This window comes from Amphiura filiformis, chromosome 20, assembly GCF_039555335.1.
Source record: "Amphiura filiformis chromosome 20, Afil_fr2py, whole genome shotgun sequence".
Lineage (NCBI taxonomy): Eukaryota > Metazoa > Echinodermata > Ophiuroidea > Amphilepidida > Amphiuridae > Amphiura > Amphiura filiformis.
In genome coordinates, this window is record NC_092647.1 from 11,376,421 (window position 1) to 11,495,834 (window position 119,414).

At 35.1% G+C, this 119,414-nt stretch overlaps 1 long non-coding RNA gene across 1 annotated transcript; it reads right to left on the reverse strand.

The window, feature by feature from the left end:
• Window positions 1-36,834: 36,834 nt before the first annotated feature.
• Window positions 36,835-103,310, reverse strand: LOC140142975 (uncharacterized). The gene is made up of 2 exons (XR_011857607.1): window positions 102,799-103,310; window positions 36,835-39,535 (listed from the first exon to the last, which is right to left on the reverse strand). It is a non-coding gene; the product is annotated as an uncharacterized lncRNA (long non-coding RNA).
• Between the last annotated feature and the right edge of the window lie 16,104 nt (window positions 103,311-119,414).

Here is a 119,414-nt window from a genome sequence, read left to right on the forward strand (position 1 = left end):
AAATTCAACGCATGTTAAAGTATATAGGAAAACTGACTTTTTCGTCAAATTTCGTCAAATTTCGCGTGCACGAATTTCACTTACTTGGGCGCCATTTCTAAACCCTAAATCGGATTTCAATGGAACAAAAAGCATTTGAAAACTAAATATGTAAATTTTTAAAATATATGGACACCTTAAAATGTCACTTTTACCACTATTTCCTGATTTCACCTGGCAAGCCTTACCTTAAATGATCTGAATAAAGGAAGTAAAAATTTTGGATTGGACATACACAAGGCAAAACTAAATATATGACAAACCACTAGTCAGAGGACGTCATTGTAGTTTAATGCGATGCTATCGAAAAGGGTGAGTCAAAAAAACTGCAATAGATAAAAGAATCAATATTTATGTAAGAACCAAGTCGAACTTTCCCAATATTGAAAAAATTTATAAATGCTACACTCAATGGCCACCTTCGGTGAAAATATGAAGTGAATCGTGACTACCGTTTAATTTTTATGAATCCTTTTGCTGCGATACCCAATTTCGTTATTTGTCCACGAGGTACCATGTATTTTGAATGAGAGCATGCAGTGCACGCTAAAGACACCAGATCTTAAACTGACTTTAACTTAAATAAGGTTGTTTTGGCATTATCTTAATTTCTTTTTTTTCTGTTTAAACAAACTTTCTAACATTTCTTTAAGTGCTTCATACCTCACTTGACTCCAACACCAGTTTTTTAATCCCAATATATATGTCCAACTTTTTGAATATTTTGAAATTCACTCCACTTCAATTTGCGCGCTTTTCATTTTGACATTTGAATAACCCGCCTACAAATTTGTATCTTTTTGAAAGAGAATAAACATCTTTAAAGTAAAGGTAAAATGAAAATAACAACAAATAATGTTTCTTCTCCTTAAAGACCAAGGGCAATAACAGTTTGGGTGCTCCATTTAATTTTAATGCCAATGAGGTTAAGAAAATGGCAGTTGTTCCAAATCTACCTAACACAGAGAGTGGGCTGATGTTAAAATTTTAGATGTCTCTTGGACAAACATTAAAATTGGGTAGCGCTGTAAAATGTGTCATAAAAACAAAACGGTAAATGCTAATTCCTTTCTTTTTTCACACAAGGTCACTGATGGATATACCATATATAAAATGTTTTAAAACCTAAAAAGTTCAACTCGGTTCTTAAATAAAAATGGATTCTTTTCTCTATTGCACTTTTTTTGACTCACCCTGTACCTTGGTCAAACAATGAAGATGGAGGACAACACCAGGGGAGAAGCTTTGATCAGAATAAAGGCAGGATGGAGTTGTTTGGGAAGATTCAAGGACATTGTATGTGCTAAATAGTTACCAATGCATCTGAGAAGTAGAATGTTTAACCAGTGTGCATTGCCAACAGTGACATATGGGGCTGAAACATGTACAACAACCAAGTACCTGGAACAGGAACTACAAATAGCCTAATGGAAAGACCAATGGAAAGGTAGATGCTACGCATTACATTAAGGGATAAAATTAAGAACATTGAAACAAGACGTAAACTCAAGTCAAAGACATTATGGTGAAACTCATAGAAGTAAAATGGAGATGGTCAGGTCATCAGGCACGAAGGAAAGATAACAGATGGACTAAGCGACATACAGAATGGCAACCAAGAACAGGGACGATATCAAGAAGAACGAGGTGACGTGATGACATTACTGCCTACATGGGACCTACATAGACAAAAAATGCAAGAGACAGAGAACAGTGGAAGAATCATGAAGAGACGTCATACGTAAACTATAGTCTTTAATTATAATAGGATTTACTTCGTTGATTCGTGCCATCTGAGTCCCGTTGCATATAGAGTTACTCTACTTCAAGGTTAACAACTGTGCATCGGTTATTTGGAGTGCATCGGTTATTTGGAGGGACGGGACGAATATCGCGACGGGCGTAGCGTATATTCATGAGGTCAGATATTCCGCATAAAGTATGTAAAAAAAAGTTTTTGTCACAAAATAATGCTAATGATTAAGTTGCATAGGTTTTTTTTACATTATAATGATGGAGCCAGAGTAAAGATAATTGGCGCTACATAGCTCAGCAAGTTGATACATTGACATGCTGTCTGAAGTGAATTAAAAGTATTGTTTGCAGAGGTGGCATACCATTTTGTATTAATTACTAAATATTTTATTAAATATCAATTTAATTACTTTTCAATCCAAGTGAATTCACATACAGGTTCAGTTGAGCCCCCCAAAAAAAAAAAAAAGAAGAAGAAGTGATATCCGGTATGATATTACGCGCATTTGCCAGTATATTCAAAATACAGCAAAAGACGCAAGACAAAATAAATTACCTTCAACGGGTGACTTAAAACAAATATATACAACTAATAAGTGGGGAGCATAATAGTCTACAGTCTGACAGCAGACATAAAGTACCCTAGGCATGTCGTTATGTCGTTATGGTTTTCGGTACCAGGGAATTCAAACCGTGACAGAGCGGGAACGAGATTTCGTCACAATCTTAGTGAATGCACATACAGCTACAGTGAACAAAAACAATAAGCTCCGGTGTTTTTTGTGTTGATGAAAACTTATTCATGAATAGAGACTAGGAGTTTCAGTTAGCAACAAAATAAAACCTTTTCCAGTTTTAACCCCGTTTTACCGGACCATATTTGTCCTCACCCTGTAGAGATCAACATCAACAATCCCCAGATAAAGAATTATGATAACATAACATAACATAACAGAAAACTTTTGGTGCGCTGTTCCTTATGACAAGCTCGTAGCGCTTACAAAGATGATGGGATATTTTATAAATTAGTTATTTTATGAACCAACGGAGTCGGATTATTTGCTCAGGGAAAATATAAGTATTTTTTATTTGTTTAAGCAATTATCGTGACACACCTTTTTCCAAACATAAATGAATTAACAACATCACTTTTAAAATATCATTCATGTGGCTTACCTTACACAAGACACAAGAGTGATTCGTAAAAAACATATAAACCATTCTGTTGTTTGTCGAGCCAATCATACTTGTGTCATAAACATATACGATATGAATATAAAGTGCCAAATGCAATCAAACTCAACTTGATATGTTAATATAATATAAAGACGCCTATTGCTATAGAACTATTTATAATTTATTCACAATATTCAAAGAAATATAAGAGGTAAACACCGAGAACACTGCACTAGCGATGTGCCTTGAATGTCCAAGTTAGGGTCAATCTTGTGTGTTTTTGCATCGAGTTTTCAAAGCTGTTTTTTTTTAAATGTTGTTGAAAAATTGTACGTAATACCCTTTATATAAACCGACATTTAAACGTTTTCTGTTAAACGTTTTGTGATTGCTGGGTAAACAGTTGATCTTTATTTACGTAAAGCAGAACATGCCATTAAATATGGAATTCTGTAGAGCATTCCATGCTTTGAAATAGGACAGCCTATAATTTGGTATTCTCTCAGGAATGCACGGGAATATGTTTTCTAGAGTACAGAATAATCACAAGAATATTACCACGCCACTACTACTTAGCTGGATGTCTCTGGCAATGTTTAAAGCAAACTAAGCAAATTAATGCAACATTTCGACACAAAATGTGTACTATATGTAGTGATTTTTCTTTTTTCTAACACATTTTCTTTAAAGCTTCCAGCTGAATAAAATGCAAAATGTACACCCATGTAGCGAGGCGCTTTTATAGTATAGGTGTCTAAAAAGCATTCCACCGGTTCTGTTCAATTAAAACCATGCTTAGCATATTGCTTGTTTTTCCTTCACACTATTGAATTACAATATGAGAGTATAACACATTTTAAAAGGGCTGGTACATGAAACAACGGTAACTTTGGCATGAAGTGGTAAGCTTCTTGTGCGTCACCTTTTGAAAGATAAAATATAAACAACTTTCAGACTTTTGCCGCCGCAATGTTTGTATCATAGCGTAAATTATCTAGAAACATTGCTTACGATAAAAGGCGCTTTTTAAAACATTTGGATAAGAAAAAATATCTCAAAGTTTCCTTTCCTTCCTTTCATACTTTCATATTCAGTAAGCTTATATCATAGTAGATATGGATTTAAACTGATCGAGAGAAAACTATGGTGTATTACTATAGACCGGGCTGCAGGCAAAGCATGAAGAGCTCCATCAAACAAGTAAAGCGACGCATTATCCTATTGGTTGAATTGGTTGCCTTTTATAGCACATGGGCGCGGCGTAGCAGAGAGGGTAATACATTCACGTTATTCCAGTTAACAGTATATTCATGCATAAAATATAGCTTAAAATAATTATACCTTCTATCATTGATATGACAGAGTTTCACATTTTCATGGTCTTATTGCTCGCAAAAATATGCATGGAGGGTAATACCAAGGTTGCAATCAATCACAAAATTCCCCAGACAATACAAACTACATAAAAATGGCAGACATGGAAAAACAAACAATGAAGTATCAGTGTGGCTGAATAATGTATTCGAGTTGCCAACAAAGTAATCATGGTAATGGGCAACGCGTAGCAGAGCTCAATAATCCACGTCTTCCCGGCGAAAGGGGTATTTCATGCATATAGTATAGTTCAAAGTTTTGAATATCTCAAACTGTTGCACAAACTCAGACCATGCCTTCTGTGAGTCATTAACACATGTACTCGATAGACGCATTGTTCACAAATATATGAGGCCGATACTATAGCGCGAATTATCCCAGACTGTTACATAATAGAATTGGTTTTTTTTTCAACAAATCGTAATTATTTTCATGATTGTCCGCATTAGCTAAAATCAAACTCTAGGTGGTATTACAATCTTAATGATTATTTACAAATGCATCACACGACGGCTTGTATCTGTTGTGCATTGTGAGATACACTTGATTCATATCTGGCATACATTCTGACGTTTTATGCTCCTCTTATTTTTCTTATTGGCTATACCATACAATTTTGATTCATATATTGAAATAGATATCATCTGGTATTTGTGAAGTAATAAAATATATAAAATATATGATTAATTTAACATTTTACATTTTGCCAACCCCAGAATGTTTGATTTGTTTTAAAACTTTTTTAAAACTTTGTTCTTGTTATCCCTTGTTGCCAAATATGTCCTATGATATTAATTGTATAAATACTCCCTAGTTCAATATTCGAGTCCCAACTGACTAACTCATGCAACAACTAAATGAAATATTTTAACAATACTATTTGGCTTTTAGAATTGATTATATCGGGCATGACACAGTTTAAAATGGTTGTTGAAACAAAATAATTTATAGTATTGGTTTGGACATTCTCGAAAGTAAGTTTTCAAGGTTTTTAATGAGCTTGTTGGCGTCATTGTATTTAAACAAAATTAATGTAGTTTTGGTTCAAAAAGTGAGATGTAAAAGTTTTAAAGATTAACAATTTTCGGTACAGTAAAATATCATCCAGACTTGGAGCCTCCGAGATTTGTACCACAATAAATGTCATTGGTTGCTATACATTGAAATGTCATAGCTAAACGATTGCTAACAGCTTCACACGAAAGTGCGTCATAATTTTATACAACATAATATTCACCAACTCATGTGTTAGAAACTCGATAATGGGGAGCAAAAAACTTCGGTACCAGAGAATTCAAACCGTGACAAAAACGGGTAGCAACAGAGCGGGAACGAGGCTCATCTAATTCCTACTGAATGTACACACAGATATGTGTGACGCGATTAAGCAAAATCAGTCGGAACTCGGAAATATTAAATTTTCAGTTTCTTGTAGGATAGTAAAAAACATTTATAAATCTGGATTTTGCAGAAAACACCATTGGAATTGAACAGCCGGTTCCAAAGATATGAGCAATTAAATAGTTTCCAAAACATGAAGAAACAAAAGGAAATATTTCCTTTGTATGGCTATATCTCAAAATCAATATTTGCGAGTTCCGACTGATTTTGCTTGATCGCATCACAAATATAGTGAACGAAAATCCCTGTGTCTATTTGTGTAGATGAAAACTCATTTATAAACGGAATCTAAGAATTTCATTTAACAACAAAGTAAGAAAAGAAAAGTGTTTGCCGTGATGAATATATCCTAATCTTTCAATTGCATTCGTATTTTGTTGTATATCGTGATATTACTATCAATTTACCGTCGCGCGTTTCATCGAGGATTGTGCATCGGAATGATTACTTTTGATATGTCTAATTTTGCACGTCCTTGAGAGCAGCACAGAGACGGAAACTGTAAATTTACCTTAAATGAGCTTACTAATCTGTCCATTTCATGATTTCACGAGTATACAAAAGTGTAAAGCGTGACATTTATTCATTTATACACAGAAGAGGCATTAAAGTAAAATTGTACTGGAAACAAGGGCCCTGTTAAAGTTCTCTAAGAAAGATTTTGCATTTGAACTTGGATTATTGAACATGAACTTTAAAATGCTGTAGTAAAATTCACTATTGCTGCTGCTTCAGGGGTACACTGCTGCCCAGCTACCTCATTGATACTCTAGGGTACCCACGTGGGTACTCTAGAATAAATACATCGGAATCACATAGTTCACACACTGGTACTTGGATGGTATGTACTTGTACGCACTAGAGTAGCCGCAAAGTAGTTAGGTAGCGGTGTACATCAGGGGTCTGCAGCAATAGGAATGTGGCATTGTATATCAAGTTTCTAATGCAAGTTTCTAATGAAACATGATAGTGACTGGTGCGGTCTTGGGCAGGGGTTCGATATGGCTGCATATAGTTTGTGATGATATACTATAGACACAACGGAGCACTTTCGTTTGAAACTTGAATCAGGTTTACATGTTTAGCGCAGCAAAGCCACTGGAATATATCTTCACCTCGATTCACCTCACAGGTCGTGTCACCCACAGCCGGATGTAGCCCTCCACAAGTAGCTTCCACTTACTTCTAGTCTGTGCTTCCCTTGCCCAGGTTGTGCCCATATAGGGTGTGAGATCATCACAGTTGTGTCAAGTTCCCCTTTTTCACTTTTCTGTTCTTGGCTGCCAATTAAATTAACCTCCTTAACCATCTGCTGTCCTCTTTACGGGCTACGTGACCTGCCCAACTCCACTTTGCCTCTTTCATCTGTGCAATGATATCTTTAACATTTGTTTTGCCCCTTATTTGAACATCCTTTACTTTGTCGCGTAGAGTAATTTAATGATATGTACCATTTTTCTTTCCATAGCATGCTGTGCTATCTTGAGGTTTTATTCCAAAAAACTTGTTGTTGTTTAGGTTTCACAACCATATGCCATTTGTATAGATCACACACTGGTTAAAGACTATAGGCTACAATTAAAGATACAATTCCTTTATTTTTTTTTACTCTATCTATGTATTATTATCGCAACTTTACATTTAAGCTTGCCAAAACATTCTTACAGCCAACAGCCTTCTATTGAGACTACTTGTGGAATCGAATGCATGTTAATGAGAGTCAATTATTCAATCTAATGAAATGAAGACTTGTTTTGTTTCTCGCATATTAATATATCGGGCGATGAATTAGTAACATTAATTTTTTGAATTCTATAGAGCGATTACATAATTAATTTATTTGGGCCATTATACAGTCCCTGAAGCGTTTCCTAAAAACAAAGTACCCCGGTGTTGTATAATTCCTACATTCCCTCAAGAGCTCTTTATTAAATTTGCTTGAATTTCGATATAAAGACTTTAAACAAAACATACCGGTATGTTTGTAATAGACCCATTTTGGAGGATATAAAGACTACGATTATATATCGAGTTTCTAACATATAAGCTATTTGGTGAATACTATGTTGTATGAAATCATGACGCACTTTCGTATGGAGCTGGTAGCAAAAGTTATGAAATGTTCAAGCAGAGCAAGCAAATTACCAATAGCGTTTTGATATTTTATTTCAAAGTATTGCATTACAAATCACGAAGGCTCCAAGTACAGCACAGAAGGTCGTTCATCTTTAAAAATATTTATTACATCCCACTTTTTGGAACTAAACTACATTAACTTTGATGAATACAATGACATCAACAAGCACATTTAAAACATTAAAAGTTACTTTCGAGAACGCCAAACCATGCAAGACTATAAATTCATCGCTTATCTTTGTTGCAACAACCATTTTAAAACGGATCATGCTCCGATTTAAGAAATTATGAAAGTCAAATAGTATTTTAATAATTCATTTAGTTTGTCGTTGCATAAGTTAGTCACTAGACAATTTTAGAATATTAATATTATATTGATTATTCATAAAATGAATATAATGGGGGAAATTGGCAATTGGAAGAAGATACGACAACAAAGTATTCAGGTTACTGATAAGAATTCATTAAAAAGTTTTTGAATTAGAAATTCTGGTCGGTGCAAAATGTAATATGTAAAATATCAAATTAATCATATTATTATAAATTGTATCACTTCACAAAATAATATGATATCTATTTCAATTTATGAATCAGAATTGTATGTTACAGCCAATACGAAGAATAAGAAGAACGTAACAATTAAGAATGTATGCCAGGCGTGAATCCAATTGACCTTAAAAAGGATACAAAATGCATAGCGTCGTGTAATACATTTGTTTCATTTTAGCTAATGCGGACAATCAGACAAATGATTACCGTTTCCTTAGAGATATAAAGATAACCTCATCCAGTTTGGGATATTTCGAGTTTTACATGATTAACTTACAAATGTATAGTATATCGCTTTCATATTTTTGCGAATAATTCATGAAATTGTGCGCCACGAGTACATGTATTTATGACAGAAGGCAATTTCTGAGTGTTTGCAAAATTTTGAACTCGAGGGCCTCAACTCACAATCACCCGCTCCCACAAAATGAGAATATAAAAGAGTATAGAAGACACGGTCCATTAAACATGACAAAATTCATTAGAAAACAAAAGACCCAGTGGATTAAATATTGATTTTTGAAGACCAAATCAAGAAGCCAACTTTATGCTGATTTTGTGAGAGCTGGTCATAGTGAGTTACGGCTTTGTGGTTCTGAACCCTCGAACTATACTTTATGCATGAATAATATACTTTTCGCCGGGAAGATGTGACCGTTGAGCTCTGCTACGGCTCGCCCATAACCATGATTACTCTGTTGGCAACTTAGATACACAATTTAACCATACCTATACTTCATTGTTCGCTTGTTTATGTCTTCTACATGATAGGCCTGTACTATAAATATCCATTTATTTGGTAAAGAAACAGCTGGAATTCTATTTAATACCAGTGTGGGTATTTTCCGATTTAATGCAACTTTGATATCGTTATGCATTTTTGCTTGCAATGTGTCCATGAAATTATCAAAAATTGAATTCCCTCGTGAGGTTGGTATCTGTAAATGAGTTGACCACATCACCAGGCTGTCATTATAGCTAGAGGCAGTATATGGCACACATGGTTCAATGAGTTACATAAAAGTGACCCCGTGTGGTATTTAATTACCAGGATGTGAGTTTTGCCTGAGGCAATCTGTGGTTATATGTTGATCCCTCAGTACAAGAGTTATTACCGTCGATTTGGTTCAAAAAGGAAGTGAGACATGATCAAAGCTCTCCAGGTAACAAAACGTAATGGATAATCGTGGCCTAAAATCGGATCAAAGAAAGCTGCGCATTGCAGCATGCGGTAATTTTATCCCAGTATTTGGAGCCAGGAGGGCAACTTGCCCAGCACCCATGCCCCTGGTTGTTACTCCTCTGGACTCTGACCTGATAAAGCTCTCAAAGCATAAAGCCAACTAGTTTTGTACAAATACACTCCATTTGTGTAAAGAAATAGTGAACGCATCAAACACTGATTGAATCTGACTGGTTGTGGGTTTTCAGAGCGCTTAAATTCTTTGACAGCTGTGTCAATTACCTTTGTTAAATGAATAGTTTGCTTTGAGACCCCAAAAAACTTTAAAGATTCGAGAACACAGCTCTTCGTGAATTACAATGGTCGCCAGAGAAATTTACAAACCTGTTCTGATCTCTTAGCTTTTCCTTTTAATGAATTTATTAACTAGCCTTAATCTATAAACACACACCTCTCTAAGAATATTATCTTATAGTAAATCTAATGCTCATTTTCTAAATCTCCCCCGGCATTTTTGTTTAATCAACATTAACTAGGTCACAATCGTCGTCGCTAACTAGTGTTTGTCTTCATCTTTACATTAGAATAATCTTCCGGACCACACAAGTTAAAACATTTAAACCTCTCCTTCGATTCAAATCTTTTTGAACACAAATGTTTGCTACTGAATCATTCATGTTATTTTATCATTTTGTAAATGCATTTTATGACTGCTATTCCTTATTATTTATGCTATGTAATCCTATTGCGATTGTATTTTAGTTACTGAAATGCAATGAAAATGTTATTTGTATTTCTTGTGATTTGTAGTTAATACTTCTGCGCTCTTTTAAATCGTTAAAACTCTGTAAGAAGAGGATGTTTCTTTATTGATAAGTAAAAAGCAGGTAAAGCTCTGCTCAGCGTAAAGCTCGAACAAGCTGCTCATGCTTAAGTAACGAAAGATAAATTGATACATCTATTAAATGGAGATCTTACTACGGACAGGTTAACAATTCACTTCTGCTTCGTATTCGTTCAGGCCGTGTAATTATTTTGCCTCTGGGAGTTCAGCGAGCTGACCAAAAATCCTGCCTTTTACCAAATATTGTTAAAAGTCTTTATTAACGGGTTAACTCAATCATGTATATGTTCTTGTCTTAAATTACATGTTTAAACAACAGTTACACTAGTAGCTACCTTACAGCATCAATTTAGAATCAAAATCGTTCCTTGTCCTACCACTCACACTTTATTATGCCTGGTTAAGTGATGCCCTGCGTCAATGAATAACCTTAATGAAGGAAATGTGCAGGGTGTCCCTGCGAGAACTGCTTTATCAGAAATTTAACTTTTGAGGTATTTTAACTTAGCCTAATACTTTATGCATTTACGGTATTTTGGACGGCTGTTGTAAACTTTTGATATTTTGAAATTTGACCCCTATTTCTTGAAATATAAGATTTTTACGGAAGTACCACATTTTCAATCCGTTCCACTGATTCAAATGTCATGAATCTAGCATCTAGCGTCATAATGTTCTACACAGCTTATATACATGTATATATGTAACTACGTTGTGTGGATGGTGGATTGGGCATTAATAATGCCTAAAATTAAAGTTTACGACGATAGAGTTATTTCAGGTACACCCTTTAATACGCGGTTCGACCTTGAAAAGTATCATTGCTTAAAGTTACGCGTTCCGATTATAAGCCGCATGAGCAATTATACCGTTTGGTAACAACTTTATTTGCATGTACGTGTCCTTTATAAAAAAAACGTAAATGCAAATAAAATTGTTAAAAAAAAAAAAAAAAAAAATCGTTTTTTAAATGCAAGAGTATGAACAAAAGAACAAACCGGTTTTTTTTTTAATGCAATAGTTTTAACAAAACATTTCATGGAGAGATTTATTTCATAAAGTAATCGAAGACTAGTTTCATTGGTCTAATACCGTAACGGCTTGTTATCAGGGTAAACGAAATTGTAGTTCATAGCATCAATAAAGATACTTGGTTTACAAACGAAGATCAGAACTTTAAAGCGGGCAATAGACATGCATCTGACCACAGGTGTCTAATAAAGCTCTTGCTCTTGCTAGTCCACTTTTACCTGGTTGTCGTACCCAAGTAAAGGGCGTACCGATGCCACCGAGCCCTGTCAACGTCCTTTTAACTTGGTGCATGTACTAAAATGTCTTAAGCGCGCGAAAATGTGTAATTTCAACGCTATAAATATATTCATTGTAGATATGCGATATTATCTTTCAGAGTCAATGGTCGATGGCTTTGTAAACTTTAGATAACAATTTTGTCTATACATGTATATTAAACATGATCGGTCTAGCTTAATGGGTAGCTGTCAATAACCGTTGGCTTCTTTCCATAGTGGTGTTAGGGGAAGGGGCACTCACATGCAAACGTAGTACGGGTATTTTACAGCGGTCAAAGGTCTACTTTTCAGGCTCTCTATCAGTTCCTAAAGACTCACATCATGCTTCAGTTCTTTGAGCCTCAAACTCTGAAAATTGTAGCTCGCTTTTTAGCTCGAATTGGGAAATAATTTTAGCTCCACAGCCTATACTTTGCCCAAATTTTAGTTCAACAGACCCCCAATTTATTAAAATTTCAGTTCATCAATTATGTTAGTGGGTTTATATGTGCGACTCTGTGCAACGGTACCTTCATATTTATTGCCGGATGGTGTATACTAGAGTTATGAACGTTTTAAATGGTATCGAAACTTTTGGGATACCCTGTAGTAATTTTATACCGATTAGGTTAAGTTTGTTACATTGTTACAAAATCTGACCTGACAAACAATCCAGTTTGTTCCTCACCACTTTATAGTGGAAACGATTATTGTACTACCACCTCGAGGCCTTAGATACATTAACTTCCTCTCTGCTGTTAATCAACGCTAACTCTGTTTTATTAAAGTTACATTATTTTACACGCTAAAAGGGCCGACATATTTATTTTATATATATATATTTATATTATAACAAGTATACTTTACAAGTGACTAACTTTGGAATTTAGTGTGCTCAAACCCATTACAGGTGAGCTATAGAAACAAATTCAAAGTATAAACCTCTGGCAAGGCAACCGTTACTTAAAGTTTCACGGAATACCCTCACTTACGATCATTGGGTATACTGATCATCATATATATAATATTTATATTAAATAAATAAATATACAGATGGATCAGTTCATTAAATTTTATTCATATCCTACAATCTTGTTTCAAGAAGACTGCTGTCTCCTCTCATCAGGGATAGTCATGGAACTGATCCATCTGTATATTTATTTATTTATTTATCGCTCCTTTACACTTGAAGTTGAGCACTCTCTGAAGAAACTTTAGTTCATTACTTTGTAATATTTATATTATATATATCATTTTATTTTTGTTAAGATAAATTTATATTTGTTTCTAACAGTGTTTTCCTTTACTACTTTCTCTTGAGAAATAAGTTGTGATTTATTCCAATCTAAGCAGGGAGCATGCCAGGCTAATAATGTATTACAATTTTCAACATAGGCTAGTCACGACTGCGTGTAAAGGAAACTGAATTTATAAATATTCATTTCTTATCTCGTAAAAATAAGTGCATTTTGATGATTGTAGCTAATACTAAAAATACTTCAATGAATAAACTGTGAGGAAAAAGCCTGTTTCCTGAAGAAACTGATGGAATGGGATGGATTTTGAACGCAAAGGAAATATAATTATTACGCAAGTCAAACAAAGTTGGAACTGGATATTATTTCAAAGAGTCGTCTGAAACATTGAGTGAAACAAAATTCTATCATCAACGCAAAGAATACTTAAAGGTGGTACTACACCCCCTGATAAATGTTGTGAATTATTGTGCATTTTTCTCAAAAAATAACTAAACACTGATAACAAAAAATATGTATATTATAGGGGCAAGGAATCCAATTACTTCACTGAAATTTCAGTGATTCAAGACAACTGGTTCATTATGTGTTACGAAATGAGGTACATTCTAGCGGTACCTCTTTTCTTATCATAAATAACGTACTGCTTGTCTCGAGTCACTGAAATTCCAGTGCAGAAACTGGATTATTTGTCCCTATAATATGCATAACTTTGATTACCAGTGTGGTATTATTTTTGAGAAGAATGAAAAAAAAAATAGTCACACATTTATCAAGGGGTGTAGTATCACATTAAGAAGATTGCTGTTTAAGTAAAACTTATATACCATTGTATATCATTTTAATGATTTTTTATTGATTGAAATTAATTGTATACATACGAATATTGTCTAATCATACTGTACTTTTAAATAAAGATTTAAATTCTTCTGTCAAATTCAACTACCTCTGAGTGTTACTCCGTGCGTTTGTATCAAAGATGCAAGTCCTAATCTGTTTTTATTATACGGCCGATTTCACACACACGCCCGCATGTTAATGTGTCATTTGCTCCACAGCAACGCCCTCATCTTGCGAATGGTAGTGAGCTTTAGTAAAAAAGTTGCATTGATCATTTCATATCGAGTATGTAGAAGAATTCAAATATTACAGATATAGTTTTGTAGGTTCTACGGTTCTTGAGTTATGCTGTAAAGATGGCTGAAACAACAAAACTCCTGTAAAAAGTACATAACTCATTAACACCAATAAATCAAGCAAGGTTTCAAAGTGTGTGATTTGTAGAATGGACCTTTACAAAACATCAAAGTGTTATTTTTCAATAATATTGGTATAGATAATGAAACCTATTTTTTGGCTGCTTCGACCAACAATACCTTGACTGCTTAGAGTAACCACAAAATCAAAAAGGCAAAGACCTTTTTGTTTCAAGAAATGCATAGTAAGACAAACCATGCAAGTTTTATGCAAGCGTCAACTTCAAGTGTCCTACCTCAAGCCTCGATATATTATCGATGTCGATTCAATGCCGATGATTGATGAGGTCATACTTTTGTTGACCTCAATCATCAGCATCGAATCGACGTCGATAATATGCCGAAGCGCAAGATGGGTAGGTTCAAGCTTCAAAGGAACACTTGCATTAAAGAAAGAACGTGTCGCAATGGTTAGGGTACTCACCTATTATATGGAACTTTGGTGTTTTTTTTTTTTTATGTCAAGACATATCAATGCATTACCAGCTGTTTTCATTATGATAAAGCGAACGGGTTGGCGCCTATAGATAGCTATTTTTGAAGCTGGTTCGTTTCACAATACTACGAATGTGAGGCGGGAGTGTATTCCATGTGAGGGCTGTGGATGGAATGAAGGACCGCTCATGACTAACAAGTTTAGATCTTGGAATTTGAACTGCAAGGGCGTGAGATCTAACTGAGCGGCGAAGACGAGGATCAGTCTGGAGTTGGTCAGGAAGTAGTTGACATAGTAACTCAGTGGCATTCCCATAGAAAATTTGCTGGAATATAGTAGTAGCACCAACTACTCTACGGTGGGTCAAAGGTTGAATTTGAAGAAAGGAAGGTTCCTCCCGGGAGATCTATGATGCGAACGGTTCTAGTCGGTTAAGAGCAGTCATTTCAGAAAAATTTCAGATGATTTTTGGTATTGACCCATTAATGTGTTCACCTGTCTTAAATTCTCTTGTTGAATACCTGCAATCTATAAATGTATAGGTGCATAACCTGGCCAGAGAGTAGTGGTCGTGGAGAGTTCTGGTAATTGATTAGGTTTAATTTCACCAAGCAACGTACTTTGTTAATGTTGCAAATGCACTAGCTTTTAAAGCATATTCTATAAAGCCCAAACGTATTGGTGCTGCGTTGAACGCAACATTTTGGTGTCAACTATATAATATATATCATAACATAAATGCTGCATATGCGGAGACATTAAAGCATCATCGTCCCATGAGAATATATATCAAAAGGGTGTTATAGCACACCTGCAGCTCTGAAATTCATCATACACTTGACAGTTCCTGTTTGAATTCTGACACTTTCTCGTCTGGTCATATTTATGATCATGTAACCAAGATGAGTGTAGAATTGTAATGTCGCGTGTTATTTAATCAATTAAAATTGAAGACTTTTAAGAGTATTGACATGGTAAATGGTATACTGAAATGATGTAAAAATGGTCAGTGGTGAACACGGCTTTAATTTGATCAAATCGTAATCGGCGGGCCTTATAACAATGCGAATTAACATCATTATATTTTATTTTGAAAATTATCGTGTAATATATCGCAAGAAGTATCATAAATTCCTAAACGTTTTTATCTACTTTCTTTAACACATAAAGTATACGCCTAATGAGATGATCAAGCTATAGTGTAATATTGGGACCTGATTGACGTCACAGTATAACCTGTATTAAACCATGATTGTTGATTCTTAATTACCCAGATCCCTACCGGAGGGGGGCTCACTAAACATGCGGCCACATTGATGGTAAGCGCAGAGAGAATAAGAAAGAGATGGGAAAGAGCATTGGTAGTGAACAGAGAAGGGTAAGAGGTATGGGTTGTGCTTGCCGGGGATAATAAACTAATTCATAATCAAACCATCTCCATGTATCGTTTATGTTTCATATAAACAAACAAGCAAAGCCCCACACACCCCTAAATATACGCGCATGTATATGATTTCTAGGCCTAGAGCTCGGGGTGTAATTATACGGTGACATGAAAGTATGCCACCTTAGACAGAGAGGATCAACTGTCGCCCGCGGGGATATATTTCAATAAGCATGATGATAATTATGTTAGCACAATAGGCTGTTGTATACCATATACTGTGTAATTAGTGTTGTGATTATATCCCTTGTTTTTTGGTTTCTGAATAAAAGAGAAACCAAAACTTATAATTTGAAATGAGGGAGTGTCTCAAAGGGAGATATGTGGTGAGCATATCAATTTTATCACAGCAGTATCCACACCTCTGTAATTAGGCAGATTTAATCCTCTCTTTAGATAGACTGAAAAGAGTATCGCGCTGCGACTTCTCTGGCATGGGCGATATCAGGCGATTGGCGCTTCAATGGGCACCGTCCTTTGTCTAGTCCTATTGTAGCTACTGTGCATTTTAGGCTTGTGGTTAGTTATAAATCTGGGCGATATAATATTCAGTGTTACATCTACGCAAGTCACGTCCTAATTAAACAATCACATGGTTCCATAGCCAATTGAAAACATTTTTATATGGAAATTCATAAGCAAATCAGCGATTGACGAAGGAACACAAACCTGTTGGGACTGAGACTAACGTGATGATTCACATATTTGAAGGAAAATGAGTTTCAGAGAAAAACACATCTTCTGTCCTTTGTATATATTATTGAATTTGTAATAAAATGATTTAATTGAATCCAAATATTCTTCAGATGCTTTGTGGATTGACGACTGTCGAACCTGTTCTTGGTGAATTTGGGGTGGTGGGGTGGTGGGGCTGATTCAGAATGTTTTATGTGTACGGCATCAACACCTCCCTCACCTAATAGACCAAGATTGGACTGTGGCTCTTTGTGTAGACACCATTTAAATTTGCCGCCATTGGACCCTGAACTACAGTGTTGGCGAAAGAGCCTATACCTATCAGAAAATCATTTTTTATTTAATAGTAGTTTTGTTGTTCAATTCAGCAATTCAAAATTTGACGTTTCAATCGTTTGTGTTTCATTTTGTTTGATTTAAAGTTGCGTTATTGCGTCATCAGTCTCTATCCAAATATGCACTTGATACCGCAGTAAGGGAAAAGCAGAAACACATGTTTATTGTCAAAATAGGAAAGTAGGAAAAGTTCTTGTGAAAATAACAAAAAGCAACAGAAAAAAATATGTACGCTTTGATATAATATATACCAACAGCTAGTTCTCAGGAATATACTGTTTGCTTAACACCTGAATCCGTACATGTACGATGCTCTAAACTTGGCAATCTCTTGGGTAACCCATACCTTGTATCGCCCTCTTTTATCACCGTATTTTTATCCTAAATATCTGAAGTACGACTGATATTTTCTTTTCATACGAAGTTCGCACGTATATGAGATATATATTTTCATCTCATATACTTTTTAATTCGGATAAATGCAAAACAAAGTATCATAACATATATAATACACTCGGATACCAACATCTAGTTCTCAGTAATATAATGTTTTCTTGACGCGTTTAAACTAAACACCTGCATCCGTACGATACGCCAAACTCGGTAATCGTCAGACAACCCATGATACCTTGTATACCATATATCATGTATAGGCTACACTTCTGGGCTAACAACACTAAGCCTATTATATGTAGTTTAAGATTGCACTGTTCGTTTTTAAGTTCCTTGCAGGTGCAATAATATGTAACTAGAACCGACATCGATCGTAAGGGTGGTATTATATTATATAATATGATGGAATTAATACTACTGACATTTTTTCACGAAATTCATGTATTTGGATATAGAAATATCGTGCATTTATTTAAAGTAAGTGATTTATTTAAAAGATTTGAAATGAAACAAGCAAGTTTGATCTATTGACGATTTGTCTTTCAATTAAATTAATTTTTTTTAAATAATAATGCAGTTGAATCGTAGGTGTAACTCATGTGTGGTGCATATTAATAGAGAGTTTGCGGAATGAAGTTACTGGAACTTTAACGGCAACTTCAAAAATATTGATTGGATTTCTTGCTCAAATTCACTTCAACGCGAACGTCAGATTGGTTTCTGTACCAACAGCGTCTTGTTGCTTAAACTCGGGACATGTGTATCAATGTGCGTTCAAAAGAAGGGCATGTGTAAGAGCTTGTTACCAACTACATCCAAATTTCTCTCTTTTGTTTAGTCAAATGGTTATTAGTCCCACTTCAAGACAAAAGACTCTACCTTAAGAGCTTCGTTTGAGTAAACATGAATGAACTCGCGATACCACTCAACATGGATTATGTCGGGACCCAGCGTTAATCTCCTTATCATATTATTTGGAAACTAGCTAGGCCCTATACGTTTCAATTAATATTCTTACGATAGTTATAGGCCTATATATATATATATATATATAATTATTTAATAAAGGCTCGTCAGATTTGTCAATTCCATATTCCAATTTACTTCGCAAAGCCTAATGAAATTCCCTCCTTTTGAATCTCTCTCCCCCTTCCCCTCCTGTTTCCCCTTCCCTAAATTCTCCTTATTTTCCCCTCCTTCTCCCCTCTATCTGTACTCGCTCTCTCAAACTTGACCCTCATATAATTACCCACTCGCACTCCTGTTTCCCCCTCCCCAGTGATTTTGTCAGGGTTTTTCTGTTAGGAGGGCGTGGGCCGATTCTCAAAGGAAACGTTTTTACAAAATGGGCTTAAAATGGCAGAAAAAGGCCTAAAAGCGTAAAATATCACGGCGGCCAGCATCCAAAAGGGAAGGGTCAAGAAGGAAGAGAATATGTCCCACGGGGAGCCCCCCCCCCCTTGGCTACCAGCAAAGCACCTCCCTGTCCACTTCCAATGCCCACCCTCTCCTCCTCCCTACCCCCCTCTCTCTCTCTCTTACCAGGCACAACCTATGACATGTTATATATAAAAATGTTATGCACCTGCTTTACTCTTCCAGAAGTATCGTACACTGCTGGCTCAAGTAAAACCAGACCATTTTACGGGAACTTAATCCCCTTGGCGTTGAAGTCAAGCCAAAAACTTGGTTCCGCAAGCTGATTTGGTGTACGTCATGAGCACACACAAAATTATTTATCAAGTGTGACGTTTGGAACAAAATTTATTTTGATTTAATTCAATCAGTAATTTTCAGCAACATGTAGCATGTTTTTTACCCAAACCAAATTAGATTTCCAATAATTGGTCTATTAACTAGATAATACGTAAGTGGTAATTATGTAGTCTATGAGGAAATAGGCAAACTATTGTTCTAAAGTATGACGTATTTCATCATAATTTACGGCACACTATAGATTCTCGCGTTAACTTTAACTTCAAGCGGCTTTAATGGCAGAGTGGTTTTGAATACATAATCCTCTATAATCCTCTAGACGTTAAAGTTAAAGTTAAAGTAACTTCATTCCGCAAGGTCTCTAATGATGGATTTGTGACATGAGTGAATTATCAATAATAATCCCCACATTTTGGTTCCTCAAATAGTTTTCATTCAGTCTGTCGTTTCAAGTTATGAGTATTAGGATTGGTTTTGGGTTTGGTCACGTGGGTTACCATTATGCTGTCTAAGTTATTGACTGACGTCATTATCGATACCTTTGTCAGTACTCTTTGTTAGAAACTTAGAACTGGTAGAAAGCTGTTTGGGTTTTCATTTCAGTTTGTTACATAATCGTGTGACCGCAGAATTAATTGGTTTGCAGTTACATTGATCAAAGTACACAAGAAGTGTTTAAATTTCGCAGTACAATATTCACGAACAGAGATGAAGGACAAAATGAGGAGAGTAGGCCAGGGAGTAGGGGAAGAGGAGGTAATATGGGTGAGGGGATAGGGGAGCCTATATGAGATGTATGTTTTTTTTGCTTTGCGGGGAAGAGAAACTTTATGCAGCAGTCACCAAACACGCGTGTGATTAATATCCGATCCATACATTATATTTGTCTACTTCAGCATAACATAACACAAAGGCTTAGACAATAATGACAATGGGCTTTTATATAAACACAGCCAAATTAAAAAGTCGTCACTAGTTCCATCCCCATTTAATCAGAGTCTGATGAGTTTATGGCAAAAATAATTTATGTAATAATTTTCTGTACATATTCCTTCGAAGATTGATAACAAATTTGTTGTCAAACGTTTGAAGTTTACTTGCCGTAGTGTAGACCACTGGTGGAGGCAATTTAAATCAGATGACGTACCAGGCTCATTGACATCTACAGAGGTCAGTCACCAGGCCATTGCCAATAGCCTCAGTCGAATGTCTAGCGGCCCATTATGGGTCTCAAAACTATTAAACAGGTCCGAACATAATTGCCATGCGTGGCTGTTGAGAACAAGTGGATTCGATGTACCACAGGGGCTATTTTAACGTGTCTCACTGTCACGTTTGTGCCGAGATAAATTATTCGTGCAGTGACAATTAACAATCCGTGTAGATATGCTTTAATAGTAGACAATGGTCGAGCCTTTCTTACGGTCACATTCAGGTAAAACGCACTCTACTTTATCAACACTTTTATCTCATTGCACGAACGTGACAGTGAGACACGTTAAAATAGCCCCTGATGTACCATCATGGCGATATCGGCCATGAATATATCGGGGCGATGACACTGTGCATAGCTCAGTGATGACGTATAAAATCAGCTTTCGGTGTTATGATTGCAGACAAGAGATGCTCCTATTTTTAATCCCTTGATTTTTGGTTTCTAAACAAAAGAGATTCTAAAATTGAGAACTTGAAAAGTTAAAAAGGTTGATTTTATCCTTGCCTTTTCGATCCTGTACAATGAAGGCGGTGTGAACGGTAGAATAGCCGACAGGGATGTCATGATTATCAACTACGGAAATGTCAACTACAAATTCGAGAAGTTCATCTACACCAATAGATCCTTTTAAGCAAGGCCTTATCATTATCAAGCAGTAATTTAAATACACTATGGAGTATTTTAGCAATGAAAAAATGGCCTGCAAGTGAATAGACTACTGTTCTTTTGTGGCGTGAACCCTATTATCACAGGGTTAATTGTAATCTAGCACATAATCTCTGGTGAGGATCTCCACGCCATATGCAGCTTTACTCTTACAATGAAATGAGAGCCCCGAAGAGGTTAATGCGGTTTCCTGCTTCTTTCTTAACAAATTAGTTTAGACTTTGTTTTCAACTAATCTTTGCTGTGTAGCATGAAACCAGTAGCACATTGACGCGTGTTATTAACACTCACGCGTTGATACACTATACTATTCTTTATATAGCAGGTGATTTTCCACAAATATTAATACTTTTTTTTTCGAATTTAGGTAACTTGCTAGAAAAATATCCACAAACTTGTAGTGTTTTAATAATGCGCAGGAAAACCCAAAGCACCTCTTTAACATATCTGACATATTTTACATGATCTGTTAGCTTTAAACCACTCTTCTTTTTGTGATAATCAGTATACCAGTGATGATGATGATAATGATGATGATGATAATAATATTAATAATAATAATAATAATAATAATAATAATAATACTAGTAAAACAGAGTTCGTAGTATCTGATCCAAGAAAATGCACTTACTGTGTACGTTTCAACAACCACTGTTGTCTTTGTCAACACTTGATGAGGAGTGACTGCAATGTACTGACAACCAACGCTAGAGGATTTCCACTTCCAGCGTGATTTTTGGGTTGCCAGTTGGTTTTCCTTTGGGGATTTTTAGATCCCTGTTGCAGGAACTCATCAAAAATGTGAGTAAGCTGGTACTGCCCTCGTCTCTGTTCATAGTAGTACGCCCCTCTTTCTAATTTCCACAGCTTCTTTGATCCAGCGCTTAAATCTATCTTGCTCTGTGCCAATGACCTCAGCTTCCCCCCACCCAATTCCCCAAAAGGAAAACCAACTGGCAACCCAAAAAATCACGCTGGAAGTGGAAATCCCTCTAGCGTTGGTTGTCAGTAGATTGCAGTCACTCCTCATCAAGTGTTGACAAAGACAACAGTGGTTGTTGAAACATACACAGTAAGTGCATTTTCTTGGATCAGATACTACGAACTCTGTTTTACTAGTTTACTCTACCGATCCTGATGAATTTGTTCAATCAATAATAATAATAATAATAATAATAATAATAATAATAATAATAATAATAATAATAATAATAATAATAATAATAATAATAATAATAATAATAATAATAGGAACGTCTATGCAATCAAGTAATATAATTTTAACAAAAAAAACATCACACAGTCATATAAGATCATTAGAAAGTATTAACAACACTCAACCTGAAACCCATTCCCTGTAAAGTGTGCTGAGGCTTGTGGACCAACGTCTAGGCGTTATGCCTGTGCGTAGCGCATTTTAAATCACTGCGCTTTTCTGCTTTTAAAGCACTATAGCTAAACTCGGTAAATGGCTTTTAAGATAAAAAAAAAATCAGACAGGCACTTTCTACCGATGTTGGCTACAACCAAGACAAACTCACTCTGGCATAATCAGACTAATGCACTTGCAGGATACGTTTCTTTTCGCAGCCATAATGGGCCGCAATGTCATTAACCCTTAGGGTTATGTTAAGGGTTTTAATAAGGTTTAGAGTTAGGGTTAGGGTTTAGGATTAGGGTTAGGGATAGGTTCAGGTTAGGATTTATGCCAGAAATTAGCCATTTTCCCGTTGAAAACCGTATACTTAGTGGTATTTAACAACGAAGTTGAAAATGCACAAAATGTGTCTATTTAACAATAATTATAACAATAATAAACAACATCAAAAACATCACCAACGAAACAAGAACAAAAATTCAATCCACAAATACTGCGGTTGCTCCAATATCTACTTTATCTCAAGTTATGATCTTGCGTTCAACTTTAAAAAATTATTTTAAGGATAGTTTATATATTCTCCAAATCTGTGCCATTTGAGTCACAGGCAAATGGAAGTTGACTTGTGATTGTCTCGAAGCGAAAGGGTGCTACAAAATACCATGTGTTGCTGGCATGTGTAGATAAGTACAATATACTGTGTTTAAATTGTCAAATGTTCACAGGACAGCTATTGCGCTTACACACTTCTGGCACTGAGCAGTCGATTTTGTCTCTCGAAATGAATGACTTACTAATGTCGCGAATCAGCGCTCCATGAATCAATCAAATTAACAGCACTTGTAACAACATCTTAATATAAAGTTCTGAAGGTGTTTTCATAACGATGTCTATATTATGTACATCTTAAATGGAGTCAGAATATTCACATTATGGTATCGCATTTCTGCTAATGTTATTTTGATAAACATCTTGAAAGCTTTCACAAACTGAATTATCCAGTTATCTTTACCCAATGGATCATTGACCAATTTGTCTTCCATATTCTTGTTCATATACCACTTTTAATTAAGGATTGTTTTGTATAATATACTTATATCTAATGTTGTAGGTACTCCAAAAAAACCACAGTAAGTATACTTTCGTTATGATCGATCAATCAAAAATAGGTTTAGATATAATGACCATTCTACATTTACGTTTCAAGAGATAGCGGCCAAAATAACTCAATATGTACTTAGAATTTCAACATTATTTACATTGTCAACAGTACTTGCTGGTTAGTCCGTTTATTTTATTTGTTTAATTCCGTTTATAGCTAAAGTTATTGTCTTAAGCAAAAACATCAGATCATTTGAGGATCGCCAATATAAATATGCCATTAGCTAAATGTTATACGAGTACTTGTGTCAATCGGATACAAGATGCATAAACAACTTCACTTTCGTTGTCTTAATGTGAAAACAATTTGTTTTTATTTAGCCAATCACATGCGAGACACAGGATGTAACAAAAAGAGTTAAAAGTACAGCGGAAATAACACAGTATTTTATTAGGTTTATCGTATTCATAACAATACGCTCAATTTCACCGTGCTTTCTAATTCCCCATATTAACTTCCGATATTTGGTTGGCTACATCGTGGAACATTCAACTACGCTTGTTACTCCGCGACTAATCATACTAATACACGAGCGTATAACGCTACTCTACGCGTCCATATGCGAGGTTGTCTGCGTGCATCAGATTACTACGCACAGCCACGCAAAGAGTATGTTCCTAAACAAATTAAATAGTCATTATAGTCGTTATTATCCCATGAAAATGAGAAACCCTCTTTTGTTTTTTGAGACAGATTTTTTTTGTTTAGATGTGATACAACTGGATTAGGAAACTAACACCATGCACCAACATGTATTGTGTTCGTCCCCAGATTCGTCCATTAGCTTCGATCGTTTTCCCTTGAGTTAGTAGTACAGTAGAACTTCAATCTAGCCACCGATACTATGACGCCTAAAGTGTGTTAGAGACTAGAGCACATATTGTTTTGTCCAAAAAAAAAAAAAAGGATTGTCAAGACACAAATGGCATCTCCTTTAAGACTTACAAGTTTACAGAAAGTTGTGCCAGTTTGACGTATACCGCACAGTGACATCGCCCCGATATCTTCATGGTAGAAATCGCCATGGTAGGTTGAATCCACAGCCACCCATGGCCATTTTATTCGGACCTTATGAGATGCATAATTAGCGAAGTGACCTGACTAAGGCTACTGACAATAACCGGGGTAATTGATTTCTCGCTGTGTGAGTAAGCTTGTATACGACATTGCGGTCAATGGTTACGGTATACTGCCTCCACTGAGTAGTGAGTGCAGCAGACTATAGCCTGCTACGCGCTGTAGTCCATACAGGACCAACGCAATATAACATTAGAGTTTTGGTTAGATTTTGAGTTCAAAGCGCACGGCCAATTTTCAAAGCGCACGCTAACGACTATCATATCTGTTCAACACGTATTTTCAAGTGTATGAGACCACATCTGGTTTCTTGAGAAAAAATCATTTGCGGGAGATATTCATCATTTTCTAACCCAGTATCCGAAGATTTTCGTCTGATATCAAAATCGTGCATAGCAATTCACATGTATCGATCCCGTGTATTCATTTTAGTGTCTCTGCTGCACCAAATAATTATTAGCCAGGCGATGTCGGTGTGTACCGGGGATGAGGGTATTGCGAGCCGTAGCTCTATATGGCCGAGTTACAGCAGAGACCGCTGTGTTTTCTTTTCGAACTAGCGTGTCTTTTAAAACTGGTCTAGACAATTCACATAATACAGACTAAAGGTACCAAGAATTAAGGTACCAATAGTTATTAATTTCACTCATGTTTATCCTAAACAAAGACAGGTATGTCATAATTAGAACCAGCAGCCATGCAGCTATTCGCTGCTGGTTCTTTTAACTTGGATTTAAGACCCAATTTAAATCTGCCAAGAAATAAAGACACGGTGATCCAAAAGCCCAAGGAAGATGCAAAATCAAAGGTTTTAGGTTGCATTTGCGTTTAAGAAATCCGGCTAGAGTTAAGCCTAGTACTTCGAGAGCGGGCTAGGCTTAGTAGCCTCAAGGCCAACTTAAGACTAAGGCTTACTAAGGCTCCTGACGAGAAAGCGTTCTCGAACAAGGAAGCTAGCGCCGTCCTTTCCCTGCTTTCCATTGATTAGAACATCAAAATACAACTTTTGATTTCGTACCTTCCTTGAGGTTTTTTTTATCATCGTTTCATTACTTCTCATCCAATTTCAAATCCGAGCTACAATTTTATGTCTTTATTAAGGATGTACAGGGGTGAATATACATGTAACTAGTATCTCATTTTTTTTCCTATTTGCAGTACCTGTTTACCAACCACACTTGAAAAATAAATGGAAAATAGACCAGCAAATGACTACTTATGCCAAGTGGTACACGATAAGGCTGTTGACATTCAAATCGAAAAACAAAGGCTCCTTGATGCTCAATTGCTGCATAGGTCAATTTTCTGCTTGCGGTGTCGTGTTACATTAAGTCCGTAATGCAAGTCAATCAGCAATACTCTCAGCCAGCCCCTAAGGGTCCAGTTCTGACTTCACATTACAAAACATGCACGGGTCATGTTCCCACCGGTGCTAACAATTAGGTGAGATTGTTTTTCCCTTGAGTGACATACAAGAATATTAATCTGACCACGTGTTGCTTGTATTATATTGCAATACAAATTGCTTATGACTCGGATTTTTTGTTGTCCTTTTTGAACAATTCCACGAAAAAATGAAGATGTGACGTTTCACCAAATACTCTAGTATTTTGAAACAAATTCATCAGGTTTGGTAATCAACAAATAAAGAGAGTTTTCTTTTGTCAAAACCAATTTGAAGAAAACTTACCACGATCACGTAGCCAGGGCTAATCATATTATCAACTGGGGGAGTCCAAAATCTTAGGGAGAGTGATAGGAAAGCCAGATGGATTAAAGAATCAATACAGATCAGAAAGAGGGGGCGAGGAGTAATGAACAGAGACGAGGGGTCTACAATCTTAGTCACGTGTACAATCCGCTACTTCTGAAGACCGCTAGCAAGACTAACATCGCTACCGGAAGTGACATAACTTCCCGCCAGTCATCAGCTGTTGGATCATCACAACAACACCAAGCTTTGATAAAGTCAGTGGCTCACTGACGAAACTGTCAGCAAGAAAAACTAGTAAGTTTTCTTCAAATTGGTTTTGACAAAAAAAAAACTCTCTTTCAATACTCTAGTAGTTTCATCAGAGTGCAACCGGTCACCCATCATACATGACTGCTTCTTTTGATATGCAACATGAATTACCATAGAGGGCGTGATTACTTAGTCAAAGATGTTGTTGAATGAATATTTGTCCTTGTTTAGCGTGTATTTTTCTTTTCGGCGGATCATGATTGGTAGAGGCAACATGATTGAAGATATCAGCATCATGAATATCTTTGTTGGAAGATTTCGCTCATGCAACAATAACTCCCAATGTGTTGCCTTAAGTATTTAATACATAATTCAATTTAGATGTATTTGTATAAACAAACAAATACGTCTTCACGCTTTTGACAAAACTGTCAGGTAATCAGTTTTATATTGTTCTTTGTTAACTTGCACAATATGCTGAGCTAGCTAATAATGATTTTGAATTTAGTTAAAATGATATTGAAGTTAAGGTTAAGTCGAGATTGATGCTGAAGACCACATCTGTTGCGAGTCTTACGCGGAGATCACGGTGCAGCATTGTTTTGTCCACTTTGTGAGCAAGTGATTTCAGTGTTCCTTAAAAAAACCTCCACGCAGCCATGCTGTGATTAATATAACCATCGTGTAAAAATGCGGTCAATTTTTTGAATTGCAACATTATTAACATTGTATATTGTGATTGTCAAATTTGGTATTTGCTTTACACTTGCAGTTGATTTACGTTATATATGATCACGAATTTATAGGACTTTTTGTTTTGGCTATAGCCCTCTTTTCAGATTATTCGTACTTGCTCAAGCAGCGAATTTTGTTGCACAATTTAATGAGGTTCATTTTTATGAGTCTTTTAGTGAGAATGAGGCTATGGCACAATTTTCAGCTTTCTCTAATCTTCATCTTCATAGTCTTTAAATGTTAATGTAATGTTAACTTTAAAAGGTCCATTGTAGTCATAGAAGTAGGTAAAGTTTGATAGCCAAAATACCGATTCCAAACCCAAGAGAAGTGTTAAGCCTTCAAAAAAACAACAGGGATCAATGGAATACAAAAGTGTACTAGAACAAGTGATGAAATTCACTGTGCACATAAGCAGACTCGACAAACCAAACAACTAATCAGTTAGGACGCTGGACAACCGATTGTTATTGTTCTGCAAGGCTCACTCAGTCATTTAATAAGGCAATACAAACGATTGAATTTGGTATTCAAATGAACAAAAAAATTTTCTCGGCCAAATGAAAAGCAATAATTTTCATTTTTTCAGTAAATGTCAGGAAAAACTGTAATGCTTGATACTGTTTTTTTTTCAAATCTTAGTGTTAAACTTAGTTGTGAAATTCAGTCATTTAGTGTAAGATTTTCGATTTTGATAGGCTTCAACTCTGCCCGCGAGCCTTTTTTTGGATCAACCTTTTAGCTTTTCAAAGTAATATAGTTTGCTAAAGAAGGATTTTTCCCAACTTTCTAACGCACATCACCGTGAGAGATATATCATAGTTTTGTTAGAATTTCCGTTTTGATTCCATAATTTTTGACTACCAGCTGGAAATTTTTCAAATGCACGCGTGAAATCTTAGGCTAATACTAGCATTGTGGATCGATATCTCTGGATGCCCGGCCTGGATACAGTGTTGCCAGAACTTCAATATAGCAATGAAATTACCTAGTGTTTCAATTGTCATGAAGGTGACTGGGTATAGTGCCTTTTGTTTGTGTTTGTTTGAAATTGCTTAAACCCAACGAAACTTGCAGCCAAAACAATACAAGGTTAAACATGGAAGTTTATAACAACCTATTATAATGACCTAAAGGAAAAATCATTTATGGCAACAATGAGCCTTGCATTGTAAGTCATGGTTAAAATGTGTTGAGTACCCACCCCACCCCCATAGGCCTACATAATATTACATACCGGTACCTTATAATATTTATATAGCACGGCTATAGCTATACATTTAGAAAGTAGGTCCTATAGCGCTAAATTATGACAAATAGGCCTACACAAACCCGAACGCAAGTATGAAGGGTGTAATGAAAATGCCAACCCGCGATGGGGGGGGGGGGGTCATTAAAAATTCACCTGGAAAAAGGAGGGACAGAAAATTAAAATCCCCTCTAATAACACGCGATTTTTTCTAGGTTTGGACAGTGGATTTTCCCATGGACCTCATCCTAGGTAAATAAACAAACAAACAATCAAACAAACAAACAGACAAAATGGTTTTCATAATCATGGAATCCATAGCCCCTATAAATTGAAATTGCAGGCTATCACGGGAGCAAATTTCCAAAATTCACCTCATTTACCAGAATTGGGGATTTGGGCTACCAAATTGCTGGTCAGGCAATTCTGGTTTTCAATGGAAAAGGGACCTGGTTGACAACAATTGAAATATCGATTATTTCTGCTGGTTGCTCTCGAGATAAAGTACTGAGTTTGACATTTTCGGAGCATGAAGGGGAAAAAGGGTAAAATAAAAACGGAAATTCTGACAAAACTATAATATATAGACCCACACGATGTGCTTTACAGAGGTGGGAAATATCTTTCTTTAGCAAACTCTATTAGTTTGAGACGCTAAAAAATGAATTCCGTAAAAAGCTCGCGGTCGAACTAAAGGCCTATAAAAATCAAAAATATCACACTAAAAGACAAAATATGATGCTTGAATTTTAACACCAGGATTTAAAAAAAATGTATATCCAAGCACTATGTCTTTAACTGACATTACTGAAGAAAAAAAAAATTGCTTTATATTTGACCGAGAAAATAAATTTCATAGCAAAAAGGTGTATCTCTGAATTGTGCTGATTTTAACATGTATCGATCGACTTTTAGCGCGACTATGCATTTCTAAGAATTGAATTGGTTGTCCAGCGTAATGTAGACACGAAAACAGGCAAAGTTCGATGGCTAAAGATTGCCAATTCCAGAGTCCATATAAGTGTCAGGATAACAGTACAAAGGTACTCTAGAAGTGATGAAAATGACTGTGCACAATTGCAGACATACAAAACCAAAGAGGCAAAAAACAAAACAAAACAAAACAAAAAACAACAACAAAACCAGGTAAACCGTTCTTCTTCCGGGATAGACAAGAAAATATAAAATCAAACAGTAAAAACTGTAGTAAAAAGTCGAAAACTGAATTAGGGGTTCATTCATAGGATTGAGGGCATAAATCAACGATCATGCCCGAAATCCTATGAATGAACCCCGTTCATACATACCCAACATTCTGAACATTGTTAGCAATTCAATACAAATGAAAATAATAAGTGTTTACACCATTAAATAACATTTCCATACCGTTTTCCTTCACAAATTGGTAGAAAATGAGTAGGCCTACTTGAAGGAAGCAGCTCGGCGCATAAGGTCAACGGCCGGGAGTCAACGCGTTCATCTTTTGCGCTCCGCGTGAGATGGGCACGGTGACATGCGCGTGTACGCAACACTAGCAAATCGTTGTTCACGTTAATTGGGTTCCAACGCTGCGTGACGCAGCTTGTTTATGCCCTGCGTACTGGTCATAAACGGAATTTACGGAATACCCAAATCCAATCAGAAACGTCGTTATATCGTGAGTATGTATGAAGGCAAGTTAAAATAAAACTCAGTAGCAAACAAGACAACAGCACCAGAATAAAACAACTCAATGACATCAGGCTCACTACTAAGTATTAAGTCTGCTATGCGAGACAATTATTATGATTAAGTTTTTTGAGGGTTTTCTTCTCACCATTGAGTGATATACGGTAGTGAAACAGCAATCTGATCAACTGCATTAGTTTCTTTAATGGTCAATGTATTCATATTGCAAGAAAATGATCAGACTAATGTGTAGGCCCTATGGCTTCAAGTAGTTCCGTAATTAGTTTAAGGAATATAACTATGATGACGTTTATAGTAAATAGAGGTACCATTCACTTGATTCAAACTGTCGGAATCGCTGGTAAAACAAAACAAAAAGGTCGCGACCTCTTCCAAAAGGGGTCGCGGGTATTGCGGCGGGTATTTTTAAAATACATCTCCGTGCATTTAAGTGCAGGGTGCCTGTATTGGCAATATTTTGACCCATTTTAGCATTAAAATTGCTTCGCGCATATTTTGTCCCGGTATTGAATTAATTCTGGGAGCCGGTCAGACTTGTTAATGTGCCCCCATTTTAACCTTTGTCTGGTATAAAAGGTACGTCTCTGATCAGTCTCGCTTTAAGTAACAGGTTAAAGACCACTAATAGGCCTGGGCGATACATTGAAATACGACGAGGAACTATTTGTTTTCATGGCATTCGAAAAGACTGCATTAAAATCGCTGAAATTGGTCAAGTTATATAGCCAAAAAAGTACTTTTTAGAGTTTGATGCTTCAAAATGGTACATTTTCTCTCATTATATGACATTTTTGATATAATAGTACCAAAATTCATACGCACGGCTTCGGTTTTTAGTAAATAGTCGCCCTATCATATTGTAACTTTCATCTTCGAGGGCGCACTGTCATTTTAAGGTGTTTACGGTTCAGTGCGTTAAAACAAGAAAAGTCTCAGGTCAATCTATGTTGAATTTTTGATCATTTGGCATCTAAATCATATAGTTTCACCTGATATTGGTGACATTGAACTGTGGGAGTTCTGAATATGAGAAAATTCCACCCGAAATTAGGCATTTTCCCATTGAAACACGTGTAATACATAATTAATGGTATTTAACCAACAGCATTTAAATTATTCTATGGGTAGCGTCATATTTTACTTTCGAAATTTGGATCACAGGAAACAAGTTATACCATGACTCCATGTAGCAGACTTGATAGAGCGCTATAGCTGAAATATAAATTTCCGCTCAATGAGAGATGCAAAAAGTACATCAGAATATGCTGTTTTTTCTACTAATAAAAGCACATATTGATTTTGTTTTTGAGTGTTGTTTGCCTCATAAAAGCAAAGCACGGAAACAGTAATTAAGATTGGTCGTCAGATGATACTAAGCTCTATTTTAATGGAGAAAGTGGGGATGACGTGGAGATTCGATAGCAAAGCATCAACATCTACCATTCAACTAAACAATCCCAAACGAAATTGAATATAGGCAACAAAAAAAGTGATAGTGTTTTACTGTGTTGTTCATTTTTACACGTTGTAGACAATCTTTCTGTCGTCATAGATTTAAGTCAGACGTACCTATCAATTATCGTCATGATTGTATTAATCTGGATTTCTTTATTCCTAAGTATGTCACTCGACATAAAAATATAAATTGAAACAAGAACAGTATTTATAGAACAGATTTGATGAATTAAGGACGACTTAAAAGGGAATTTTGAATTAATACCTTTAAATACGTAGCTCAGTTCGAAAGTAGAATGAGTTCCTTTAGAATAACCATAAAATAAAGGAAACTTGCTACTTTTGTCGTACTTTGCCATTGAAAGTTAGTGTATTGCTTTTATGGTGTTATATTTTCTTTTAATTTAATATAATCATTAAACAATTAAACGGTTATCATCTATTGTTCCAAACGCCTCAAGCAAATCGTGGGGTGTTTATTGTAGTGAATATCCAATTTAATTTAAAACACATATGTGACGTGTCATGTCAAAAGGAGACACTTTTGGGCAGGATCGTAAATGGAGAAATAGCAAAAAATCTTCCCGGGGGTGATTTTTTCACAATTTGGGTTTGTTGCGAATTTGTGATGTTATTAAGGGATCTAAAATGAGCGTTTATTGCGTTTCGACAGTATTTTTTGTGGGACATGAGAGCACCTCAGACCTATCGAATTGCATTCTGAATACGAAGCATGTCTTTCTGATATCAAATAATTTTCATTTTTGAAAATCACAATATAATACACATTTTATGACAAATTATAAAAAATTGATATTTTTCAAATTTTTGATATATAACAGTCCTCGAAGTAAATTATATAAATCTAATGATATATTCGTAAAGTGTATGTAGCAGGGAGGAAAAGCCGACGGTCAATTGAAAATTTTGACCTTTCATATTGAAGATATAGATTTTTTTCCCCAAAAGACCTAATTTTTTTTGGTGTTTTGGGAAAAAAATCCATATCTTCAATACGAAAGGTCAAAATTTTCAATTGATCGTCGGCATTTCATCCCACCTACATACACGTTAAGTATAAATCATCAGATTTATAAAGTTTACTTCGAGTACTGTTAAATATCAAAAATATCAATTTTAATGATTTGCCATAAAATGTGTATTAAATGCGAATTTCAAAAACCAAAATTATTTGATATCAGAATGACATTCTTCGTATTCAGAATGCAATTCGATATGTCTGGTGTGCTCATATGTCCCAAAATAAATACTGTCCAAACGTTCATACCCCAGCCCTTAATGTTTAAAATATTGTCTGATAGTTTCAGACCGGAATATAAGTAGCGTCATGTACTTTTTGAGACATTTTTCAAGGTAATTCCTACTCTCAACATTGACAATAATATTTTTAAAGGCCGATATCTCGATTTCCAATTTTATAATACCAAAACTTACAAACTCAATATCTTCGCTTAGGAATGTTCGATTTCATTGGGGAAAACGGCGTTGTGGAGCAACATATCTCTTTATTTACGATATGTAAAAACCTCAAAATTGATAACCTGTCCAAAAGTGTCTCCTTTTGACATGACACGTCACATATAACAAAGATTAACTGGATACAGATTTAAACAAACACTTACTTTGCCTGTTGAAAACCAACTGTGAAAACTGCAACGTGATCTCTTTTCAAATCTTCATGACCGCCAAAGTAATTTGCGAAGTAAGCCGGTGTAAGATTCCATTATGTGCGCTTAACAAGCTCCGGGAAAACGTAGTTGTCGTTAGTTGCGTAGTTTTGTGCTAAAGTTTACACTATTCAAAGTGTGCAGCTTGAAGTTGGAACGAAACACGAACTCTTCAAAAACGCCAGGCAAAAACCTCGTGTGTTAGACACTTGATACTATAAAAATCATTTGCCAAAAGTCTCAATGTTGATGATTGTTGTACTTTGTAAATTATTTATTCTATGTTATTATCAATATCAATACAATTATATGCAAATCAGTTAAAAAGATACATTTCCTTTAAAAAATAAACAGACCATGTGCGACAAAGGTAATACAGTCTTATCGAGTCCTGGATGAAAGGTAGTCAAAAACTTGACTGAAGCTATGTTGAACACATACGCACAACCCGTGTGAGCAGACTTCAAATGACTGGAGCGTTGAGCATGCTTGGTCAATTTCAACCTGGGGGCGCTGTTCGGCTTTCACAATAAGGTCATCCGCATATTCAAAACGTATCACTCAGAATTAATATGAAGCTGCATTGTGATAAATAACGTTGAGTTTGTCTGTGAAAAGTCGTGCAGCTTAGTTATCGTCCAGCAAATAAATGACTATAAATTTTACAGAATAAGTGTAATGTACAAAATATTAAGGTTACCAAATATTTTAGACTGTTGCCATTTAGTAGTTCACAGCATCTTGTGAATGGTAGTGGGCTTTGGCAAAATTTGCATTGATCATTTCATAGCAAGTGTATAGAAGAGTTCAAATATCACATTATAATTTTGTAGATAATGTGGTTCTTGAGTTATGTCGTAAAGAGGGCTTAAACAACAACACTGTAAAACGTACATAACTCAATAACAACAATAAATCAAGCAAGTTTTCAAAGTATATAATTTATAGAATGAACTTTTGCAAAACATCAAAGTGTTATTTTTCAATAATATATTAATTTAGGCAATGAAGATCCGTTTTTGTGGCTGCTTCAACCAACAATACCTCGTCTACCCTTAACTTAATGCTGTACGATTTATAGTTAAGGGGGTACTACACCCCTGAATAAATTTGTGTCTATTTTTGCATTTTTCTCACAAACTAATGACACACTGGTAATTAAAGTTATGTATATTATAGGGGAAAGGAATCCAATTACTACACTGGAATTTCAGTGACCCAAGACAAGCGGTTTGTTATTTATGATAACAAATCAGGTACCGCAAGGATGTACCTCATTTTCTATCATATATACTGAACCGCTTGTCTTGAGTCACTGAAATTTCAGTGTAGTAATTGGATTCCTTGCCCCAATAATATACATAACTCGTCGGCTGTATTCCATAGTGGCGTATAATGATTTTTGGTCATTTTTTTAAAAATGTTTTTAATGATGTTCTCTTTCATTTTTTCTAAGTCTCATCAGTCATAATTAGCTAATTAATTAGTAATTAATTAATTAAATGTGGCGTATAGTTACAAAGTGACATTTTTGTATTCCATAGTGGCGTATCGACCATACGCCACTTTGTATACACATTTTATAATTAATAAATATCGGCAAAAATGAAAAACATCGTATGTCATAGCGGCGTACACGTATCGGACCTATACGCCACTATGGAATACGAACGACGAAAAGTAACGCCATAGGGATTACATGGCGACCGAGGTGGCGTACGGTTAACGTTAGATTAGGGTATTGCGTTTTGTTTGTTTTCCATATTGACGTATAGTTTTATTTTCAGTTTGCCAGCAATAGTATGTATTTATTTCTTTTGAAAAATATATAACAATAAAATCTATTTAGTTTACTACAGAAATTTCACATCATTTACAAAATATAATGAATGTCTGATTTACACAACTCGATTTTAAATTGGCATTTCTTCAAACCCGATTTTCTCGAAAAGTTGTTTATTCGCGGCACCCCACTATACGCCACTATGGAATACGGACGACGAACTTTTGTTACCAGTGTGTTATTATTTTTTGAGAAAAATGCAAAAATTGTCACAAATTTACCACAGGGGTGTAGTACCCCCTTAACTCACGTAGTTTCCTAATATCGTTACTGTTAACACACACATTCACAATGAGATGTGAACTTTACAGGAGTTTTTTTATTTTTTGAAATATACAGGGTAGTCCAATAACCTGTTTACTCACTTTTATCGGCCAGTTTTTGGTAAAACAAAAAAATCAAAACCCAAATAGTGCCAATTTTAAGTCGGCTGGTCAACAACTATAGTCTGTCCATAAGCAAATGAAGAGCTTGTTTCCAAACCATGTTAAGTCTGCAAACAATTTCTGACTTACCTGCGCGATTGCAATGGGTTGTGGTGCTAATCAGTGATTAGTTGTTTGGTTATCAAAAACTTCCTTCACCCAATGGAATTTGGGGAGCTGCACAGCAAATTGGTGGATGTTATAATTTAAGTGCGCAACTGGCCCAGTTGATGCGATCTGATTGTTATGATTCACCATAGCAGCGAAATTACAGCGCTTTGAATCTTTCAAGATCTGGAAAAAGGCGCTACATAAATCCGAAATTTATTATTTATTTTATTTGTTTAGTATAGTCTGCATATTATTAAGCAGCATTGTTGTGGTACAACTCTTTGTTGCTAATGTCAAACTTAATGTCAAAGTAATTGTGATTGTATCACACAAGTAAATGAGAAACATGTGGTTGTGGACTTATGGTTTGGAAACAAGCTCGTCAAAATACTGCATGCATTCGTTAAGTCCTGTTTTGTCGAGTCAGTCACTTAAAGTTTGCCACTGATTAAGTTAGAAAATTGTCGTCAACAAAATAAAAAACTCTTCGCTAGTTCTTTATATTAAGAAATCTTACGACATTTTTGGACGCACCCTTAAATTTGGAAAACAGGTTTTACCAAAGTTCACTTTAAGTTATGCAATGTCTCATATGGTACTAAACCATAAAACAAACAAAAAGTCAAACAACAACAAAAAAGGTAAATTATTATAGCCAGCTACCTTCGATTATATTTATAAATACGTATTTATAAATACGCACGTGACACATGGGCACGACATACCAAGACCAGCAAGCGTGACCAAATCCTCATGCCATTGAAAAGGATAGGAACTCTTTAGATAAATATCATCAAATTTAAGTATTGATTGAATAGCAACATTATTACACATGGGTGGAGTGGTGGTGGTGGTGGGGGAGCTGTTCTGAATTTGTAATATGTTATCAAAAACAACATTTTGAAAGTATTTGCCGACGAACAAAGTATTTATCGACAGAAAAGTTTACAATATAATCACAAAGTTGAATAAACTATACAATTTTGCTGCACGTTCTTTACCACCTTCGCATTCAAATGTACAGGAAGATCACCCGCTTACTTTCTACAAGCTGTTATGGCAGTGTGGAGGTGTGTATTTACAAGTACGTATTGATAAATGTTGTCGAAATTCAAGTAAGAAAAATTTTCAATTCAAATTTGTCAATTTTCAATGTTATGCGGAAAGAATTTGATAAAAGCAATTGATTAATTTGATTAACGATGTTAATGTATTACTTGCTTTCAATATTAACACATTGATTTGAAACCTCACAGTATGTCCAGCACCTCCTGGGAGACACTGAAGGGATGCTGCAGCCAAACAAAATTGTTTCACTTGCCCAAGATCGCAACAGTTGGAGAAAGCTTGTAGTCGCCTGCTCCGCAGCCGACTGATGATGATGATGACGACGATGATGCTGATGATGATGATGATGCTGTTGCTGATGATGATGATTTAAAACCTATACCATTTTCATAATTGAACTTAAAAACTTTCTTAATTATAAAAATCACCACATATTTTTGAAAACCTCCTCCTTTTAAATATAGACAATAGACATTCTAAACTATGAGAAAATAACTTTTTGAAATAATTGATTAAACCGGTTTTCCAAACACACTGTACTTGTATGAACTATAGGTATAAAGTTAAGTATTCTGCGAGTTTGTACTTGAGGATTTTTGTTTCAATTTAAAACTTGAAAACATTGAATTTAAAATTAGTCCGGTAGTTAGATAGTCGACAAACGAGACACACCTGTATGCACAATTAAAACATCTTACAAATGTATATCCATATGTTGGATGCCACGCGTTATTGAATACGATCGACGTGTTTCGAAACGCTCTTAAAGCAATTCATTACCACTTAAAGTCAAATTATAAGTCAATCCAGAAGAGAAACTTCCTTCATTCATATATAAAAATGTCATAATAAATATATGTTAGTACACCTTTGACAATTCATGATGTAGTGCACATACATCAAAAGCTCGGAGGAGGTATTTGTATACAACGCCATTGCAGTTATCACTAAAACAAATCCAATACTACAGCAATGATCATATACAGGTTCCCGTCAAAAATTCTCATTTTGTACTCAGTAGTAGAATCGGTAATATATCCTGGCTTTGTATGTTACAGAGATCCGGTACGTTAATTGTAAGTTAATGGTAAGAAAATAAGTATTTCCGGTTTTTGTTTAATTATCCATTAAGGCCACCTTTGTCGCTAATGATACATATTTACAAGCTAAAACTCTCTTTGAAAACCATCAAGTAACGGAATGTGTTCCCAGTAGAGCACATGCGTCCGAAAGCGAAACATAAACAATTAACCATATTGGCCTATTTCATTGGATATACTAATTTCAAGTCTGGTATTACGTTATAGCTTATTTACCTCCTATATTTACACTGGTGATGTTACAGACATTGCATTTGAATTATTGTGGACTTTAGTAGCTGTCACAGTCATCGAGCTTCCTCCATTGTTGGCCTCAGTTGGAACGCTTGATGGAATAGTAGATGCGTGACAAGTTACTGTGTTACCTGTAGGCGCGTTGTACCTCGAGGATGAGTTTTTACAACACCCGAATATGCTACAAAGACCGTTTCTGTACGGTTTACTAACCAGGTAAATAAACCAGGGATACAGACATGTAAAAAGTACCGTCGACATCAAGCTAGGTTTGCTAAGTTTACTAGCAATATTTCTCGATCGCTCATCGGTGCTGAGAAATGAGAGACGAAATGTATAATAAGGCAGCCAGGACAGAGCAAAAAATGTGGTGACAGCGATAAATATGCGTACGACGCGTTTTCTTTCTTCTATCATGGACTTCATCTGAGGTTGATCATTACGAAGCATACGAAAGCTTAAAATAAGCTTATAGGACACGAACCCATATGCTCCTGATATAAAACACAATGGTATGATGTACAGAAGCAAAGCCCAAACGATGTGACAGACATAGTAAGGTGTCTTATCTTTTATACTTCCCGTAGACGCGTCGAAGTCAATAGGAACTGTCGTACAATGATATTCGTCGTAATACATCCGTGCAAGAAATAGAGAAGGCACTGAGAGTACTAAACACCATATCCAGATTAAGGCAATCGTTTTTGAAGGGTCGGCTGTCTGAAAACTTTTCCTCGTAATATCAAAGCATAAATGAATGCTTGATGCAACTAACGTCCAAACGGTCAATGATCTGGACAGCGTTATCAGAAATGAGAAAGCTTTACAACCGATTAACCCATAGCGAAAACACCCACCGTTAGCATCCAAGTCGATTGCAGTTGGTACTTTGACAATGATGTAAACTAATCCTGCAAAAGCGAGTTGCACAAGAAGTTTATTGGGTTTGGAATGTCGAAGTCCACGATGAAACAAACCAACAACAATGAATGTGGTATTTCCAATTAATCCAATAAGTGATGACACACAGAGGGTGATAACAATGTCATAACGTATTACAGGAGATAAAAGACATGAACCTCCAATTGGCTGAACAAAAGTATCATTTGTGTCCTCAATCCCTGTTGTATTATTCATAATGAAGTAATTGTTCCAAGCTGCAGAAATCTTGCAATACAGTTAGATGGTGTTGTAAATCTGCAAAGACACACAAATTGAAAAAATATATTAGATGAATATATCGATGGCAATAATTGTTTTATACGCTAGTGGCGGTAATTAAGTGTTTGTACTAAATGACACAGCAATGCGGGTAGTTCTGTATATTTCTATGACGTTATTTGCGAGGACCTCTGCAGATTTATTGAGGAATTACATGTTGAATCACAAGAATAAATGTGGCGCTTTTTTGCCAGGGAAAGGTTTATGGTCAGTTGCGTAGCTGAGAGTTCCGGCGCAAAGGGCAAGGATACAAAATGGCGGCACCCCAAAATGTTCAATTGACCCAATTTTTTGTTGCCTAGAGTGCTCAAGATTCTAAATAGTGGGATGGGATGGGGTGGTGGCATTGGAGTGTTGGGGGGTAGGGAAGTGATCCAAATTATTCAACATTTTTTAAAACATTTTAAAACACAATTTATAGATAAATAGCGAATATGTCGCGTAACGTGCAATTTTTATGCTACAATAAGCGGCTTTTTTTTTGCATGTTGAGTTCTATTTTTTATTGACCATTTCGGCGCCCCCACCAAAATATGGCGTATAATGCACGTACCCATTTACCCCCTCGCTACGCCACTGTTTATGGTCAGTTGTCTGTGTGGGGCTTATGGGGGATGGGCGGTGTAAAGTAGGGGTGGTTATAAAACATAACCAGTAGCAAAACTTGATCAATGATACAATAAGAATGGCAACAAGCACACACGTTCAAGTTAAGGTATGTGATTCATAGAGTCTCCACACAGAGCGTATCATCAATTGTTTTGTCCCAACTTTTGTCCAATAGAGCAATCAATTTTCCCCGCCAATTCAAGAAGTACGGTAAAATAGTATGCTTCATGACCTCTTCAGATTCAAGCACATCAAATTACTCACGATAACATGATCTAAGTATAAAAAGGTAAACACAGTTTTGAAGCGATTATTATCAGTGATTTGATATATGTAGCATTAAAACACACCTCATACAAATTCAGATTTTGTTATTATAGATATGCTGATGAATCGAAAACGCGACAAATCTGAAAGTAATAGGGTTACCGGTAACGACAAAATTTGACATTTACTGAAGCTAGCGTAGTGTACTTTTATTATCACACGAGTAAGCTGTTGAATTCGGAAACTATAGCTATGATACTTGTATTTTCAGAGAAATTTATTTGCATTGCTTTATGGCAAGAGATAGTATGATTAAATTGACGTGTTTATGATAAATGATCATTTTGGCGGAGCTGTCAAAATTATCTGATAATCCCTTTAAATAATTATATTGATTTAGAAATATGCTCAAAATAAAGTATTCCAATTTTGATTGTCTGAAATTCATGACTTAATAAAACAAAGAACATAGATTTATGAACAAATACCATCTCAAAAATAAAATGATTTGCTTCACAGCGACGCCGTAAATTTTTCATGAATTTCTACATTTTTATTTTTCAAAATATCATGTAAAAGACTGGGCCTGACGTGCTTTAATTACATCTCTAAAAAGATATTTTTTTAAATGTCATTTCTCATCACTTCAGCAAATAATAACTTTGACATTTACGTCTTTTGTAAAGCGAAATGTTTTCGTATCTTCATTTCCTTTAAATATCTCAAACTATAATATTGAATTGTTTTTGACGTGCTCTAATTACATCATTAATTTCTAAAAAGATGTTTGTTTTTTTAAATGTCGGTTCTCATCAATACAACAAATAATAACTTTAACATTTACGTCTATTGTAAAGCGAAATGTTTCCATATCTTTATTTCCATTCAATTTTTCAAACTATAATATTTCAAACAATTGAATACATGAATACAAAAGCCACCTAAGTCCAAAGTTATTTTGAGAGAAAAACCCGTGTATCATTTTAATTCCTTCAGTTAGATTTACCTGGTCAATATGGTAAGTTGTACATGCAAATGAGTGGATTAACCTGTATTAGGTATGACGATTAGCATTTCAGGGACTTCGTGGGGTTCATTTTAAATTTTGGACAAAGACAACAATGTTAGAATGAGATTACCACTAGTAAGATAATACAAAATAAAGCACACAGGTATGTATAATGTTGATAAGTATTCTGCCATGTAATATAAACCACACACTTTCCTTTATTAAACCCATTTTTGGTTCAAATGTCATTCTCTAGCAATGAATGTGTTACAAGTGGACTTTTATACATACTGGATTTCAATCAATGTGTTACAAGACTCAAATCATGGAATTGGGTGATTCTTTCATACATGCTATTTTTCACATGCCCAATAGACACAGAGAATGAATTTGAGTTGTTCTTTCATGCATATGACAGGCCTATGTGTAGCAACAATTTCCCATGCTTAACTCAATTTGGCCAAAGTATGGACTTAGGTGGCTTTTGTATTCATATATTCAATTATATATATCTCCCATGCACAGATGTAATAATCGTAATCATTAAATACGTCAAACTAAAATATTCAATTGTTTTATCAAAACAACGATCTCTTCCATGAACAAATGTAATAATCGTAATCTTTTTTTCACTTGTAACCACGTTCAAATCTAGAAAGTTGATTATTTGTTTTATTCAGAAACAAATTTCAATGCCATGCTTCTCAAAACAAGAGCATTCAGCAATAACGTTTTCATAAATAGATATCGACACTTTTACAAGGTTTGTCAAAGTAAAGCCCTTGCCTCACTGAGGTATTTTTTAGTATTAGTAACACGTTTTACTAGGGAGCGGTAGTTTCTATACTATACTTTTGTTCCCCTCAAGTTCGGTAGTGACGTCAATGCCTTTTCGCGGTTACGTTGCAAGCATGCCGACAAACCGTCCTTGTACGCGAGCGTGAACAATCTGAGCTAACTTGAGGCGAACCAATGTAATCATCTATACCAAAAAGTAATCACCCCCCTTAAGGGATCTAAAATGAGCGTTTTTTGTGTTTCGACAGTAGTTTTTTGTGGGACATGAGAGCACCTCAGACCTATCGAATTGCATTCTGAATACGAAGCATGTCTTTCTGATATCAAAAATGAAAATTATCGCAATATAATGCAAATTTTATGACAAATTATAAAAATTTGATATTTTTCAATTTTTTGATATATAACAATCCTTAAAGACCTAATTTTTTTGGCGTTTTGGGAAAAAAAATCCATATCTTCAATACGAAAGGTCAAAATTTTCAATTGATCGTCGGCTTTTTATCCCACCTACATCCACTTTAAGTATAATTCATCAGATTTATAAAGTTTACTTCAAGTACTGTTAAATATCAAAAATATAAATTTTTAATGATTTGCCATACAATGTGTATTAAATTGCGAATTTCAAAAAATCAAAATTATTTGATATCAGAATGACATTCTTCGTATTCAGAATGCAATTCGATATGACTGATGTGCTCTAATGTCCCACAATAAATACTGTCCTAACGTTCATACCCCAGCCCTTAAGCTCCACAACCAACGGCAAAGTGATTTTCTTTCATTTTTATAAAATATGCCTTAAAGGCCAAAAAGTCCAAGTACTACAAACAGATTGACATGTTCAATAGCCTGTTGAATAAAATATACCACCTGTTACATTTTGATTTGTTATGTTTAAAGGCAGACGATTCCATTAAATTTGTATTGTATTTGGCAACTCCAGGCGATGGCAGTCAATTCTGACCACGAATTTATTTTCTGTGCAGTTTGTATTCCTTTTATAGACGAATCCAACGAGCCAAGTCATGGTCAGGATTTGATCGGCCATATTTGGTTCCCCGCATGCACCAAACATGTGTTGTGAGTGCCCAATTGGGTGGATTAAACCCGCTTAAAATTCGATGTTAGATTCTTTTGTGTTGTAAACTGTCATCATTTTTTTGTCTACGTGTAACACGGGTGATAGAATGCAGTTTAAAATACCCTTCAAGGCCGCATCATTTCACAATTTAGGTGAGATAGCTGGGTCCCCGTCGCGGCTATGGCTGCCATTGAGAAGTAGGAATGCGTGAAATTGGATTCGTCTATACCTCTGAACAGTATGCAATAACGCTCCATCTGCGTCTATTATACGCGTATGTCCGAGGACTAATAGTCACCGCAACTCCATCTGTAAATCATTTTAAACCAATGTTGTAAAATACTGGCACTGATTTTATGACGACAGTCAGTTACACGGCCCAACAGTTTCGAATCAAGTATAATTATGCATTATTACCATTATTATTGAAACAAATTCAGCAGGTTTGGTAATGAACGAATTAAGAGAGTTTTTCTTTTGTCAAAACCAGTTTGAAGAAAACAGGAGGGAAGCGGAGAAAGCGAGTCAACAAAAATACACCAGATCAAAGAGAAAAGAATCAGAGAGCCATTTCATGAACTCAGCCATTAGTGATCACGTAGCCAGGGCTAATCATATTATCAATTGGGGGGAGTCTAAAATCTTAGAGAGAGAGAGAGAGAGTGATAGGAAAGCAAGGTGGATTAAGGAATCAATCCAGATCAGAAAGAGAGGGCGAGGAGTAATGAACAGAGACGAGGGGGTCTACAACCTAAGTCACGTGTATGATCCTCTTCTGAAGACTGCTAACAAGACTAACATCGCCACCGGAAGTGAAATAACTTCCCGCCAGTCATCAGCTGTTGGATCATCACAACAACACCAAGCTTTGATAAAGTCAGTGGCTCACTGACGAAACTGTCAGCAAGAAAAACTAGTAAGTTTTCTTCAAACTGGTTTTGACAAAAGAAAAACTATCTTAATTACCATTATTACCCTAATTTAAAATTGCTTATCACATGTAGTTGAGTTAAGATCAAATCAAACCACAATAAAGCAGATTATTGTGGTGTCATTTATCTAGATTAAAGTCATTTCTGGCAAGTTTTTTATCATTCAAAGCACTTGACCGAAAGCAATAATTGATATCTTGCAATATACATTGCGCAGTTTCCAAGTACTTTTGAGGATAATATGTCCATTCGCGATTTTAAGACACAATCGGCTTAAATGTTTGAAGTGATACTTTAGCTGCAGGCGACATCACAGCCTAGCATATCGGCTTCATCTTGGACGTCAATAATTTAAGTGAGTAAATAAATCATTATTATATCAAAAGACTAATAATTCTATTATGAGAATTATTCGACACATTTTCATTTTTCTAAGTATTAATATCGATGAATGGAAATCTTTACTCTTTTTGTCGGTGCATTTTTTAAACAAAATGCTGAAATACATCCATGAAATAAGTAAGTTGACCGATACCGATGATTATTGATCATATTTTAGCTAATACAATTATTGGCGTAGCGTCATAGGGGCACGGGGAGGGGCACGTGCAACCCCATCGATCTGAAATTTTAAAAAAATCACATAGGAAAATAGCATAAAACTGCTTGTGCCTCACCCCCCCCACTCAGACCCGGTGCCCCCAATCATGGTCGCTGCCCTCAATGTGATGACCCACGCTACGCCACTGAATATAATCTTTCCCCCAAGAATATTTAGAAACAACCGCTTGATCTTTTGCAGGCAGAAGTTCAGTCTACAAACCATATTTGAAAACATGCTTGATTTGTTGTTGTTAATGAATTATGTACATTTTACAAAAGTGATGTGTTCTCAACCTTCTTTACAACAGAACTCAAGAACCATCCAGAGGATCTACAAAAGTATATTATTAGAATCCTTCTACACGCTCCCTAAGAAATGATCAATGCAATTTTTGACAAAGCTCAGTACCATTCACAGAATGCTGCGAATAACCAAATCGCAACAGTTGAAAATAGTTATTAACCGTAATAAACAAATATGGATGACACTCAGTACCCTTTCTCTATGTAGAGTGTCATTGTCTTGTGTTTGAGATCAATAGATGATCTGATAAATACATGTAAGCCTTAGTGAAGAAAATCCAGAGAGGCGGTATAAACACTCGTGATTCAGAAAATGCAAACTAGTCTCATAATGATTTGAAATTACTTGGTACTCTAGGTCGGTAAACATGAGTAGGATTTACTCTTTCCCTAGAGAAGTCCTTTTCAGAGGGCTGAGCTTTCAGAACTCTAGCGAGTGCCATCTTCAGAGCAACGAAATAAACATGATGATGCACCTTATATCCTACTCATACTAGTCTCATATATGTTTCCTGTCTTTTAGTACGATCAAGTCGTGATCCTAAAGCTATCGGAATCCAAAATATGGTTGGGAATAGATGGAGCAGTCAGCATTAGATATATCCTTCAGGTTTATTTAGCATGTTTCGCGTGGACATACATAAGGCACTTTACAGTAAGTAAATGCTTTAACCATATTCATATCACAGTCACTTCAGATGTAACTTAATCCATACAAAATGTCACATTACTCCTGTGTCAAAATGACTTCATTTGCGTCTTGTCACGTTACGAATCATCTACACAATCGTGTTAAATGTGTCTAAATGGCTCTGACGAAATGTCACTACTCATATCGATGACTTTTAAAAGTAAACTTTCAAACGCGTGTGAATTTCTTAGGAGCCCACAAGTATAGGCTGTAAGCAAAGAAAGAAGAAAAAAAAACATTAATAGAGCAAGCAAATAACAAAAAACACTTTATGATCCGATTTCGTTTCGCAAATAAATAAATAAATAAATAAATAAATAAATATATAAACACAATAATAAATAAATAAATAAATAAATAAATAAATAAATAAATAAATAAATAAATAAATAAATAAATAAATAAATAAATAAATAAATAAATAAATAAATAAATAAATAAATAAATAAATAAATAAATAAAACGAAACCCAAACGAAAAGACAATGCATATGGCGTAACTGTTTTATACATTGAAACACGTTTTAGCCTAACATATGAATTGGGTTCTTTAATCAAAAATCGAACAACAATGGACTAACAAGTCATTGAACGTCTTTGACTATCTAAGTCGGACAATATGTGTGCAGAGGTTGCGCAGACCATTATGGTCGCATGTCTCAAATAGGTCACCCGAAAAAGGAGGACCCGTAACATGAAAACGCTTTCTTCACACTTCAAGTGTGGTTTATTCTAAAAGTATAGTAACTATTGTATAAATACAAAAACTCCCAAGACACGTACTAAGATGTCTAATTGAAGAGCTTCAATATACTTCAATATGTCATTTTGTCTCGATGAAAAGGATATCTAATAGAGGTGTTATGAAACAAAATTGAATGGCATCGAACGGCAAGTGATATGCTGGAGGCAAATAGTATATAGATTGACAAATCAATGGAACAAACCCCAAACATATTAGAAATGCTCAGACTTTTGGTATTTTCAAGAAGCTGGTGAGCCATTCCATGTCAACTCCTGGGATGTGCACCGCAGCACCTCTTCGATTTTTTCTTTTTCTGTGTGGTGGTAGATATTGATATGAGAGAGTAAAATCCTGAAAATTTGAGCTTCATACTCTATTTCGTTTTCCCGTGGCATCAATTTGAAATTTAGGGGGGGTCAGCGTAAAAAATGTGTCGCAACACGAAAGACGATGTTTGGAGGTCCATAAATGTATAAAGGGAACCCCCTACAACTTTGAAAAGTATATATCCTGGGGTACTTATTTGTGTAGAAGTCAAATCTGGCATCAGAAAACGTGTAACTTATTTACTTAAAAAGATATAGGGCCCTCAAAATGCAACTTCGTCCATCCAGGACCAACTTCGGGGGCTCAGAACTCCAAAAGTAAAAATAATTTTTTGTCCATTTTTTTGCCAGTCAGAGCCCTTTGGTAGGACATTACTCTTATCCTATATTGAGCCTATTAGAATACTTTTAGCTGAGATATTACCCATGCAAAACTCCAATTGTACATTTTTTGTACATTTTGACCCCCTGAAAACCAATGTCAGACATTTTGCCCCATCATCAACTTTTCTCCCATCATCAACTTCAAAATATGTTCTTGGACAACATTTCTGAGAGAAAAGTGGCTTGGGGTCTTGATGACTTTGCTTTAAAAACATCAGTTTATGTCTACTCCATACTTCATACATAATTATGAGTCATTCCATGACATATCAACAAGTCAATGGTCATCCGTCAGATTTTGCTGAAAATCATTTCTAGCATACCTCTATGAGCATAATGAGCACATGGAAAAAATGAATGCTAATATTAAAATATTAAAGAAACGACAAGCCGGGCAATATGCCATGTGTGCTACACTATTCCATGAGAGTTTCTTCTAGGTTTTTTATTTAGAGGTTAATGACTGCGCATCAGTTCTTTTGAGGGTATTGTGATATATCTAAATATTCGCCTTTGGAATCGAGGAATATCCCGAGGGGCGCAGCATCGAGGGATATAGCCCTTTACTGTACACCGTCACTTTTCACTGTTTAAATTCAATTTACGTCAAATTTTCTTCTTTTAAATTTGAAAACAAAATATAATGTTAACTGTATCTTTCGTTTTCCCTGTAAAAAATCGAATAGCCCATTAGGGAAATACCGCTAGCAACCAATCACACTAGCGCGCAATCAGGCGATGTCCGAATACGGCGGTCAGCGCCCGTGTAAATTGTTCGAATGCATAACACGTCACGTAAAGCGGTCATTGTTAAGCGTACTTTTATCTACGTCACGAGACGCGGTCATTATACTTTTTCAATAACCTGCATTTGCGTCCGCGTATTTTAAAGTTATTATCTGTGATTGGATTAAATACATCGCGTATATTAATGAGGTTATGAAATGTGTTCAACGAACTTAGACAATTAGTGTACTTTTGACTATACTGTATTATTCTTTTAAAAGTATTGTAAGAAAATTGTGTTTACATTCTTGGACTTTTTCTAATATAAAGTAGAAACATAGTTTGATGTCTTTATGGTACTATATTTAAGCTTAATATAAACGGATATTAGCGACCTTTCTTGAACCCCAACAAATGGCCACAGTGACTGACTATTACCCACAATTATTAATACATCATACTGCAGTTACTGTCCGTTTTCCTATAGCCTACACAATACACAGTGCTCTCACCATTGACGCGCGACCTTTACAAATAGTGTATGTTAGAAGTATATTGCATTTGCCTAGTTAACATCACTGTGTGAAAAAATAACCGGCCAATATTTAAACTATTCTCCAAACTTCTAGCAAATATATTTCTCTAACATGACCTAAAATTACAGCTAGGTTAGATGTTCAGAAATAGTCGCACTTTCGTAGAATATGAGTGAGGGCAAAGCATAGCTAGCTCATAGCTAGTTAATAGCACAGTTAATTGAATGGAGATTTGACCGAAAATATTGAGCTATATTGGTAACGGACCGCTCCGTTCTGAAGGATGCCACAAAAAAACGGTACAAGCTACATTTAAACTATTCTATGAAATTCTAGAAAATATAGTTTTGTAACATGTCCTAAATTTTTAGCTAATTTAGGTGTTTGGAAATAGTCGCACTTTTGTGTTTTAGGAAGGATATGTAAACGACAGATAACACCAAAAATATGAAGAAATTATTTCCAAACCGTGTTAAGTCAACAATCATTATGTTGCTCATTTTCAAGAATGCTGGTTAACAAAAAGCAGGCCATTGTCTCATTTCGTGAACAAAGGTCCACATACCATTGTTTCCTTGCGTTTCCTTTATAATCAGTTACCCAACTGAAGCTGTATTATAGCACCTCATAGCGATACCGCACATATAAAACAGACACATGTGCACAACCAGAGAAGATCCGATTTAATCAGTTGAGCTGTTTCAATGAGTGTTATCTTGGTTTAATAGCTTTTAATGGGGTTTAAGTCCTGCAAAGGTCGAGATGAATTCTACTGTAGACATGACTGCATCATGTACTGATGTATAGTCATATTTAGAAAGCAATTAAATCGTTGTGCTCTCCTGAACCCATAGTACACTATTCTCTGGACGCTACACGTTAATCAGCATTGTTTAAACTTTTAAACAGCGTTTTATCAGTGCATATTTCATATTAATACATATATTGTTTCATGTCTATCCCGCGAACACATTCTGAAACTAAAACAACCTTGAGCAATTATGCTCAATGATGTTTTCAACAACAATGGGCTCTGAAAAGGGAAGCCTTAAGTTAGCGACTATTTTCAACTGTTGCGATTTGGTAGTTCACATCATCTTGCGTATGATAGTGAGCTTTCGCAAAAATTGCATTGATCATTTCATATCACAAATATACGTTTGTAGGTGGTTCTTGAGTTATGTTGTAAAGAGGGCTGAAACAGCAAAACTTTTGTAAAACGTACATAACTCATTAACAACAATAAATCAAGCAAGTTTTCAAAGTATATGATTTGTAGAATGAAGTTTTGTTTTACATCAATGTGTAATTTTTAATAATATATTGATTTAGATAATGAAAATCCGTTTTTTGGCAGCAACAACCAACAATATTATACCTCGTCTCCCTTTTAAGTGTTCATCACTCCCGTCAACCACCAAGGGTTAATACTAGGGCACACACCACTAAATAATCGTCCCATTGAAATACACGGGAAAATACAAGAAAGTAAGTTTGTTTTTCTACCCCATGTAACAACATTTTTAATATTTTGATCAAACCAATGTCTTAAATAAAGATTAAACTTTTATTTAAATTTAATTTTTTGGGACAAGTTAAGACAAACTTGAGAGATAGGAACTCCTGAACAGCGCCATCCCGAATTTCAGCCGACACGCTCGCCTCCTTACCAGTTCCGGCCATGATATTGTTCCGAGGGCCTATTACCCATGCACATTCGATGCAGAAAATTTTCTGAACAGATATGTAATGTTGAGCTCCTATTCTATCTTTTTTATCAAAACAACCAAGAGTCACTCAAATTTGGTTCCCTTGGGACGCCGATATATTTCGCATAGGTGCTATTTTTTACCGGAACTATGAAGGGTTACACCAAATGCGGAAGGATTTAGTGTTGTGCACCCTTATAAGAAAAAATATTTTTGATATTCTTTATTTTTGGAATCAGTGGTCAACATCCTAAAAAAGTGTAATTGCTTTTTATCGCTAGTCACTCCAAAGTTATAAAACAAGCTCGGACTGAGTGAACATATGATACTTTTCGCAATTTTCAGCATTCAAGGGCCAGAGCAACATTTTGACCATGTTAAACTGTATTCATAACCCATTAACATCAGGAAAGTGACTTTGTTTACAAAAATATATGTACAATCACAAATTTAACATGACCGAAAAGCGACATGTGATCATTTCACCCCCCCCCCCCACTCTTAGATTAAGGACGTGTCAATAGGCATATGCCTTAAGTTGGGGGGGGGGGGTGTTATGGGTAGATAGAACGGTAATTTGACACTTTAAAATGTTAAATTTCCAAGTTGCGTGTATTATTTTTGCAAGATCTAAAATTAAGAAACCCCATCATTAGAATTAATTGATAAATTTCTCTCTTGGGAATTGAACATTTGGTCATGAGATAAAAATGCCGTTATTTTGTCATCATTAGGCCATAATATAGTATGCTTTAACTTTAAATGTCTATTGAGACCCAATTAAAGGTTCAGTGATTATTTTCAAAACGGTTATAATTGAGTTTTGATCTTATAATTACATTTTGCATCAAAATAATTCCAAAGATATTTCATTTTTTCAGCACCGAGATAACCAAAAGTGACCACTTCTATGATATTGGGGCCAAAATAGCTCAATTTCAAGCACGGTCTTAAATTGTCAATTCGACGGGAACTTGCGTTTTGAAGCTAATTTCTCGTGCGTTTAAGAATGAAATCGCGTATTTGTAGACGGAAATAGAAAAACAGACTTTTTTTCTTTGCAAAGATATCAGTTTCAGTCAAAATCTCAACTTTTGGCACTTAAAATCGGGTATTAATCATGTCCATAGCATTTAAAAATGAGTCTTCGAAGGGCACACACCACTAAATAATCGTCCCATTGAAATACACGGGAAAATACAAGAAAGTAAGTTGTTTTTCTACCCCATGTAACAACATTTTTAATATTTTGATCAAACCAATGTCTTAAATAAAGATTTAACTTTTATTTAAATTTAATTTTTTGGGACAAGTTAAGACAAACTTGAGAGATACGAACTCCTGAACAGCGCCATCCCGAATTTCAGCCGACACGCTCGCCTCCTTACCAGTTCCGGCCATGATATTGTTCCGAGGGCCTATTACCCATGCACATTCGATTCAGAAAATTTTCTGAACAGATATGTAATGTTGAGCTCCTATTCTATCTTTTTATCAAAACAACCAAGAGTCACTCAAATTTGGTTCCCTTGGGACGCCGATATATTTCGCATAGGTGCTATTTTTTACGGAACTATGAAGGGTTACACCAAATGCGGAAGGATTTAGTGTAGTGCACCCTTATAAGAAAAAAAAATTTTTGATATTCTTTATTTTTGGAATCAGTGGACAAAAAAAAAAAAAAGTGTAATTGCTTTTTATCGCTAGTCACTCCAAAGTTATAAAACAAGCTCGGACTGAGTGAACATATGATACTTTTCGCAATTTTCAGCATTCAAGGGCCAGAGCAACATTTTGACCATGTTAAACTGTATTCATAACCCATTAACATCAGGAAAGTGACTTTGTTTACAAAAATATATGTACAATCACAAATTTAACATGACCGAAAAGCGACATGTGATCATTTCACCCCCCACTCTTAGATTAAGGACGTGTCAATAGGCATATGCCTTAAGTTTGGGGGAGGGGGTGATATGGGTAGATAGAACGGTAATTTGACACTTTAAAATGTTAAATTTCCAAGTTGCGTGTATTATTTTTGCAAGATCTAAAATTAAGAAACCCCATCATTAGAATTAATTGATAAATTTCTCTCTTGGGAATTGAACATTTGGTCATGAGATAAAAATGCCGTTATTTTGTCATCATTAGGCCATAATATAGTATGCTTTAACTTTAAATGTCTATTGAGACCCAATTAAAGGTTCAGTGATTATTTTCAAAACGGTTATAATTGAGTTTTGATCTTATAATTACATTTTGCATCAAAATAATTCCAAAGATATTTCATTTTTTCAGCACCGAGATAACCAAAAGTGACCACTTCTATGATATTGGGGCCAAAATAGCTCAATTTCAAGCACGGTCTTAAATTGTCAATTCGACGGGAACTTGCGTTTTGAAGCTAATTTCTCGTGCGTTTAAGAATGAAATCGCGTATTTGTAGACGGAAATAGAAAAACAGACTTTTTTTTCTTTGCAAAGATATCAGTTTCAGTCAAAAATCTCAACTTTTTGGCACTTAAAATCGGGTATTAATCATGTCCATAGCATTTAAAAATGAGTCTTCGAAGGGCACACACCACTAAATAATCGTCCCATTGAAATACACGGGAAAATACAAGAAAGTAAGTTGTTTTTCTACCCCATGTAACAACATTTTTAATATTTTGATCAAACCAATGTCTTAAATAAAGATTTAACTTTTATTTAAATTTAATTTTTTGGGACAAGTTAAGACAAACTTGAGAGATACGAACTCCTGAACAGCGCCATCCCGAATTTCAGCCGACATGCTCGCCTCCTTACCAGTTCCGGCCATGATATTGTTCCGAGGGCCTATTACCCATGCACATTCGATTCAGAAAATTTTCTGAACAGATATGTAATGTTGAGCTCCTATTCTATCTTTTTTATCAAAACAACCAAGAGTCACTCAAATTTGGTTCCTTGGGACGCCGATATATTTCGCATAGGTGCTATTTTTTACCGGAACTATGAAGGGTTACACCAAATGCGGAAGGATTTAGTGTAGTGCACCCTTATAAGAAAAAATATTTTTGATATTCTTTATTTTTGGAATCAGTGGTCAACATCCTAAAAAGTGTAATTGCTTTTTATCGCTAGTCACTCCAAAGTTATAAAACAAGCTCGGACTGAGTGAACATATGATACTTTTCGCAATTTTCAGCATTCAAGGGCCAGAGCAACATTTTGACCATGTTAAACTGTATTCATAACCCATTAACATCAGGAAAGTGACTTTGTTTACAAAAATATATGTACAATCACAAATTTAACATGACCGAAAAGCGACATGTGATCATTTCACCCCCCCCCCCCACTCTTAGATTAAGGACGTGTCAATAGGCATATGCCTTAAGTTGGGGGGGGGGGGGGGTGTTATGGGTAGATAGAACGGTAATTTGACACTTTAAAATGTTAAATTTCCAAGTTGCGTGTATTATTTTTGCAAGATCTAAAATTAAGAAACCCCATCATTAGAATTAATTGATAAATTTCTCTCTTGGGAATTGAACATTTGGTCATGAGATAAAAATGCCGTTATTTTGTCATCATTAGGCCATAATATAGTATGCTTTAACTTTAAATGTCTATTGAGACCCAATTAAAGGTTCAGTGATTATTTTCAAAACGGTTATAATTGAGTTTTGATCTTATAATTACATTTTGCATCAAAATAATTCCAAAGATATTTCATTTTTTCAGCACCGAGATAACCAAAAGTGACCACTTCTATGATATTGGGGCCAAAATAGCTCAATTTCAAGCACGGTCTTAAATTGTCAATTCGACGGGAACTTGCGTTTTGAAGCTAATTTCTCGTGCGTTTAAGAATGAAATCGCGTATTTGTAGACGGAAATAGAAAAACAGACTTTTTTTCTTTGCAAAGATATCAGTTTCAGTCAAAATCTCAACTTTTGGCACTTAAAATCGGGTATTAATCATGTCCATAGCATTTAAAAATGAGTCTTCGAAGGGCACACACCACTAAATAATCGTCCCATTGAAATACACGGGAAAATACAAGAAAGTAAGTTGTTTTTCTACCCCATGTAACAACATTTTTAATATTTTGATCAAACCAATGTCTTAAATAAAGATTTAACTTTTATTTAAATTTAATTTTTTGGGACAAGTTAAGACAAACTTGAGAGATACGAACTCCTGAACAGCGCCATCCCTAATTTCAGCCGACATGCTCGCCTCCTTACCAGTTCCGGCCATGATATTGTTCCGAGGGCCTATTACCCATGCACATTCGATTCAGAAAATTTTCTGAACAGATATGTAATGTTGAGCTCCTATTCTATCTTTTTTATCAAAACAACCAAGAGTCACTCAAATTTGGTTCCCTTGGGACGCCGATATATTTCGCATAGGTGCTATTTTTTACCGGAACTATGAAGGGTTACACCAAATGCGGAAGGATTTAGTGTAGTGCACCCTTATAAGAAAAAATATTTTGATATTCTTTATTTTTGGAATCAGTGGTCAACATCCTAAAAAAGTGTAATTGCTTTTTATCGCTAGTCACTCCAAAGTTATAAAACAAGCTCGGACTGAGTGAACATATGATACTTTTCGCAATTTTCAGCATTCAAGGGCCAGAGCAACATTTTGACCATGTTAAACTGTATTCATAACCCATTAACATCAGGAAAGTGACTTTGTTTACAAAAATATATGTACAATCACAAATTTAACATGACCGAAAAGCGACATGTGATCATTTCACCCCCCCCCCCACTCTTAGATTAAGGACGTGTCAATAGGCATATGCCTTAAGTTGGGGGGGGGGGCGGGGGGTGTTATGGGTAGATAGAACGGTAATTTGACACTTTAAAATGTTAAATTTCCAAGTTGCGTGTATTATTTTGCAAGATCTAAAATTAAGAAACCCCATCATTAGAATTAATTGATAAATTTCTCTCTTGGGAATTGAACATTTGGTCATGAGATAAAAATGCCGTTATTTTGTCATCATTAGGCCATAATATAGTATGCTTTAACTTTAAATGTCTATTGAGACCCAATTAAAGGTTCAGTGATTATTTTCAAAACGGTTATAATTGAGTTTTGATCTTATAATTACATTTTGCATCAAAATAATTCCAAAGATATTTCATTTTTTCAGCACCGAGATAACCAAAAGTGACCACTTCTATGATATTGGGGCCAAAATAGCTCAATTTCAAGCACGGTCTTAAATTGTCAATTCGACGGGAACTTGCGTTTTGAAGCTAATTTCTCGTGCGTTTAAGAATGAAATCGCGTATTTGTAGACGGAAATAGAAAAACAGACTTTTTTTCTTTGCAAAGATATCAGTTTCAGTCAAAAATCTCAACTTTTTGGCACTTAAAATCGGGTATTAATCATGTCCATAGCATTTAAAAATGAGTCTTCGAAGGGCACACACCACTAAATAATCGTCCCATTGAAATACACGGGAAAATACAAGAAAGTAAGTTGTTTTTCTACCCCATGTAACAACATTTTTAATATTTTGATCAAACCAATGTCTTAAATAAAGATTTAACTTTTATTTAAATTTAATTTTTTGGGACAAGTTAAGACAAACTTGAGAGATACGAACTCCTGAACAGCGCCATCCCGAATTTCAGCCGACACGCTCGCCTCCTTACCAGTTCCGGCCATGATATTGTTCCGAGGGCCTATTACCCATGCACATTCGATTCAGAAAATTTTCTGAACAGATATGTAATGTTGAGCTCCTATTCTATCTTTTTTATCAAAACAACCAAGAGTCACTCAAATTTGGTTCCCTTGGGACGCCGATATATTTCACATAGGTGCTATTTTTTACCGGAACTATGAAGGGTTACACCAAATGCGGAAGGATTTAGTGTAGTGCACCCTTATAAGAAAAAATATTTTTGATATTCTTTATTTTTGGAATCAGTGGTCAACATCCTAAAAAAGTGTAATTGCTTTTTATCGCTAGTCACTCCAAAGTTATAAAACAAGCTCGGACTGAGTGAACATATGATACTTTTCGCAATTTTCAGCATTCAAGGGCCAGAGCAACATTTTGACCATGTTAAACTGTATTCATAACCCATTAACATCAGGAAAGTGACTTTGTTTACAAAAATATATGTACAATCACAAATTTAACATGACCGAAAAGCGACATGTGATCATTTCACCCCCCACTCTTAGATTAAGGACGTGTCAATAGGCATATGCCTTAAGTTGGGGGGGGGGGGTGTTATGGGTAGATAGAACGGTAATTTGACACTTTAAAATGTTAAATTTGAAAGTGGCGGGTGTTATTTTTGTAAGATCTAAAATTAAGAAACCCCATCATTAGAATTAATTGATAAATTTCTCTCTTGGGAATTGAACATTTGGTCATGAGATAAAAATGCCGTTATTTTGTCATCATTAGGCCATAATATAGTATGCTTTAACTTTAAATGTCTATTGAGACCCAATTAAAGGTTCAGTGATTATTTTCAAAACGGTTATAATTGAGTTTTGATCTTATAATTACATTTTGCATCAAAATAATTCCAAAGATATTTCATTTTTTCAGCACCGAGATAACCAAAAGTGACCACTTCTATGATATTGGGGCCAAAATAGCTCAATTTCAAGCACGGTCTTAAATTGTCAATTCGACGGGAACTTGCGTTTTGAAGCTAATTTCTCGTGCGTTTAAGAATGAAATCGCGTATTTGTAGACGGAAATAGAAAAACAGACTTTTTTCTTTGCAAAGATATCAGTTTCAGTCAAAAATCTCAACTTTTTGGCACTTAAAATCGGGTATTAATCATGTCCATAGCATTTAAAAATGAGTCTTCGAAGGGCACACACCACTAAATAATCGTCCCATTGAAATACACGGGAAAATACAAGAAACTACGTTTGTTTTTCTCCCCCATGTAACAACATTTTTAATATTTTGATCAAACCAATGTCTTAAATAAAGATTTAACTTTTATTTAAATTTAATTTTTTGGGACAAGTTAAGACAAACTTGAGAGATACGAACTCCTGAACAGCGCCATCCCGAATTTCAGCCGACATGCTCGCCTCCTTACCAGTTCCGGCCATGATATTGTTCCGAGGGCCTATTACCCATGCACATTCGATTCAGAAAATTTTCTGAACAGATATGTAATGTTGAGCTCCTATTCTATCTTTTTATCAAAACAACCAAGAGTCACTCAAATTTGGTTCCCTTGGGACGCCGATATATTTCGCATAGGTGCTATTTTTTACCGGAACTATGAAGGGTTACACCAAATGCGGAAGGATTTAGTGTAGTGCACCCTTATAAGAAAAAATATTTTTGATATTCTTTATTTTTGGAATCAGTGGTCAACATCCTAAAAAAGTGTAATTGCTTTTTATCGCTAGTCACTCCAAAGTTATAAAACAAGCTCGGACTGAGTGAACATATGATACTTTTCGCAATTTTCAGCATTCAAGGGCCAGAGCAACATTTTGACCATGTTAAACTGTATTCATAACCCATTAACATCAGGAAAGTGACTTTGTTTACAAAAATATATGTACAATCACAAATTTAACATGACCGAAAAGCGACATGTGATCATTTCACCCCCCCCCCCCACTCTTAGATTAAGGACGTGTCAATAGGCATATGCCTTAAGTTGGGGGGGGGGGTGTTATGGGTAGATAGAACGGTAATTTGACACTTTAAAATGTTAAATTTCCAAGTTGCGTGTAAAATTTTTGCAAGATCTAAAATTAAGAAACCCCATCATTAGAATTAATTGATAAATTTTCTCTTGGGAATTGAACATTTGGTCATGAGATAAAAATGCCGTTATTTTGTCATCATTAGGCCATAATATAGTATGCTTTAACTTTAAATGTCTATTGAGACCCAATTAAAGGTTCAGTGATTATTTTCAAAACGGTTATAATTGAGTTTTGATCTTATAATTACATTTTGCATCAAAATAATTCCAAAGATATTTCATTTTTTCAGCACCGAGATAACCAAAAGTGACCACTTCTATGATATTGGGGCCAAAATAGCTCAATTTCAAGCACGGTCTTAAATTGTCAATTCGACGGAACTTGCGTTTTGAAGCTAATTTCTCGTGCGTTTAAGAATGAAATCGCGTATTTGTAGACGGAAATAGAAAAACAGACTTTTTTTCTTTGCAAAGATATCAGTTTCAGTCAAAAATCTCAACTTTTTGGCACTTAAAATCGGGTATTAATCATGTCCATAGCATTTAAAAATGAGTCTTCGAAGGGCACACACCACTAAATAATCGTCCCATTGAAATACACGGGAAAATACAAGAAAGTAAGTTGTTTTTCTACCCCATGTAACAACATTTTTAATATTTTGATCAAACCAATGTCTTAAATAAAGATTTAACTTTTATTTAAATTTAATTTTTTGGGACAAGTTAAGACAAACTTGAGAGATACGAACTCCTGAACAGCGCCATCCCGAATTTCAGCCGACACGCTCGCCTCCTTACCAGTTCCGGCCATGATATTGTTCCGAGGGCCTATTACCCATGCACATTCGATTCAGAAAATTTTCTGAACAGATATGTAATGTTGAGCTCCTATTCTATCTTTTTATCAAAACAACCAAGAGTCACTCAAATTTGGTTCCCTCGGGACGCCGACATATTTCGCATAGGTGCTATTTTTTACCGGAACTATGAAGGGTTACACCAAATGCGGAAGGATTTAGTGTAGTGCACCCATTTATAAGAAAAAATATTTTTGATATTCTTTATTTTTGGAATCAGTGGTCAACATCCTAAAAAAGTGTAATTGCTTTTTATCGCTAGTCACTCCAAAGTTATAAAACAAGCTCGGACTGAGTGAACATATGATACTTTTCGCAATTTTCAGCATTCAAGGGCCAGAGCAACATTTTGACCATGTTAAACTGTATTCATAACCCATTAACATCAGGAAAGTGACTTTGTTTACAAAAATATATGTACAATCACAAATTTAACATGACCGAAAAGCGACATGTGATCATTTCCCCCCCCCCCCCCACTCTTAGATTAAGGACGTGTCAATAGGCATATGCCTTAAGTTGGGGGGGGGGGGTGTTATGGGTAGATAGAACGGTAATTTGACACTTTAAAATGTTAAATTTCCAAGTTGCGTGTATTATTTTTGCAAGATCTAAAATTAAGAAACCCCATCATTAGAATTAATTGATAAATTTCTCTCTTGGGAATTGAACGTTTGGTCATGAGATAAAAATGCCGTTATTTTGTCATCATTAGGCCATAATATAGTATGCTTTAACTTTAAATGTCTATTGAGACCCAATTAAAGGTTCAGTGATTATTTTCAAAACGGTTATAATTGAGTTTTGATCTTATAATTACATTTTGCATCAAAATAATTCCAAAGATATTTCATTTTTCAGCACCGAGATAACCAAAAGTGACCACTTCTATGATATTGGGGCCAAAATAGCTCAATTTCAAGCACGGTCTTAAATTGTCAATTCGACGGGAACTTGCGTTTTGAAGCTAATTTCTCGTGCGTTTAAGAATGAAATCGCGTATTTGTAGACGGAAATAGAAAAACAGACTTTTTTTCTTTGCAAAGATATCAGTTTCAGTCAAAAATCTCAACTTTTTGGCACTTAAAATCGGGTATTAATCATGTCCATAGCATTTAAAAATGAGTCTTCGAAGGGCACACACCACTAAATAATCGTCCCATTGAAATACACGGGAAAATACAAGAAAGTAAGTTGTTTTTCTACCCCATGTAACAACATTTTTAATATTTTGATCAAACCAATGTCTTAAATAAAGATTTAACTTTTATTTAAATTTAATTTTTTGGGACAAGTTAAGACAAACTTGAGAGATACGAACTCCTGAACAGCGCCATCCCGAATTTCAGCCGACACGCTCGCCTCCTTACCAGTTCCGGCCATGATATTGTTCCGAGGGCCTATTACCCATGCACATTCGATTCAGAAAATTTTCTGAACAGATATGTAATGTTGAGCTCCTATTCTATCTTTTTATCAAAACAACCAAGAGTCACTCAAATTTGGTTCCCTCAGGACGCCGACATATTTCGCATAGGTGCTATTTTTACCGGAACTATGAAGGGTTACACCAAATGCGGAAGGATTTAGTGTAGTGCACCCATTTATAAGAAAAAATATTTTTGATATTCTTTATTTTTGGAATCAGTGGTCAACATCCTAAAAAGTGTAATTGCTTTTTATCGCTAGTCACTCCAAAGTTATAAAACAAGCTCGGACTGAGTGAACATATGATACTTTTCGCAATTTTCAGCATTCAAGGGCCAGAGCAACATTTTGACCATGTTAAACTGTATTCATAACCCATTAACATCAGGAAAGTGACTTTGTTTACAAAAATATATGTACAATCACAAATTTAACATGACCGAAAAGCGACATGTGATCATTTCACCCCACTCTTAGATTAAGGACGTGTCAATAGGCATATGCCTTAAGTTGGGGGGGGGGTGTTATGGGTAGATAGAACGGTAATTTGACACTTTAAAATGTTAAATTTCCAAGTTGCGTGTATTATTTTTGCAAGATCTAAAATTAAGAAACCCCATCATTAGAATTAATTGATAAATTTCTCTCTTGGGAATTGAACATTTGGTCATGAGATAAAAATGCCGTTATTTTGTCATCATTAGGCCATAATATAGTATGCTTTAACTTTAAATGTCTATTGAGACCCAATTAAAGGTTCAGTGATTATTTTCAAAACGGTTATAATTGAGTTTTGATCTTATAATTACATTTTGCATCAAAATAATTCCAAAGATATTTCATTTTTCAGCACCGAGATAACCAAAAGTGACCACTTCTATGATATTGGGGCCAAAATAGCTCAATTTCAAGCACGGTCTTAAATTGTCAATTCGACGGAACTTGCGTTTTGAAGCTAATTTCTCGTGCGTTTAAGAATGAAATCGCGTATTTGTAGACGGAAATAGAAAAACAGACTTTTTTTCTTTGCAAAGATATCAGTTTCAGTCAAAAATCTCAACTTTTTGGCACTTAAAATCGGGTATTAATCATGTCCATAGCATTTAAAAATGAGTCTTCGAAGGGCACACACCACTAAATAATCGTCCCATTGAAATACACGGGAAAATACAAGAAAGTAAGTTGTTTTTCTACCCCATGTAACAACATTTTTAATATTTTGATCAAACCAATGTCTTAAATAAAGATTTAACTTTTATTTAAATTTAATTTTTGGGACAAGTTAAGACAAACTTGAGAGATACGAACTCCTGAACAGCGCCATCCCGAATTTCAGCCGACACGCTCGCCTCCTTACCAGTTCCGGCCATGATATTGTTCCGAGGGCCTATTACCCATGCACATTCGATTCAGAAAATTTTCTGAACAGATATGTAATGTTGAGCTCCTATTCTATCTTTTTTATCAAAACAACCAAGAGTCACTCAAATTTGGTTCCCTCGGGACGCCGACATATTTCGCATAGGTGCTATTTTTTACCGGAACTATGAAGGGTTACACCAAATGCGGAAGGATTTAGTGTAGTGCACCCACTACTATTCATACCATACCACTAAGCATTTCAGCTTGTGTATATCGATGCTTAACAATTCTAACTTTTCAGTATATATATTATTATATACTAAGAGTTCAATAAAGTATAAGCTAGAGTGTCTTCATTTGAGAATCTGACAGGCGTCATTATCTATGTATGAAATCTACGCTGATTCATACATATGCTGCGGAATTAGCTGTCGAGCATTGCCATTGGCATTATCATTTTTAAGCATAGGAAATACTCGTTGCTTGTTTGTAACAATCGCCTCTCATACATTGTCAGAATTTGCTAAAGCCCAATGTTATGCTCGCCCAACAGCCTCATACCCACCTTGTCCTCATTTTCTCCATTAAAACAACAATTTTGGTATAAATGGAAAAAAGATTACTTGCATTTTTTAGATTAATCCACTGTCATCCTGCGAGAAATATTGATTGTCGGAATAATTATAACTGCGACTTATCAAAACGTTTGCATATGTTATAGATGTTTACTTTTTGACTTTGTAACGTTATACTTTTCTCATTATTTTTTCAGTTCTTAAATCTCTCTTAAAATTTAATATTTGATTGCTAACTTCCTTCCTTGTCCAAATGTCAATTATAACCCAGTTTGTTACAAAGTCAACACACCTTTAATATTTTACAGATCCCTATATGAAAGAAGCGATTTAACGTCATCTATTTTACTATTTACTAGAAATACAATAGTATAGTATAGTATATTTTATTCACACACAAATCGTGGCCCTCAGGCCAAATTACAAGTGGTTTACAATATTAAAAACAATTAAACATTAAAAAATACAGTATCAATATTAACAAGGAAAAATACAGCAACTGCTGTTGATAGGAAATAAAATATTGCACTTATTCAAGACATCATTCAAAAACATTATAAATACACACCATTAAAAGGCTAAAATTGCCTCAATATTTCCATATTTAAAAAGTCAGAATATGCAAAACAGTTCAGGGCATTTAGTTATTCAATAAATTGATCAAGTATGGAATAGCGCGGTTTTTGAAACGATCGGTCCTTGCATAAAGTTGAGAGATTTGATTTGCATTGCGAAGGACCCTGCCATGACTCTCCAGTCTGGTAGGAGGGATGAGATCTTTTGTACGAATAGAAGCAGAAAGCCCTTCGGCCAACTTACGACAATGGTCCTCCCTCCTATCAGCTAGAGAGTCTAGCTGACACAGATTAAGAGCGTTATCATAACCATCATACAATTTGCCCAGAACTATTTTGCAAGCTCTTTTTTGCAGCTGCTCCAAAGTATGATCTTGAGTTGTGGTGAGTGAGGAATGCCATACTACATCCGCGTATTCAAGTAATGGTCGTACATATCCTTTGTAAACTGAACATAATTCCTGGGTATTAAAACCAAACCTTTTTAAAATCCTAAGCATATACAACCAACGATTGGTTTTGGACACAATTTCAGCAATGTTTCTATCCCATTTGAGGTTGTCCTGCATCCAAATACCCAAAATGTTTGTCTCAGAAACAAAGTTGAGAGGAATGTCATTGATTTTGATAACATTATTGGGTGGATTCCTCTTAAAGCAGACATGCAGGGCTTGACATTTCAAAGGGTTAAGTTTCAGATTATTATTGGCAGACCATTCACTGAATTCATCCAAAACATCTTGAATTTGGCTGGATTGGGGATGGATACAGTTCTCAACAATTGAATATATGAATACAAAACCCACCCAAGTCCATACTGTGGCCAAATTGAGTTAAGCATGGGAAATTGTTGCTATACATAGGCCTGTCATATGTATGAAAAAACAACTCAAATTCATCCTATGTGTCTATTGAGCATGTGAAAAATAGCATGTATGAAAGAACTACCCAAGTCCATGATTTGAGTCTTGTAACACATTGATTGAAATCCAGTATGTATAAAAGTCCGCTTGTAACACATTCATTGCTGAAGAATGACTTTTGAAGAAAAAAATGGGTTCAATAAAGGAAAGTGTGTGGTTTATATTACATGGCAGAATGCTTATCAACATTATACATACCTGTGTGCTTTATGTTGTATTATCTTACTAGTGGTAATCTCATTCCAACATTGTTGTCTTTATATATGATTCAAAAAACCACCCAAGTCCAGAATTTAAAATGAACCTCACGAAGTCCCTGAAATGCTAATCGTCATACTTAATACAGTTTAACGCACTCATTTGCAAGTAAAACTTTATACCATATTGGCCAGGTAAATATAACTGAAGGAATTAAAATGATACACAGGTTTTTCTCTCAAAATCACTTCCCATGGACTTGGGTGGGTTTTGTATTCATGTATTCAATTGTTAAATCGTCAACATATTTCCAACATTTTGTTTTGGGCACGTTACTTGATACAGCATCATTGATTATAATCTGAAAGCCTATTGGGCCTAGTTTTGTACCTTGTGGGAGACCTCCATTTACAGTTTTGTAATCAGAAAGAACATGTTTATAACGAACACACTGTTGTCTGTTGCTGACAAAGTCAGACAACCATGGCACAATGGACTCACGGACCCCCATATGGATACATTTATCCATAAGCAGAGTATGGTCGATCAAGTCAAATGCTTTTGAGAAATCCGTGAGTACCACTGTGCCAACGTTGCTGGCCTTGTCAGCCTCTTGATGAAGAAAGTGAAGCATGCTAATTAAATAATGTGAGGTTGACACACCTTTGACATTACCAAATTGTTGGTGGTCAATTTTATGACTTACATCTTCTAAAACCCACTTGGATATAAAACCCTCCGCAATTTTTGCAAAGCAGTCAGTAAGTGAGACAGGACGTAGCTTCTCAATGCTTGGTGGGTTTGTTTTTGGTATTGGAACTACAATGGCCTTCTTCCATTGAGAAGGGACTACTCCCTCAATGAGGGAGGTGTTCAAAACATCTGTTAAGGGAACACTTAGCTCATAGGCAAATTCTTTAACCAATCCGTCATCTTAGCTTTTATTTATACATGTAGCTGTTATATAAAAAGTCATAGAAGTATATTTATAGCTCAGAGGCGTAGGTTTACACACTTTAGTTTTGTGAACTTCTTTCATATCAAAGCTCCAGCATCAGCACTTTGGGGGTGTGATATACATCAGCAACATGGTACACCCTTTAAAGCAACAGGTAAACCTCAGAGTAATGTGGTTAGTGTCTAACCATATAGACAGCAAAGGAGAACGTATAAACATCTTTTGGGAGGCACCTCGTGACGTCAACCACACCCGATGTAGCTTTTTGCATCACATACATCACTAATCCTGTTGCCAGACCTGGAATATAGCACACTCGCATCGCATTTTTCACCTCAAAATATACCTATTGCAACCTACATTAAAATGGGGGTGCACAATTGAGATACAGTTTTCACCTATTCTGCTGCCTCGTCAACCTTGAAATTTCAATTTAATACAGTCATAATAATGATTAAGCAGTCCTTTAATAATACATCGCATTTCATATAATTAACTTAAATGAGCTTTGTTTCCAATGACTTCTACACAAAACATCTCCAATTCAACGTGGAGTTAAGATGACCTAAAAATAAGACTATCGTATGTGGCACTTACGATAGTCTTGCACGCTAATTTTGTTTTTCATTTGCTGCAAGTCCATCGTATGTGCCACATACGCTACTTTATTGGGCCTAAACAACAAAATCACGGAATGTTACCACATCGTAAGTGCAAAAGAGTCTCTCACACATCACTGGGTGTGACGCTGACGACTCTATGCGTTGTCATCATGCTGGTTAAGTTCATAGCTCCCATGACTGCTAAAAGAGACGACAAATCCAGTGTTTTTATTCTTAGATTCGGTAATAAATCTTGAGGGACAACATTATGGCAAACGGTGTCTTTCGATTGTAAATATTATGTGCCGAAATAAATTAACAGTTGTTTTAACAACATAAACATAAAATGAGAGATACTGGAAATTTGAGCCGATATTACAAATATCCTAATTTAGCAAGTCTACACTAATTTCTAATTGAGTGCAACACTATCGTAAGTGGCACATACGATAGTGTTGCACTCTACACTAATTTCTATTTGAGTGCAACTCTATCGTATGTGGCACTTACGACATCTTATTTCGTGTCATTTTATGGCTACTTGGAAACAAACGGCTACGCAAAACACAAATATGTTCCTCCTGTAAAACTGTCCAAACTCAAACTGCACTTACGTTAGTGTAGCACTCTGCCAACGAGGTGTTTACATTTTGACTTTGTAACGCAATACTTTTCTCATTATTTTTTCAGTTCTTAAATCTGTCTTAAAGTTTAATATTTAATTGCCAACTTCCTTCCTTGTCCAAATGTCAATTATAACCCAGTTTGTTACAGAGTCAACATATCTTTAATATTTTACATGTCCCCATTTGAAAGAAGCGATTTAACGTCATCTATTTTACTATTTACTAGAAACACAATCTGTCATCTTTTATTATACATGTAGCTGTTAAAAAGTCATAGAAGTATATTTATAGCTAAGAGACGTAGGTCTACCCACTTTAGTTTCCAGCATCAACACTATGGGGGTATTATGCATATTATCAGCAACACGGTACACCCTTTAAAGCAACAGTAAACCTCAGAGTGTTGTGGTTAGTGTCTAACCATATGTGACCATACACGGCGAATGAGCCATAAATTCCTCCCCGGTCAATTTTGTTTTATTTCGTGTTTAGAAAATATACATCACAAGCTTTAAAATGGTATATCATTTGACTTCAAACGATATTCAGAAGCGGGGCTATGATTAGTTAAACTTTGCTCCTTCAACAACATGGTAGCTTTTTTCGTTTCTTCTTGTGTCTCTTTTTCCACATTGCTGGCAAGAAATATCAAACAGTTATAATTGGCGGTCATTTCAAATCATCTCCAAGTCAACGAGGTTTAAGAAAGTTCTCTCATTGTTAATTGTTGGTCATCCATACTTATACAAAATACAATGCCTGGTAACCCACCACTTGAACAGGATTTAGCCAAAGCAAACAACGACCAGAGCTATTAAATATTCTATAGCCATCTAAGGTAGTAGATTATTATCCACTTCAACAATAGGATTTTTGATTGGTGTTTGACCATAAAAATGAGATAGATATTGCGCCAGCTTGCGTTACCGATGAGTACCACCTTCATACACATTTTACACTGTAACTCAGAATACAATTTAGGGAATGTACGGTCACATATATACAGCAAAGAAGAACGTAAAAAACATCTTTTGGGAGTCACCTCGTGACGTCAACCAACCCGATGTAGCTGTGGGCATCACATACATCACTAATCCTGTTGCCAGACCTGGAATATTTAACTTTACACTGGCTGGATGTTTGACGTATGTTTTGTCATATCCATTTACCCATCTGCATCATTTAGCAGACAAATCACCCGAAGTATGTCAGTTCCTCAGTGTGTCATTTGATAGTGATATAGTGATGCACAAGTGTCAGTTATTGATGTAGGTTCTGTGAAAGAAGGTTCAAAGTGAGTTACCTAAAGCAAATGACATCTGAAGTGAGGAATAACAGGCACTTTTGAGATGACACGAACAAGATAATTATAACCTAGTTATTTTGTACATTGTGGTGGCCCTCCAAAAAAACAACCTGATTTTCAATTACATAATGACTACTTTCTAGATGTGGTACGTTAGACATTCCGTCGTTTTATCTTTTCAGTTTCTGTTTCCGTATCCGTATCCGTTTTCGTAAGTCATTGTTATTTTGAAGTGGTAGCCTCCCAGGTGTGACCAATCTTTTATTCTAGCCTTTTGTGACTTACTAATAATTTGAAGCAAGTCAATATTCGTATTCGTTTCCGTAAGTTATGTTAATTTCTGACATGAAAACCTGAGATGAGAGGGTGGTGCTAATGTAGACAAAAGAAGAGTCTACATGTTACGGTCCTAAATTCACAGTAAGTTGTACGGCTTCAATTGACTTGCTTTTGGTGTATATGCACTTGCGCCTAGGCGTGAGTGGCTCGTAAAAATAGTCTAGCATTGAAATAAATACTAACCATGTTGCCAAGTTATAAGGCAAAAGTCTTTCATATTGGCGATGAAACGAGCGTCTAAAATAGCCAAATATCTCCCAATGAGGCGCGTACAATTGCGATTTGGTAATCATGTTTTATATTGAAATGTAATACAAAAGAATATTGCATTGGAGCAAAGCTAATTTATTATATTCATTCGCAGCAATGGCAAGCTAATCTGATAATTGTTTTTTTCAGTCATGGATCATACTTGAGAGGGATGCTTGAGACTGACCGACTGAACATGTGAGAGTGGGAGGGGGCGAGGGCGAGGGAGAAAGAGAGGAGAGGGAGAGACGGAAAGACTAGAAAGAGAAGAAATCGAGAGGAGAAAGAAGGGACCGGGAGGGACCGGGGAGACTGATCATTCTGAGGGGAGGGAGGAGGAGAAAGCAAAATAGGGAGATAGACAGGCCCCAAGCCAGGATTTATTGGGGTGCGACCGGCTCATAAGCTGACCTTTTGTGATTTAAGGGCTTATTTTCAACGTTTTTACGTTGGTCCTTTTCATTCGTATTGGCATTTAATATGTTATATTAATTTAACAACATCAAAGACGAGAGGGCGGTAGACCATTAAAACATCGGTGTTCCATAATCTTGTCTCTCCAGCCTTTATTGACACAACATCCACCTCTATTGAAATAAGCTGACTGGTACTTCAAAATTAACAACGAATTCAAGTTACAGATCAACTCATATTTACAACGAATTTACAGATTACAGTAAACTTGCTCAATCCCTTGCGTTTTCGTATCTGAACAAGACTTACGAAAAAGACCCATTGAATAAGATCCAATTTTGTTCAAGGTTGCCACGCAGTGTTTCAAAGAAACTATTGGCGCTCAAAAAAAGCGATCAAACTTAAACTATATATTAGACCACGATAGAGATCCTGCGAAATAACGGGAAATAAAGGAGTAAAAATAAAAAATCGATAACTTAATGTTACGCCCTACGGGGCCATTATATATTGGAACTCCATTAGTTGCAAATCCTCATTATGAGAGTTTCAGGCCTCAGCTCTGCCTGACTTGCGGTCTTGATGTTATTTAGCCCTGACATCATCAAGGCCGCAAGTCTGGATGAGTCTGGAAAGACCCATAGTGAGGACTTGCAACTAATATATGGAGTTCCAATATATAATGGCACCGGTCAAATTTTAGCATCCATTTTGAATACATGTGATAGTCTGTGATATCATAATGAGGCATCAATTTTGATATTTTGTCTTTCACTGGATATATATTGAAAAGGTGTGAGGTGGATATTAACATACATTGGGATGTAAATGGTGAGTACAATTTAGATTGCCTAGTTAAAATGAATTGGACAAACAAATATAAAATAGTTACCAAAATCACAAAAGTGAAGCTTACGAAAAACTATCTAATATGGTGGTATAGGTGACAAGAAATACAATTTTTTTCAACATTGCTGTAGTGTGATTGTGGTAACCTGTTACCTATGGCTTAATTGAGTTTCAGTGAAATAATGTCGCTAGTTAAAAATACAAATATAGCTCAACATTGAAAATAGAAGCATTTTAACCAGTTCGTTTTTTGATAGGTTTGGAGCGCCAAGTTCACGAAGTCAAAAAGAAATCAGGAACCACTTATTCCCATTTTACATATCAACATTATTTCTCTAATACGTTAGCAACACATATCCAAAATTTTAACAAAATCCGTTGATAGTAAGCTTTCCAAAATGAAGTGAATTTAAAACATCAGTGATGTAATACCTTTTGGCTTCTACCTATAAAAGCATGTAAGCTACATTGATACCGATGCCACCACTAGAACGAGAAGATTTGCCCCTTCATTTTGCATACCACTTTGTCCAATTTTTTTCTCATTTCTTCACAAAATGCAAATAAAAATCCGCAAAAATGCAATGCGTGTAGTACCCCCTTAACTTATCGACAATATTTCTACATAACCTAACTTATCAAATTAACATGTTTTTATATTTTATGGTGTTAAATATAGCTTCAAACAACAGTTGGCGCTATCACATCATTAACATGGTTGATATGATCATTTTAAGACCAGTTATAGACCAGCTGTAGAATGATTCATATGGTCGTTTTAGTAAAGTGTCTAATGTAGGCCATTTGATACATTTCATACACATCGCATTTTGAGTGATGCAGAGGACAAGACATGATGCAAATATAATATAAAAACAAAATGAAATATGAAGAAGACCTCAGCTTTCACATAATACAGGAATGTTTCCTAGGATATACATCAGGCAATAGCGCGAATTTTATGTTTGACATGCTGGGAAATTAACATTGACAAGGATATGAATGTCACATTAAATCATAATTGGTTAATGTTTACAGCGATCGAACATTTGAGTGGGTAGGTAGGTAGGTATTACCGGAATCATTAGCGACTTGAAGAACTTTGAACCATCACGCTAAACAGTCACACAAATGCTAAAATAAAATAAATAAAAAACATTTTGAGACTGTCTGGCACGTCACCCAGTCCTGCACTCTGTCTATATGTGTGTTTATCTATAAATTTATGAAGCTTGTTTAACCTTTTCAAAGTACGTTTAGCCTTCTATGACTAGCATATTTTGTGATGATGACCGCAATGACATAATAAAACGTAACACTCAGGTATTTTTGATAAATAATAAAGTCAGCAATGGTCTTTAGTATGATAACCAACCATCGTCTGTATCATACCACATAACTCGACCAGAACCCAACAAAATCGCAAATAAATTCGTTTTTAACCAAGTAGATTGGATATAAAGACTTCAAATAAACACAATAAAAGTAACGCAAACGCGATCGGCTATAGCTTCGGAATTAATCGTATTCACAACATTTAACACAGCAGTGTTTTTAAAGAAAATTTTCGAATTTAAAAGTAGCAGTTAATTGTATTGATTTGAAGGTGAAATTGCAGGCTTTACATGCAAAAGGCATGTTAAGGTGGCCCGCAGGATCACTCAAAGTGGGAAATTTGAGACATTGTTTTGTATTGTATCTTTAAAAGTAATGATGATAAGTACATAAAAGTATACATTTTCAGAAAGAAAATGATGCAAGAAATCCAACTAGCATGGCAGACTTCTGTAAAAATGAGCAATTTTTTGAAAATTCCTGGATCCGCCCCTGGTTCACATTCATCAAAACATAATAATAAATGACATTAGACGAATGACGTATCACATTGCGCGTAAACATGATAAATAATAATCTCCTTGCTATGTTAAATTATTCTAAATAGTTCTGAAACTATCAACGGGCTGTGTTACTTTCTGTGAAGTCTTTATATCGGAGTGAAGAAAATAATATCGCTATATCGCAGTATGGCAGTATTAATTTTATGCAAAGGTGATGGGTAAGTATAACACGGCCTTTGACGCCAAGATATTCACAGTAGAATATTCCCATCCGGGTTAAAAATAATAGTTATACGACCATCAGATGTTTTAATAACGTATAAAATATAATTGACATGACTTTGTGTCTATTTAAATTTTACAATTTCAACACAGCTGTTTCTCTTTGAACATGATGAATAAATGAATCCCATATAAATGTTTCACTTAGCTTTTTTGTTTACTAAATTTGTCCACATTTGTTGTATATTTTTGGATGGTAATACGAAACATATATGTGTTGCTCGTATCTGTGTATATTGACTATGAATGTTAATAAAGCCGACAAACACAGAATGATTTGATTTTAATTAGGGGTTGCTCCTTTTAAAGTATACTCTTAATACAAGATGTTCGAAAATGCAAACGACGTGTTAGAAAACGATCTTTTGTAGAAGCGATAAAGCGTATAAATAACCCATCTTTCTGAACGAGATATACCTCTTAGCTACAAATGACTACCAAATTGCAGTCAATACAAATGTAATATACACATACACCCTCCGGTTTTTGAGTAACGACTCACAAAACGCATCAAATAGAAATCAAAGTGTGCATCTATAGTATACCTGATTATGCCACGCAACATGTCTCTCGCAAGCTGATTCTTTTCATATCGATTTCTTTTCTTGATTTCTCCTAGCAAAATGTGTATAAGAAATGTAGGAGGTAATTCCAAGGACCAGGAGCGTCCTTTCGGGCCCGGTTGTTAGTGAGATTGGAATGTTTTAGTTATAAAGGAAATTGATATCACACCACTTACTGGAATTTACTTGAAATTCACAAATTCGCTTGTTAGTATGTGCTCAAAATGGTATTGCCGACGTTCAGATTAAAAACAAAAAGACTGGATGTTTAGGTGACACAAATGTACGCTTTTATGAACATTTGCTTTTCAATTATACAGTAATGTGAAAATAAAATATTGTCACGTGAAGTAGTAAAAGCTCGGTGTAAATTATCTTTTATGCATGCGTTACTTTGAAATGCTGGTATGTTGCCTTAATACAAATTAACAACGAGCGCATTCGTCTACTTAAACAAGGTTTAAATAAAGCCAATCCTCTTTTTACATGTTCCACGCCAATAACATTCTTCATAAACAAACAAGCACCAGCTACTTATCCTTACACCCCACCCCATCGTACGCACCCGCACCCCACCGTACACGAAATAATGTGGATCACGAACCTCTTAACCCTAACAGGACCAAGTACTACAAAATACTACTTGATATATGCGCTGTTCGTGCGTGCATCCCACGTGGTGTGATGACGCAATCGCCCTGAGTGATATATAGGCAGGATTTCGCTGGCCAGCGAAGCCCAACACCCGTGGCATTAATGTGTCATGCGAGGCATGCGAGGGGTCTCGCACCAAGAGTTAACAACTTCTTTCTTTGTTTTCTCTCTTTATTACTTCCTTCTTTCACATCCCGTCGCCAAAAAGCCCTTTGGCGGTTATGGTTAACCTGTGTCACACTGCAGTCACTGTCCGTTTTCCTATACACAATACACAGTGCTCTTTCCCATTGACGCGTGACCTCTACAAATAGCCTACGTTAAAAGTATGGGGATATGTCTAGTTAACGTCGCTGTGTGAAAAATAACCGGCCAATATTAAAAGTACTCTACTAAAGTTCTAGAAAATATAGTTTTTTAACATGTCCTAAATTTTTAGCTAATTTAGATGTTTGGAAATATGCGTACTTTGGTGTTTTAGTTAATGTTATAGGTAATAGTACATTGCCTAGTTAACGTCGCTGTGTGAAAAATAACCGGCCAATATTAAAAGTACTCTTCTAAAATTCTAGACAATATAATTTTTAGCTAATTTAGGTGTTTGGAGAGGGTCGCACTTTTGTGTTTTAGGAAGGATATGTAAACGACAGATAACACCAAAAATATGAAGAAATTATTTCCAAACCGTGTTAAGTCAACAATCATTATGTTGCTCATTTTCAAGAATGCTGGTTTACAAAAAGCACGCCATTGTCTCATTTCGTGAACAAAGGTACACATACCATTGTTTCCTTTCGTTTCCTTTATAATCGGTTACCCAACTGAAGCTATAATACCAGCTTTATTGCGATATCGCACATGTAAAACAGACACTTGTGCACAACAAGAGAAGATCCGATTTAATCAGTTGAGCTGTTTCAATGAGTGTTATCTTGGTTTAATAGCTTTTAATGGGGTTTAGGTCCTGCAAAGGTCGAGATGAATTCTACTGTAGACATGACTGCATCATGTAGCACTTGAAGCAATATGCAGTCAATATATTATACATGTAATGTGAGCGCTGATCCGCTAATTTTCCAAATCTTCACTACAACATGAAAAACAGGAATCACGTAATAACTCAATTAACTCATTTTTATAACTTTGCCGTCTTAAGGGGGTTCGAAACGATGTTTCTGGAAAACAGAAACTGAATTTAGAACCATTTGAATAGATTGAATAAGTTAAGCTAAATACACTGAGCAAAATAGTTTTTGTTTGAAGGAAATCGGACATACGGTTGTCAAGATATACATGTTTTTAGTTTCTTTGTATTCTATTGTTTTTGCCAATAATAATTGATGAAGTTAATGAGGAAAATTGGCATAATGTGCTCATGAATATTCATGTTTGCCAATATTTTACCAATATCTTATGAATAAACCTTCATACCTTTGTAATGAAATTTGAATGCAACCTCATCGAACTTATGCACCTTTGCCTCATTTAGGTTGAATAAATCTTATCACATTTTGAGGATTTTACGCCACTGTGCGATATTTTAAGAGATGGTAGTGACACGCGTGCATTTCATGCAACGTTTAATACAGGGTTTTGTATGCGTTTTTCACTAACTTTCATAATTAACATTGTTCGAACATAATACCGTTTTACTTGATATCAGAAAACCAGCTCTGTACTTTCATCGAGTTGTCAAAGAATGATAACTCAATTAAATGCATTGATATAAATGAAAACATACACTTCTAAGAAATCCAAACATTAAAACAATTATTAATATGTGACCGTCCAGGTCGAAACGCTCATAAAGTCGGCCCCTGGTCAATTTTGTTTTCTTCCGTGTTTAGAAAATATATATCATAAAATAAAAATGTTGTTTTTGATAACATATTACAAATTCGGAATTCCTCCATGTGTAATAATGGGAAGACGGACAAATCGGTTTCATTGTACCAACAAATCAAATCCAGGACATCTTGAACATATTCCCGGTTATGTTATATTATAATATACATTTCATTTTAGCATGATATTTGGATCTGTGAAGTATTTTTTCTGGAGTCCATTATATAGACGAATCCAAATACACGCATTCCTACACCTGACTAGCAGCCTTTAGTCGGGTAGCCGTCGGCTACAATGCACTCAAAATGTGAAATGATTCGGCCTTGGCGGAAATTTTAAACTGCATTCCATCACCCGTTTTACACCTTCCGCGAAAACACAGGCAGACAAAAGAATAACACAATACAGTTCCTTTCGACAAAACACACAGCATGGTCTATTCGCTGTTGAAGTGACATAATAATCGGATTAACTACACGCGGTATCTATGCATTGATGTACTTGCGAACAAAACACATACTATATGTATGAATAGATGCGACGGGATTACCTGCGGAATTATCTCCATTATATATATTATTAGCTATTATTCTATTAACCCTCCTCGTCCTTGCATCTTCTCTAGGTGTTAGGCGGCTTTTATTTGCACAATTGTACGCTCAAAGCACCAGGTTGGTGCTAGCGGGTACCCAAAGATGTCCGACCAAATCCTGACCATGACTTGGCTACTTGGATTCGTCTATAGCAAACTATTTTAATAACGTAGTATATTGCTTAGAGCCATTGTTCGACCAGACAGAAATCATTTAACCTTGACGACATCCCACTTAATAGCTCCACAAATTTACAACAAAATGGAGCGAATGCATTATGTAATTATTGAACAATGTATAAAACTGAACATATTGATGATCTACCCCAGATCGGATTTAACGTTCCATTCGAACGCAATACCTATAGATTTATATCTTATGCTCTTCGCCAGCGTGCCTCAGGTAGCCGGTTCGAATCCGTCGATGTGCACTGTTTTTTCTTTCTTGCAACGTTCATGTGCGCTGGCTGCTCTGGGGAAAGATTAAAATTTGTTCATCCTATCAACCCAGAGAAGTACACTAATTTTCAAGCAAAATCAATCTGAAATCGGTCACTTTTAATTTTCAGTATCTTATTGGATTGTAGTAATCATAGTAATTAGAGTTTTTCATTTCAATTTTCAGGGTTCAATATAGAAACTACCAATAGTACCCATCGGGGCACCTATAACGATGACGCTAACGGTCCAAATTAGACGATAAGTGTTAGTCCAATCTAGCGTTTCATAAGAAGTCAAACTTAGGTTGAAAAAAGACGAGTGGGTCCTGATGTTGTTCATAACAACTTATTTACGAATAGGGTCTAGGAGTTTCATTTAGCATCAAAGGGACAAAGGGTCCCCATTAGATAAAATTATATTTCATTAATAGTCACATTATCATGGATATTGTGATATTACTCCCAAGGGGCGCGCATCTGAGTGACTAGACTACTAAGATTATTGTGCACATCCTTGAAGTTAAAAAGAAACAGAAGCGTCAAAGCTACCTCAAATTAGTTCATTATCTGCCCATATCATGCTTTCATCTGATATACCTCTTGATGTAGTTACACTATCTTCGTAAGGAATGGTGTTACGTTATCAATGAAGGTCAATCACCGGTTCTGTTCCGTTTAGATCCAAAGATCGCACGACGGTTTAAGTACAATATGAAAAGAAAAACATGTATCTACCGACAGGACGGTCCTTTTGATAATGTTGAAATTGAAAACGCACACCTGATCATTGATTTTAATGACAAAATATTGAATGACTTATAACACATTCGCATTTATTAAAGATGACAGATATTAGAATGTAATTTAAATTTCTTTGTGCATTTCAACCAAACAGGTTGAAGCAGCTGCAACATTTAATTCAATAATGTATGATCAAATGACACCCGTTTCAATCTTTAAACTATTACTTGAACAATTTTACACATGTCTTAAAATTTTAGATATTTCAGTAATCTACGAAAACTGACGCAGGAATGTTTCAATAAAATGTGCTTTATATCATTTTTGAACCGTGACTGCATTTAAAGGCGTAGCGTCGGTGCAATGCGTGGTTTTTATTATGCTGTCACCAAGAGGTATCAGAGCATAAACCTAATGAAACTATAGCAATAGTTTTCTTTCTTTTTTAAAGATGACATCATATGAGGAATCTCAGGCGCTACTTGAATGTAAAATGGTAATGGAAATGGTTCTAATATGTACTAATATGTGGTAAGATCAAGCAAAATCAATCTGAAATCGGTCGTATTTAGTTTTCAGTTTCTTATTGGATTGTAATAACCATTTGCAGAGGTACAGTTTGTTGAGTTTAGAACGCTGCATCAATCATAGTAATTGGAGTTTGCATAGTGTTATCGTTTTTCATTTCAATGTTGAGGGTTCAATATAGAAAGTACCACTAGTACCTATTGGGGCACCGATAATGATGACGCCAAAGGACCAAATTAGACGATAAGCCTTAGTCCAACCTGGCGTCCATAAGAAGCACAGCACATGAATTTTCATGAAGTGTTGTTCATGAAAATTCATTTACGATTCGTGACTAGGAGTTTCAATTAGCATGAAAGGGACAATGGGACCCCATTAGATACACTTATATTTCATTAATAGTCACATTATCCTGGATATTGTGATATTACTCCCAAGGGGCGCGCATCTGAGTGACTAGACTACTAAAGATTATTGTGCACATCCTTGAAAGTTAAAAATAAACAGAAGCGTTAACGCTACCTCAAATGTGACATGATCTGGTCCATGGGGGCCAAAGGAGGCATTTTTGAAAATTGAGTTACTGTGATTATTACATTGTACATACAATAGGCTATCGTTTACTGAAAACACCAAAGGTCTAGCATACTTGGTTCTAAAGTTATGCAAGTTTTTGATGCCTATTTTCTTATGTATTTCATTGTATTTTTACTCCATATTTTTACCTTTATCTCAGTTTCAAATTTGCCGCCTTTGGCCCCCATGGACCAGATCATGTCACAAATTAGTTCATTATCCGCCCATATCATAGTTGCATTTGATATACCTCTTCGTAAGGAATTGGGTTACTTTATCAATAAAGGTCAATCATCGTTTCTGTTCCGTTTAGATCAAAAGACCGCACATTGGCATCAAGTAAAATATGAAAACGTACTATCTAGCGACAGAACGGCCCTTTTGATGAGGGTGATTTTTGAAAACACACACACCTGATTATTTATTTTAATCAAAAATACAGAATGACTTATAACACATTCGCATTTATTAAAGATGAAAGATATTAGAATGTAATTTAAATTTCTTTGTGCATTTCAACCAAACAGGTTGAAGCAGCTGCAACATTTAATTCAATAATGTATAGAAATGTATTATCAAATGACACCCGTTTCCATCTTTAAACTATTACATGAATAATGTTACACATGTCATAAAGTTTTAGATATTTCAGTAATCTACGAAAACTGACGCAGGAATGTTTCAATAAAATGTGCTTTATATCATCTTTGAACCGTGACTGCATTTAAAGGCGCAGCGTCGGTGCAATGCGTGGTTTTTATTATGCTGTCACCAAGAGGTATCAGAGCATGAACCTAATGAAAATAAAGCAATAGTTTCCATTTTTTTAAGATTTCTTAATAAGAATTTTCACTTAAAATATGGGAATTTGTATGATAATTAAAAAGATATAAAACAAACATCAAGTGATTATTACCCCAAAATAGTAATAACAGGGATATAGTAATAACTAGTTTACCCATTGCCTGTTAAATACTAAGAATTGGGCGTTAACATGGCGGCTCGTACAAACAAGCTAGTTATGTAATTGGATTAGCTTCGTTGATTCGTGCAATCTATATACTCCCACTATCTACCAGATGTGCCAAAATTACCATATTTTTAAGAGACAACTTATCTGACCATATTTTTATATATTGGCTTCCAAAAGATACAGGTATCACTCAAATAATAATGAAATTTTATTAAAATTAAAAGAAAAAAAACACACATGGTGCATGAGTCAGAGTTAATGGCAGAAAGTTAAAAACTCGATTTGCAATCAGAAGTCACTGGTTCCTCGCCCTCTTATACGCAGTAGCGTAGCCAGCAGGGTGGCAAGGGGGCAGAGTGCCCCCCTGACAAAAAAAAAGGGTCCCTCTGACAAAAAAATGAAAGAGAAAATCTGGAGGGCAAAGGAAAAGAAAAGGGGCAAGGAGCCCCTTTTCCACCAAAATTCACCCCGATCATGGGCCAAAATAGTGTAAAATACAATTTTTTTTCGTCTGTGCCCCCCCCCCCCAAAAAAATATTTTGCCCCCTCTGAGCAAGAAAGCTGGCTACGTCCCTGCTTATACGGCCCATACACGATCAAAATATTGATCAATATTGGGGATCCTAGATGCAGGAGATACAATTGAACGTGTATGGGTCGCATTAGAAACTATTTATGATGTGATCAAGCAAAATCGTCAGAAGTATTGATTATGAGATATAACCAAACAAAGGAAGTATTTCCATTCGTTTCCTATTGTATATATTTGAAACTATTTTCTTGCTCATACCTTTTGAACTAGTTGTTGGAATTCAATGTTTTTTACAATCCTATCAGAATCTGGAAAGTAAATTTTGGCCTAATACACGAAGAGCGTAATAAAATCACAGTGTATTGCCAGAGATGAATCAAGTTGCTCTTGAAATGCAGTACAATTTAATACATGTACAAAGAGGCCTGTAAAACATTTACATGGAAATCATTACATTAATCATGGAACATGTAATATAACCGCGATTTTCATTTTATCTAATGCGGGCAATCATTAAAATAATTATTTTTATTCTATTTTATTTTATTTATTTATTATGCTTCATCACTGGCTCATATACAATTAAAAAGACAAATATATTATATATAAATATTGCACATACTAATCAAGACAAAGTAAATAGAATAAAATGCCAGCGAAAAGAACGGGACAAACAGGTGCAAAATCACCTCTAGTACCATCTCACCTTTCGATTTTTGAAAACAAATTATGGAAAAAAAACCCAAAAACCCATCACAGCCCCATCCCAAATTATGGTCTGCTAACTTATATATGAATGTAACCTCATCTAGTTGTTTGTAAAAAACATTGTAAATTTCCAATTTAAGTGCAAATGTATAAGATCACCATCATATTTTAAGGGGGTACTACACCCCTGGCCAATGTTGTGCCTATTTTTGCATTTTTCTCAAAAACTATAGCGCATTGGTGACAAGTAAGATATGTATATCATAGGGGCAAGGACTACAACTAGTGCACTGAAAATTCAGCAACTCAAGGCAAGTAGTTATTGATTTATTAATCAAATACTGGTTTTCCCTCATTTTTGACTGTAACTCCACAACTGTTGTATGTGCTGAAATAAAATTTCCAGTGCAGTAGTTGTAGTCCTTGCCCCTATAATATACATATCTTACTTGTCACCAATGCGCTATGATTTTGAGAAGAATGCAAAAATAAACAAAAATTGGCAGGGTGTAATACCTCTTAAACAATGCGTTCATTAAATTCTTGATACCTGAGAACTAAACACAAACAGCATGATCTGAATATTTCGAACACGTTTCGCAGAAATTCAAAGCTTCGAGTTACACTTTAGACGTGATATTGAGCTATATGCTACGTCTCAAACATTACTTTGTTGCAATCCCAGATTCATAATTCAGCCACAAGGATACTGTAATCTCTATTTTTATGTCTTCAGACAGTATGAATGTAACGCATCTAGATATTTGAAAAAACATTTTACACAAAGACCCCGAGTATAAAAATATGGAAAGCAAGGCAATGAAATGTTGAGTTTCTTCATTAAAAGTCAACGAGCAGTTCGTAACAATGACTAGCGTATTTAATCTTATGCGCATTATGTAAAAAAAGGACCAACCAAATTGACCATGACAAGAAAATGTTTATTCATGCCTATTATCTATAATTTAAACAGATAATTTAATGGCATGAATAAAACACAAAATTGAAAAATAGTATTTTCAATAGTATTACAAACTAATAAAGTATGTCTTTAATTGAGCAGAACTAGTGGAATACGTGGTAGACACCTTATTATAACACCTCACCAAATATGTGCACATTCTGCGCGTTTTTAAGCTAGGAACCAAGAAGAAAAAGCGTTATTGAACAGAATAATACATACATTACATGTTTTGTGTTAAAAAGTCGGATTGATTTGCATAACAAGTTATCACAACTCCAGCTATGTAGTAAATTGAGGGGAAAATAATATGCATGCTGCTCTGGAGTGCATTCTCCCATGTTAAAACAACCCATGTTAATAATTTCATTTATTTCTCGGATAATATCGTGTGATATTCTTGCATATTTCAAAACATAGAATAGCCTACAAATTGCCATGTTTATTGCCATGCTCGTATATAATTATGGATCAACTATTTAGCCTGCAATGAACATTTATCATGTCTCCGTGCCCAAAACAGGGGTAACCAATTTTAGCGTCACGAAACTGTACTTCAAAATTAACATTTTTGAGCTATGATATTATATGTGACTGTACACGGCGAATGAGCCGTAAATTCCTCCCCCAGTCAATTTTGTTTTATTTCGTGTTTAGAAAATATACATCATAAGCTTTAAAATGGTATATCATTTGACTTCAAACGATATACAGAAGCGGAGTTATGGTTTGTTAAACTTTGTTCCTTAAACAAAATCCGCGCCGAAATTGTCTAGTGCAATGACGTCATGGTTATTTATGCTTAACTGTCGCCAGCCTTCATTTTATTATTTGGACCTCATTGCATTAGACAATTTCGGCTTCGGGAATTTTGAATATCGCGTGTTGAGACACTGCTGTTTTTATGATCAATATGAGTTTGTTTATACATATATGAAAATTATATACAAAAGAATGACTAAAGATTTCGTACGTATGTTATGTTTTGCAGAAATTTACGTACCATAAACATTTATTAATGGCTAATGACTATTATAGAAAACAATGTAGGTGGTTTGGGGAAAAGAAATAGCTAATGTAAATCTGAATGACAGAAATCTTCTATATTTGTAATGGAAGATATGAAATTATTATAAGAATAAAAACAAGTAACAAAATAAACGAAGGCTCAATCAGCTTATAAATGTCAATACATCTCAAATATTTTTGGCTATTAGCGGATAGTAGTTGAATATTGACTGGTTGACAGTGGCGGCACCAAGATTTTTTTTTTTTTTTTTTTCGTGGGGGGTCGACAAATGTTGCGCAAATTGCCGCAAATAAGTTTAAATCACGTCATTTTGTGTTTTTGCCTCAAAAGTGTGGGGGGGGGGGCAACAATCCCCTACACAATCGTTGGCTCATGAAAGACAACTTGGGTACGCACACATATCCGCGTCGAGCGTATTACGCAAAGACCACACGTATACGGATCGGAGCAAGAACAACGTTTGAGAAGTTACCAAACACAGTCTTCGAATACGGTCGCTAATGGTTGTCTGTCCTGTTCAAAAATTCGAAAACATGAAAAGAAGATTGTGTCCAAAGACATTTCATTGGTGCACACTGCATACTGAACTGATTGAATCTTACTGGTCATAAGTTTCGTGTATATTTAGATTTACGTATCTTTCCTTTCAATGAATTCAATAACTTGCCTTAATATAGATACACAAACCTCTCTAATGAAATGATCGTAGGACTCTAAATCTAATGCTCATCTTATAAATCCCATTCCACTTTTTAAACATCAACTATGGGTAACAATGGTCTTCACTAATATAACTTTATTTTCATCTTGTTAGCTTTGGAATAATCTTCTGGATCATGGAATTTCAGCTTGTTCAAACTCTCCATCGATTTAAATCTTCTTTGTCAGCCAATGTTTGAAAATAAATTATGCTACGGAATTATTTGTGTTATTTTATCCTATTGTAATTGTATTTACGACTGTTATTTTTCTTTATTGTTTATGTAGTTAAGGTTCCTGCGCTCTGCTTAATTATTTACGATTAGTAAGAACGGTTTGTTTTCATCACATAAATCATGCAAACAAAGGAAAGTTGCATGAGGTAATCCTCTGCTCTGCAAAAAAAGAGAAAAACACAAGAAAAGAAACTAAAACAAGTACCTACAAGTTGCTCTTACTCAATTAATGAACGAGATTTCTACCCAGACAGTCTTCAATAAATACTTTACCTAGTGGTCATCGACGAGTGCGGCTGGGCATGATACAAGTGTGTCTCGACTTATTTGTCTTACTAAGCTTCTATAATCGTTCAGGAAAGTATATTGGCGTGCTTCCATTTGACATGGTCATAACAATGAAAACGGAATCTTTGATTCTTCTCCCTATCTTAAGTCTTCGATTCGTCATACCCCTATGAAAAGACATGCACTTCGGAGTTTGACTTGAAAAAATGTCATGCTTAGAGTTACTTGTTCCGATTATAAGCATCAAGTTCTTATCTAAGGTTATTGAGAGAATTGTTGTAAACAGCATATGCACGATAATAATCTGCAAACGGCGTATCGTGTAGCACATAGCACAGAAACGGATACTCGTTCAGAAAAGTATCTTTTATATGACTCGATGGTCTTAGCAATGAAAATAAAATCTTGTCAAATATGATTAAAAGTATCTGATTCTTTCTGCATAAAAATATTGTTCATGTTCTCCCATTCTAAAGTCTTCGATTTGTCGTATGATCATGTTCAAACTAGTACTTCACTGGTATCATGCCTTTGAGCATCCATTTAGGATCAAATTGTACCAATGTCCTATGACGTATGTTTGAATATGACATATTAAGTGATACGCCTACAGCAATGGCTAACCATATTAAAAGACATGCACTTCCGCGTTTGACCAGAAAAAGTATCACGCTTAGATTTACTATGTTCTGATTATAAAGCACTATGTTCCATTCTCCAGCACTTGTCCTTATACGAGCATGTGACGTGTTCATGTCAAAAGGAGACACTTTTGGGCAGGATCATAAATGGAAAAATAGCCAAAAAACTTCGATACGTGTCATGATATAGGGCAGGATTATTTTTATTAAAAGAAAGAAAGACTACAACTATTTTAAATTAGGATTAAAACTGACAAGTCCGCCTATTGAAATCTTCCCGGGTGTGATTTTTTTTTCACAATTTGGGTTTCTTGCGAATTTGTGATGTTATTAATGTTAAAAATATTGTCTGATAGTTTCAGACCAGAATATAGCTGACATCTTGTATTTTTTGAGACATTTTCCTACTCTCAACATTGTCAATAATATTTTTAAAGGCCGATATCTCAATTTCCAATTTTATAGTACGAACTCAATATCTTCACTTAGGAATGTCCGATTTCATTGGGGTAAATGGTGTTAAGTAACTCTATATTTAAGATATGTAAAAACATCAAAATTGATAACCTGCCCAAAAGTGTCTCCTTTTGACATGACATGTCACATAATCATATGAATAAATGCAAACTAAAAAGAAAGAAATGACGTCTATTTTGAATACAATAGTAAGCCCCCATGCGCGTATTTTGTTGGGGGGGCTTTGGGGGCCAACCCCGGGGTAAAGCAGGGGCGGCTAAAATGAAGGGGCAGCGGAAGAAGAAGGGGCGGCAAAAACGAATGGGGCGGCAAAAAGAATAAGTAAATAAAAAAGGGCGTAAAAATTTGATAAAGGATAAAACATTTTTGAAAAAATGGTACTATACATCAAAATGTGCTGCTTTTAGGGTGCTAGCGCCTGAAACCCTTTTTTTTGCTCTTCACTTTTTCAAACGACCGAGAAAAAAATTGGGTCAACCTTTTCGGGCTGTTGAAGAAGGGGCGGCAAAATTGAATTTTCTTCAGCCCCCCGGGGTTGGGGCGGCCACGGTACGCCACTGGCCCCCTAATTATTCCCCCCTCCCCCCGAAAAAAATCCTGGTGCCGCCACTGAGTTGAAACAAAGAATTGCAACTGTTACATATAGCATTAAACTATAGGTGCTTTAAATTCGAACATCACAACTTTTAACATTGCAGTGCTACATGCGCTATGCATCAAACCCCATGTGGCTAGCATGTCTAATGCAAATATCGGACATTTTATTCATATAATATTCAATTAATAATGACTATCTAGAACCATCATACCCTGGTAATAAGCCCGGGAGGTTGCTTTCTAATTCATTTGAATCCAGCGGGGAAGAGAATCCGCAACATTCTGTCATGAATCATTTTCCTAAGGAGAAGAATAGTCTGTTACAACCCCTGTAGAATCACTCTATAACACGCCCTACGCAGTCAGACCAAACAAAAGTACCAACAACAGTACATATCTAATTAAATAATAATAATACTTTTGGATACACTGATAGACTGTAGAAAAAAGTCGAGGACAGTGGATCTAGGTGTAGAGATGATTGAACCTAATGGTCCTTGCTTTAATGAGATTATTTGGGTTGCTCAGCAAGTGAAGACACACACGTACAGACACACACGGCAAATGTAATTACTATGCCTCATAAATATTTATTAGGTAATCCAGACATCTTATTGGTTATATTTTGACTACTTCCCCGCGCCCGTTCAATTACGCGCACACGGGGAAGTAGTATACAAATATTGACTGCCATGAGGGGCATGGTTAAGATTATAGGCCCAAGGTGATCTCAAAACCATGCTATGACCCGAGGCGCATGTCCCGAATAAAGCAGTCAATATTTGTTTTATATACCGAATTAATATAGATTTTTGTCATCTGATTGGTTAAAAGACCTATGTTATTGTTCATAGGCCATGGTAAAATTTACAAAGAAAGTTTTTCGTTATGAACCGATCGCGTCACCGCAACTGGCAGGCATCGCGTTGGCACCGATGCGTAATGCGTACACGTCATCGCGCGCGCCGATGATGTGAAAATGACTATTCCCGGGGAATAGTCTTTTAAAATAGTTCAGTTTTTACATAATTCTTAAAAAGGAGGGCATAGCTAATTCAATGACTGCACTTTTAACCAATCAGATGACAGGAATCTATATATGAGGTATATAATAAAAACTATTACACCATTACCCCACTACCACACGGTGTCTCGACCCCGCGTGTCACCGTTCCTTCAAACGTAGTATTATGCTACGCAACGGGGATTCTGCAGATGCGTTTATCGTGAAAATTGCGCCTGCTGCAGTTATTTTGCCGAGATTACCGATGCATATAATAACACGCGAAGTTGACGTTTTATGAAACAAAATGTTATTCATGGAATGTTAAAAAAGAAAATTCGAATAATATAGGTCAAAATGTAGATTGATAGAACAGAAATCCTCCAATAAAATCGGGTAAGCAAAATATTAAGCTTATTTACCATGCTGGCCGGCACGTTGACTGTGTGTGTTTTGCTTTTGTTTACGATTTTACCGTGATAGTGAAAATATTTATGAGGTATAGTAAAACAAATACAACATGTTTCATTTCGGGGAAGTAGTCAAAACTACTGGTTGATGATTTGATTGCTTCCCTCCGCTTCAAATCATCCAACACCTCGGGACAGTAGTTTTGACTACTTCCCCTCAAAACATGTTGTATTTGTATACTATTGACGGGGGAAAGGGTACTCAATACAACATACAGGACGTGCCGCAAACACGGGTAGCATGTTCGATCTTTGGTAGCCTATATCAATGACCCCATTTCTAGGCCAGGTTTGATATATATGGATTGGTCCTTTGTTCAAAATTGTCTCATTTCTACAAAATTTGGGTGAAACTTGTAAATAATTAGACAATTTATGTTAAATTTATCCGAACATTTTGAATTTTGGTATATCATTGGGTCAACATTTCTGGAAAGTTTGCTATTATTAGATTGAAGCTTTGTACTGTCTCCAGGGAAATAAATTTATTCAACATAAAACAAGGAGCATGATAGCTACATTTAAAAAATAATGTATGTTTTCAACATACTCGACTACATTTTAAAGGAAAATGTAAATAAAAAAGGAAAATATTAATTTTTCAACTTGTAACAATTATCGTAAGTACACTAATTAATCAAAATTTAGATTGCTAACATTCTTATGCACTTGCTATATTGATTGTAACTTTTGTAATAAAACATTTAACCTTTCATTAATACTTATTCTTTTTCACTCAAACTATTTAGATATCATGAATGGTGTTTTCTTTATGGTTTTATTCAAAACAATTTTACGTTTTGTAATGTTTTTACTCCCATGGTGCATAACGTTGGTTATAATGCACACGTTTTTCTAACAAATCCAACACTACTTTGTAATTGAAGGTTTAACAGAGTAAATTTTGATTGGATTTTTAACGATCAAATTGAAGCACTTGTTGCCAGCTGTCTTAACATGCTTTTAAATATTATAACTACATATTAAAATAACGCTATTTTAGGTTGCTTTAATTTGGGCGCAAATATAACAGCTGGTATACAACTGTTATTCAACCGGAATAAATTCAAAGATCGTATATTCGTCGTTTTATTTCCACACATTGAAAAAGTAAAAAAGGATCTGTAAAAGCATGTTTAGAGTTTCAGCATCATATTTGAACACTGTTGTAGAACATTGTAGGACGTTCCATGTATAGGATTTAAAAATTGTGTTGCCAAAATGGACGAAAAATTGTGCTAGGGCGTAAACAAGCCACCCTCAAAGTTGGACGGCTCACCCTTCTCCCAGGTAAACATGGTAAGGTGGTATAGCAAACCTGAGAGCAAAGGATGGTTGAACAATTACGCGGAGCGAGCCATTGGCGGTTTGTTTAAGCGATTTACGCCGAGAAAACATAGCATATATCGGGAATGCGCAATAAGATGAACTACACTATAGAGCTGGTCTGTCTCCCTTGGTAAAGAAATGTTTGATTTTTTCGAAACGTTGGTTTCTTTTAATTTGTTTTTAACCCCATTGGATGTTGTGTCGCATTTCTGCTTTTTTTTAAATTACAAGATGAAAGCTATAAAAGCAAACTCCAAATTTGATTTTAGTTTACGTTTTACATGAAAAAAAACCTGTAATTGAATATTTACATTGAATATATTTATATTGAATATTGAATTCTGCTCCTAACATTCTAACTTTCCTAATATTCGCCTTTTCATACTGCAATGGTGTCTTCGTGGTTTTTTTCGTGCAATTTTGTAATGTTTTAACGCCCATTCTTACCCACACAATCCTGCTTTGTAATGAAGTTTCTGCAAGAGTACTTCTCGATTGGATTTTCAACGCGTAACGACTTAAGTAAAGCACTTTTTGCCCACTACCTTAACTTGCTCATGATTATCATAACTACATATTTCCAGTATTCAAATACATTGTGTAAAATAAAATATTTCCTTACAAAATAACACCAAATACGACTTCTACCGCGATCAGAACTTATGCACAAGTATATTTAAACGATGCTATTTTAGTTTGCTTTAATTATCACGTAAATATAAAAGCTGGTATATCACTGTTGTTCAACCGGCATAAAATCGAAGTCTGATCGTAAAAGCTGTCATTTCAACAAATTGAAGAAGTAAATATAGAATCGGTAAAAGCATGTTAGGAGTTCCAGCATCACATTTGAGCACTGGTGTAGAACATTCCATTTTTAAGATTTCAAAATATCTTACAAAATGGACGACACATTGTACTTGGGCGTAAACAAATACTTTTGAGTAAGGTGGTAGAGCAAATTTTGTTTCGCTAACCTCACCGTAAATGATGGTTGGACAGTTTCATGAAGCCATTTGGCGGTTTGTTTAAGCGTTTTACGGCGAGAGCAAATCTATCGCTTTCCTTCGTTATACTATGGTTAAAATAGTCTGTTCAACTGGTTGTTACGCAGGCAAGAACAATATGTCTGAAATGTGCAATTGACCTTTTCGGTAAATCCCATCAGCCTTTGCGAGTACACCTAAGAACTCGTCATTCTGCGTCACGCCGCTCTGCGCCGATGCGCACATCGTTTATCGAACATCGTTACTGCGCATTGCAAGTCGACGCGACATAAAATGACGAGTTCTCAGGTGTACTCCCAAAGGGTTATGGGATTTACCGAAAAGGTCAATTAGGTAAACTACATGATGAAATGTAAAATCTAGAAAATTCTATTTCAACTGAGAGCTGACCTCTACACTATAGAGCTGGTCTCTCTCCCTTGATAATGACACGTGTTATAATAACGTTATGTATTTATTTGTTTTGAACCCCATGGGTCACATTTTGCTGTTTCTAAATGCAAGATGAAAGCTATAAAAACATTCTCCGATTTAGATAATGTTACGTTCTACTTTCAAAGTATAGGTTACGTTTAACACTCATTCGCCCCTAATATCATGAATAATCTGACTTTCGTAACACTTTCCTCTTCCTACCGTAGTATCAACAGGGAGTGTTTTTACCATGTCTATACCTGTGGTTTTAGAGGGCATATTAAGATGGCGAGGGCTATAGGAATTACAATTAATTTCGAACACATATGGTTGAATCCAACCAAACGTGTCCACGGGCCAAAAATAAAAGTCCAAAATAAAAATGTCTCCACAATGTTTTCCGTTTGCCCATTGATTGATGGCATGTTGGCCTTATAGGAACCAAAAGTGCTATCACTAATCTTGAAAAATAAATCCAGGACGTGTGATAGTAAATGTGACCTCAAAACCCAATGTTACCTACGAATACCACTAGGATGCTTTCACTATCGCAATACTAATCAACCTAAAACAAATTGAATATTCCCATTAACACTTTTTTCGTGTAATGTAGACCACGGGGTGTCAGGAAAATGCTAGCTCAACCAGAAAATATTTGTTTTTATTTTTATAACGCGATCAATATGATCTTAGTCAATTTATGCTAGTTTATTTTTGAAAATGAAGTTTAGGTCAGTTTCTGTATTTTATTTATCAAATGAGTATGAATAAATTTACATATTGTATAAGAACGAGTGGGATATATGTTTTCAGGAATATTAGTAATTATACGCATACACCTAATGCTTTATAAAATGATAGGTGAAGAAACCCGGGTATTCGTAGGTAACATGAGCGATTTAACAATTTCTATATTGAGTTTAGAGGTTCAAATTTTGCTATTATGATAATGAATGAATAAAATGGTAGTTTTCAGATCTCTTTCAGATGGTACGTTCAAATGAATAAGTGCTTTTACCTTAGATCAAAATTTTTTGATGCTTTTAGCAAGATTTTGAACACTTCATTTTGATATACAAGTAGTTAAACAGCAAATTTACATAATAAATAATTGTTGAATGAATCTGTATATGGGTAATAATATTGTCCGGGGGTACCGCTTAAAGTTTTTGACAATTAATTTCCATTGGTAGGGACACTTCATTACACATGTCATGTATTATGCTGTATTCGTAAGTAACATTTCAGTATTTGTAGGTAAGAATTAGACTTTTGGCGGATATCGCAATCAAATCTTCATTTTATAAAGCACTTTGAATGTATTATTTTCTTTATGTGCGTTTATTGATACTTGAGACCCTATCATGTATATTTAATGTCGGTTCACAGTGGTTGAAAGAGGATTGAAGTAAGAAACAAAGGCACTGAAATGACTTTAATTTGCTTAATTGCACACAAATCGCTTAAAACCGTTATTGCAGACTTGTGAAGTCCATCTTGGAGTCAGTTACGTCTTGTGGCCTTTCGTTTGAGGGCAGCTATAATTAGCTTTATACTACGGTCCATCACTGTGTTGTCTAGATCATGAGACAATGAGAAAAGTCGTTTTTGTCCATGTATTCGTAAGTAAACTTAGCGAAAACGTCGAATAAACCAATTTGGACACAAATTACTCAGAAACCAGGAGGTCGGTAAACGTTTAAAGTGAAACACACATGACAGCTGACAAATCTAAGTATTTATCCCCTTCTAATCGTCTTCGAATCTGATTTTTCTTTCAAATGAGCAGACCGTCGTCTATTTCAGTACATATTTTTCAACAATTAAGCCATATTCGGTTTTGCATGTTGGGCATATATGTGAATTCGCAACTTTCATTGACATATGATTTGATAGCAAACATACAGGCCTTCGTTATGTACCAATATGGACATTGGCATGAATGGCGGTGTTTCACAATACTGTCATTTTACCTACGAAATTTACCTACGAATACTTGCTTTTATTGTTGACATCTCAGAAATATTTAAACGCAGGCTATTGAAACTTGGTAGAAATAAAGAGTGTATTACCCTGCACCTATTGCTTAACTATTGTTTACTATTCTCTCAGTTTGTAGAAATGACACAGCTTTTAACATGTATTCGGAGGTAATGCATGTTTTTTACCAAACCTACCTTTGTGCCATTTAGAATTTCTGGCAGCTAAACACAATAATAAAGATGTCCGAATGCAATGCATTTCAGTATTGGACATATCAAAGCTTATATCAATTCTCGCTATTCACAATAAGGGCGCCGTCAGCGGTTTGCGATGTAATCGTGATGTATCATGGGAAAAGGTCGACATCCAAGTACGCGCAATACGAATATTACCATTCGTAGGTAATGTAAAAAAATACCACTCAAAAAATTATCACAAAAAAATCATAATTATGTACAAATATGTGAAAGATTGAACAGGCAATCTTTGAATAAACACCTTTCAGGAAATCAATTTAGATTCAATCCAATGACTTCTTTTCATAACTGATTTCGATGTTTTTTAAAATACATTAAGAAATATTTTGAAAAAATGGGTAAAAATAGCATGTTTTGGGGTGTCTGTGTATAAGTTTTTTTTAAGGGGGTCTTATTATATATGGCGCGAAGCGTATGATCAAGGCGAATAAACACAATACAAAAACGAATGCCAATTTTAATACTTTTAAGTTATGGCCCTGAACATGCCGTGTACACTTTTCGTTGGATTCGACCATATATCAACAAACGGCTTGTTCATTTTGGTGAGCCTCAAATATCAGATGAGAAATAATTTTAGGTTTCCGAATTAAGGAATTTTTCAAATCGTGTCCCCATTACACAAGTGATTACAATTCTTTCCTGTGTGATAAACAATATTCAAAAATACCCAAATATAGCGATGATCGAATATTCTAACCTAATACTATAATAAGCAATAAATAATAATATTAATGATAATAATATTAATGATAATAATAATAATAATAATAATAATAATAATAATAATAATAATAATAATAATAATAATAATGATAATAATAATAATAATAATAATAATAATAATAATAATAATAATAGTAATAATAATAATAATAATAATAATAATAATAATAATAATAATAATAATAATAACACTAATAATAATAATGATAATACAATAATAATATTATAATATATTAATAATAGTAATAATAAATAACGAAAATAATAACAATAGAATAATAATGTTAATACATAATAATACGAAAATAAAAATAACAACAAAAACAACATTATTAAAAAATAGTTAAGAATGTAAACGTCTCTGCTCTTCAATAGTGTAAAAAATATCAACAAAACATCACTACCTAACAAGATATCCAAGACACTCTGCATGCTCAAGATATCCCTATTATAAAGAAATAACAGCCACTCGCTCCATGTAAACATAAAGCTAAACGTGACTTCTTTGTCTGATAAAACATTTTACCCAACAATTTTAGCTCACTGCAACCAAGAAAATTCGAGTTTCTTACTACGTTAGCAAACAATCTTCTAATGACTAAATGTACTTGATGTGATTATTGATGTCGAGTTTTGCACATAAAATGTAAAGTGTGAGCTTCCCGTTGTTGGCAGATATTTAGTTGATATAGCCTCGTCGTGTATGCGAGCACTGACGAAAATTTTGATGTAACATCGCTCTTTGCATAAAAAATGCCATGTCATGCTTGAGGATATACCAGAAAACTTACATTTTTTGTAGCTGTTGTTCTTTTGTTTTTGTTTTGTTTTTGTTTTTGTTTTTGTTTTTGTTCTTATTTTTGTTTCTGTTTTTGTATTTTTGTTTTTGTTTTTGTTTGTTTGTTTGTTTGTTTGTTTGTTTTTTGTCTCCGTATATGGAACGCAAAATATAACTAGACTTAGCTGTGGTCTAAGACCACGAACACAGCCGTGTTGTGACCCCTTAATCACCTTTGACCCAAAAATATATGAAAACCCCATAGACATTGGCTAATGTCAATGCACGTGTCCATGTGGCATCACTTTGCTATGCTTTTTGTGACAGAAGGGGCATTTTGAAGGTATATCGTTTTATACCGGAAGTGACCCCTTACTGACCTTTGACCCCAAATGTGTGTACACCATATAGACACTGTGTTATAACAATACATGTGTGCAAGTGGCGTCACCCCATAGCAAAAAGAAAAGGTATCGGTATAGTTGCGGCTACTATACGGGATAGTATCCGGTAGGTATTCTGGAGCTATCCGAAAGTATCTGCTAGCAGATACTAGTTGGATACTAGTATCGGTATAGTGGTACTATTCCGATACTATTCCGATACTAGTATCTGATACTATATAGTATCGGAATAGTACCCACTTTCAGCTGGCGCCAATCCATGTCACATGACTAATTAGAATAACTGCCATATCGGTTGGAGCCAAATTGCTATACAGGCAAGGAATGAGTTCCTCTGATTCAAAGGATAATATGTGACCGTCCACCACGAATGAGCCGTAAATGTCCTCAATTGTATTCTGAGTTACAGTGTAAAATGGGCATGAAGGTCGTATTCATAGGTACCTCAATTTGGTGCTACGTGTACCTCATTTAATGAGATACACGTAGCACCAAATTGAAATACCTATGAATATGACCTTCATGCCCATTTTACACTGTAACTCAGAATACAATTGAGGACATTTACGGCTCATTCGTGGTGACGGTCACATATATACTGTTGTACAAGGAATTATACAGTGTGTTCTATTTCTGGGCTTCACAATACAGGTATGGTTGTATTGGGTAACAGATTTTGAACAGAACTTTATATTTTATCTAAATTTAGTATAAGCTTAAGAACATCGTACAATGTAGGCTATATCAAACCACGGAGTATGTTGAATTCTGCACCCAAGACAAAATGGTGCTCAATGCATGCAATAAATGTGAATATGTATATTATATGTTTTAGCATGCAATTGAGCATTCATAATGTACATTTTCAATTTCTTTTTGTCACAAATTTCAATGCTGCATGTATGTACAATAATCAAATGCTACACATTTCACATTTAATGTGGACAACTATAATCATTTGAAATTTTCCAGTGACCTTGTCCATATACCATGTAAATCTTTGGACATATCTCTATGACCATATTTGGGCAAAACAATTTACATGCGAAACAAATAGTATCAGACACTATCCCGATACTAGTATCAGGTACTATCCCGATACTAGTATCGGGCACTATTCCGATACTATTTATCAGTGTCTCCCAGTAACAGTATCGGATACTATCCCGATACTATATTTCCATATATGGACAAAAAATTTGCATGTGAAACATATCCGGATACTATACCGATACTAATATCCCACTAGGTAGCGGGTACTATTCCGGTATTAGTATCAGAGACTATCCCGATACCTATTATATTTTGATATGGGACTGTCCTACGTAATTTGTGGAAGAAGAAGCATTTTAAAGGTATTTCGTTTTATACCGGAAGTGACCCCTTCATGACCTTTGACCCCAAATAAAATAATACTACATATAAACTGGGTAACCACAATTCATGTGTGAACATACGGTTACTGTCCTATATTTTTCTTAGCAAATACAAAAATTTGAAGGTTTTTCATTTTATACCGGAAGTGACCCCTTAATGACATTTGACCCCAAATCTGTGTACACCCCATAGACACTGGGTAATAACAATGCATGTGTGCAAGTGGCGTCACTGTCCTACAGAATCTGTATTTTGTTTTATACCGGAAGTGACCCCTTAATGAGCTTTGACCCAAATTAAAAAAATACCACATATACATTGGGTGCCTGCAGATCATATGTGAACATACCGTTACTGTGCTATGTTTTACTTAGCTAATAAAAATTTTTGAAGGTTTTTCGTTTTATACCGGAAGTAACCCCTTAATGACATTTGAACCCAAATCTGTGTACACCACATAGACACTGGTTAATAACAATTCATGTGTGCTAGTGGCGTCGCTGTCATACTTAAGTTGTGGGAGAAGATGCATTTTTAGTTGAAATCACGTTTTTGACCCATATGACCCCTGCGTGACCTTTGACCCCACAAGTTTCATGTGACATGTAGGGGCTTGGTCAATGATCATTGTGACCAAGTTAGATCAAAATCGATGTAAGCGTGTGAGTGCTAGAGCAAATGTAATGGTTGACAGAAGAAGAAGAAGAAGAAGAAGAAGAAGAAAGAAAGAAGAACCTGTAAGAAAAAAGACACAGCCGTGACTAACGTCACGGCTGTGTAAAAATGAAATAAGTAATTAAGTGAGATATGAGAGAAGTAAGAGTTTAAACGAGCAAGCAGCGGGAGAAATTTGAATGGTACAATCCAGGACCTCTAATGCAAGACACGTTGTCGAGTCTGGGGTTGCAGAGACTTACGGTTGCAAGAAACATCTTACTTCTCGTATTGTTTTTACAACGTAGTTTATATTAGGCTTAACAGAGTTTGGCTTCGAAGACAACACCCAAAGTTTAAAAACAAATTACAGAAATACACCAAAGTACTTACCGGGTAAAATTTGTCCTCAACTTCCCATGACACAAACTTGTTAACCTCATAGAAACTCTCAAATTATGATGTAGTTTATACTGTAGTATGTAAATCGTAATATCTTCCACAATATCACTTTAATTATTCAACTTTTGCATTAACATTTAACTTGTAAATTCGTGCCTAGAGTTTTTCCCTATGGCTTCGTAGATTATCAGCTCTGTATTTCACTAATTTGTGGATAGATCACAGGTGGCTATTGAACTTATTGTCAAACACTGATTTCAAGAACACGTATTAAGTTTCTTGAATTGTGCATTTCTTGTTATATTAGCATTTTAAGAGCGTAATTCAACACCCTTTATTATTTTTTCATACAATTAGATTCAGTAATGAACAATCGTTATTTGCATATGAAATTAAAAGCACTGGTATGTCAACCAGATTCACTCATACGTCAGGCCACAGTTCGTTAACCCTAATACCTTTGGATCGACTTTGAATACTCAATGCATAAAACAGCAGACTCCTCAACTTGAGGTCAATTTCAATATATGAGGTCAATGAGCTTTGTCATTAAAAATGAGTCTATTTTGGCTGATAGTGAGGGTCTAACGTTCACGAGGTTATCGTTAATTGAATGTACACGTAATGCAATACTATAATATATGCATTTTTTTCTAATGTACTTTTTAACTTTTCAAGTTACCTTTGACTAAAAAGAAACCGATTTATTAAGATAGCATAATATAGTTAGGAAATGCAACCTAGAATGGGATGGCAGAACATGCAGAAGCCACATTTTTCCGGTAATCATGTAAGCGAATCATGGGAGCCTACCTCAATTTCTGACTTTAAAAGAACACTACGTTTTTACTTTAAAGCACATCTTGTTTATCCATTCAGCAATATTCTAGTTTCCCTTGAGTGACATATACTCCACTGGACCATCAATCTGGCCGGTAGCCAGATGCTACTGATTACACTTAAAGTACCAGACTCCGATAGCCAATAACTACGTTTCAGGAACCAGTAACATGATGTTGCCAAGTTCGCAAATTTCATAAAAAGAGAGAATACGATAAGTGGAAAACATAACTTTCCAGTATAGTCACGTGATAGTTAAGAGAGTATTTTAAACAATGTTGAGTGTTTTGAGTGGAGGTGTGTGGTTCGATTGATTTCATATGGGGTGTTCTAGCTTACATGTATGTTCATCACCAAAGGATTTTTATTCGAGATTTTAAGGTGTATTGCTCCTGCGTTTGAAACAAAAACGTGTAAAAACTATACTGGCCTATATATGGCAAGAAACGAAAGGAAAATAATTGAAGCATTAGCAGTGGCGCGGTCATAAACGGAGGAGGTGGGGTGATAGCTGACGTAAATATTCTAGCTTCTTAGGCTAATTTAAAAATAACCTGTGGACATTTTCGTCAAGTATTGCCCCCCCCCCCACTTCTCAAAGTCTGTTTGTTTGTTTGATTTTATTTAGATAATGTATATTTATAAGTGTTTGTATTTTATGTAAGTTCTTTGATTTAGGGCTGGAAAAGCCGACTGTGCTTGCGAAATACCGAAATACCGAATTTTATTACTTGTCCAGACTAGCGGGCTAATTTCAATTTATTATTATTTCAAATATGCAAACTTTATTGTTTTTTTGACTACCCCTCTTATTCCTGGTGACCTTTTTTTTTTCTTTCGGGCTAGCGGGTCGCGAAAAATATTGCTAGCGGGTCTTAGGACTTGCAGTGGTCCACACAGCACAAAAATATAAACTCAATCTGTTTACCCACAACACCTGGAAAATAAGAGGTCGATTTAATTGAATACAAACCAGAATATGACTTAGACTGCAAACATATCCGCAAACTGGAGCACGCTAAGACATTTAAATCAAGAAGAAAAAAAAGACTTCTTGATGTTTTTTTTGCTGCGTAGGTCAAGTTTCTGTTAAAGGGCATTTCGTGATCCACAGCCTCATCCCCCACTTTTCCCAAAAAAGTTGAGACTTTTACACCACTGGATACCTCTGGCTACATAATGTTTATATACCAAATATTTCTTGCAGATTAATTCGTTTAGCAAAAATATCGCCAAATTTGAATTTCGTTCTGGTGCACCAGAACGAAATTACAACACATTGTCTATGGAGCAGTGTAATACACATAATCATGCATAACTCGCAAACGCAAAATCGGAATCAACTGAAATTTTGGAAATAAGCTTTTTCGTGGATATCTACTGAAAAATGTCATAAAAAGAGGATGCTAGGATCACGAAATACTCCTTTAATGGTGTCGTGTTACATTAAGCCCGTAATGCAAGCCAATAGCATCCGTCTGGTGGATCAGCCATTGGTCAGCTACCTCGTGTTCGTAGCCAGGCCCAAGGTTTCATTTCTGACTATATATTACAAGAATTGCACAGAGTCATATTTCCACATTAAGTTGCCGTTTTTACCAATTAGATGCGATTGTTTTTCCCCCGAGCGACGTACAAGAACATCAATCTGATAAACTGTTGATTGTATTGCAATGGAAACTACTTATATTACAACAGAAATATCCATCGGACTATTTTAATGGATTTTAGAAATAGTTTGAAGTAGGTCAAACGAGGAGAGCTTAAAACTCAGCATAAAGTGGATGCACGAATCGATATTAATATGCAACTTAAACCACTTTCTACGAAGTATAAAGAGGATGTCAACACCTAAGGCTGCGATTTCTAAACCCTAAAAGGATCTCGACCTCAATATCACCATTGGTATCACGTGAAACATGTATCAGAACCCAGGTATTTGTTTTAGCGTCTTTATGACCCGAATGTTTGGCTTCAAAATGTTCATTCATCGTAAACGATCTGCGGGACTTCCTTTAAGAAAATAAAATACGAGATTTTGTCAGGGATGTGCCACAGCCCATTGGAGCCATGTCACTGCTTCTTATATGGAGGGGATATTGCCGTAAAACAAACTCCTAAACATTTGTTGTCGATGTCAGCCTCGTTTACTCAAGTAGTGTTAGTTCACAATTGGTAGTAAAACACACGCAATTGCTCCTAATTTGTAGCCGTTGGCTTGCCAACTTCGTTGATAGATTTAAGTGTATTTATATAACCGGCAAATAAGACTTACGCTTCTAACAATATAGTGACATTGACTTTGAATTGACTCAAAATGCAAAATAATGAGAAGGTTTAGTAAGATGTGGATCTTGAATGGCATGCAGATGAGCTGGTGAGTCCCGTGAGCGAGTCAGGAGTATTCACGAAAACAAAAGAAACACTTCTTCTGTAGTCTAATGTGCCAATAAACAAGCATGAAGAGTGCATCCATGAAAAAGACGGCAAATGTAATGCATGGAATTGTAACGTTATTTACATTGTACGTTGTTACTGTCAACATTGTTATTTGCTTTATATTTACAGTTGATTTACGTTGTTTGTACAACTCGCTTTTAACTAAACTTGTCATTATAACTTGATGTTACGCAATTATTTGTGTGTATCATTTTACACCATGCACGGACAATATTGACTCGTGTTCAACTGTTTTCATACTCGTTGGATGTTGGCAGTGCAAATGATATTAATTATAGGAGACAAGAAGGGTTATTAGTAGAATGCTGAAATATAATAAACATTGCATCATATACTTAAGGCTACGTTAACTTTTTAAATATTAAGAGAACTAACAAATGGATTCGAATTTAACTTTGGCAAAACAAGATAATACTTTTTTAATTCCAACCAAAATTAGTGCTGAATTTTTCTGGAATCAGGAGTAGTGCTGAATGCAAGACTATCATAAAGGGCACACGGTTGTTTGATGGGATCATTTATTAGTTTTTGAAACAAAACATCATGTACAACCAAATTGTAGGCTTAAACAGCTAAATGTTATATCATGCTAAGGTATGAGTCATTCTCAACTTTGATTACCCCTCACTTCGGATATAAAATGTTTCTATTAATGACAAAATTGTTGGCGTTATTTAGTTACTGGAAATTACTCTTTCAAGCTTTTAATACAGATAATTCCTTTTATTGTTTGATGAAATGTGTTTATAAAATTTCCTTGTTGCTTGTTTCGCCTATTCCAGCTGTTTTAATGGCAGTATTAATCACCTACCCCTTGCAAATAAACAAATATGATTTAGGATAAATAGCGCCATCTATAGTTTGCATTTAGTTAATAATGAAGCCAATTCTATAGACCTTTTTCTGATGACGTCACCTAATCGATATTGGGGTCTCAGATGTAAACAAACAACACGTGCGTTTCCCACATGCACACAGTTAAAACACCAAATACTGCGTATTTTCTCCTCTGTTTTGTCATCTTTCACATTAGCTTCCATAAAATATTTTTTTAAAGGGAACTATATACCGGTTACCTTTGTTTCAGTTTGTTTTGATGCCACAAAATACAAAAGATACGGAAAAACCGCCATGCTATTTGAAAATTAATCTTTGTGTTGTTTCACATTTTTGTTTACTTTTACACCGTGACGAATGAAACGCGTACTGTGAGCTGGCAATCCCGCGCAGGACGCCTAGCGTGGCGCAAAGTTGATCGCGCGCACCGGCGCGGTATCTGCGTTTGGGTGCTGATGACTCGAATGCTGGACCCCAATATCGATTGATTGGTGACGTCTGAGAAAAAGGTCTATATACATCAAACAACCGTGGGCCCTTGCGATATTCCTGCAATCATACGGCGGAATGTAGGCATGTTGCTGGTGGATGTCGACGATATGATAAGTAAGGTTTGCGTGGATCCCAAAAATAACAAAAAAGCGCGATCGTACACAAAAGTAATTTCGCGCGTATGATGAGCGATGGCGCCAGGTCTGTATCGGCGTCAGCTGAATTTAAAGAGAGCACAGGCATGGAACATTCCAAATCTATGAATTAATAACCTTTGAAAATCTTTTAAATAATATAACTATTCAATAAACAATGTAAACACTGTTCATTTTTACTAAAATATTTACTGCTCCAAATAGTTTGTTAGCACAAATTGATTCTCCTGTAAAAGGTGAAAAATGCATTTACGATGCTTTTTTTCTGCCTTCAAATTTGATGACTTTTGATATTCAATATTGAGTTACCATTCAACAGAATAATCTGCTTTTTCTGATACAGAAATTGTATCGCAAATACTCAAAACACTGAAATACAAGTTTCCGATCAATGAAACTAGCAAAACATGCATCAGAATATCATGTTTTCAATCAATTAAAACCCTCATTAGTTTGTTGTTCAGAAAAGTATGGCATACATCGACTCAAATTGTTCACTTATTGGGAAAGTAAAGATGACGTGGAGATGAGATTGTAAAGTATTCAAAATCCACCTATAAATAACAATGTGTTCATTGGTATGCTCAGTAGTCAAAGCTATTTTTAAATTTTTAAAACGCTATAATCCCAAGCGAAATTGAATATTAGCTTTATATTGTTGCTGGTAGCATTTTCCTGTGCTGTTTAGTTTTGCATATTGTAGCAAATTGAACTGGGGATTGAAGAGATTAGGTCCATATAACATCTGCCAAATTTCATTGTTACACAGCTTCGTCATTTCTTCTTAGACAGCCGTTGGACGACTTTCTTTCTTTCTTTTTTTCTTTCATTTTTTCTTTCTTTCTTTCTTTCTTTTTTTTCTTTCTTTCTTTCTTTCTTTCTTTCTTTCTTTCTTTCTTTCTTTCTTTCTTTCTTTCTTTTTTTTTCTTTCTTTCTTTTCTTTTCTTTCTTTCTTTTCTTTCTTTCTTTCTTTCTTTCTTTCTTTCTTTCTTTCTTTCTTTCTTTCTTTCTTTCTTTCTTTCTTTCTTTCTTTCTTTCTTTCTTTCTTTCTTTCTTTCTTTCTTTCTTTCTTTCTTTCGTTCTTTCGTTCTTTCGTTCTGTCAATCAGTAAACTTGAGTATTTTGATCTGTTCTGACCATAGCTAGTCACAACTTTGAACAATCATTGCCGCAAATGTCGCACGTCTCTTATTGGGTCAAAGGTCACACAGGGATCATAGTGGTCAAAACATGATTTAGCTCCAAATTCTTCTTCTACCACAAATACCATAGCACAGTGACGTCACCTGTACATATTGCTATTACTTAGTGTCTATAGGGTGTTCACAGATATGGGGTCAAAAGTCATTAATGGATCACTTCTTGTCCGAGACGAATTTTTCTTAAAAAATCTTCTCCTGCTGCAAACAACATAGCAGAGTGACGCCAATTGTACACATGCATTGACAAATAGCCAAATGTAAATGGTCATTACGGGGTTATCACGGTTGTTTTTATGGTCTTAGACCACAGCTACGTCTTGCGTCAAGTAAATTCAGCTGTTCAAGGTTATATCTAAAAGTGTCCACTTTTTTAAATATATGTACCTATTCAATTTTTATTTTTTTATTAAATTTCCTAATATTTCAGTCACTTATGTAAAGACAGATTGTGTCCAGTATCATTATTCTAACCGTATACATAGTTTTCAAGCTTGTGTTGCAATAAAAAATAATAATGAAATGTCCGCTCGTGATTGTCTTCTCTTTTATTCATTTAACTGTCATTGCGCCAGTGAAAGACGTTGAAACATAATACTACAAGAGTCAATGTTTCTTTATGCTTCATTTTGATGAAAAAAGTAACGAAAAAGAATGAAATGACAGAAAGAAATATTAATTAAAAGGCAAGAAAGAAAATAAAAACACGAAGCAATGGAGAGACAAAAGAAAGCCGGGAGTAAATAAAAAAGGAAGGAGGAAGCAGAATGGAAGAAGAGTGGCAGTACATGAGAGAAATATAAAAAAGTTATTAGCTTTAAATACGAATCTCAATTTGAAATAAGAAATGAGTTTTTTTAGCAGAACTATAATTTGCTTTGCAACTAATTTGACATTGAAAATGAATGGACTGCGTTTAGTTTTTTGTTCTTTCATTGTTTTAATTTAATTGTTTTAATTTTCTATAGGTTTTAATTGATCAGATAGCGACGTTTGAGCAGTATTCTTGTGGGACAAGAGAGCAGGTCAGACACATCAAATTGCATTCTGAATATGAAGAATGTCCTTCTGATATCAAATAAGTTTGATCATTTTTAAATTCGCGTTACAATACAAATTGTATGGCAATTATTGATATTTTGGACATTTAATATTAAAAGTAGTAAGTAAACTGTATAAAGCTGCCCATCATTAGAAAATTTGATCTTTCGTATTGAATATATATATATTTCCTTTCCCAATAATATCTGAAATATTTATGTCTTTGGGGGAAAATATCAATTTCCAATAATTTGTCATAAAATTTGCATTATAACTAAAAGAATAATAGAAGGACATTACACGCATTTATAATGCAAAATGGTGTGTCTGATGTGCTCCTAGGTTACACAAAAATACTGTGCAAACGTTGTTATCCGATCCCTTGAACGCTTCAAACAAATCAGGGGCATTTGTTGCTGTGAATGCCACTGTTTAAATGATTTATTTCCACTTAAAATACATGTAACAAAAATGAACTGGATAGAAATTTAATCAAATACTTACTTTGCCTTTCAAAAACCAGCTGTTAAAACTGCGACATGATCGCCTTTCAAACCATTGTTACAGCCAAACCAATTTTCAAAGTAAGCCAACATAAGATTCCAATATATGCGCTCAACAGCCTCCGGGAATATGTTATCGTAATAAATTACGTAGTTATCGTTCAGCAACTCCAGATGCAAAAATAAAGCCTGTCACAACGTAACACAGCTTTTTGTGGTTCAATATTTACGATAATGATAACAGCTTTCCCGCTGTACGTGTGAACAAAAAACGGAACCTTCCAATCCTTCGTCGTTCGTTATATAACTAAAACTGTGATGATTGTTTTTCAAAATTCTCATCAAAGTTGACAAAAAGCAATTTCACATTTTCTTGGTGGTTGCTATACACTTGATGGTAATCATATCCTATGTTATTAATTAATATAAAATACAATCATGCAAAACCAGTTCAAAAGCTATGTACATACAGCCAAATACACATACATCATATGGATATAGTGGTGTAGTTTTACCAAGTCCTCGTTGAACGGTAGTCAAAAACTTGACTGAGCCGAATTTGAAAACATACGCACAACCAGTGTAAATAGACTTCAAATGACTGAAGCATTGAGCATGCTTGATCAATTAGACCTTGAGGTCGCTGTTCGTTATTCTCAGAATGCTCAGTTTAGTAATAACATTAGCCACCACTACAATCTCTTCATAATGTTTTTATCAACAATATAGAATAATTAATTTCATTCACATATTGACAACGAGCTACAGAGCTACACCGTAAAAATGTCGAGTTTAAATTTTAAAGCCGCGCAGCTTATCTACCCCAAACAGTTAATGTATCTAAGCTTTACAGTCTACGGTAAACATATAAAATGCTATACGATTGACAGTAAACTCAAATTCTACAGTTTCCTAAAATTATTACTGTTAATACAAATGCTGTGTGAATTTTCAAGTAGTTTCATTGTAGATTCTGCCTTATACAGGGTGGCCCAGAACATTTTAGTCACTTTTTGTTTCCTTTGAACGCTTCAACGCTACATTTGTCATATTTATGCTTCATTCGTTTAGTCTTAAATGGTCTATGGTTGAGTGAGTTACCTAGAGTATATGATCGTGGTTATGTTCAAACATTATCGTCAACAAAATATAATATGCCAGGATCATCGGTTTGCAATGTTCAATTCAATTTTGCGCTGCAAAAATATGATTTTACTGAAATAAAAAATAAATGTTAATTTTCTCGGCCCAAAAAACATGATACAATATATATATTTTTTTAATTCTAGTGTTAAACTTAGGTGTGAAATTTAGTCGTTTTTGTTAAGTCTGAACTTGGCCCGTAAGGGTTTTTTTTTTAGTCAAATTTTTACCTTTATCAAAGTAATATAATTAGCTAATGAAAAACATTTCCCAACTTTCTAAAGCACATCATATTGGGCTATATATCATAGTTTTGTCAGAATTTCGTGTCTGATTGCACCACTTACTTTTCACTTCCGACTGCCAATATTTTTCGATATCAACATATAAATAAACCCACAGATAGATGATTATGCATGTAATAATAGAAAAAGGCTCGATTATTTCTGCTGGTTGTATTGAAATGAAGTACTGAGTTGGACACTTTCGCAGTTGCAGGTGAAAAATGGTGAAATCAAATCGGAAATCTGACAAAACTATAATATGTAGACCCGTACGATGAATCTTATAGAGTTGGGGAACACATATCTTTAGCGAATTTCACTGCAGGTTTGCGGATGGTGTTTGACGCTGTTAATGCATTGTTAGCTTTGGTAATCAGGCATCACATGGGAACACACGGATTTTGACCCAATTCTTTGAAACCCATGCCTTTTTTTTAGATTGATTTGCTATTTCTGTAAAGTTCTCACCACACATTCTTCATAGCATCTACTGAAATTACATAACAGTATTCTATAGACTTTCGACGCTATAGATTACCTTTTGAAAGTGGGTGAACAAAATGGTCCTAGTTTGCACCCCTCTGGGATTTAATGTTACCTTATTGGACTTTCTTTTACATAACGAGTAAATGTTGCATTTTCTTAGAATTCGGCGAGAATTACTATCCCAAACCTTGACCATTTGGTTACAACTCATGTACGGTATGTCACAAGTAAGTCAAACTATACTTATTCTATAATTCTGACGCGTAGAATACTGTGATATGTGACATATTCGATCAATTTGGCCCTTGTGATGTCATTTCATGTCAAATTTGGTATAGAATATTATGATTAAATCCCAGAAGAGGTACAGATTTGGTAATTTTACCTTCCCAGCTACAGTAGTACGTTTTTGGCCGTATAGCTAAACGATAATCGCAAGTGTTCTGCGAATAGTAATAGATCGTTTTCAGAATATTTATTCAGCCATTAAGTAATTATATCGCTCAACAGTGTCTAATACAGTATTGACTGTTTATTTAAAAGCAGCAAAATACTGTAATTACTCATGTTGGTAAACAATAATGATTTGTCTAACCCTATCATTCAAATGGGTTCAATCAATAACATTTTACCTTAATATTGTTCTCTATTTTGGGCGAACGGTCGTTTCAAGTATTGAGTTTCAGTTTCATCTTGGTTTTGGTCACGTGATTTCCTATTATCCTGTCTAAGCTCTTGACTGACATCATTATCGATATCTTTGTTTGTACCCTTTGTTAGATATCCAGAAGTGGGGTTATGGTTTGTTAAACTTTGCTCCTTCAACAAAATTATAGCTTTTTACGTTTTTACATGTGTCTCTTTTCCACATTGCTGGCAATAAATATCAAACAGTCATAACTGGCGGTCATTTCAAATCATCCCTAAGTCAACGAGGTTTAAGAAAGTTCTCTCATGGTTAATTGTTGATTATGCATACCTGTACAAAATACAATGCTTTGTAACCCACCACTTGAACAGGATTTAGTAAAGGCAAACAAAGACCAGAGCTATTAAAAGTTCTATAGCCATCTAAAGGTAGAAGCTTCTTATCCACTTCAACAATATGATTATTGATTAGTTTTTGACTATCAAAATAAGACAGGTGTCGGGCCACCGATGAATATGACCTTCGTACACATTTTACACCGTAACTCAGAATATAATATAATTTAGGGAATTTACGGCTCATTTGTGCTGCCGGGTCACATATGTTATTACTTTTTACCGTTTCCGGCATATCAAATCTTAATTTAGTTATGAGATCAACTACAAAAATATGGTGAAGGTATATCAATATACAATTGCATACTGGTGTGGGTGGAGTTAATGTAAAATTGTGCCAAGTTTGAAGAAACTACCATTTACAAAACCCAAGATATGAGAGTAGAGGTAGAACTGTTTTGAATGGCCCTCGTAGTACGTTATTTACGTTTTATTTATTGTTTATTATGTTAAGGCTACTTTCGTCGCTAATGATGGAAATTTTACAAGATTATCCTCCTCTTTAGAATCTATTTTTTAAGAAAAACATTAATATATTCCCGATACACCACATGTGTCCAAAAATGATACATCAACAATTGTCCTTCTTTGCGCAAAGTAGCATGTGTAACTACCTATTCCAATTAAGTTCACACACAGGTGACGTCATAGACGCTGCATTCAAATTATTGTGAACTCTTGTCGATTTATTAGCCATCGAAAATTTCCCATTGATGTAACAAACTGAAATGAAAACCGAAACTGCTTGCTACAAATGTTAAGTTTCTAACAAAGGGTACAAACAAAGATATCGATAATGTCGTCAGTCAAGAGCTTAGACAGGATAATAGGAAATAACGTGAACAAAACCAAAACTGAAACTGAAACTTAATACTTGATTTGTAAGCCTATTGTACCTCACCATGCTCACGGATGAACTTTTACAACACCCGAAGATGTTACAAAGACTGCTTCTGTACGGTGTACTAACCGGATAAATAAACTAGGGATAAAGGCATGTAAGAAATACCGTTGACATCAAGCTAGGTTTGCTAAGCGCTTTAGCAATATTTCGTGACCACTCATTGGTGCTAAGAAATGCACGATGAAAGGTGTAGTAAAGCAGCCAAAGCAGGGTAAGAAATAGAGAAGGCACTGAAAGATTAAAGCAATAGTCTTTAACGGTCGTCAGTCTGAAATGTTGTTGCCCTCGTGATATCGAAACGCAAATGAATTCTTGATGCCATTAAAGTCCTAACGGTCAATGATCTTGTCAGCGTTATAAGAAATGAGAAAACAACCGACTAACCCATAGCGAAAACACCCACCGTTAGCATCCAATGACGATGATGTACACCAATCCTGCAAAAGCGAGTTGCACAAGAAGTTTATTGGGTATGGAATGTCGAAGTCCACGATGGAACAAACCAACAACAATAAACGTGGTATTTCCAATGAATCCGATATGTGATGAGACACAGTGTGATCACAATGTCATAATTAGACAATAATAACTGCGCACCATCTATTTTGAGGTCATTGTGTGAAATCGGAGGGTTTTGTTTTGGGCTGAGGTATTTTTCGGGGTCTCGCCTTCCGAGCAACTAACATGCTCACCATGCCTCAACAAGACACCGATTATCTATGGTAATGGTCTGTTTCTCACCCTTTTATACATAGGCGCGTCGTGCACTGGTGATTCGCAGTGATTAGCACTCCGAATACAGATCTTCGATTGATATTTGAAGCCATGGAAATGTTTGAAAATGAGGGAGTGTCGTAAAATTTTATATTTCAAGAACGATGTGGTCAAAATTCAAAAAGTATGTGATTGCTTGTTTATTCCTCAACAACACCAGTTATTATAAAATACCCAAACACTTAAGTTTCCGATGATACAGTTTTTACAGCCTGTAATAGATTCGAACAATATTATCCAAGGAAACAAACGTCTATACAAGTTAGTCTGTTCTCCCATTGGATGGTGATGTTAATAATTAAATTCAAAGTAGCTGAATATTTGATTTACCTTGCACCATAACTATTTTACCTATCTTCATCATTTATCAGACAAATCACGTAAGCATGTACGAATTCACTATGTTATTTGATAGTGACACAAATCCTTTGGACAGGTTAAAGAAGAATTACCTGAAGCAAATAACACTTGATGTGAGGAATGATACTCTTCTGACGACAAAACCAGAATACACCCAGATACTTATACAGGGTGGACGGTAGGAGGAGGTCAACTTTGGCAGGTCACAATTAACAAAATCAACTGTACATAAATTCATCTGAAACTGATTTTCTTTCAAATAAAATCAATTTCTATAATTATGTGGACATTTCTCACGACCGACCATGTACAGTCGTAAGGAAATGGATAACATAGTGTCGTCAATTTTTAAATAGGTTGTTGTGTAGGGTTTTGAACTAACACCATAGTCATATCGCACTTTGTTGAGAACAGGAGATACGTGGATGATACAAAGCAACCAAACAATATGCAAGGCCCGAGTAATCATGAACTCTTTTGATACAAGCATGTATGTTACAGACTGAAGAAGAATTTCTTTACTTATATAATAAGGCGATGTCTCCTTTATAAGAATAGGAGAATACATCAGTCTGGTCTGGGACGTTGTTCATTCATACACACTCTCTCTCTGCATATTACTACTACATGTTATAGGGCTTTTTTAACCTTTTCAAAAGTAGATTTTTCTGTTAAAGGCTCGGATAACGACGTCTTCACGCATTTTAGTGTGGGACCTGAAAGCACACCAGATATATCGAATTGCATTTTGAATACGAGTAATGCTATCAAATAATTTAGATTTTTTTAAATTCGAGATAAATACACGTTTTATGACAAATGATTATGAAAAATTAATATTTTTGGAATTTAACAGTCCTCGAAGTAAATTGTATAAATTTAATGATATGTACTTTTAAGTACATATCATTAGATTTAAAAAGTGTGGATGTATGTTCAATTGAAAAGGGTGACCTTAAGTATTGAAGATATAGATTTTTCCCAAAACACCAACAATATTTAGGTCTTTTTGGAAAAAACTCAAAATTATTTGATATCATAAGGAATGTCCTCGTTTTCAAAATTCAATTCAAATGTCTGACAGGCTCTCAGGTCCCACAAAAGATACGTGAGAACGTTGCTATTCGAGCCCTTAAACCTTCGTTCATATGCACCATGTAATATTCAATTGATAAATAGTGTCATATGACAAAAGTAGTAACAATGACGATTATTGTGATTTCTTTTAAAGTAGGCTGATTTTTATATCGAATCTACCGGTGTTAAAACTGTATTGAATTGTTTGAGTGTAATATACAAGGATATATTGCACGAGATAGAAAAATATTTTTCTATCGAGTGCAATATATTCTTGTATCGCACGAAAATAAGCAATTCAATAGTATTATTATTATTATTTATATCAGGCTTTTGCTATGCGGTTTCTCTAATTACCTAGCCACCGGGTTTAACCAATGTGTATTGCAGTGTAAGCTTAACTTTTGACCTTCTTGTTTTCTGCTCTTTACTCTCCAAAGACAATTTCGGAATAATTATATATAGGTTTATTTGTAGATGTTGATTATATTTCCTAAGGTTATCATCATCCAGTATTGCCGCGAATTAAGTTTGTGATTTTACTTGTTTATACAGTACTAAATCTCCTGTGAGTCGTTACGGTGTCTGTATTGTTGTGCTGTTGTATCATGACGCGTGTTGTTGCTGTCACCATGGTAACGCGAGACGCGTACGAGATACGCGTACAATATTTAAAAAATATTGTATTGCATCCGGGTATTTTGCAAATATTGTACAATATACAGTTTTATTTTATCGCTCGAAAGCCTGATATAAATAATAATGCTGGTTCCTGACTGTATTACATAGATGATATATACAACAACTTCGCAACATTCTTGTCGACATGACAATAATGATACTGCTCAAACCAATTCCATTCGAACAGTGACAATCGAACTGATTGGTTCTTTCCTCCAAATGGTTTGAGTAATATTATTTTACAACATTTCCTTATTAGCCAATGTAGGAACAAACACACAACTACAAAAACACAAGATCTTTGAATTAACCTGGTCATTATTTTTTAGACCGTTGCACGATGCTGTTGCCGCCAAGTTACTCGGCATTAAATGCTAGTATAGTAACAACATTTTTACATGAGCTTTTGTTGTCCTATACATATAGTAATTACTTAACAAATCCCATGTATTCCACGTGCCTCTTCTTGCAAATCACATACCCGAGGGGTAGGCAAATATTTTCTTCCCTGCACATTAATGTAGAATAATATGTTGTCTTTTCTGCTCTCACATCCATACTTGTCGTATTATTTTTCCCTAACCAGATACGGATGTGATTTTGCTAATGCAATCTTGAAACCAGAATCTCCAGTTGTGTGGTTAAACAACTGTTCTGCAAATCATGCTTATGTTGCATTTTTATGTCCATATTTGCTTTCTTAGATACCCAGCAAACACAAAACGTTTTCGACATCATTCGCAAAAGGTTATAAATGGTTGTCAGAAAACGTTTAAATGTCGGGTTATATAAAGAGTACATTAATGGTATAACACGTTTTCATAACATTAAATAACATTTGTTGGTTATTTACTGCACAGCAAACACAAATGTTTTACAGAAAACATTTAAATGTCGGATTATATAAAGGGTATAAAAACGTTTTAATAACATTCCAAAAACATTTTGGAAAACTTGGTACAAATCATTCTAAACAGAATGTTATTTTGGGGCTGAAAAATATTTTGCAAAAAATGTTTGCCCAAAATATTTACAATAACGTTTTTAAAATGTTTTCACGACCTTTATATAACCCGACATTTAAATGTTATTAAAACGTTTTGTAAAAAACATTTTAAGAACATTTCTGTATTTTCTGGGTGCAAATATTTTAACATAATGTTATTTAAGTGTTGACAAAATATTTGGCCAAAATGTTTGCAAAAATAGTTTACAATGACATTTCGAAAACATTTTAAAAATATTGTTGTAGTGTGTTTTCATACAAAACGTTTTATAAAAACGTTTTACAAAACTTTATATAACCCGACATTTTAATGTTATTTTAAAAAACGTTTTTACCTAAACCAAAACCCAAAATATAACTTATTTAAAACGTTTCTGTGTTTGCTGGGTAGGTCTTCAAAGTTACTAATATAATTTCGCAAGTTAACACTCATACTACGAGGGGGTTATATCATGACGGTGTCGTAGATCAATCCTTTGCGCCAATTTGCTAATTTTAGTGATAACATTAGTAATAATAATAATAATAATAAATAAGCATTTATAATGCGCCATTTATCTAGAAAATTAAATCTAATCCAAGGCGCAAAAAACAAGATACACATACAAGTAAACATGAAAACAGAGTTAACAAAAAAGTATTATAGCTGATTAAAATAAATCAGCTATCCAAATTGTTAGCTCAATACAATTTCATACAAAATACAATCAACATGAAACCAAAGAATTCTTAATACATGTAAAACAAAAAATTCAGAGCAGTATAAAAGCATGATCAATCAAACACTGACATTATACGCAGCATTGAATAAAAAAGTCTTGAGTCCAGATTTGAACTGATCAACAGAAATTGATTGTCTCAGATTAATATAGGGAAGCGAGTTTCAAAGTTTTGGTGCAACAGTAGAAAAAACATGGTCTCCCAGAGAATAATTAGATCGTGGCATTTTTAATAGACATTTGTCTGACGATCTAAGAGTGCGTGCAGGTGTGTATGAAGGTGCTACGTTGTTTAATCCTTTCCAATGTGAGAAGAAGAGTTTTAAATACAATTCTTTCACGTACGGGAAGCCAGTGCAGATTCATAAGAATGGGTGTGATATGATCATATTTGCGAGTGTTAGTCAAAACGCGGGCGGCAGAGTTCTGTACAAGTTGAAGTACCCTAGCACCTGTCTATAGAGGGGCGGTAAGGTACGCCATAGGTTTCTACAGTAAAATCCATGATTTTAATTTTGCTTTTGTGAAATTATTCAATGAAATATGGATTTTTATTTGTGTACATATTCAGAATATTCCAATGTCGCACCATTTTGTGTGGACTATTTGTACTTATTTCGGTATCACCGGGTATAACTTTACATGGGTACCAATTAAAATGGTATTTTAACGTTTAATATTGAAAATTAGGGGGTGGTTTCAACAGCAACAACCCTTCGCAAAAATATGACTCAGTAGGACGTGGTTAATGCATGTAGTTGAATGCCCAGGTTGTAAGGTTAATGTTGTTTTTCCTGCAGTTGAATACCTATGTTGTACGGTTAATGTTGTTTTTCCTGCAGTCGAATGCCTATGTTGTATGGTTAATGTTGTCTTTCCTGGAGTCGGTTGCCCAGGTTGTAAGGTTAATGTTGTTTTTCCTGCTGTCGAATGCCTATGTTGTATGGTTAATGTTGTCTTTCCTGCAGTCGGTTGCCCAGGTTGTAAGGTTAATGATGTTTGTCCTGCTGTCAGATGCAACATTTGTGTTGACTTGATTTGATTTGATTCGATACATTGATAATACAGACACATCACATGCAAAAACAACTATAATTACAGATAAATAAATAAATAAATAAATAAATAAATAAATAAATAAATAAATAAATAAATAAATAAATAAATAAATATACGAAGTAGATAAGGCTGACTTGCCAGTAAACAAAGTGCTCGATCCGTTAAAATAAATAAATAAATAAATAAATAAATAAATAAATAAATAAATAAATAAATAAATAAATAAATAACAAAAAAGTTATATTTCTAAAACGGCCAAACGGGGATGTTAACATCATTTCGTTTTTCAAACAGTATAATTACGGTGAATGACACCCGAGTGCTTAATTACCTCTATAAAACGGAGCACTTTGGTTTTCTTTAGGAGCGAATAGACAAAAATACGATCATACACTATAATTAGCTACGATGTAATGGGCATTTCTTACGTTATGAGTTACTTTGAATATCATTAACAAGTTTAGAGCTATAATTTGGACATTTAACTGTTTTAATGTAGTGATATCTTCTTTCATACGGCAAATCGTGACTTGTGTCGGATATTAAGGAGATTTGATCACTACGAGAAAGTGGCTAATTAGTCGAAATGAGTAATTTACAATTTTTAATTTGTCTGCTATGATGTTTAATGAGCTTAAAGTTAACAGAGACAAAAAAATAACTTGGCCAAATTGCGGTCGCAGACCTGAAAGCAGTAAATTAACTTATTTCTCCTATTTATGGTACGACATAATACTTCTGAAGGAGGTACACAGGTTCACTCTGGGTGAGACATTTTAGGCGTTATCTTGTATTGTATCTTTAACAGAAATGACGATACGTGCATAGAAATATACATTTTCAGAAATGAAATAATGCAAGGAACTAGTGCAGCAGATTTCTGACAGGTAGCGGTTTTTGAGAAAATGCAAAGTCTGCATGAAATAAATCTAGTAACATTTTTGAATTTCGACCGTATTCTATGTACCTTAAAATATACAAACGTTTTAGTCAAAATTGATAAACATTTATAAACCTTTCATTTTGATCCATATTGACCCATATTTTTAACAGTAGAAAAATGAAAATTTGAGAAAAAACTGTATTCATTGAAATAAACTAAAACGTCAATACGAACTAAAAATCAATTGTCATATAGCTGATTTCTTATAGATGAGTTGACTTATGATGTCACATGTTTACATTCAGACCGCCCTCTGTTGTTTCTAGCCAGGCAAAATAACACAGGAGTGTCTATGGCAGACCACATAAATCTTTTCAAAACCCAACTTTTAAAAACCTTTGAAATTTTGTGTGATACTATGTATATACCCTGATGCGTTGGTAAACATGTTTGATAACATTTTTGGTATTATTTGCTTTGAAACCAAAGTTAATGAAAAAAACATCATCTTCTTCTATGTAAACTATAGTGTTTTTTTGCCTGGCAGTTTTGATAACAGACCAACAGAGGGCGTATCAAATGTAAACACATGTCAACTCATCTATAAGTAAAAAAGTCCAAGAGCAGAAATATTTGGTGTCAAACCACATTTGTATAAATTTATTTGCGTAGCAAAATTAAACACGAATTTTCGGTCATAGACCTTTGTCAAGTGATGACCGAAAATTCATGTTTAATTTTGCTACGCAAATAAATTTATACAAATGTGGTTTGACACCAAATATTTCTGCTCTTGGACTCTTTTACTTATCATTTTTCAAACCTACGCAGCCACTACTTGTTTACTGTCAACTCATCTATCCGGATTCTGACCTATATAAGTACTTTCTCTTGGACAGTCTATTCAATCAAGAGGTCTTTTAAGAAAGTGTTTGATTTCCTTTTCAAGTAGAAGCACGTCAAGTGAGTAGTCATCATTCTGATTGTGGTAATAGTCTGTTGCTTCCCCTACGATCCATTTAGGTATGGTCATCATGCATATTGCAGTGCTAGGTCAAGATATGCGACACACATTTAAAAAAGCGAAGATGACGTGGTTAAGTTGTCAAATTGTGAATAATGTAATCATATTGTATTTATTGGGCAATCATGTCGTTCATACTAACAAAACGCTTTAAGGTTAGTAAAGATCGTTAAATATTATTTAAGGAGAAGTCACTTTAACCATTGACATGATATTTATTTCTATTCAAATGGGTGAATATTTCAGATTCAAAACAATCTGAGGTAAATTACATACTAACAAAACGCGATGTTGAAGACCACCTAGAGTTTCTTCAAGTATTGAAATACCTTTCTTTTCATCTAAAATAAGTAAAAAATTATTTTGATCTGTTATCTAAACAACATGGTATCAGTACAAAGGTATCAGTATTCCGTAGCTGGAGTTGAGTATTGAATGCTTGATGCTTAAATACAGGATTACCTTGAGAATATTGAGAATTTTTTATTCTAATTTTGTATATGGTCGAATCCAACCAAAAGTGTCCACGGACCAAAAAAAAAAAGTCCAAAATAAAAATGTCTCCATAATTTTTTCCTTTTGTCCATTGATTGATGGCATGTTGGCCTTAGGCCTATAGGAACCAAAAGTGCCATCACTAATCGTGAAAAATCTTTGAATACACACCTTTCAGGAAATCAATTTAGATTTAATCCAATGACTGCTTTTCATAACTGATTTAGATGTTTTTTAAAATACTTTAAGAAATATTTTGAAAAAAATGGGTTAAAATATCATGTTTTTGAGTCTCTGTGTCTAAGTTTTTCACAGAAAGGGGTCTTATTATATATGGCGCGAAGCGTATGATCAAGGCGAATAAACACAATATAAAAACGAAAGCCAATTGAATATTAAAATACTTTCAAGTTATGGCCCTAAACATGCCCTGTACACTTTTCGTTGGATTCGACAATATACCTCCGAATTAAGACTAGTAAAACGAACAATTTATATACAATTTTGGTTGAAATCGGAACATTTATATATATGCTGTTAAATGTTATGTCAATGTTTTGAATCATTTACTTTGGCTTGGCTTTGAGCAAAATCGGATCAATTTTTAATTTTGACCCCTGTATGACATTGAGGGGCCATAACTCTTTTTGAAGCAAGGTACATTTTTGCCACCAATGTTTTCTGGTATTTCAAGGTCTTCAGCAGAGTTATTGTAGTTCCAAGTCTTAATCACAAAAAATATACACATTTGAAAACCATATATACACTTTGCAACTGGATTATAAAAACACGTGTTCAGACACTTGAGTTGGTGTGAAAATGATTAATATGTAAACAACAATACGGGATTGGGCTCATAATAATTGCATAACCCCTTACCACTCTGGGGCAATTTATGAATGTCTGGCTGTTAAAGTTAAATCATTGGGCAATGTTCTAATGATAATTGTTCAGACAACCTGACAGTTTGTTGATATTTAGTCTCAGTTTAAATAAACTGTAAGTACTTTGTTCACACTATAGGTTCAATATCACTAATTCTCTAAAATATAGTTTGTAAAGGTTGAGTCCACAAATGACCCAAATTTCAACATTATGACTCTGGTCATATACCGCGGAATCATGACATGTTGCCTATGGGGATCGACGCTAAGTCAGGTACCGCGTGAGCAAACTCACAAATAGCGCAATAGCGCGAGCGTATACAAATAATATTTTAACGGAGGTGAGCGATGTCGCTATAGGTCTGAACGCTGTACTAGCCTCGGCTGAATTCGAGTACGCTTAGAGGGCACAGGCATGGGAAATTCCAATCTGTGTGTTTATTAATCTATGACTCTGCTTTTGTTTTAAACAAGTGTGGTGTAAATATCACCATTTAACAGTACACCCTGAATTTGTAGGACTATAGCTCGTAATAGGCGGGAAATTTTAGGCTTTTACCACTACGCCGAAAAGTAGACCGACGTTAAGAGTGCTATCAGTGACTTGATGGTCTATAATTTGTGTGTTAAAGAAAGTAGACAAAGTATAGGACTTGAATTAATAATTCGTGATGCTTCTGGCGAGATGTCACAAGACAATTCTCAATATAAAATATTTTCATATTTATCCGTGATGTTATCAGGCCTGCCGATTACGAGTTGATCAAAGAATAGGAGCACGCCGACTGAGTGGGAAAATCGATATGCATCGAGTGAAGTATGGGGCAAAAAACGGGGTCATTGGTTTAGCCGAACATCTGATATAGTAAATTGCTAATGCTTTGACCTGATTGGTGTATGACAGCTCCACAAATAAGAATGATTAATTTTAGAAAATTCATGTAAAATATTTGATGACAGCTTCATTTATATGCAAAGGATATAAAGGTCTTCTTAGGTGATACAGGATATACATCATACTTTACTTTTGATTAAAGATTCAGATAGTGTTAACTTAATCAAGCATTCTCAAGTGGATTTGAGTAAAATGTGTAGTCATTAACGACCCGTAACAGTGGCAACCCCTTGCCTCTCGGAATTTGCGTAGCTTACCCACCGACATGAAGAGTGGAATCGTCAGTTTTCACTTTGCCATATTTTACAATGGTTTATATGAAGAGAGTGCGGGGGTAATCAACCACTAAACTTGAATATGTAACCCGACTGTCAACATTTGAAAACTAAATGGCTAAGGTGAAGTTTACTTTCTGGAAAGCCGGACTAAAGCACTTCATCTGGTGTACTGGTTCCACGTGTTGGTCACATATTGCTCCTGCTCTGGCCTTGCTGTTCGACACACTTTTTAAATGACCATCTTGGTGGAATATAAATGCCGTAAAATCTATGAGAACTAAATCTGTCAAAAAGATTTGGTTAAAACTTCAAATAATCTGCAACGTATTGTCAAGTTATTTCCGGAACTATATATGAGACACCAAACGACGTGGAAATTATACAATGCGTTTGAGGCCAAAAAAAACATGTTTGTTTCTTGTAGCGCGAGCATTACGTTTTTGACGGCATTTTTTGCGCATTAGAATGTTGTCACTTTTCAAAGAAAAAAACCATACATTTTTTAATCTGCAGGCTGAAATGGGATCATAGATATTCTTGAATATATATGCAGAAATATGATTTTTGTGTGTGTGTGTGTGTGTGTGTGTCGGAGAGTCCCACTATAAATTCCCATTCCAATTTGCAGCAAAAAAGGTATTTTTTGTCATTTGAAGAATTGATAAAAAAAACCCGCATTTCGCATTTGATTTTTTTGACCTGCTACAGGAAACAAACATGTTTATATTTTTCGCCTGAATTAAACGTTTTTTCATCCTGCCATTAGGTGTATAGCAAGTTAATAGCGGTCAATAATCACTTATTTTAAGTGCACAATTTCGTTGTATATTTAAAGCTAAAGTAGCTTAGAGTCCCTTGATGCATGTACTGATTACAGATCAACCTGAAGAAGCAGTAAATGACGGTAGTAATTATCTCTTAATAGTACCGTGTGTCCAGTAAGTACAATCACTCACAACTAATCAGTGTTAAATGGTGAAATTGTTTGATCACACGGGTAAATTCGTGAAAAAAATTATACCTGAAAACAAAATGTTGATTGTGGTCAAATTCAATCCGATTTGTAGCATCGTGTAGCAATTATATACTGTAAACTTGCACATTTGTCTTTGTCAAATGTTATGTGAAATATTAAGTCTAATGAATTTTTATTTGGATAAATTCAACATAATCATATGCGCGATAGTAGGTTAAGTCGAATGGATTTTGTCTGACTCTGGGGTCATTCAGTACACAACCTGAATAAAAATGGGGTAATTCAGTATGAAACTTTGTAAAAGGGGCCATTGGGATAACAAACATTAAAATTGGGGCCATGATTGCCAAAGGACTGTCACTGAGTACACATAAATAAGTGCTAAATTGGGGGAAACAATCTTCGCCACCTTGGGAATTTGAATCAACTAACAATTGGAAGCAACTGGCTGATTGATTTTAAGAAATCCCACTATTTCTCGAGAAGCACGCAAATACCACTTAACTTTTGGAATTAAAAAAGGTGTCATTGGTTAGCAGGAGATAGAAAAAAAGGGAGTCATTGAGTACCTGAATTTTTTTCAAAGATGTTCGTTTGGGTAATAGGTAGGACAATAACACACAAAGGGGGTCATTGGGTACAAGCCAGTTTGAAAAATGCACATGATGCATATCCATCAAAGGCATTCGATGTTAGCAGTAATTCTATCTCCAACACTTCCAGATTCCTAGTCCGAGTTAATCATAAATGACTAACATCATATACTAAACAACTCGGGGAAGGAGATTCCTGATGATGTTACTTTGCATACACCTGTTTAAAAAAAGGCTTGTATTAAGTACCTTCTTCATTGGTCTGTATTAAGTGAAAGGGTAGTGCTTAGGTCAAGGAGCTTTGGCTGTTATTGGCGAAGTAGTTTGCAGACACTATTTGTTTGCAGAGAAAATTTTTTCAGCGCACGTTTATCTGCCACAGAAGTTACTAAGGTGTGGTAAACTGCTAGAAGTAAAATGAACAACCTTTCTTATATTTCCCTATGGATATAAGATTCCAAATATTACATTTGTTCAAAAATGACAAATGTGCCATGGGTCGTTTTTATACTGAGCCACTCAATTGATCTGCACCAGATCTGATTCATGCTGTTCCATTTATCTTATCACTTTCAATAGAATTCAAGAAGCTTTGTTTGTAACTGTGGCATGTTGTGTCACATGTTCCTACTTTGTCAAGCAAGACATTGTCCCTCTTTTGCTTTAATTCAATAAAAATAATAAAGTACCTCGAGTCATGAATGCACTGAAGAGCCAAGAATATTGCTTTAATAAAGTAAGTTTAGAACGTATGAAGATCGAGAGTTATTATAAGTTTTTGTGGATTTAGGGAATAGACACAACATAAACAAGAACATGGTGTATCGTTGTTTTTATATGACGACGTGGCGAAAAAACTGCTTTTGAAGAACGTTGTATTGTCATGCTTTGTTTTTCTACAGAGAATCGTGGAAGATTTGTAAAATGTTGTGCATCCCTGTACGTACAAACATGAAGTTAAAGATGTCAGAAATGTCTTCGTTAATGCTTAATGTGACTGTGTTAAAGAAGTAACATTTCATCCGATTTGCTCACAAAAGCTCGAAAAATCC